Below are 109,136 nucleotides of genomic sequence, written 5' to 3'. Positions count from 1 at the left end.
AAAACAGCAGGTCTGGGACAAGGTAGCACGTCCGGTGAACAGGTCAGGGTTCCATAGCCGCAGACAGAACAGTTGAAACTGGAGCAGCAGCACGACCAGGTGGACTGGGGACAGCAAGGAGTCATCAGGCCAGGAGTCCTGAGGCATGGTCCTAGGGATCAGGTAGAGGTAGAGGTAGAGAGAGAGGTAGAGGTAGAGGTAGAGGGAGAGGTAGAGGTAGAGGTAGAGGTAGAGGTAGAGGGAGAGGGAGAGGTAGAGAGAATACTTAAATTCACACAGGACACCGGATAAGACAGGAGAAATACTCTAGATATAACAGACTGATCCTAGCCCCCCGACACATAAACTATTGCAGCATAAATACTGGAGGCTGAGACAGGAGTGGTCGGGAGACAGTGTGGCCCCATCCGACGATACCCCCGGACAGGGCCAAACAGGCAGGATATGACCCCACCCACTTTGCCAAAGCACCACTAGAGGGATATCTTCAACCACCAACTTACTATCCTGAGACAAGGCCGAGTATAGCCCACGAAGATGTCGCCCACGGCACAAACCCAAAGGGGAGCGCTAACCCGGACAGGAAGATCACGTCAGTGATAAAAGAGCACCAGTAAGCCAGTGACTCAGCCCCTGTAATAAGGTTTGAGGCAGAGAATCCCAGTGGATTTCCAATAAACCTGTTTTTGATTGAACATGAGATACTATCGGCCTATTACACTACTGAACTGCAATATGAAGCCTATAGCGAGTTTTGATGAAACATACTATCCGCCTATCACACTACTGAACTGTGATATGGAGTATATGGGTTTTGATTACACATACTATCAGCCTATTACACTACTGAACTATTATGAGAAGTCTAAAGGTGAACCTGACCTTGATTAAACCTACAATTGGCACAGCCAGTATTTCTGATCAATTTTATGTTATTTTAATGGACAAAAAATTTGCTTTTCTTTCAAAAACAGGGACCTTTCTATGTGACCCCAAACTTTTGAACGGTAGTGTAGCTTCAGCCGGCTGGTGTGTGACCGTGGCAAAGTTGGTTTGATAGCCTATCTCTGGTGCTAGTTAGGGACCGTCAATAAATTACACAATATAAATGGAACTATATTTTCATGTTGCACATCTTTTAGTTGTCTCATTAAATGCTTTAAATATTTTATATGAATTTATACAATTTACAGTGACTTGAGAAAGTATTCATAACCCTTGACTTATTTCACATTTGTTGTGTTACAGCTTGAATTCAAAATGGATTAAATATTTAAAAAATTCTCACCCATCTACAGACAATACCCCATAATGACAGTGAAAACATATATTTTTTTTAAATGTTTGCAAATGTATTGAAAATGAAATACAGAAATATCTCATTTACATAAGTATTCACCCCTGAGTCAATAAATGTTAGAATCACATTTGGCAGCAATTACAGCTTTGAGTTTTTCTGGGTAAGTCTCTAAGAGTTTTGCATAGCTGAATTGTACAATAATTGCACATTATTATTAAAACAATTATTCAGGTCAAATTGGTTGTTGATCATTGCTAGACAGCCATTTTTAAGTCTTGCCATAGATTTTCAAGACGATTTAAGTCAAAACTCTAACTAGGCCATTCATGTCGTCTTGGTAAGCAACTCCAGTGTATGCCTTATGCCAGCCTTGTGTTTTAGGTTATTGTCCTGCTGAAAGGTGAATTTGTCTCCCAGTGTTTGTTGGAATACCAGGTTTTCCTAAAGGATTTTGCCTTTGCTTAGCTCTATTAGTTTATTTTTATCCTAAAAAAACAAGCATACCCATAACATAATGCAGCCACCACCATGCTCGAAAATATGAAATGTGGTCCTCAGTGATGTGTTGTGTTGGATTTGCCCCAAATATAACGCTTTGTATTCAGGACAAAACGTAAATTTCTTTGCCACGTTTTGCAGTTTTACTTTGGTGCTTTATTGCAAACAGGCATGTTTTGGAATATTTGTATTCTGTACAGAGGTTGACACGGGAGTGAGAATTCATTCCTGTCCGTCTTATCCTGTCAATTTTGTCCCGTACTGTACTGATCCCGCAACAATTATATAATGCGTAACAGTTCTATTACTTTCTTGTCTTGTCCGGATACAAATCACTCCTGTCCCTTGCTCATTTTAATTGCATGCTCAGTGCTCACGAGATGAGAGAACTTTTAGCTAGCTACTGTTTTATGCCTGCCTGCTGATAAAGGTAGTGATTGAAGACTGAAGAACGCATGTTACTGTTGGGAGGGACAGGGGCCCAAAAATTCTAAACAATATGGCCTTCTAAAACGGCTTATAACAAAAAAAAAATTGATTCCTGTACTTCATGTGGACTGTTGATCCTGTCCCGACCTGTCCGGAACTTAACTCGGGAGTTTCACTCTCGTTCCTACAGGAATCCTGTGGGAGTGCTGTTCCCGTGTCAACCCAGGGCATGTGCCCTGCATGCCCATTTGGCCCTGTTCAGTAAGGGTTCAATCCTAACCTGGATTTTGAAAAACTCATGCACTGATGTCAAGGGATGATTTGTGTAAAATTGTGCACATAACTTGTTAGGATTCTGTTCAGTTCTTTGTGAAGACACTGGCTGGTCTTACTTCCAAAGGAACTTTATATTCATTTTATGTTGGAACTTTGAACACCATTGAGTGTCTGATGATTCCCGATATGAGAATAACATAACGGAATAACATTATCCTGGTGTTTAATTGAGAGTTCAAAGGACATTGCTATATCACTAATTGTATTACCTATTTGGGAGATTGATATTATTTTGCACTGTACATGCAAAATAATTTGTAAATTGACATATCACCACCTTTATCTGTCAGGGGACACTCCATTTGAACAAAACAGGGTTGTGATATAAATTCAAGAAGCTTGTTTTCTTTATGTTTCTGTTGAATGGCAAGTCTCCGACCCTGGAAGAATATAGTCTTTGATGTATAAAATAAATGTCATGTTGACTAATTGTTTAACTTAAGTAGTAAACTGAGACGGGTCTCCATAAAGTGCTAGTCATGACCTTAATTCATCAATACTAGACAATGTAAAAGATACATATAACGGGGATAACTATACACAGCAACAAGTCAAGCAGATTAATTTCACTTTTGACGGCGCATGTACAACTCTAATGGAGTATTTAACATTCATTTGTTCTGTTAGATTTTATAAGTTGTTATCAAATGGTGGTAATGAACAATCACATTTCTTCTGTAGTATGGTTTGACCATTCCTCCAGCCTGATCTTGGAAGTGTTTGTTTGAACACTCCAAGCAGAAGCCATACATTTCTGTCATTGATGACTACAGCCAATCTGTTCAGCGTAGACAATTTCTTATTTTTAACCCTGCAAGTCGTGTGTTGAGGTACTTTTTTTAAAAGGATATCATTGCAGAGCACAATGTCTACAATAAAATGTTTGACGAATGTAAAGCATTATTTACTTTGGGAATTAAAAACTTGACTCTTGATGAATGATCCAAAAAATAGATTTACTTTTACTGCTTGGAAGATTCATTTTTAGCCCGTAAGTGTAAACAGAGACTGTATAAACCATAAATAGACTGCATTGACCCTAAAGAAATACTGTATAAGCAAATAGGGAACTAAACAGATACAATTGTCCACTCAACCTAGGTAGTTTATTTGCTTTGATCTTGTAAATGTTTTAATTGTTCTCATGACAAATATAACAGAAATCAACATAAAAGGCAGAAAAAAACATTTAGTGCAATGATACAGAATGAGGCAATTTCTGTGCAACAAAATCCACCTATTGCAAATAAGACTGATGGAGCTGTATTGTTTGATATCCAAAATAGGCACTGCTGAGTATCTGTGTCGCAATCAAGTCGACTACGCATGATTATACACATGTATTTCTGTTGAACAAATGAGCAGGTCCAATGAATCACTTTTTTTTTTTAACTCTGTCAACAAGCTCAAGTGACATTGCTAAAAATGAAATGTGCAAAAACCTTGTCCTTTCTTCAACCAAGCCATTTGGTGAGTATAATGAGTTCTGCTGAAATGTGAAGACATGTGGAACTAACTAAATAGGATTTAATTATTGTGAAATAAAAGCATGGGATCCAGTCAGGGCTTATGGGATATCTGGCAGTGCCATCGGTGCTTTGTCCGAGATCACAAAGCTAACCTATTACTCATTTATTTTAGGCATAACTTATGCAAATTGTCATCCATGATAAATATGGGTGGTGTGTTTATGCAAAAATTATAGTTCCTATAACTTAATGCTTTAGAAAATGATACAATTAAGTGCTAAACATACAAAGATGGGAGTTGTGTATTTGGTCTTGGTACAGTAATGAAAAGGACGTGTTTTTAGGGCAGGCAATTTGACTTGATCTGCCGGGGGTGGGGGGGGGGGGGGGAGACCAGGCCAGGGGGGGGCGTGCGAGAACTGTCTGTCCTTGTGCCAACATGGCCCATGTGAGGCTCAGAGGGTCATTTAACTCACCCTTGAACCGAATAGCATGAACACACAGCATCTGAAATGGCACCCTATACAGTACACTACATAGGGACAAGTGTGCCATCTCGGACACAATCACACACACTCTTCATTGGCAGCAGTTTCGACCCCAGTGACTGCTCTTCAACTAGTAACCCAAAGCCTTAAAAGTTGCCGCTTGCCATCACATAAATAGCTTAATCCCTCTGTGCACGACATTTATCAGTATCCAGTTATTTTATTTACAAATATAAATTAAAGACAAAGTTAACAGTCAAGTCTCTGTTCCATTCTCGTCCTTCATAATAGGGAACAGAACTCCATATTCTCTTTCCCTCTCGTGTACGTCTTCTGCTGTAATAGCCGCCCTGTTTAAGTCTGTACGTCAGCCCCCATTTGTTCCCTCCAAGTCTCCCCCTCGCTCAGGGGAAGAGATGCAAGTCCAGTTTGGGCACCCACTCCAGGGCTGTGTTGACCAGGGTGAGGGCAGCTGCCCCCAGGGCCACAGTGAGCCCCATGACGGCCAGTCGTACGAAGCGTCGGGCCACAGTGGGTTGTGCCATCGCCACCATGGCCCCTGCAGCTGCTCCTTCCAGCGCCTGCTTCTCCCTCAGCCGCCTTCGCAGGACTGAGTCAGGCCGCTGCTGCTCTGAGACCAGGTCAAAGTCTTTAAAGGTGGAAGCTGCTGTCCTGAGAGACCAAGGAAAACATTAACGCCAGCCAGCTATTGTTGGGACAACGCAGGGGAATTCACAGCTGTTTGGGGCGAACCTTGTTACTTCTACAACAAACTAGTTCTATAGTTCACCTATACTACTAGTGGTATAGGAGAGCAAACCTCAGAAGGACGGACATGTATTTTCCTAAATATACAGTACCTTAGCTTGGGGTATGTATAAGTTAAAATTCATGTGTTATTGTTTAAATATGCTGGGAATAAGTACATGATAGTAACAGTCATACAGGCTAATGAGAAGGAACAGAATTCTCTTAGTATCAGGTTATTAAAGCGACAGTTCACACCATCTCACCCGAGCGTGTTGAGGTAGCAGAGGGAGGGTGCGAAAGAGAGCAAAAGACAGACAGGAGATAGGAGGTAGAGGATCTGTAGGGGGGGATCCATGGGAGACTGTGGCAAAAAGAGACAAGCGAGAAAGTAGGTAGACAATCTTACTGTTGACTGTACTGTTGGGCAGCCTCCCTGGCCAGCTCGGAGGGGGGGAACTGGACAAAGAGATCTCCTGCACGGCTGATGAGTGTCTCGTAGGGCAGGTCCTGGGGGATCTGGGACAGGAGGTGGTGCACCGACGCCATGTCACACTCACAGTCCAACACCTCGTCCTCTCGATACAGCACAATCTGGAATAGACACCGACCAAACAGTGCACGCACAATACAACAACTCGTTAACAGCATGCGGTCTATGGCCTATGCCAAGGTTTCCCAAACTCTGTATTGGGGCCCCCTCGGTGTACGTTTTGGTTTTTATCCTACCACTACACAGCGGATTCAAATAACCAACTCATCAAGGTTTGATTATTTGAATCAGATGTTTAGTGCTAGGGCAAAACATTTGGGAAACCCTGGTCTATGAATCTATTGAATTCAATGCAGTTTTATCAAACTCCTCAGGGGCAATTTAGAAGCTATTGTCCAAAGGGAAGAGCACAGCATAAGTGGTCAGCTAAGCTCTGCTGCAAAAATAAAAATATGTTTTTCATAAGCAAACACTTGATTTGAGGCACATTTGAACTCTAAGAATGATCTAGCCCCTGACCAAAGGAAAAAAGGAGAGCGTTATGTTGGGCTCCACTTTAGAGGACACTCACCACAGCAGCAAAGTAGATTGGCATCAGAGGATGGCAGGCCAGGAAGAAGTCATACAACCGCACAACGTGGCGGAAATCTGATAGGACGTGGCCAAACCAGGTGATGAGCCAGCTAAGGGCAAAGATGGTGCCCACCTCTGCCCTGGAGACACATTCAGTGGAACATTAGTAAAATTATTGGTATTGTATCTTCATTAGTTGTGCTCATTAATTATTTGACTAATTACTGATTGTACTAACAGAACAAGAGAAGAGATGCTTACTGCTGCATGAAGTCATGCACCTCTGGGTTGATCCTCTCGATGATTGGCATCAGATAGTTAAGGATGTGTTTAGTGTTGTCCATGGTGGGGTCCATAAAGTCCCTGCAGTAAAGGAACAGCAGAGGACCACAACGTGACAAATTGAACCAGGATTAGGCTGGCTACGTTCTCTTTTCAAAATGGATTCCCCTTCTACTTAACCCCCATTTTAAAGCCAAGCTCCTGTGTGAACACCAAAACAGACAAAGACCCACCTGAGGTGGTGCGTAGAGAGTTTCTCTACCAGAGCAGTGGCCAGACGTTCGTCCAGCACAAGTAGGAAGGTGACCACGATGTCGTGGTAGCCCTGGTAGTAGTGTAGCTGGGTGTTCCTTCCCAGCACCCGCAGGATGATGTCAATCAGCTCCTCCTGGAGGCCCTCACGCTGCTTGTCTGGCATGCCTACACAGGGAGAAGGGTCAAAGACACTTCTCTCTATATATCAACGATGTCGCTCTTTCTGCGGGTGATTCTTTGATCCACCTCTACACAGACAACACCATTCTGTAAACACATGGTCCTTCTTTGGACACTGTTAACAAACCTCCAGACGAGCTTCAACGCAATACAACACTCCTTCTGTGGCCTCCAACTGCTCTTAAAAATGATAGTAAAACGAAATGCATGCTCTTCAACCGATCGCTGCCCGCACCCGCCCGCCCAGCATCACTACTCTGGACGGTTCTGACTTAGAATATGTGGACAACTATAAATACCTAGGTGTCTGGCTAGATTGTAAACTCTCCTTCCAAACTCATTAAGCATCTCCAATCCAAAATTAAATCTAGAATCGGCTTCCTATTTTGCAACAAAGCCTCCTTCACTCATGCTGCCAAACATACCCTCGTAAAACTGACTATCCTACCGATCCTCGACGATGTCATTTACAAAATAGCCTCCAACACTCTACTCAGCAATTTGGATGCAGTCGATCACAGTGCCATCCGTTCTGTCACCAAAGCCCCATATACTACCCACCACTGCGACCTGTATGCTCTCGTTGGCTGGTCCTCGCTACATATTTGTCGCCAAACCCACAGGCTCCAGGTCATCTACAAGTCTTTGCTAGGTAAAGCTCCGTTCACTGGTCACCATAGCAACACCCACCCGTAGCACGCGCTCCAGCAGGTATATTTCACTGGTCATTCCCAAAGACAACACCTTCTATGGCCGCCTTTCCTGAAGTTGGAGACTTCTCCCTCACTAACTTTAACTTCTTGTCGCTACCCATCCCGTTAGCGGGATCATTTTCGTCAGCAACCGTTAAATAGCATAACGCCACAGTCAAATAATATTACTAAAAAATATTCATATTCATGAAATCACAAGTGCAATATTGCAAAACACAACTTAGCCTTTTGTTAATCCACCTGTCGTCTCAGGTTTTGAAATTATGCTTTACAGCGAAAGCAATCCAAGCATTTGTGTAAGTTTATCGATAGCATAACATAACATTATGTACACTAAGCATTAAGTAGCTAGGTCCCGAAAATCAGAAAAGCAATCAAATTAATCGTTTACCTTTGATGATCTTCGGATGTTTTCACTCACGAGACAAATGTTATTTTTGTTCCATAAAGATTATTTTTATACCCAAAATACCTCCGTTTGTTTGTCGCGTTATGTTCAGAAATCCACAGGAAAGAGCGGTCACGACAACGCAGATGTATATTCCAAATAATATCCATAATGTCCACAGAAACATGTCAAATGTTTTTTTATAATCGATCCTCAGGTTGTTTTTAAAATATATATTTGATAATATATCAACCGGGTGTGTAGGTTTTTCAATAACACCGGGAGAAACAATAGCCGCTTTACTCTGTAGCGCAAAACTCACTCCGAGAGCACTCACCTATCCACTTACGCAATGTGATCTTTCACGCTCATTTTTCAAAATAAAAGCCTGAAACTATGTCTAAAGACTGTTGACACCTTAGGGAAGCCAGAGAAAAGGGAATCTGGTTGATATCCCTTTAAATGGAGGATAGGCATGCATAGGAACAGAGAGGTTTCAAAATAAGAGGCACTTCCTGATTGGATTTTCCTCAGGTTTTCACCTGAAATGTCAGTTCTGTTATACTCAGACAATATTTTTACAGTTTTGGAAACTTTAGAGTGTTTTCTATCCTAATCTGACAATTATATATATGCATATTCTAGTTTCTGGGGCTGAGAAATAGGCAGTTTCAAATGGGTATGTTTTTTTTGTTGCCAAAAACAAAATACTGCCCCCTACATGCAAAAGGGCAGCTTACCGATCGCTGCAGCTGTGTACAGACACAGCTGTAAATAGCCCATCCAACCAACTCCCTACCTTACTGTTTTCTGCTCTTTGCACACCAGTATTTCTACTTGCACATCCTCATCTGCACATCTATCAATCCAGTGTAAACTGCTAAATTGTAATTACTTTGCCACCATTGGCCAATTTATTGCCTTACCTCCTTACTTCATTTGCACACACTATACAGCTTTTTCTATTGTGTTATATTTTATCTCCCCAATTCCGTGGTATCCAATTGGTAGTAGTTACAGTCTTGTCTCATCACTGAAACTCCCGTAAGGACTCTGGAGAGGCGAAGGTCGAAAGCCATGCGTCCTCCGAAACACAACCCAATCTAGCCGCACTGCTTGACACAATGCACAGAAGCCAGCTGCAACAATGTGTCGGAGGAAACACCGTACACCTGGAAACCTGGTCAGCGTGCACTGCGCCCGGCCCACCACAGGAGTCGCTAGTGCGCGATGAGACAAGGATATCCCTGCCGGCCAAACCCCCCCCCTAACCCGGACGACGCTGGGCCTCCCGGTCGTGGCCGGCTGTGACAGAGCCTGGGCTTGAACCCAGAATCTCTGGTGGCACAGCTAGCACTGCGATGCTGTGCCACCCAGGAGGCCCTCTATTGTGTTATTGAGTGTACGTTTGTTTATCTCATGTGTAACTCTGTGTTGTTTGTGTCGCACTGCTTTGCTTTATCTTGGCCAGGTCGCAGTTGTAAATGAGAACTTGTTCTCAACTGGCCTACCTGGTTTAATAAAGGTGAAATAAATCAAATAGGTCACAAGTCAAAAGGCCCAGCTGATTTCCTCAACTAGAGAAATAAATGTATAACTTGGCCTCTATGCACTGATGTCAACAGGAACTCAGTTATACACCTTAGAAAATTTGCAATATACTGTATTACCTGGAGTGAGGGGGGTATGAATGTGTGTGTGAATGTGTCCATAGACAAAACAGAAGGCCTTATAATGTCCAAAAAGCTTCTTGGCCAAATGTCAATAGTCCCACACAAAATCAACAGTTCAAACAATAAAACAAACTCACGCAACCTCCCTTTAACTAAAAAGTCAAAAGGTTAATTATTAGTTCACCAAAGGTACTGAAAATAAAAGGGAACGCAGCACAAAGAGAAATTATTTCAGTGTAAAGAACTGAAGGAAATAGAAAGAGATGAGTTTAGCTGTTGCATCCAGGCTTGAACGTGCATTCGTCCATCTGACACAATCGTTGGTTGTTTGACAAAAGCTTGCAACAATGTTGCTAGTAATCCATGTGATCAGAGGCTTGAACGGTTCTAACGCATCAGGGGTAGCGCGATAAAGACGATCAAACTTTAAAATATATAAACTAAGTACGCGGAAACTACAATACTTCTGCAGAGTTGCACACACCGTCAAACTGCCGCGCTAACCGATAGCCCCTACACAGAGCCGGAAGAGTCATCTTTATTTCCTCCTTCCTGACTGCTGCTGCGCTCTTAAAGTGGCAGCGCACGGTGAAGACTCCGTGCAGGATTTCACCATAAAACCATCATGCCTTTAATTTACAAAAATGGCAAAACTTTCCTGTGCCATGCCCGAGAAACAAGCATGGCAGAATTTCAAATCGCTCAGTAAATCAGATCAGACTTTCTTAATAATAATAATAATAATTAGTATTATTATTAGGTGGGTGCATATTTGTCCATGTGCTTTTTGCATATCCCAACTCCCGAGACACCCTCTGAGAGGTGTCTCGGGCAAGTTCCGCCATTAGCAACAGCAACATTGCAGCAATTAGGGTTAAGTGCTATATTCAAGGGCACACCGGCAGATTTGCACCTTGTCGGCTAGGGGATTCAAACTACCAACCTTTAGGTTACTGGGCCAATGCTCCAACCGCTAGGATTGCTGCTGCTTTAATAAAGAAAGTAGTGACACATAGAACACAAATACAAAATGACAGGGTTGCGTACCTGTACATCTGCATCACACAAGTCAAATTCAAGAGGGACAGCCAAAACAGACAATGACAAAACACAACCTGACATGATTTAGTGCTATTCTAAGAACATGGTCTGAGGTGTGCATGCATACCCCACAAGACATGCCACAGGAGGTCTCTTCACAATCCCCATGTCCAGAACAGACTATGGGAGGCGACAGTACTACATAGAGCCATGACTACATGGAACTCTATTCCACATCAGGTAACTGATGCAAGCAGTAGAATCTGATAACAAAAACAAGATAAAAATACACCTTAAGGAACAGCAGGGAACTGATAAAATACAGGTACAGACACACGCATACAGGCGCTAGCAAATGCACTCTACACACACATGCACATTGTAATATTGTTGTATGGTGGTATCATACATTTTGTGTTGTAGATATGTAGTGGTGTAACAATGTTATATGATGTAGTGTTTTATATTTTGTTTTATGTGTAATGTGGGGAGGCAGGTAAGCCTAGTGGTTAGAGCGTTGGGCCAGTAACCCGAAAATTTGCTGGATTGAATCCCAGAGCTGACAAGGTAAAAAAAAAATAATAATAATAATTCTGCCCCTGAACAAGACAGTTAACCCACTGTTCCCCGGTAGGCCGTTATTGTAAATAAGAATTTGTTCTTAACCGACTTGCCTAGTTATATAAAGGTTAAATTAAAAACACAAATGTGAGTGCCTTAATATGTTTGAACCCCAGGAAGAGTATCTGCTGCCTTGGCTAATGGGGATCCCTAATAAATAGAAATGTGTGTCACTCACCAGGAGGGAATCTTTTAAGGGAACGCTGGACATCCAACAGCACCTGGTTATAGTCCTTATTATTCTCCCTCTCTATTTCCTCTGGAGAAAAGACAATGAGAAAAGGGTGAATATGTGCCCCTGCACTTAATTGTGGTCTAGTACCCTTTGTAGCCTCAGTGGCATCTATGGTCTGTCAGTAGCAGTGCCCACTGCCCAGGCAGCTTACCTGGTTTCTCAGGCAGGGTGTCGGTAGGCACGTTCAGCAGCCGGGGCCACACTTTACAGCGGATCTCGTCTGTGAGCAGCCCCCCCTCACTGATGGCCATCCTCCTTAGTGCCGCCACATCCACTGGCGTCACATTCAGGGCCTGAGAGATCTCTGCCACCTTCCTCTTCCTCCGGGAGTCGCCATCTGTCCACATGACAATGGTTCAGCTGAGGTCCCTCAACCCACAGCAGCTACAGTAACACAGTGGCCATTAGCCAGAACATCCTCCTGAGATAGCTATACTCAGAAGTGGAGAGGCCAAACGGCCAACAGACAACCAAGTGCATCACTCACAAAACTGAACTGCAGACTCCCAGCTCGCTAAAGTGAGGGAGCACTCCAGTAAAATAACCACATTCTCAGAGTTGCCAGCCATCATGTAATAGTGAGCCCACTTCATGACCTTATGCCTGCAATTTGCTTGATAGTGATGCCACTATGCCACACAATGGGAATAATTGTGTGTTTACAGTATGAAGAAATGTTATTTAGGTACCTAAAATGTCTTTCAAGGAAGCCAGTAAGTACTAGTAGTATTTATTATTGTCCTTATGTTTGATGAAAGACTTAGGAGACCACCTCTCCAAATCAACGGGTAACCTTACCAGTCAATTCTATGTTTTTAGCTAACGTTAGCGAACGTTAATGCAATTAGCTAGTTAGCTAGCTACATTTTCCAGCTCGTGACATTCGCTAGCTAGTTAATCTAAAACGAATTACGTGCAAACATGACAAATAGCTAACTAGTTAGACAGAGACACCTTCGACTAATTCAGGTAACTAGTTAGCTAGCTAGCTAACGTTAACTAAAAACATATATATATTTTTTTTGGTTTGTTTTTTTGTTTAACGAATGTCCATTACGCCATCTAGCAATACATACCTTGTTTTCCTATCCCATTCAAAGGTGAAGACGCACCAACACTTCTAGATCTTTTCATGGTTTCCACGATAGTCCTATTGTCATCGTAGATTACTCGATCGATATAATTTTCTTCCACCACCAAATTGATTATACATTACAAATGGTTACTCCTACAAGCTAGAGAGATAGCCAGTTGCCAAACTGGTCCAGTAAAATAGGCCATATCATTATTGCCTGCACAGGGTAGCTAGCTAGCTGCTGCTGCTGCTTCCTTCTTCTTTGGGATTGGTTTGTCGGATCGCAGCCAACATTTAAGGTGTTTACACCACCACCTACTGTACTGGAGTGTGTGGAAGGTCACGGCCTTCATACAGTACATTAAATTATCTTCATGTGTCCTGTTTCTCTAAGAAAGTGAACTAGAGCCCTAGTCTCCACTTTTTTTCCCACACTACACCACCTCAACCCTGTCCAGCCTCTCCAACCTTTTCACACAATCTCTCCTTATCTAAATCATACACTTCACAAAATATTAGGACCATGAGGAATGCCTCTGAGCGGTTGGGTAGGCTGTTTGGAGTGTTTATCATAATACATTTATCATAATAATAATTCCCCCCCCACTTCTAAAAACATATGCACATTTTCATGGACCAGTTTCATTTCAATAATGAAGTTTTCATTTCTAAAAAAGGGTGTAGTGTATACACCCTTGTGTTATAGTTGGGCTGACAGTGAGGACTTTTGAAGAGCAGAATCAACAGCCTCTGCATAATCAAAACAGTTGCTTTGTAAGAAGGTGTTAGCCATTGTTATGTAAATGAAATCTGAAAAGTGCCAGTGGCCTGGCTTTGGTCCCAAGTGAGAGCAGGTCCGCAAGAGCCATGGCCCAGTGAGACATGGGTGGCGGACCACGTAGATGGAAACAGAAAAGTCTGAGCCTTTTGGTTAAAACACTGGGGTAAATCGCATATGGAAATGCGCTAGAAGAGTAGAAGTGCTGATCTAGGGTTAGGTCCCACAAGTTAATATAATTTGATTCATTATGATCTAAAAGTACAAACTGATCCTAGATCAGCACTCCTACTCTAAGAAGCTTTGTGAATATGGGTCCAGATAAAACAAGTTGACCCTAGCCCCCCGGCACATAAGCTATTGCATAATAATTACTGGGGACTGAGACAGGGGGATGGGAGACACAGTCACCAATGTCACCCCTGGACAGGGCCAGCCAGGAAGGAGCTTACCCACTCTGAGGCAGTGATTGTGTGGCTACCAGAGGTGTGCTTAGCAGATCTGAAAGAAAAGCCCAACATTATTTTTATGAGATTCAGTCCACTTGACAATTCAACAGAATTCAGAATTCTTCATGCTGATGATTTGTACAACTTGAGACAGATAGCATTACAGTACAAATATATTAAAACATCAAATGGAATGTAACACAGATACAGATGATGTGCATGTGGTGGTTTCAAATAATAATGTTACTACAGATAACAGCTATGCTTTTCCTGAAAATGTTTATCTGATATTATAGCTAGCTAGTTGATGTTGTTTTTTAATTTTTAATTTCACCTTTATTTAACCAGGTAGGCTAGTTGAGAACAAGTTCTCATTTGCAACTGCGACCTGGCCAAGATAAAGCAAAGCAGTGCGACACATACAACAACACAGAGTTACACATGGAATAAACAAAACATACAATCAATAATAAGTAGAAACATCTATATACAGCATGTGCAAATGATGTAGGATAAGAGAGGTAAGGCAATAAATAGGCCATGGTGGCAAAGTAATTACAATATAGCAATTAAATACTGGAATGGTAGAATGTGCAGAAGATGAATGTGCAAGTAGAGATACTGGGGTGAAAAGGAGCAAGATAAATTAATGAATTAATACAGTATGGGGATGAGGTAGATTGGATGGGCTATTTACAGATGAGCTATGTACAGGTGCAGTGATCTGTGAGCTGCTCTGACAGCTGGTGCTTAAAGCTAGTGAGGGAGGTAAGAGTCTCCAGCTTTAGTGATTTTTGCAGTTCGTTCCAGTCATTGGCAGCAGAGAACTGGAAGGAGAGGCGGCTGAAGGAAGAGGAGGACCATTCTCCTGTTTCTGCCTGCTATAGCCGCCCCTGATCCAGATACTGTAGGCCTTGGCTTCCTACAGTACAAGATCATGTCCTTGACTTAGACATGCCTTCCATAACTGACTAGGTATCCCCCTTTCCCTTTCCCATAGTGTTTCCATTCTGGTGCCCATCTGCCTGTGGTGCTCCATATTTTACCCCCCATCAGGACAACCCCATGTCTCATTGAAGCCTCTCCACTGTACATACAGTGCCTTGTGAAAGTATTCGGCCCCCTTGAACTTTGCGACCTTTTGCCACATTTCAGGCTTCAAACATAAAGATATAAAACTGTATTTTTTTGTGAAGAATCAACAACAAGTGGGACACAATCATGAAGTGGAACGACATTTATTGGATATTTCAAACTTTTTTAACAAATCAAAAACTGAAAAATTGGGCGTGCAAAGTTATTCAGCCCCCTTAAGTTAATACTTTGTAGCGCCACCTTTTGCTGCGATTACAGCTGTAAGTCGCTTGGGGTATGTCTCTATCAGTTTTGCACATCGAGAGACTGAAATTTTTTCCCATTCCTCCTTGCAAAACAGCTCGAGCTCAGTGAGGTTGGATGGAGAGCATTTGTGAACAGCAGTTTTCAGTTCTTTCCACAGATTCTCGATTGGATTCAGGTCTGGACTTTGACTTGGCCATTCTAACACCTGGATATGTTTATTTTTGAACCATTCCATTGTAGATTTTGCTTTATGTTTTGGATCATTGTCTTATTGGAAGACAAATCTCCGTCCCAGTCTCAGGTCTTTTGCAGACTCCATCAGGTTTTCTTCCAGAATGGTCCTGTATTTGGCTCCATCCATCTTCCCATCAATTTTAACCATCTTCCCTGTCCCTGCTGAAGAAAAGCAGGCCCAAACCATGATGCTGCCACCACCATGTTTGACAGTGGGGATGGTGTGTTCAGCTGTGTTGCTTTTACGCCAAACATAACGTTTTGCATTGTTGCCAAAAAGTTCAATTTTGGTTTCATCTGACCAGAGCACCTTCTTCCACATGTTTGGTGTGTCTCCCAGGTGGCTTGTGGCAAACTTTAAACTACACTTTTTATGGATATCTTTAAGAAATGGCTTTCTTCTTGCCACTCTTCCATAAAGGCCAGATTTGTGCAATATACGACTGATTGTTGTCCTATGGACAGAGTCTCCCACCTCAGCTGTAGATCTCTGCAGTTCATCCAGAGTGATCATGGGCCTCTTGGCTGCATCTCTGATCAGTCTTCTCCTTGTATGAGCTGAAAGTTTAGAGGGACGGCCAGGTCTTGGTAGATTTGCAGTGGTCTGATACTCCTTCCATTTCAATATTATCGCTTGCACAGTGCTCCTTGGGATGTTTAAAGCTTGGGAAATCTTTTTGTATCCAAATCCGGCTTTAAACTTCTTCACAACAGTATCTCGGACCTGCCTGGTGTGTTCCTTGTTCTTCATGATGCTCTCTGCGCTTTTAACGGACCTCTGAGACTATCACAGTGCAAGTGCATTTATACGGAGACTTGATTACACACAGGTGGATTGTATTTATCATCATTAGTCATTTAGGTCAACATTGGATCATTCAGAGATCCTCACTGAACTTCTGGAGAGAGTTTGCTGCACTGAAAGTAAAGGGGCTGAATAATTTTGCACGCCCAATTTTTCAGTTTTTGATTTGTTAAAAAAGTTTGAAATATCCAATAAATGTCGTTCCACTTCATGACTGTGTCCCACTTGTTGTTGATTCTTCACAAAAAAATACAGTTTTATATCTTTATGTTTGAAGCCTGAAATGTGGCAAAAGGTCGCAAAGTTCAAGGGGGCCGAATACTTTCGCAAGGCACTGTACATTGTGTGCAAAAGGCATGAGGAGGAAGGCGAATAATTACAATTTTAGCAGATTAACACTGGAGTGATAAATGATCAGATGGTCATGTGCAGGTAGAGATACTGGTGTGCAAAAGAGCAGAAAAGTAAATAAATAAAAACAGTATGGGGATGAGGTAGGTAAACTGGGTGGGCTATTTACCGATGGACTATGTACAGCTGCAGCGATCGGTTAGCTGCTCAGATAGCAGATGTTTGAAGTTGGTGAGGGAGATAAAAGTCTCCAACTTCAGCGATTTTTGCAATTCGTTCCAGTCACAGGCAGCAGAGAACTGGAAGGAAAGGCAGCCAAATGAGGTGTTGGCTTTAGGGATGATCAGTGAGATACACCTGCTGGAGCGTGTGCTACGGGTGGGTGTTGCCATCGGGACCAGTGAACTGAGATAAGGCGGAGCTGAACCTAGCATGGACTTGTAGATGACCTGGAGCCAGTGGGTCTGGCGAGAATATGGAGCGAGGGCCAGCCGACTAGAGCATACAGTTTGTCTCTGTGAATGGTTTGTCCTCTGACAAATCAACTGTAAATTTCGGTGTTCCTCAAGGTTCCGTTTTAGGACCACTATTGTTTTCACTATATATTTTACCTCTTGGGGATGTCATTTGAAAACATAATGATAACTTTCACTGCTATGCGGATGACACACAGCTGAACATATCAATGAAACATGGTGAACCCCCAAAATTGCCCTCGCTAGAAGCCTGTGTTTCAGACATAAGGAAGTGGATGGCTGCAAACTTTCCACTTTTAAACTCGGACAAAACAGAGATGCTTGTTCTAGGTCCCAAGAAACAAAGAGATCTTCTGTTGAATCTAACAATTAATCTTAAAGGTTGTACAGTCGTCTCAAATACAACTGTGAAGGACCTCGGCGTTACTCTGGACCCTGATCTCTCTTTTGACGAACATATCAAGACTGTTTCAAGGACAGCTTTTTTCCATCTACGTAACATTGCAAAAATCAGAAACTTTCTGTCCAAAAATGATGCAGAAAAATTAATCAATGCTTGTGTTACTTCTAGGTTAGACTACTGCAATGCTCTACTTTCCGGCTACCCGGATAAAGCACTAAATAAACTTCAGTTAGTGCTAAATACGGCTGCTAGAATCCTGACTAGAACCAACAAATTTGATCATATTACTCCAGTGCTAGCCTCCCTACACTGGTTTCCTGTTAAGGAAAGGGTTGATTTCAAGGTTTTACTGCTAACCTACAAAGCATTGCATGGGCTTGCTCCTACCTATCTCTCTGATTTGGTCCTGCCGTACATACCTACACGTACGCTACGGTCACAAGACGCAGGCCTCCTAATTGTCCCTAGAATTTCTAAGCAAACAGCTGGAGGCAGGACTTTCTCCTATAGAGCTCCATTTTTATGGAATGGTCTGCCTACCCATGTGAGAGACGCAAACTCGGTCTCAACCTTTAAGTCTTTACTGAAGACTCATCTCTTCAGTGGGTCATATGATTGAGTGTAGTCTGGCCCAGGAGTGTGAAGGTGAACGGAAAGGCTCTGGAGCAACGAACCGCCCTTGCTGTCTCTGCCTGGCAGGTTCCCCTCTTTCCACTGGGATTCTCTGCCTCTAACCCTATTACAGGGGCTGATTCACTGGCTTACTGGTGCTCTTTCATGCTGTTCCTAGGAGGGGTGTGTCACTTGAGTGGGTTGAGTCACTGATGTGATCTTCCTGTCTGGGTTGGCGCCCCCCCCCCTTGGGTTGTGCCGTGGCGGAGATCTTTGTGGGCTATACTCGGCCTTGTCTCAGGATGGTAAGTTGGTGGTTGAAGATATCCCTCTAGTGGTGTGGGGGCTGTGCTTTGGCAAAGTGGGTGGGGTTATATCCTTCCTGTTTGGCCCTGTCCGGGGGTGTCCTCGGATGGGGCCACAGTGTCTCCTGACCCCTCCTGTCTCAGCCTCCAGTATTTATGCTGCAGTAGTTTATGTGTCGGGGGGCTAGGGTCAGTTTGTTATATCTGGAGTACTTCTCCGGTCTTATCCAGTGTCCTGTGTGAATTTAAGTATGCTCTCTCTAATTCTTGCTTTCTCTCTCTCAGAGGACCTGAGCCCTAGGACCATGCCTCAGGACTACCTGGCATGATGACTCCTTGCTGTCCCCAGTCCACCAGGCCGTGCTGCTGCTCCAGTTTCAACTGTTCTGCCTGTGATTATTATTATTTGACCATGCTGGTCATTTATGAACATTTGAACATCTTGGCCATGTTCTGTTATAATCTCCGCCCGGCCCAGCCAGAAGAGGATTGGCCACCCCTCATAGCCTGGTTCCTCTCTAGGTTTCTTCCTAGGTTTTGGCCTTTCTAGGGAGTTTTTCCTTGCCACCGCACAAAGGCGGAGGTAGCGGTCCTGCTGCTGGGTTGTTGCGCTCCTACGGCCTCCTCCACGTCTCCTGATGTACTGGCCTGTCTCCTGGTAGCGCCTCCATGCTCTGGACACTACGCTGACAGACACAGCAAACCATCTTGCCACAGCTCGCATTGATGTGCCATCCTGGGTGAGCTGCACTACCTGAGCCACTTGTGTGGGTTGTAGACTCCGTCTCATGCTACCACTAGAGTGAAAGCACCGCCAGCATTCAAAAGTGACCAAAACATCAGCCAGGAAGCATAGGAACTGAGAAGTGGTCTGTAGTTACCACCTGCAGAACCACTCCTTTATTGGGGGTGTCTTGCTAATTGCCTATAATTTCCACCTGTTTATTCCATTTGCACAACAGCATGTGAAATTTGTCAGTCAGTGTTGCTTCCAAAGTGGACAGTTTGATTTCACAGAAGTGTGATTGACTTGGAGTTACATTGTGTTGTTTAGGTGTTCCCTTTATTGTTTTGAGCAGTGTATTTCACCTCAAGCCATGCCAGATATCCCTACGGTTGTGTAATGACTATGGTGGACAAGACCTGTAACCTGGTGGATGGCAACCTGAGAAATATCTTTACAAGCGAGAAAATCTAACGAAAGGTGAGTCAGATCATTTAACACAGTTGAAGTTCCTTTAAAAGTACCATCATGTGCCAGTTATGCCAGCATTTATTGGCCAACAAATATAATCTGTAGATGTCAAATTTCAAACTGGGGAATGAGGTTACGAAGCTAAATCCGTTACATAGAGAAGCAACACATTTCTACTTGATTTCATCATCTTTCTCTGGATGGAAGAATGCAGTAATCAGCTGGGCATCCCAATGAACTGCATCCTTCCCCTAAAGGACTACGATAAGGAGGGAGATGTAAATGAGGATGTAGATGTGCTGCTGCTGAAACCTATCATCCAAATCACACATTTAGCAAAGGACTACATATGGGACCTTCAACACCAGGAGAGTTGCACTCTAAATGGAGCTTGATGTGGTGTACTGTTAATAACACCAAGTTGTGTCAAACTGCTTTTGAAAACATTGTGGGCATTTCCAGTTTGCCTTGGATGTATTGAATCTTTTTTATGTACTAAAACTTGTATTTTGATAAGAGAACCAGTTAAATTAGTTAGAAATGTATTGGTGAATTTTGAATTCTTCAAAGATAATTGATACATTTTGAATTCTTTATAAAGATAACTGATGAAATTAGGTATTATACTGTACAACATTGACTACAGTTTTGTTGAGTCGATCCTGTAGTAGATGACTGACTCTCCAATACAATGTAGAGGAGTCAAACTTGGATACATGCAGATATACAGTGGTAAACAGGTGTGAAAAGGTAAAGACAATTTAAAAACCCTCTTTTCCAGGACAAAATACCATACCAGTTTAGCTTTGTATTTATTCACACAAAACATTTTTTTTTAATAAGGCAACACAATATATACAGACAATGATTTATATATGAATACCATATTTCAATTTAAAGGTATTTCGTGACAAACATGTCATTCAGTACCAGCACTAGCCTGAACACAGTCATGGTTCAGCAAGTCATGTAAAAGAGTACCAGATGCTAAAGCCTCTTCAAAAGTCTCCTTAATGTTGGTGTCCATTAGAAACCCCACTTGGTTCAATGTGGAATTTTGTAGAATTCTCTAAGCAGCTACAAGCTTTTGAAAGTGATGTCTCGTACATAACATCCCTTTCCAATTGTGTACTATGAACAATGGGACATCAAATATCAAGACCCAGAGCCCTTTTCCAAAGGAAAGACTCAGAAACACTTTTGTTGAAATAACTTCCAATACAAGACCACTAAATCCTATTAATTTACGTACAGCGCAACCAAACTCCAATAGCATATACTGAGCACATTTCTTGTTACTTTCATTAGCTGTGTAAGATACAACAAAAACATATCCAATATTGAACATCTTGATCATTGAGGATTTATGTTAGAGACATTTTGGCAATCTCCTGACCTACTAATGCCAAAGAATATGACGGATGACTTCAGAGTGCTTGCATGGTGAAAGCTCCATTTGTTTAGTGTAAAACATCTCCACATACAGACTGCTATTTGGCAACTGGGACTATACAAAGTAGAATAATTATAGAAGAAAAACATGTGACAAGCCTACAAATGGCTTACTGCTAGATCTGAAAACTCTGTTGCAGAGAACAGACAGTTTGATACCTAGCTTATTAGTCTTTCTCAATAACCACGTCTCTGAAGTCAAATTAGTAGGTTGCTAGAAAGTTAGTGTTCCTTCTCTCCACTGCTGAGACTGAATTCACAATCATTTACAAAAATATAATTATATTCTGCATAACAAACATCAATAATATAGATTAGTACTGAATTAGAAGATGAAAGGACATGGAGTGACTTGAAAACAACACCGTGGCCCATGAAGTATCAGTTCAAAACAAACCTGGGTTCAAATGCATGTGTATTTGATTATTTGCTATTTATATACTTGTGTTTGAGTATTTTCAAATAATGTGGCCTGAATCAACTACTTCTATTGAAAGTCTACTATTTGAGAGTATTTTCAAGTACCAATTTCAAATACTATTTTCAAATACCTGGGTTAAATGCATGGGAGTGTATTTAAGTCAGTGCATTTGAGATTCGTCAAATACATGCCAATTCGTTCCAAGTGTATTTCCAAATAGATTCCAATATTCAATTACTTGTCTTAACAAATAAAAAATATGACTATTTACTTCGAAATGTATGTGAAAGTAATTGAGATATTTGGAATAGTATTTGAACCCAGGTCTCGTTCAAACAGATCTGGTTCTGTTGTTATGCATGAAGCAATAGTAGGGCTCAGCTGTAACTGTTCAAAACACAGAGCTTCTTTTCACACATACAGTTGATAAGGCCATGAAATGATATGTTACAAAACAAAATGTTAAGGTTTGTATCAAGCTCATATCATAATCTCGATTTAAATACGATGGTAGACTTATTGGTAGTACCCTGCCTGGATTATTTGTGGGAGGTTGGATTTCAGATCATTAGACAAGCGACGTTGAGCTCAAGATGTAGTGGTTAGGGGATGTGTGTGGTTTCCTTGTCTTACTATACATAAAGACGCACACTCGCAATTATGCCCACACACACTATAGTCTTTCTCTCACTTATACATATGTAAACACAAACAGGCCTTCCACACATACTTCTCAGCCATAGTTGTAGGTGAAGTTGTAAGTGCTGGGCTCCTTTGGCACGGGGGGAGGGGCTTCAGGTATGGTGATGTTCTCCAGGTCCAGGAGGCGGAGCTTCATCTCCATGGAGATGAGCGTGTCCAGGTCGCTGCGTGTGAGGTCACTGCCCATCTCTCGCCCCAACAACGCACACAGCCCATCAGTCCAGATACAGTACTGCTCCATGCACAAGCAGGCAGGCAGGAACACAGACAAAGCAGACAGCGAGCACAGGTCAGATAACATACAGTACATTTGCAACACGCTCACATACAGTTGAAGTCGTAAATTAACTTCATATGGCTGCAGGGGCAGTATTGAGTAGCTTGGATGAAAAGGTGCCCATTGTAAACGGCCAGCTCCTCAGTCTCAGTTGCTAATATATGCATATTGTTATTAGTATTGGATATAAACCCTATAAAGTTTTGAAAACTGTCAAAATATTGTCTGTGAGTATAACAGAACTGATATTGCAGGCGAAACCCTTAGGAAAATCAAAACAGGAAGTGGCTTCTATTTTGAAAACTCCATGTTCCATAGCCTTCCTTTGCTGGATTTAAAGGGATATGAACCAGATTCCTTTTCCTATCGCTTCCTCAAGGTGTCAGTCTTCAGACATAGTTTCAGGCTTTTATTTTGAAAAATGAGCCAGAACGATAACATCGCGTCAAGTGGTCACATGAGTTATGCTTGCGCAACAGAATTTGGACAGCCATTGTTTTACCCTCTCCTACTGTAAAAGACATTTGCGGTTGATATATTATCGATTATATATTTTAAAAACAACCTGAGGATTGATTATAAAAAACTGGCTTCCCTAAGGTGTCAGTCTTTAGTCATAGTTTCAGGCTTTTATTTTGAAAAATTAGCGTGAAAGATCACATTGCGTAAGTAGATAGGTGAGGGCTCTGAGTGAGTTTTGCGCTACAGAGTAAAGCGGCCATTGTTTCTCCCGGTGTTATTGAAAAACCTACACACCCGGTTGATATATTATCAAATATATATTTGAAAAACAACCTGAGGATTGATTATAAAAACGTTTGACATGTTTCTGTGGACATTATGGAAACTATTTGGAATTTTCGTCTGCGTTGTCGTGACCGCTCTTTCCTGTGGATTTCTGAACATAACGCAACAAACAAACGGAGGTATTTTGGATATAAAAATCATCTTTATGGAACAAACGGAACATTTGTTGTGTAACTGGGAGTCTCGTGAGTGAAAACATCTGAAGATCAAAGGTAAACAATTAATTTGATTGCTTTTCTGATTTGTGACCGAGCTACCTGATGCTAAGTGTACTTAATGTTTTATCGTACGATCAATAAACTTACAAACGCTTGGATTGCTTTCTCTGTAAAGCATAATTTCAAAATCTGACACGACAGGCGGATTAACAAAAGGCTAAGCTGTGTTTTCCTATATTGCACTTGTGATTTCATGAATATAAATATTTATTGTAATATTTATTGTATGTAGCGCTATGCTATTCAGCGGTTGTTGATGACACTTATCCCAATAGGGGGATTGCAGCCATAACAAGTTAACATACACTTAGGTTGGAGTCATTAAAACTTGTTTTTCAACCACTCCACAAATTTCTTGTAAACAAACTATAGTTTTGGCAAGTCAGTTAGGACATCAACTTTGTGCATGACACAAGCAATATTTACAACAATTGTTTACAGACAAATTATTGAACTTATAATTCACTGTATCACAATTCCAGTGGGTCAGAAGTTTACACTAACAGGCTGACTACACTGCTCTCGCTGCAAAATAAATGTAGAAATCTGTTATAGAGGTCGACTGATTATGATTTTTCAACGCCAATACCGATTATTGGAGGACCAAAAAAAGCAGATACCGATTAATCGGCCGATTTTTAGAATGTATTTGTAATAATGACAATTACAACAATACTGAATGAACACTTATTTTAACTTCTTCGGGATAGGGGGCAGGATTTTCACTCCTGGATAAATAGCGTGCCCAATTTCAACTTCCTGCTACTCATCCCCAGAATATAAGATATGCATTTTATTAGTAGATTTGGATAGAAAACACTGACATTTCTAAAGCTGTTTGACTCATGTCTATGAGTATAACAGAACTTATGTAGCAGGCAAAACCCCGAGGACAAACGATTCAGATTTTTGTTTTTTGAGGTCACGCTCTATTCAATGAGTTGGGCAGCTGTTTCATTGGGAAACTAGATTTCTAAGGGACTTCCTTGCAGTTCCTACCACTTCCACTGGATGTCACCAGTCTTTAGAAATTGGTTGAGGTTATTCTTTTGTGTAATGAAGAAGTACGGTCATCTTGAATGAGTGTCATTTGAAGTGTACTTTTTGAGAGAGACGCATGACTTGAAAAGTAGCGTTAGTTTGTTGTCTTCCTGTATTGAACACAGAAAGTCCAGTCTTCAATTTGATCGATTATTAACGTTTAAAAATACCCAAAGTTCTTTTACAAAAGTAGTTTGAAATGTTTTGGTAGTGACTTTGCGCAAATTGGAAGCTGTGTTTTTCTGGATCAAACGTGCCAAATAAATGGACATTTTGGATATATATCGACGGAATTATCTAACAAAAGGACCATTTGTGATATTTATGGGACATATTGGAGTGCCAACAAAAGAAGCCCGTCAAAGGTAATGCATGATTTATATTTTATTTCTGCTTTTTGTGTTGCGCCTGTGTAACAGTACAAATTTAGACCGTCCCCTCGCCCATACCCGGGCGCGAACTAGGGACCTTCTGCACACATCAACAGTCACCCTCGAAGCATCGTTACCCATCGCGCCACAAAAGCCGCGGCCCTTGCAGAGCAAGGGGAACTACTACTTCAAGGTCTCAGAGCAAGTGACGTCACTGATTGAAACGCTATTTAGCGCCCACGCTAACTAAGCTAGCCGTTTCACATCCGTTACACTCACCCCCCTTTTGACCTTCCTCCTTTTCCGCAGCAACCAGTAATCCGGGTCAACAGCATCAATGTAACAGTACAAGTTTTTTAGACCGTCCCCTCGCCCATACCCGGGCGCGAACTAGGGACCTTCTGCACACATCAACAGTCACCCTCGAAGCATCGTTACCCATCGCTCCACAAAAGCCGCGGCTCTTGCAGAGCAAGGGGAACTACTACTTCAAGGTCTCAGAGCAAGTGACGTCACTGATTGAAACGCTATTTAGCGCCCACGCTAACTAAGCTAGCCGTTTCACATCCGTTACACCTGCAGGGTTGAAATATGCTACTCTTTGCTTACTGTTGTGCTATCATCAGATAATAGCATCTTATGCTTTTGCCGAAAAGCCTTTTTGAAATCTAACATGTTGGCTGGATTCACAACGAGTGTACCTTTAATTTGGTATCTTACATGTGTGATTTAATGAAAGTTAGATTTTTATGGTATTATCTTTTTATTGGCCAAGTGGGACGCGACTGTCCCGCCTATCCCAGAGAGGTTTTAACTTCAATTAAGCCTCAAATAAATAATGAAACATGTTCAATTTGGTTTAAATAATGCAAAAACAAAGTGTTGGAGAAGAAAGTAAAAAGTGTGCCATGTAAGAAAGCTAACGTTTAAGTTCCTTGCTCAGAACATGAGAACATATGAAAGCTGGTGGTTCCTTTTAACATGAGTCTTCAATATTCCCAGGTAAGACGTTTTAGGTTGTAGTTATTATAGGAATTATAGGACTATTTCTCTCTATACAATTTGTATTTCATTAACCTTTGACTATTGGATGTTCTTATAGGCACTTTAGTATTGCCAGTGTAACAGTATAGCTTCCGTCCCTCTCCTCGCTCCTCCCTGGGCTCGAACCAGGAACACATGACAACAGCCACCCTCGAAGCAGTTACCCATGCAGAGCAAGGGGAACAACCACTCCAAGTCTCAGAGTGAGTGACGTTTGAAACGCTATTAGCTAACTACCTAGCCATTTCACATGGGTTACACGAGCCTAATCTCGGGAGTTGGTAGGCTTGAAGTTATAAACAGTGCAATGCTTGACATACAACGAAGAGCTGCTGGCAAAACACACAAAAGTGCCGTTTGAATGAATGCTTACGAGCCTGCTGTTGCCTACCACCGCTCAGTCAGACTGCTCTATCAAATCATAGACTTAATTATAACATAATAAACACACAGAAATACAAGCCTTAGGTCAATAATATGGTCGAATCCGGAAACTTTCTTCTCGAAAACAAAACGTTTATTCTTTCAGTGAAATATGGAACAGTTCCGTATTTGATCTAAGGGGTGGCATCCATTAGTCTAAATATTCCTGTTACATTGCACAACCTTCAATGTTATGTCATAATTACGTAACAATCTGGCAAATTAGGCAGCCCAAACAGGTTTAAAAATATATACTTCTGTGTATTGATTTTAAGAAAGGCATTGATGTTTATGCTTAGGTACACATTGGAGCAACGATACGCACAGCATCGATTATATGCAACGCAGGACACACTAGATAAACTAGTAATATCATCAACCATGTGTAGTTAACTAGTGATTATGATTGATTGATTGTTTTTTAGAAGATAAGTTTCATGCTAGCTAGCAACTTACCTTGGCTTACTGCATTCGCGTAACAGGCAGTCTCCTCGTGGAGTGCAATGAGAGGCAGGTGGTTAGAGCGTTGGACTAGTTAACTGTAAGGTTGCAAGATTGAATCCCCCGAGCTGACAAGGTGAAAATCTGTCGTTCTGCCCCTGAACGAGGCAGTTAAACCACCGTTCCTAGGCCGTCATTGAAAATAAGAATGTGTTAACTGACTTGCCTAGTTACATAAAGATTAAATAAAGGTGTAAACAAAAAAACGGTGTCCAAAAATACAGATTTCCGATTGTTATGAAAACCTGAAATCGGCCCTAATTAATCTGCCATTCCGATTAATCTGTCGACCTCTACTATGTTATTCAATTATTGTACCCACACTGCTCGAAAGCGCCATTGCGCGTCTGCGTTGCCAAGGGCTAAAATAGTTATATTTCTGACGCAGATCGCGCTGCAAGTTCTGCCTCCCCATCTGCTCATTGGTTTATAGAAGCAGGTACCCATGTGCCATCTCCTCATTGGTTATACCCACGTGGGTGACTGAAAGACGAATGAGGTCAGTTGCGGTAATGCACCTAATTTATGAAAGTTGCCAATCGTAATATAAAGTCAAGAGAAGAAAAAGCCTAGAAGGAGGAGAGATGACTAGATACGATTTGGTTGGCCGTTTTATGTGTGGATTAATTGGCGGAGTAGAGGACCTTGTGCATTTCAGGTAAAATAACAACTAAATGTTTATATCCAAGGACAAATTAGCTAGTAACAGCAAGCTAGCTAAATAGGAGAAATTAGCTAGCAAGTACAAGGTAACTAGCTAAATTGCCATAAATGTTTAATGCTTTTCGACCAGTCCCCAAATTAATATAATTGGTTCAGAGTTTGTTTTGATACTTTAACCTGCGTGTCCTGATCGCGTTTGGTGTGGGGGGACAAAATACATTTATGCACGATGGCGCACGCGGTTTGGGTTCTGTGTAAGTTGACTGTGCTTTTCAACAGCTTGGCTTCAGAAGCTTCTGATAGGCTAATTGACATCATTTGAGTCAATTGGAGGTGTACCTGTGGATGTATTTCAAGGCCTACCTTCAAACACAGTGCCTCTTTGCTTGACATCATGGGAAAATCTAAATAAATCAGCCAAGACCTCAGAAAAAAAATTGTAGACCTCCACAAGTCTGGTTCATCCTTGGGATCAATTTCCAAACACCTGAACGTACTTTGGTGCGAAAAGTGCAAATCAATCCCACAACAGCAGCAAAGGATGTGAAGATGCTGAAGGAAACAGGTACAAGATGATCTATATCCACAGTACAACGTGTCCTATATCGACATAACCTGAAAGGCCGCTCAGCAAGGAAGAAGAGCCACTGCTCCAAAACCGACATTAAAAAAGCCAGACAACGCACATGGGGACAAAGACTTTTTGGAAAAATGTCCTCTGGTCTGATGAAACAAAAATAGAACTGTTTGACCATAATGACCATCGTTATGTTTGGAGGAAAAAGGGGGAGGCTTGCAAGCCGAAGAACACCATCCCAGCCGTGAAGCACAGGGGTGGCAGCATCATGTTGTGGTGGTGATTTGCTGCAAGAGAGACTGGTGCACTTCACTAAATAGATGACATCATGAGGCAGGAAAATTAATGTGGATATATTGAAGAAACATCTTAAGACATCAGTTAAAGCTTGGTCACAAATGGGTCTTCCAAATGGACAATGACCCCAAGCATACTTCCAAAGTTGTGGCAAAATGGCTTAAGGACAACAAAGTCAAGGTATTGGAGTGGCCATCACAAAGCCCTGATCTCAATCTTACAGCACATTTGTGGGCAGAACTTTAAAAGCTTGTGCGAGCAAGGAGGCCTACAAACTTGACTCAGTTACACCAGCTCTGTCAGGAGGAATGGGCCAAAATTCACCCAACTTATTGTGGGAAGCATGTGGAAGGCTACCCGAAACATTTGACCAAACAATTTAACATCTTATGGCTGGGGGAGCTATTTTCACATTCGGATGAAAAGCTTGCCCAGAGTAAACTGCCTTCTACTCAGGCCCAGAAGCTACGACATGCATATTATTAGTAGATTTGGATAGAAAACACTGACGTTTCTAAACCTGTTTGAATGATGTCTGTGAGTATAACAGAACTCATATGGCAGGCGAAAACCTGAGAAAAATCTAACCAGGAAGTGGGAAATCTGAGGTTTGTAGTTTCAAGTGATTGCCTATCCAATATACAGTGTAAAATTTGGTCCAATTGCACTTCCTAAGGCTTCCAATAGATGTCAACAGTCTTTAGAACCTTGTTTCAGGCTTCTACTGTGGAGGGGGACCGAATAAGAGCGGTTTGAACCTGGGGTCTGGCTGAAAGCCATTAGTTTAATCACGCGCGGGGCCGTGAGCACGAGCTCTGTTCCTTTTCATTTCTAAAGACAAAGGAATTGTCCGGTTGAAACATTACTGAAGATTTATGATAAAAACATCCTAAAGATTGATTCTATACATCGTTTGACATGTTTCTACGAACTGTAATATAACTTTTTTGACTTTGTCTGGACTTAGTGCCCGCGCATTGTGCATTTGGATTACTGGACTAAACGCGAACATAACGGAGGTATTTGGACATAAATGGACTTTATCGAACAAAACACACATTTATTGTGGAACTGGGATTCCTGGGAGTGCATTCCGATGAAGATCAAAGGCAAGTGAATATTTATAATGCTATTTCTGACTTTTGTTGACTCCACAACATAGCGGGTATCTGTTTGGTAGCTGAGCGCTGTACTCAGATTATCGCATGGTGTGCTTTTGTCACATAGCTTTTTTGAAATCTGACACAGCGGTTGCATTAAGGAGAAGTATATCTTTAATTCTATGCATAACACTTGTATCTTTCATGAACGTTTATGATAAATAATTCTGTAAATTGATGTGGCTCTCTGCAAAATCACTGGATGTTTTGGAGGCAAAACATTACTGAACATAACGTGCCAATGTAAACTGAGATTTTTGGATATAAATATGAACTTTATCGAACAAAACATACATGTATTGTGTAACATGAAGTCCTAAGAGTGCCATCTGATGAAGATCGTCAAAGGTTAGTGATTCATTTTCTCTCTATTTCTGCTTTTTGTGACTCCTCTCTTCGGCTGGAAAATGGCTGTTTTTGTGACTAGGCGCTGACCTAACATAATTGCATGGTATGCTTTCGTCCTAAAGCCTTTTTGAAATCGGACACTGTGGTGGGATTAACAACAAGTTCTTTATCTTTAAAATTGTGTATAATACTTGTATGTTTGAGGAATTTTAATTATGAGATTTCTGTTGTTTGAATTTGGCGCCCTGCACTTTCACTGGCTGTTGTCAAATCGATCTCGTTAACGGGATTTCAGCCATAAGAAGTTTAAAGGCAATGCTACCAAATACCAATTGAGTGTATCTAAACTTCTGACCCACTGGGAATGTGGTGAAAGAAATAAAAGCTGAAATAAACCACTACTATTATTCTGACATTTTCACATTCTGAAAATAAAGTGGTGATCCTAACTGACCTAAGACAGGGAATTTTTACTAGGATTAAATGTCAGGAATTGTGAAAAACTGAGTTTAAATGCATTTGGCTAAGGTGTATGTAAACTTCCGACTTCAACTGTACATGTCTTCAGAGTTGTATTTATTCTGGGGATAAAACGGGTTGCTTACCTCGTATTTGTTGGGAGCCACAAAGTTGAGATTTTCATCAGGATCGTACAGGATGGAGAAAGCCTGCTCCAACACCTCCTACACACAGAACAGAGAGCACATTTCATGTCCACAACTCTAATATGAACCGCATGCACTAGAATGACTAGATATTCCATGGATGGACCCTGATCAAAAATAGTGCACTATAAAGGGAACAGGTTGCCATTTGGGATGCACTCCATAACCATTGAGATGAATAAGAGAAAGGGCTAGTAGTTAAATACAGTGGGGCAAAAAAGTATTTAGTTAGCCACCAATTGTGCAAGTTATCCCACTTAAAAGATGAGGCCTATAATTTTCATCATAGGTACACTTCAACTATGACAGACAAAATGAGGGGGAAAAAAATCCAGAAAATCACATTGTAGGATTTTTTATGAATTTATTTGCAAATTATGGTGGAAAATAAGTATTTGGTCACCTACAAACATGCAAGATTTCTGGCTCTCACAGACCTGTAACAACTTCTTTAAGAGGCTCCTCTGTCCTCCACTCGTTACCTGTATTAATGGCACCTGTTTGAACTTGTTATCAGTATAAAAGACACCTGTCCACAACCTCAAACAGTAACACTCCACTATGGCCAAGACCAAAGAGCTGTCAAAGGACACCAGAAACAAAATTGTAGACCTGCACCAGGCTGGGAAGACTGAATCTGCAATAGGTAAGCAGCTTGGTTTGAAGAAATCAACTGTGGGAGCAATTATTAGGAAATGGAAGACATACAAGACCACTGATAATCTCCCTCGATCTGGGGCTCCACGCAAGATCTCACCTCGTGGGGTAAAAATGATCACAAGAACGGTGAGCAAAAATCCCAGAACCACACGGGGGGGACCTAGTGAATGACCTGCAGAGAGCTGGGACCAAAGTAACAAAGCCTACCATCAGTAACACACTACGCCACCAGGGACTCAAATCCTGCAGTGCCAGACGTGTCCCCCTGCTTAAACCAGTACATGTCCAGGCCCGTCTGAAGTTTGCTAGAGAGCATTTGGATGATCCAGAAGAAGATTGGGAGAATGTCATATGGTCAGATGAAACCAAAATATAACTTTTTGGTAAAAACTCAACTCGTCGTGTTTGGAGGACAAAGAATGCTGAGTTGCATCCAAAGATCCACCATACCTACTGTGAAGCATGGGGGTGGAAACATCATGCTTTGGGGCTGTTTTTCTGCAAAGGGACCAGGACGACTGATCCGTGTAAAGGAAAGAATGAATGGGGCCATGTATCGTGAGATTTTGAGTGAAAACCTCCTTCCATCAGCAAGGGCATTGAAGATGAAACGTGGCTGGGTCTTTCAGCATGACAATAATCCCAAACACTCCGCCCGGGCAACAAAGGAGTGGCTTTGTAAGAAGCATTTCAAGGTCCTGGAGTGGCCTAGCCAGTCTCCAGATCTCAACCCCATAGAAAATCTTTGGAGGGAGTTGAAAGTCCGTGTTGCCCAGCAACAGCCCCAAAACATCACTGCTCTAGAGGAGATCTGCATGGAGGAATGGGCCAAAATACCAACAACAGTGTGTGAAAACCTTGTGAAGACTTACAGAAAACGTTTGACCTCTGTCATTGCCGACAAAGGGTATATAACAAAGTATTGAGATAAACTTTTGTTATTGACCAAATACTTATTTTCCACCATCATTTGCAAATAAATTCATTAAAAATCCTACAATGTGATTTTCTGGATTTTTTTTTCTCTCATTTTGTCTGTCATAGTTGAAGTGTACCTATGATAAATTACAGGCCTCTCATCTTTTTAAGTGGGATAACTTGCACAATTGGTGGCTGACTAAATACTTTTTTGATACCCCACTGTATCAGTCATACTAACAGGCATGCCCTCTGCTGGTAGGCTACAGTACCTTATTTTGTTTCAGTGCACTCTTTTCTTTCATGTGGGGACAGTCCTTCCCCGTCACCACTGACTTGATATCAGACACAGGGACTGCAGGGGAAGATTAGAAAGAGCAGGAAATTAAAAAGAGATGAAACAGGCATGTATCTAGGTCAGTTCCACGGATCTAGGCGTGATGTGGATCAGTCCGTTTTAAGACTTGGTTATTTGCCATCCATATCTGTGCAACATCAGCTCAGAGAGACTGAGAACAACATGAGGTGTGGCTTTTGCCTAAAAAAAACTAAAACTGAAGCCTACAACAGACCTCAGAGCTGATGCCTTTCCATGTCATTTTGAGACTTCACCTGATGAGCTTTAAGATAGACAACCTCACTCAAATCTCACTGTAGAGAGTCAGTGGGAGACAGAGGGTTGTAGCCAGAAGACTCACTCTTGTCGGTGAGCAGCTCAAAAGGCACTTCCCCCTGGGGAGACTCGTCCAGATCTCCATAGTGCAGCACCTTGTGGTTCAGAGACAGGCGGCAGAACCAGAACTTCTCTGAGGACAAAACAAACGACAACATTAGGAATAAAGACAAAGGTACTGATCAGTCCTATGAAGTAAATCAACAGTAAGAAAATATTTGTATTAAAACTCCAGGCAAATGCTGACATATTTGTTATTGTGCATGTGTGTAAGGTTCTCACCTTGTCTGCGGCGGTTGCCAAGCTTGCGGAAGCAGCTTCCCTCACACAGGCGGTTCAGTCGCTGTTGCTTAATCAGCTCCAGTATCTCTGGCTGGATCCTCTCACGCAGTTCACTGCAACACACACACACACACAGTAGGTCTCATAGTATTGAACAGAAACCAAGACAAGACTGAGGCAAGGCTAAAAAAATAACATGAGGGGTTAAGAAGCCAAACACAGAGGCAGACTAATCTGATTGCCAAAGTCAAAGAGTTAACGTGGATGTGGGACTGACATGATGGGTGGTGACTGAAAATCATCCTGGCTCATCCTCTCTGACTGGCGCAGACGCAGGATCTCAGAGTAGCTGAGGCCTCGTAGTTTCCCTTTTAGCTGGTCCAGGGACGAGGGCTTCATAGCCAGAGTCCGGGTGATCTGCTCCCGAACCACCTGCATCACCTGGCCAACCAAGGGTTAGCAACACAATGGATTACCAACCACAGTCAACCACACATCAGAGCAAATGGCTACATCCACATTTCCAGAAATTTCCAGTAGTGTGCACTTTAAAAGCATAGGATTGGTGTAAGCATTGGCTGGAGGGAGTTTCCACATTGTAAAATCCATATGAGAAAGTGTGCAAGTGCACACTTCCGGACAAGGGTGGAGAATTGTGACTCAGCCTATGAGGTTCAGAGATTCTGCGATGGTCAAAGGCCTCTAGGTGGTTGAACTCTGACCTTGTTGAAGTCCTCAGCCGTGGCCCTCATCTCCTTCCAGGTCTTGTTGAGCAGTTGGATGCAGACGCAGAAGAACTCCTCCCACGCCCGGTCGTGAGTAAAGAACATGGGGTGGTAGTCGTTGCAGCCCTCATTGGCTGGAGAGAGGGAACACGCACAATGGACGCTTATTATAACACGTGGTTGTCATGAACAGAATGAATCAGTTATCCCTCTGACGATACATGTACAATAGAACTCATGAGGTTGGCCATTCTGATTAGCTTGGAAAGCTCCAAACAGATTGAGGCTTGCTTGAATGCCATGTCAGCCGTAAAGCCATCTGTGATGTGATGTGTTGAGTCCATGTATGAGAAGTGGGAGCATTGTACTCACGCAATTCTCCCACTTGAAGTATCTCACACAGCATTCGGGTGAGCTCGATGGCACAGCGTCCGAAGGGACACTCGTGTTTGTCCTCACGGCTGCTGTTCTCTAGAACAATCTGATGTGAGAAACACACACTATGGTCATACTTGGAAAAACTGAATTTCAACCATTTGAAATCTTTAATTACTTTTTCAGTTTTTTTTCTCCAGAAATCCTTGTGGTACAGGCTGCGTCTCAAATGGCAAGCTATTTCCTACATAGTGCACTACTTTTGACCAGGACCATGGTCAAAAGTAATGCACTATAGGTAAAAAGTAGTGCCCTATATTGGGAATAGGGTGCCAATTGTGAAGCACACAGACTCACCCTGATGTAGGTGTCCTGGTGCAGCTTGGCCAGGTAGAGCATGTTGTCCAGGGCCAGCATGCCTGGAGGGGTCTGAGTGAAGTCCATGGCAGGGTTCACATGGTTCTGGAGCGACAACCGCCATGAGAGTCAATGAAAGACAGACCGTAACTCCTAACAACTCCTCTAGAGATCAGCAGCTGTACCAACCCAAACAACACCTCTACAGAAGCAAACAATCCCATTATAACCCCAAAACAACCACTTTAATACATCCACACACACTCCAACTCAACACCTCTAAAGAGCTATACAGAAGAAAACAGCCCACTAGCTGGACTCACAGTGAAGCCCAGCATCTTGTAGTCCTTGGTGTACATGGCCTTTCTCTTCTCCGTGCCACTAGAGTCATTTTCCCCATCAAACGCAATCCTGCGCAGCTCAAAAATGATGTCCCTCTGGGCCTGGAGATGGATGAGGGCAGAACATAAAAACATCAAATCGGTATGAATAAGGCTAAAAGGGTTCAGCTTAAAGATTCAGGGAATCCAAAGAAAGAAAATACTGCTTTGTTAGTTTCTGGTCATTTTACCTGGTCACTGGGATCCATCTTGGTCATCATCCGTTCTTCCAAAAGGTTAAAGGTAAGCACCTGCAGCACGTACAGCTGGTGTGCCATCTCAGCTTTGATAGGTCGGTTGCCTCGGATAACATGCTGTGAAAGATGACATATATTAGGAGTTCTGGATCTGTACTGTTTAGAAAGCATCACGTTACTATGAAGGGCTGTTTAGAAAGCATCACGTTACTATGAAGGGCTGTTTAGAAAGCATCACGTTATTATGAAGGGCTGTTTAGAAAGCATCACGTTACTATGAAGGGCTGTGTAGAAAGCATCACGTTACTATGAAGGGCTGTGTAGAAAGCATCACGTTACTATGAAGGGCTGTTTAGAAAGCATCACGTTACTATGAAGGGCTGTTTAGAAAGCATCACGTTATTATGAAGGGCTGTTTAGAAAGCATCACGTTACTATGAAGGGCTGTTTAGAAAGCATCACGTTATTATGAAGGGCTGTTTAGAAAGCATCACGTTACTATGAAGGGCTGTTTAGAAAGCATCACGTTACTATGAAGGGCTGTTTAGAAAGCATCACGTTACTATGAAGGGCTGTTTAGAAAGCATCACGTTATTATGAAGGGCTGTTTAGAAAGCATCACGTTACTATGAAGGGCTGTGTAGAAAGCATCACGTTACTATGAAGGGCTGTGTAGAAAGCATCACGTTACTATGAAGGGCTGTTTAGAAAGCATCACGTTACTATGAAGGGCTGTTTAGAAAGCATCACGTTATTATGAAGGGCTGTTTAGAAAGCATCACGTTACTATGAAGGGCTGTTTAGAAAGCATCACGTTATTATGAAGGGCTGTTTAGAAAGCATCACGTTACTATGAAGGGCTGTTTAGAAAGCATCACGTTACTATGAAGGGCTGTTTAGAAAGCATCACGTTACTATGAAGGGCTGTTTAGAAAGCATCATGTTACTATGAAGGGCTGTTTAGAAAGCATCACGTTACTATGAAGGGCTGTTTAGAAAGCATCACGTTACTATGAAGGGCTGTGTAGAAAGCATCACGTTACTATGAAGGGCTGTGTAGAAAGCATCACGTTACTATGAAGGGCTGTGTAGAAAGCATCACGTTATTATGAAGGGCTGTTTAGAAAGCATCACGTTATTATGAAGGGCTGTTTAGAAAGCATCACGTTACTATGAAGGGCTGTTTAGAAAGCATCACGTTACTATGAAGGGCTGTTTAGAAAGCATCACGTTACTATGAAGGGCTGTTTAGAAAGCATCACGTTACTATGAAGGGCTGTTTAGAAAGCATCATGTTACTATGAAGGGCTGTTTAGAAAGCATCACGTTATTATGAAGGGCTGTTTAGAAAGCATCACGTTATTATGAAGGGCTGTTTAGAAAGCATCATGTTATTATGAAGGGCTGTTCAGAAAGCATCATGTTACTATGAAGGGCTGTTTAGAAAGCATCATGTTACTATGAAGGGCTGTTTGGTTGTGGCTCTGGTTTGTGCCATCCAAGACAAGTACACTCAGGCTTTCCCTGAAACTCACATTGAGGATGATGGATCGTAGGTGTTTCTGTGCCAGGGTGCTCGCCATCTCCTGAGAGGAAGATAGATGGAGAAATACAGTGAGACTCAAAAGTGAGGCCTGGTATGGAAATAGTTGGCCAATAAGCTTACTACCAGACAGCAATATCAAAAATATAATTTGAGAAAAGGCTTACAGCCATTTCACACAACCCTGAAAGGGGTCCATAACTGTTACAATTCTGTTTTTTGGGTGGGGTCACATCAGAAACCCTTACAGCAGTGAGACATGTCTAAGTGCAGAATGCAGCTGCTACAACTAGGGGGACCCTTTGGATAAGAAAGAGGGGGGGTTGAGGGGATGGAGTGAAGGATTGTGGAATGATGTGTACTCACTGTGAGCCGCTGGTCCAGGGGGTTAGTATGCTCCTCCTTAGGGGGGTGGGTTGGGAGGAGGGGTGCAGGTGTGACAGCAATGGAAACAAAGAGTGCACACTTATAGGCACACATCACAAGACACAGCATGGTACAGTACACCTTGGTAGTGAGGAACAGCACATCACAGCACAATATGGCATGGCAATGCACAACAGTATGTGACACAACTAGAGGTCGACCGGTTAAATCGGAATGGCCAATTAGTTAGGGCCGATTTCAAGTTTTCATAACAATCAGTAATCTGCATTTTTGGTCACCGATCATGGCAGATTACATTGCACTCCACGAGGAGACTGCGTGGCAGGCTGACTACCTGTTATGTGAGTGCAGCAAGGAGCCAAAGTAAGGTGCTAGCTAGCATTAAACGTATCTTATAAAAAACAATCTTAACATAAATCACTAGTTAATTACACATGGTTGATGATATTACTAGTTTATCTAGCTTGTCCTGCGTTGTATATAATCGATGCAGTGCCTGTTAATTTATCATTGAATCATAGCCTACTTCGCCAAACGGGTGATTTAACAAGCACATTCGCGAAAAAAGCACTATCGTTGCACCAATGTGTACCTAATCATAAACATCAACGCCTTTCTTAAAATCAATACACAAGTATATATTTTTAAACCTGCATATTTAGTCAATATTGCCTGCAAACATTAATTTCTTTTAACAAGGGAAATTGTGTCACTTCTCTTGAATTCTGTGCAACAGAGTCAGGCTATATGCAGCAGTTTGGGCCCCTGGCTCGTTGAACTGTATGAAGACTATTTGTTCCTAATAAAGACAGCCAACTTCGCCAAACGGGGGATGATTTAACAAAAGCGCATTTGCGAAAAAAGCACAATCGTTGCACAGATGTACCTAACCATAAACATCAATGCCTTTCTTAAAATCAATACACAGAAGTATATATATTTTTAAACCTGCATATTTAGTTAACGTCTTTGGGGTACCTCCCCTTCTTCTCAATTTCCGCCCAAAAACATACCCTAATCTAACTGCCGGTAGCTCAGGCCCAGAGGCAAGGATATGCATATTCTTGATATCATTTGAAAGGAAACACTCCGAATTGTGTGGAAATGTGAATTGAATGTAGGAGAATATAACACAATAGAGCTGGTAGAATAAACTACAAGGAAATAAATATAAGTTTTCTGTTTTCTATTGTTGCTGCATCATGTACCCAAGTGGCCGAATTGGTACAGTGATACATTTTGAAGGAAAGAACTATATACAAAATACATAAATGCTATTCTAAGACAACCCCCCAAAAAATAAATATATATATATGAAAAAAAAGAAACAAACAAATAACAAGGGTAACTATTTACACATTTTCTATTTACAATATTGTGAAGACCCTCAGTCCTCTACACAATATTGTGCTGCTTTGTTTGAGCTTTTCCTGATTTAGTCGCCATAATTTAAATATATAAACTTGTTGAAAATGCTATTGAATATGTACTGCTATGCGTAACACTCGTGGCTCCGTCAAGTAGAATTTGCAATGGCGAATGAACCTCTTTTACGCCAGAGTTTACAACAAAGGATGGTCTTCGAACGTATAACCATTACATATTGCTGTTTACCTCAGCTCATTGGCTATCTTCCAAGCTAAATTTCAAGAGGATCAGTCGTCATTGGGCTAAAATACAGTCAATCAACGATAGCCCGGTCCTACCATTGGTGCGCAATGAGGTCATTGATTGGTGTCTTCAAATCGGTTTGTTTCGGTCAATACGTCCCGGGAAAAGAACCATCATGTATGGTTGTGTTAGTAACAACCAGAGGATTGCAATGAAACCAACCATGACTGGATAAAAATGTGTTTATTGTGTGTAATTACCACAAACGCTTCGTCCAAAGTTGAATGAGACGGAAATCACGACGCAACCGGTTTACAAATGTTTTGTGTTAGGCTATAAAAATTGATTTTATCAAACAAAACGAACATTCACAGTGTAGTTAGGACACTTGGCATTTCCACCAGAGGAAGATCTTCAATGGTAAGACATTTATTTTCTTGTTATTTCTGACTTTCGTGACGCTAATGCTTGGTTGGAAAATGCTAGTAATACTTGTGTGTGTGGGGCGCCGTCCTCAGAAAATCGCATGTTTGCTTTTGCAGTAAACCTTTTTGAAATCTGACACAGCGGCTGGATTAATAAAACGTTCATCTTTTAAATGATGTGAGATACATGTAATTACAAGAATGTTTAATACAACGAAAGGTGTATTTAAAATATTAGCTCTCTGCAGTTTCACCGGATGTTGGCCTGGTGGGACGTTCATTCAAACAGCACTTTCGTGCGTTTGCCAGCAGCTCTTCCCTGTGATTCAAACATTGAGCTGTTTATGACTTCAAGCCTATCAACTCCCGAGATTAGACTGGTGTAACCGATGTGAAATGGCTGGCTAGTTAGAGGGGTGCGCGCTAATAGCGTTTCAATCGGTGACGTAACTCGCTCTGAGACATTGAAGAAGTTGTTCCCCTTGCCCTGCAAGGGCCGCAGCTTTTGTGGAGCGATGGGTAATGATGCTTCGAGGGTGGCTGTTGTCGATGTGTTCTGGTTCGAGCCCAGGTATGGGGGGGGGGGGGGGGGGAGCTATACTGTTACACTGGCAATACTAAAGTGCCTATAAGAACATCCAATAGTCAAAGGTATATGAAATACAAATGGTATAGAGAGAAATAGTCCTATAATTTCTATAAAATAACTACAACCTAAAACCTCTTGCCAGGGAATATTGAAGACTCATGTTGACCATGTTAACCAAGCTGGAACCACCAGCTTTCATATGTTCTCATGTTCTGAGCAAGGAACTTAAACGTTAGCTTTTTTACATGGCACATATTGCACTTTTACTTCGTTTTTGCATTATTTAAACCAAATTGAACATGTTTAATTATTTATTTGAAGCTAAATTGATTTTATTGATGTATTATATTAAGTTAAAATAAGTGTTCATTCAGTATTGTTATAATTGTCATTACAAATAGATAAAAAAAATATAAAAAATAAAAAATGTATATTTATAATATTTTTTTTACAAAAACTGCCTTTTTTGGTCCTCCAATAATCGGTATCGGCGTTGGAAAATCATAGTCAGTTGACCTCTAGACACAACAGCGTAGTATGGCACAGCACTGAATGAGATGTACAACAATGCAGTGTTGTGTGGCAATGCATGCACAGCAGAGCACAGTACAGCATAGCATGGAGTCTAGAGCCGAAAGACAGCTCAGACTGACCTGCTCCTCTGGTTGTATGAATAGTATGCATGTAGGTTGGATGTCAAATGTAATCTTTGCACTTCAAAATATGATATCTGCACTTCATTACTTTTGTAAAATAAATATATTACACTGAACAAAAATAAAAACGCAACAATTTCAAAGATTGTACTGACTTACAGTTCATGTAAGGAAATCAGTCAGTTGAAATAAATGTATTAGGCCCTAATCTATGGATTTCATGACTGGGAATACAGATATGCATCTGTTGGTCACAGATACACTACATGGCCAAAAGTATGTGGACACCTGATCGTCAAACATCTCTTCCCAAAATAATGGCTATTAATATGGAGTGAGTTCCTTCCTTGCTGTTATAACAGCCTACACTCTTCTGGGAAGGCTTTCAACTAGATGTTGGAACATTGCTGTGGGGACTTGAGGTCGGGCTGTGATGTTGGGCGATTAGTTCTGGCTCGCAGTCGGTGTTCCAATTCATCCCAAAGGTCTTTGATAGGGTTGAGGTCAGGGCTCTGTGCAGGCCAGTCAAATTATTCCACACAGATCGACAAACCATTTCTGTATGGCCCTCACTTTGTGCATGAGGGCATAGTCATGCTGAAACAGGAAAGTGCTTTCCCCAATCTGTTGCCACAAAGTTGGAAGAACAGAATCGTGTGGAATGTCATTGAACGCTGTAGCGTTAAGATTCTCCTTGACTGGAACTATGGGGCCTAGCCCGAATCATGAAAAACAGCCCGGACCATTAATCCTCCTCGACCAAACTTTACAGTTGGCACTATGCATTGGGGCAGGTAGCGTTTTCCTGGCATCCGCCAAACCCAGATGCGTCAGATGGTGAAGCCCGATTCAATACTCCAGAAAATGCGCCTCCACTGCTCCAGAGTCCAATAGCGGTGAGATTTACACCACTCCAGACGAAGCTTGGCTTTACGCATGGTGATCTTAGGTTTGTGTGTGGCTGCTCGGCCATGAAAACCCATTTTGTGAAGCTCCCGACGAACAGTTCTTGTGCTGACGTTGCTTCCAGAGGCAGTTTGGAACTCCCGCTTCAGCACTCATTGATCCCGTTCTGCGAGCTTGTCTGGCCTACCACTTCGTGGCTGAGCCGTTCTTGCTCCTAGATGTTCAGCATCATCATGCTGAAACATGAGGTGATGGCGGTGGATGAATGGCATGAGAATGGGTCTCAGGATCTCATCACGGTATCTCTGTGCATTCAAATTGCCATTAATAAAAAGTAATTGTGTTCGTTGTCCATAGTTTATGCCTGCCTATGCCATAACCCAAACGCCACCATGGGGCACTGACGTTGACATCAGCAAACCACTCGCCCACACCATATATGTTGTCTGCCATCTGCCCGGTACAGTTGAAACCAGGATTCACCTGTGAAGGGCACACTTCTCTAGGCCATCGAAGGTTAGCATTTGCCCACCTAAGTCAGTGACGATGCCGAACTGCAGTCAGGTCAAGACCCTGGTGAGGACAACGAGTAAGCAGATGAGCTTCCCTGAGACGGTTTCTGACTGTTTATGCAGAAATTCTTTGGTCGTGCAAACCCACAGTTTCATCAGCTGTCCAAGTGGCTAGTCTCAGACCATTCTGCAGGTGAGGAAGCCAGATGTGGAGGTCCTGGGCTGGCGTAGTTACACATGGTCTACGGTTGTGAGGCTGGATGGACGTTCTGCCAAATTCTCCAAAAAGATGTTGGAAGCAGCTTATGATAGAGAAATTAAAATTACATTCTCTGGCAACTGCTCTGGTGAACATTCCTGCAGTCAGCATGCCAATTGTACGCTCCTCAAAACTTGAGACATCTGTGACATTGTGTTGTGTGACTAAACTGCACATTTTAGAGTAGCCTTTTATTGCCCCAGCACAAGGTGCATTTGTGTAATGATTAGCCTTTTATTGTCCCCAGCACAAGGTGCATCTGTGTAATGATTATGCTGTTTAATCTTCTTGATATGCCACAACTGTCAGGTGGATCGATTATTTTGGCAAAGGAGAAATGCTCACTAACAGGGACCAACATTTTACATATTGTATGTATATTTTTGTTCAGTGTATTTCGATACAGTTCTGAGTCCGAAAATAATTATTTTTTTTACACTGATTTCCAAATTTGACATCAAATTTAAAATAGCTTGCCTCTTAAATTGCATGATGTCAAATTTGGAAATCAAAATGTTTTATCTTTTTCCCATGCATCTACCAGACAGGATGTAGGAGAAGAAAGTATTGCGTGGGTGACTTCCTACATAGTACAAACTCTAGTATCCACATCTGTCTCACACATACTGCCTGTCCGTCTGCCAAGGCAGTTTTACTCTGTTTCTCAGTGTAGAGTGGTTGCTTGACAGTTTACTTTATGATGTATAACATTTTAGTGATTTAGCAGACGCTCTTATCTAGAGCGACTTACAGTTAAGATCTTAAAATAGCTAGGTGGGGGGTGCTGTAGGATTATTTAAGATACTCTTCAAAGAGGTAGGGGTTTCAGATGTTTTTGGAAGATGGCAGGGACTTGGTTGTCCTAGCTTCAGGGGGAAGCTGGTTCCACCATTGGGGTGCCAGGACAGAGAAGAGCTTGGACTGGGCTGAGTGGGAGCTGCCCTCCCATAGAGGTGGGAGGGCCAAGAGACCAGAGGTGGCAGAACACCACCTTTCATATTGTGTGTGCACATTTCAAGGTAAAGACTTTCTTCAATAAGGAAAATAGATGGACTAACTAAGCATAGAGAGCAGAGCACAGAATGACCAGAGGTCATTAAACTCGATGACAGTGGGGTTGGCCTATATGACATGGGTTATTTATTACTGACCATGATATGTGTGAGTGACCATGAAGTGTGATGTAACAGTGAGATATGTATTACATTACCCTGATGTGTGTGCTAATGGCTGTACCATATATGAGACCTATGTTAAGACTTTCTAACCCTTATAGGTGCTAGTACGAGTGACGATGGTTGAGTGTAAATATGTTGCAGAGGACCAGTTCAGTGGGGGTTATGTACTAGTGACTAAAATATGAAAACTAGGTTAAGACATTGTCTAACCTTTATAGGTGGTATTCATGTATGAGTGATCATAGTTAAGTATAAATATTTTGCAAGAGGACCCTTCCGGTGTACTGGTGAGCAGGTACTGTACTGACCTGCCGCCTGTCCTCCGGTGCCTTGAGGAAGAGGGCGTTGATGAGTGCGATGGCGTATGTCTGGATCTCCTGATTGGACCTAAAAGTCACATCAGACACAGCAACACCAGTTAGAAGCATCTGGTTCTAGGAATTCTCACATGGGCATAAAAACATTAAGTTGCCACTGGTTAAGTGTATAAGTACAGTACTCAGATAGTATTAGTCTGGGGTTCTACACTTCTAAGCTTAGTCATAATTATAAGGAGGCAGAGCAAGGCAAGGCTTGTCATCTACGCTCTATTGCACTGACGTTAGTTACGCCACTACATTTCTACACACTAACTCAGGCTACATCCCCCACACAGCTGTATGTGGGAGGCCCCAGTGCGTGTGTGTGTGCTCACACTTGCAGGTGCCCGATGAGCTGTCCAACGGTGATCTCCTGCGCCACCCGGTGGTAGAGGCTGTGGCTGTTGAGGACCATGCTTTCCAGGATGGCCAGTGAGCGCTGCAGGATGGATACGTCTACCATCGGCTGGTTCACGTAGCTCGCAATCTGACCAGACAGGAGGGGGAAATACTCCATTAAAATGGACACCTAAATCTAGAGGCTTGTTGATTACAGCTAGGTTTATGAGGTAGTTTTGAAAGCTGATTTACTAAGGTTTGAGATTAAGACTACATACCCCAACCAGAAACCATGGATTACAGACAGCATCCGCACTGAGCTAAAGGCTAGAGCTGCCGGAAGCTTATAAGAACCCGGAAGCTTATAAGAAATTATATGCCCTCCGACGAACCATCAAACAGGCAAAGCGTCAATACAGGACTAAGATCGAGTCGTACTACACCGGCTCTGATGCTCGTCGGATGTGGCAGGGCCTGCAAACCATTACAGACTACAAAGGGAAGCACAGCCGAGAGCTGCCCAGTGACACGAGCCTACCGGACAAACTCAACTACTTCTATGCTCGCTTCGAAGCAAACAACACTGAAACATGCATGAGAGCACCAGATGTACCGAAAGACTGTGTGTTCACGCTCTCCGCAGCCGATGTGAGTAAGACCTTTAGACAGGTCAACATTCACAAGGCTGCAGGGCCAGACGGATTACCAGGACGCGTACTGCGAGCATGCGCTGACCAACTAGCAAGTGTCTTCACTGACATTTTCAACCTCTTCCTGTCCGAGTCTGTAATACCAACATATTTTAAGATTGTGATCAAGGACAATGTGATTTTCTGGATTTTCCTACCACAATTTTGTCTGTCATAGTTGAAGTGTACCAATGATGAAAATTATAGGCCTCATCTTTTTAAGTGGGAGAACTTGCACAATTGGTGGCTGACTAAATACTTTTTTGCCCCATTGTGTGTGTGTGTGTATGTGTGTATGTGTGTGTGTGTGTGTGTGTGTGTGTGTGTGTGTGTATGTATATATATATATATATATATACATACATACTGCTCCCCTTTAATTACTTGTTACTTTGATCTCTTATTCTTATCCATATTATATGATATCTATCCTTATTTTTTTAAACTGCACTGTCGGTTAGGGGCTCGTAAGAAAGCATTTCACTGTTGGATTCGGCACGTGACCAATACATTTTGATTTGAAACATGTCTGTCAAATGACATACAGTTGGCAAAAAAAACTATCCATACATACTAACCCTAACCCTTGTACAGTGCTTGTTGTTGTGCTGCACATCATAGGACTTCATCAGGGAGAAAACCATTCACAGAAGATACAGCTGAAAGAGCTCCAAATAACATGGGGGGGTTGCTAGGTAACAGCAACCAACTCAGTGCTGGCAGCCAATGAGGGGTTGAATGTCAAGTAATTAAAGAAGAGAGAAAAAATAAATAAGGGGAGGACTTTGAGATAGGCCTCAAACTACTGAAACTACCAAAACTAATCTACAAAAGAAAGTTCCACATATAAGTTTCATCAAACTAATCAAGAAATACATGACACATTTTTTCCATTGCAGACAGTGTAGGAATCTAACATCTGGGCTTCCTCATATGCCAAGTTTTACGAAGAGTGTTGTGTTTTGTGGAAGTAAGGAGGCGAGTTCTAACCTGTTTGATGAAGGACAGAGAGATAAGGTCCCAGGACACAATGCCATGGTCCATCAGCTCCAGGAAGGCTGTGAGAGTGAAGGCCAGCATCTCCCCAAAGCTGAAGAGAGAGCAGACTAGAGTCAGAGGACAACACTCTATATACACACTGAGTAAAACAATGTATTTTTTTATTTTTAAATAGGGCCATATTCACCAACAAAGTCCTACGACAACTCTTCCTATGCGCCACCAACTACAGCCACAAACAGCATGCTATCAGTATTAGTAGTAAAAATGGTCTTGTGGGCTGACTCTGGCCTGAGTGATGCCAGTTTGAGACCCCCACTTTAGACAACAGACCCATGGATTGTCTGTATGAGACTCACTGGGTGCCACTCTCCACCAGGCGTGCCAGGGTTCCAATGCCCTCCATGCTGATGAACTCAGTGGCGAAGGTGGGGTCAGCTGACAGCTTGGCCAGCTCCTTAAGGGCCTCCAGGCGGGCGTCTATGCCGTGGGACTGGATCCTGTCCAGGAGCTGCCGCGCTGCACGGGCCTATTGGGGGGGGTGGGGGGGGGGGGGGGTCAGGTATGCCGTTATATTGAATGTTTTTACCAGGTTTACCTCTGACTACATTAGCTTGATATATGCAGGCAGCAACCGTTGCTGAGAAATCTATAACGTAGCAATAGGGTTTATCTAATGCAGCAAACATTATTGTGAACTGTAAAGCCGTCATTATATAGAATTAATCAAATATAATTTTTGAGGGGAGGGGGATTAAATAACTGCATGTACAAGAAGAGTGTCTCACAGGAGATATGGCTAATCGAAGGATGGTTCCATTCTTGATTTCACTACGGCTCTGGAAAGAAAGAAAATGGTGAACATTGCTACTACCACAGCACTTCTCTAGAGTCATTGGTAATATCACATAGAAATAGTAACATACTAAGGAACCATGTAGTGTATTGTGAAGAATTGTAAACAGCACTTTATTCTGCCATGGCGCTGAGGCTCACCTGCTCAGTAATGTAGAGCTGAGGACCGTCAGCATAACGCAGGGCAAACTGTTCCGAGCCAGACAGAGACCAGCTGTGGACACACACATGCACAAAATCTATTGAAAAGTAAGTGACCGAATTCACCAATTTTCCACTTAATACCAGAGCGCACTGACCTCCCTAAACATGAGGCAGACAGAAGCTAAACCCATAGATTTCTCAATAAGACCTATTACTATAATGACGTGCGTTTGTTTTTCCACCCTACAGAAAATACATACCATGTGCATAAGGTTAACAAACGTGATTATCGGAGCCTCCAGCATTTCTATTTGCCAGAAGATCAGATGGGGAACATTGTACAAGGAGATATTCAGTGGGCGTTAAGTGTTAGAAAAAAATCTAATGCATTCAGATGTGAGAGGGAGGAAGCAGAGAAGAGAGAGCGAGAAAGGAGAAGTAGGGAGTTAGCAAAAGTCTCAGTATTCATGATGGACAGACAAGGTAGATTAGGAGACAAAAGGAAATGGAAAGACAATGAGAGGAGCCACTCGGGGAGAACGAGTCAGAAAGAGATAAATGAACATTCAGACAAATAGGGAGAAAGAAGGAAAGAAATCAAAATGTTTATGAAATGGATGAATATAACCCTAACTCCATTAGTCAGATATCAACAAAGCAAAACAAATGTAACCCCTAAGCACACGGTTCCACTTACTTAGACTGGGTCTGGCCTAGAAGCAGATTAAGGTCACCTTGGATGCATCCCAAATGGCACCCAATTCCATAGATATTTAGGGAATAGGATGCCATTTGGGACATATTCCTTGTGTGGCATACCTTGGACTTAGTGAGTGAAGCCTGAGTATTGGCTAAAGGTTGTGTCTGTTTATTGGCAGTGGTATATGAGTAAGCTCTGAAAGGGTGGAGTACCAGAGCATTTATGTGTATCTGGGGATTACGCTGAACTGTCTGGTATTTTATTGAATAAATATCTGCATCTAATGCAAAATCATTCTGAACTTGTACGATAACATACCATAGTGAATCAGTATAGCATCACTAGAATCAATTGGTATGATGGAGCAAGACTGTAGAAGGCATTCAAAATGGGATTTGTTATTGTGTGCAGAACCTTCAGCAGTATGCCAATAGTAGTTAGTTACTCCAAACTGTTCCATTTCTACACAGGATAATATACAGTACCAGTCAAAGTTGACACACCTACTCATTCAAGGGTTTTACTTTAGACAATTTTCTACTTTGTAGAATAATAGTGAAGACATCTAAACTATGAAATAACACATATGGAATCATGTAGTAACCAAAAAAGTGTTCAACAAATATTCTTCAAAGTAGCCACACGTTGCCTTGATGACAGCTTTTTACACTCTTAGCATTCTCTCAACCAGCTTCATGAGGTAGTCACCTGGAATGCATTTCAATTAACAGATGTGCCTTCTTAAAAGTTCATTTGTGGAATTTCTTTCCTTCTTAATGCATTTCAGCCAATCAGTTGTGTTGTGACAAGGTAGGGGTGGTTTACAGAAGATAGCCCTATTTGGTAAAAGACCAAGTCCATATTATGGCAAGAACAGCTCAAATAAGCAAAGAGAAACGACAGTCCATAATTACTTTAAGACATGAAGGTCAGTCAATGCGGAAAATGTCAAGAACTTTGAAAGTTTCAAGAGCAGTCGCAAAAATCATCAAGCGCCATGATGAAACTGGCTCTCATGAGGACCGCCACAGGAAAGGAAGACCCAGAGTTAACTCTGCTGCAGGGGATAAGTTCATTAGAGTTACCAGCTTCATAAATTGCAGCCCAGATAAATGCTTCACAGAGTTCAAGTAACAGACACCTCATTAGTGACAATGTCAGTGATTAATTTAGAATTCAAGGCACACTTAACCAGCAGGGCTACCACAGCATTCTGAAGCGATACGCCATCCCGTCTGGTTTGCGCTTAGTGGGACTATAATTTGGTTTTCAACAGGACAACGACCCAACACACATACAGGCTGTGTAAGGGCTTTTTGACCAAGAAGGAGAGTGATGGAGTGCTGCATCAGATGACCTGGCCTCCACAATCATCCAACCTTAACTTAATTGAGATGGATTGGGATGAGTTGGACCGCAGAGTGAAGGAAAAGCAGCCAACAAGTGCTCAGCATATGTGGGAACTCCTTCAAGACTGCTGGAAAAGCATTCCAGGTGAAGCTGGTTGAGAGAAAGCCAAGAGTGTGCAAAGCTGTTATCAAGACAAAGGGTGGCTACTTTGAAGAATCTAAAACATTAAACAATGGTTTTATTTGTTTAACACTTTGTTACTACATGATTCCATAGGTCATGTCTTCACTATTATTCTACAATGTAGAAATATTACAAATAAAAGGAAAATCCTGGAATGAGTAGGTGTGTCCAAACTTTTGACTAGTACTGTATATCCAGTGCCATGTGAAAGTATTCACACCCGTTGACATTTTGTTGTGTTACAGCCTGAATTTAAAATAGAGATTGTGTGTCACTGGCTTACACACAATACCCCATAAAGCCAAAGTGGAATTATGTTTTTAGACAATTTTACAAATAAATTAAAAATGAAAAGTATTCAACCCCTTTGTTGTGGCAAGCCTAAATAAGTTCAGGAGTATACATTTGTTTAAAAAGTCACAATAAGTGGCACGGACTCACTCTGTGTGCAATAATAGTGTTTAACATGATTTCTGAATGACTGCCTCATCTCTGTACCCCACACATACAGATAATTGTAAGGTCCCTCAGTTGAGCAGTGAATTTCAAACAGATTCAACCAAAGACCAGGGAGGTTTTCCAATGCCTCGCAAAGGGCACCTATTGGTAGATAGGGTTTTTTAAAAAGCAGACATTGACTATCCCTTTGAGCATGGTGAAGTTATTAATTACACTTTGGATGGTGTATCAATATACATAGTCACTACAAACATCCTTCCCAACTCAGTTGCCAGAGAGGAAGGAACCCGCTCAGGGAATTCACCATGAGGCCAATGGTGACTTTAAAACATTACAGAGTTTAATGGCTGTGTTAGGAGAAAACTGAGGATGGATCAACAACATTGTAGTTGCTCCACAATACCAACCTAAATGACAGAGTGAAAAGGAGGAAGCCTGTATAGAATAAAATATTCCAAAATGTGCATCATGTTTGCAATAAGGCACTAAAATAAAACTGCCAAAAAAGAATAATAATAGGCAAAGACATGACTGTCCTGAATTCAATGCATTGTGTTCAGGGCAAATCCAACACAACACTGAGTACCACTCTTCATATTTTCAAGCATGGTGGTGGCTGCATTATGTTATGGGTATGCTTGTCATCGGCATGGACTAGGGAGTTTATATGATACAAAGAAATTCAACAGAGCTAAGCTATGCACAGGCAAAATCCTAGAGGGAAACCTGGTTCAGTCTGCTTTTCAACAGACACTGGGAGACAAATTCACCTTCAAGCAAGACAATAACCTAAAACACATGGACAAATATACACTGGAGTTGTTTACTAAGACAACATTGCATGTTCATGAGTAGCCTAGCTACAGTTTGACTTAAATTAGCTTTAAATTAACTAAATTAACTAAATTAGCTTTAGTTTGACTTAAATTAGCTTTAAATTCTATGGCAAGACTTGAAAATGGCTGTCTAGCGAGGATCAACAACCAACTTCACAGAGCTTGAAGAATTATTTTAAGTGTGCAAATATTGTACAATCCAGGTATGCAAAGCTTATAGAGACGTATCCAGAAAGACTCAAAGCTGTAATCGCTGCCAAAGGTGATTCTAACATGTATTGACTCATGGGTGTGAATACTTAGACATTTCTGTATTTCCTTTTCAATAACTTTGAAAACATTTTCTTTAAACATGTTTTCACTTTGTCATTATAGGGTATTGTGTGTAGATGGATTCAGGCTGTAACAACCACATGTGGAATAAGTCAAGGGGCATGAATACTTTCTGAAGGAATTGTTTTTTGTTGGCTATGGCTAGAAATGCTGCAGATGTCATTTGGTTAGCTAGCAAGAAATGTGAATTGCTTTTCTAGCTAGCTGTGGATAGCATACTGTATCTCTTAGTTGTCGATCAAATGGGCGGACAGGCAAGTTCCCATTCAGTTGTCAAAACATGGGTTGGGACAAGCATGCACCGGCAGGCAAACTGCAGAAAGACGAGCAGGCTGCTATTCCCCATCGTTTATCGGCCAACTAGCTGAAAACATTTGAGAGGGTTTATCTAATGTTCCCTCGTTAGATTTTAGTTTAGCATTAGTTGTTGATCTTGCTGATGTGCATAGGCAACTGAGGGAGAGATAGCCTACCTTTTCATGGTTGTTTGATCAACAGGTTTGTCAAGTTCCCAAATGTAAGAGGACTCCCGTGGTATTTACATATTTGCAGAAATCCATTCAGGTGTATTTTGTGGCTTTCGGCAAATGCTTTCTAATGATCTAAAGTCACGCTGTTGCTACTGCCTGTAAACACACAATCCAGTTCAATGTGAATGAAGGCAGACCATCTGGAAAATGGTTTATTTGCATATAGGCCTACTATAGCTCTGATTGACTATGTCACACCGGTCTGTGTAGACTCTGGTCCTCTGGACAGGACAGATGTTTTTATTAGGTTTTATGACTACAGTGTATTAATTGTCCAAACACCCTGCCACTTTCCCACTCTATGTAGCTATAACATTTTCACAAATGCCTTACTATATGTCATTCCAAAACATTTTATGAATTTATGACATGAAAATGACCATATCTAAGTGCTCGCTATCTAAGTGTGACAAATGTGTAATATTCTTCCTGGGGATATGAATGATATGAACATATTTTAAATAAGATGTAATCTTGCTAAAATGCTGTCAATTCCACTTTAATGATATAATAAGACATCTGGCATTGTAATGAAGAACATGTGTGATCCAGTCCATGTGTAATGGCTCATACTAACATTTCTCTGTGTGTTCTTATTATGGACCTGCTATACATGTGGCTCCCGCTGAGTCCATCTAGCTACCACTAGTCTTACGCAAGTGAGCGCAGGGTGTGTGTTCATCACACACACACACACAGTAAACATTGTTACGCCATTAGCTCCAGCGAGAGCAGAAACAGCTGAGTGTGGAGCTGGTGCTTACCCATCACACACCTCCCGTATGATAGACGACAGGGGCTTCTTCTGCAAAACAGACGCCAGACAAAAAGAGAAACTGTCAAACTCTGCACTGCCACTGGAATCGCAGGAAAGTTGCTGATTGGTCAGAAAATACCCTTTTATAAGTTAACAATGGTTCTCACTCCTTGCTTTGCTTGGCTTTCCTCAGAGGAAAATAAACATTGATGGATTTGTTAGTGGGTAGGCGCTGTTGAAATTGTGTTGGACAAAATCAAATCCACTATTGTGTTGCCAGCAAAATACAGAGAAATAAGATATGTGCTAGAGCTAGACTCACCAACAAAATCTCAGTGATGTAGTTTATGCTTGTCTGAGCAGAAAAAAAACATACTGTAGCTTTCTTTTCCCTTCAATTATTTAATGTGGAGTCTCTTGTGTTTAAAGTATCTGACACAGGGAAAACAGACTTCTATAAAAAGTTTGGTTGAGAAGACAGAGTGGAGGATTGATGCTGTTAAAGACAAAACAGACCAACAGAAACATCAGCACTACACAGTGCCTGGCTGCCCTATGGCCTCTGACCACAGAGGCTGTCCTTTTCTGTTAATTTCTCTAGGATTTTACATGGTGAATCGCCAACGTTCGTCGATACCCAGCAGGCGATCTATTGTGCACGGCTGATGTTCATGTTGGTATGTCTTGTCGTTGAGTGGTGTTTTTAGACTGGACACTGACCTGGTCAATCTCCATGAGCTGGGCGTTGGCACCGGGCCACTCGATGGCCACCTTGACGATGTCAGAGGGGGGTGGCATGGCTGCTGTCTTCTCACGCACCACTAGAGGACAGACATCACAGAGAAGAAGAAACAGCTCCTTATTACTGTTACATCATTAGATATGATCCCACTTCCGCCACCATGTTACATTATTAGATATGATCCCACTTCCGCCACCATGTTACATTATTAGATATGATCCCACTTCCGCCACCATGTTACATTATTAGATATGATCCCACTTCCGCCACCATGTTACATTATTAGATATGATCCCACTTCCGCCACCATGTTACATTATTAGATATGATCCCACTTCCGCCACCATGTTACATTATTAGATATGATCCCACTTCCGCCACCATGTTACATTATTAGATATGATCCCACTTCCGCCACCATGTTACATTATTAGATATGATCCCACTTCCGCCACCATGTTACATTATTAGATATGATCCCACTTCCGCCACCATGTTACATTATTAGATATGATCCCACTTCCACCACCATGTTACATTATTAGATATGATCCCACTTCCGCTACCATGTTACATTAGATATTTCAACATGACCACATTATGTTGGCATTAACGTTTCACAGCCATTTTTAAACTTCATAGTTAAATCACTCATTCTGTTGGCCCAAATGTGGCTTAAAACACCAGTTCATGGTATCAAAATGGTTCCTTACTAGTGGCACAAGGTCAGACGAATACCCTTCTCTTCATTGCCAAACAGCATCCATTCAATTTGGTCTCATTACAGTCCAGTTTGTCCTTCCCCACATGACAATACAAAACTTTAATGAGAGTGATCTAGGGTAGAAAGATGGGACCAGGACCGCTTTTACGGCTGTAGTGGCTTGTCGTAGCATCTATCAGTGTAATTAAACCCTCAGATGTAATACCTGAAGTAGCTAGTAGCTACACACTTTGTTTGCCTTTAACTAAGAGCCATTTTAACAGCTTGATGTATGGTGGTCTGGGCCATCAACGAGGAGACAGGGCGTTTATGTGGACATCTTCTAAATATCAGTGGCCAGGGTTTTAACATCAAAGCCCTGGACCACCAAGTGGAAAACAGGCTGACATTATGCATATGTAACCTGAACTTAACTTCAGCTGTGTCCCTGACAGAAATAGTCTAGCACTAAAGCCAGATGACCATTTGACAAAGAAAAACAATGTCTTGCTGTTTAAATACACAATGTTTTGCCTGTCTGTGTTTACTCCACTATACGGTCAAATTCTCTGTTGTTGCCGACATAAACATTTCATTCATCAACATTGTATTCAGACGCCTACAGAACCTTTCGAGATTCTTTCTGCACATTTCTGTACAGAAGATTTGCATGCAGGCACACACATGCACTGTATCTGGGGTAGTTATAAACAGCAGGTTTCACATATCCACATCTCTGGCAGGCTCAGTCCTCCCACTCAGGAGTCCTAGCACCTGTAGGTGGGCTGGGTTGGTTTACCACAGCTCCCCGATCTACTGCAGATATAACAGCACCACAGCTCCCCGATCTACTGCAGATGCAACAGCACCACAGCTCTCCAATCTACTGCAGATGCAACAGCACCACAGCTCTCCAATCTACTGCAGATACAACAGGACCCTGATCTACTGCAGATACAACAGCCCCGAAATCTACTGCAGATACAACAGGACCCTGATCTACTGCAGATGCAACAGCACCACAGCTCTCCAATCTACTGCAGATGCAACAGCACCACAGCTCTCCAATCTACTGCAGATGCAACAGGACCCTGATCTACTGCAGATACAACAGCCCCGAAATCTACTGCCGATACAACAGGACCCTGATCTACTGCAGATGCAACAGCACCACAGCTCTCCAATATACTGCAGATGCAACAGGACTCTGATCTACTGCAGATACAACAGCCCCGAAATATACTGCAGATGCAACAGCACCCTGATCTACTGCAGATACAACAGCCCCGAAATATACTGCAGATACAACAGCACCCTGATCTACTGCAGATACAACAGCCCCGAAATATACTGCAGATACAACAGCCCCCTGATCTACTGCAGATACAACAGCCCCGAAATATACTGCAGATACAACAGCACCCTGATCTACTGCAGATACAACAGCCCCGAAATATACTGCAGATACAACAGCACCACAGAGCTCAGGTTTATCCCTGCTAGCCTCCCTATTCTAAATCCACAGGGAATCTTTGCTCTGCGCTTGGCTGTCGTCAGGCAGTGCGATGACAGATGAGTGCGCATCAAAGGAGTAGAAATCAGTTCCATTTTACTGGGGAACCACACAACGCATAATCAAGCAGGGCTTTTCACTGCACGGTACAGATGTCGGCACTCTCCGAACCAACACTTTTTGTTGAGTGTTGGGCGGTGGGAGGAGAGAAGGAGGTTCTAAAAACTGTTTTGTTTGGGGAAATGTCTGTACACTGTCTTTTGCCAAATGCACAATGACTGGAAGGCATCCAAAGACATCAGTGAACAATCCTTCTCCCAGAATTCCCTCTGTCTCCGGGGGCCCCACTCTGGCTGGGAAGCCTGTTGGTGGGTTGTCATGGCCGTGGTTAAAAGTGTCCCTGTTTGTTTGGCTTGGTTCTCTTGCTGTTTTCTAGACAGTTTTCAAGAGGGATATTTTCAAAGCAGATACAATCTCAGGGTAATTTACAGGTTCTGTGAACTAATAAATTCAAGCACCAGTTTTATTATCGATTGATCCTACTGAAAAAATCCTGAACTGCAAATGCAGTTCAATTCAGAAATCATAATCTGGGATTATTATTCTGCAGTAGTTGCCTAATGATCAACTGAAGTGGTCTGTGCAACACTTGTTAACTTTGAGGAAAATGAAATCCCATTCGCAACACCTCTAATAACAAGCTGGGTCCAATTCTATATTGCCTTTGAATAAAGTATTACTTCTGCTCTCATTTCTGGCAATAATATCCATACATGAGTCTCTCCAAGTTATGCAACTCAAGGGGATAGGAGAATTTTGCAAAATGAGAACAAGTCAAACCACAATCAGGAATGAGACTTGCCTTTGAGTGAATAATGGGGCATTGTGCAACAAAGCCACTCCTAAACAGGCTGTGAAAAATCTGCAGAGAAATACTAAGAATTGAGTCCAAGACTGGCCGGGGCAGGATAGCTCATCAGTGTACATTCAGAGACTGACTCTACTACACAAAAAGCATATGCTAGTAGTCTATGCTCCACTGCTGCATAGAATTACACAAACAGTTTTATATGAACACATCAACAGTGTTGGGGATTGTTTGAGGGTTTAATTCCTTAAAAAGTCATTTAATATTTTTTTTATTTCAACTAACATCTTTTTCTTTCCATGCTGTCACTGCATTTGAGGCAAACATCAACATGAAAATAGACACATGGCACATGTAATTAGGGCCAGGATGATACCAGTATCACAATACTTTTTTCAATGGCAAAAATGAAAACACCATGTAGACCAAACTCTTTGGTCCTTTAAAAATCAGCTGTAGGCCTATGTCAAATACTGTGTGCTATAGCTTGGATAATACATGTGACTCTGGATGACAACATAATGTTAGTTTCCAACACTAGGGTTGTTTTCCTAGAGAAGTTAAATCCGCCTTGTGTTTTGTTTCCTTGACACGATACTAACGAGTATGGTGATACTGGTATCGTCCCGGCTCTACATGTAATGGATCAATTAAAGGTAGGCTCAGCGAAATGACGTTGCCACAAGCAGCAGCACAGATATTGAGATGAGCGAGATGCAAGATTTGGCTCTAACAGTCACATACAGTACCTGCATATGTGCATGGGCACCAAAACAGAGGAAAAGTTGAGCCTCGCACTAGAACGGTTTTAGTTTCTGCGGCAATCAACCCACTATGCTATTTACTTTCTGCATCTATGTAATGTCGCTGAGTCTACCTTTAACATTGCTACACAGGAACTCCTGCCATGATATATCAACTGGGCCACAACGCTGCCATTGTCTGGGGGTGTAAATGAGAGAAGTTCATTCCCAGTCTGAAATCACACCCTATTCCCTATGTAGTGCACTACTTTTAACCAGGGCCTATAGGGCTCAGGTCAATAGGGGCGGCAGGGTAGCCTAGTGGTTAGAAGGTTGCAAGTTCAAATCCCCGAGCTGACATGGTACAAATCTGTCGTTCTGCGAACTGATTTTTGATACCATGAACTTGCAAGAACGGTGTTCATTTTGTCAGGTCACGGAATAGCTCTACAAAAATCGTTAAATGAGGCTCTTTCAAATTCTTGAATCAAGTGTAGCAAAAGTCAGACCGCTAGATCATAATTGAATTTGAAATGAGGGAAAGAATTAGAAGCCGAGTCAATATTCTACTGGTGAACAATAATGGCATGAAACACAAGTCCAGCATAGTAAGGACACCGACAGAATATCAACTGTGAATTCCATTAGTTGACAGAGGGCCAAGTGCTACCAACCACAATTGTGTGAAAACCCACTAAGCGCCACTAAGAAACCAGAGTCCATGAAGGAAAGGGCTAAGAGGTTGAAAGAGACTGTGTGTGTCTAGGTTGGGGGGGGGGGGGGGGGGGGGAGAGGAAGAAATCAGACAGTCAGTACAAGTCAGGACCTATATGCCTGGGCAATTACAGAGAGAATTGAAAACAGATGCCCAGTAAGCCTGAGAGAGAGCCATTCTTAATTTAGCAGGATTTCCCCTCTCCCTATAACAAAGACTATGCAGTCTCAGCAGCCATCTTGTTCAACATGAATTCACAACAACAAAATACTGCTGTTCCTGCCTAGAACAACTTTCCCCCACACATTTGAAGACAGTCTCAGCCCGGCTCTTTTTTAATGCTAAAAGGCAAATCTCAACTCTGTGTTGCTAATCACTTAAAACCATTAAATTGGTACATTGTTTCTGTTCCCTGATCCTGGGTCTTATCTTAACGAGATATGGCGACCGGACCTCGCCTGTTGGAGCGTTGAGTGGGCACCTCACTCGCTCTCGCAGTCTCACAGTTCAGAACATGGCATCAGCTCCCCTGCAAAGTCAGACGGACAAATAACCGTCAGAGGAACTGTAGTACAGTCAAATATTCACTCTCTGAGGTTTATGTTGAGCACTCCTGTAAATTTCTTCTTTGAGAAGTTCCCTTCAGTCTTTTCTTGATGTTAATAACAAATCAAATACTGACAACCTGCTTTCAAAGACTTTTAATCTAAAACTGCTTCAGTTACATATCAGATTGTTTTCAATCTCGGAGAACGCTTTCAACTGATGGAGTTTTTTTAATGTATTATTTTATAGCCAGGGAGGGATTGTCTTGCATTTCATATTGATGTGGGAATGGAAAAACTGTAAGCTAAAATAGGAATTTCCAAGGCATGCTGGCTGAAAATAAGGGACAGTACTACTGCTTCGAAGCTCAGCTACTCTAGCAACCACTGACCTACCTAATCTAGGAAAGGTATGTGAGACTCCAAATAACTGATCCTAAAGACCCCATAGCGCACCTACCTACCACTGCAATGCTCGAGTGACAATAGTACAGTAGTCTTTCATCCTTTGTTTTCAGGACGCAATCACATGCATGATCCTGGCACCTTGACATTCTATTAGGTACCTGATCTAATAGGCTACTGTGTCACAAAATGTCTCCAGCTCGCAGGACAGATACTGAACCTTCTGTAGAATGACGGGGACAGAGTCTCCGTCTCTCATAGATGTCACAAGGCAGCTGGATACATTTGTAACAATGTTATTGATTGCTCTCCACCACCACTGTAGCAGCAACACGGTTACTCTAGACAGACTGAGCTGCAGCCAGGATGCATAGTGACTGGCTGTAACTTGATTAATTGGATTGAGCTGGCTTTAAAAAGGCATTCCTGCTGTCAACGCTATATTTTTAGAAACCATGGCAAGCATGGACAATTGTGAAATATATATTAGTACCCATTTTATAAACCATGATATCACATACAGTGACCATTCGTAATTAGCTAGCCACGAAGGCAGTGGGCTGCAAATGAGCCGCATCGCGCAAACCATGTAATTCGTTACTAATTTTGGGGCGAAACACCGAGTCTAAATTAAATTGTTACCAGTAGTCAATTGAAAACGTTGAATTTAAGGACATTCATATTTACAAACTGGAATCCCCAGCAATTGAATTACATGGAACATGTATTACATTTACAGAACGTATTCGTCTCAAGAGGGAATCACTACACTGAAAAAAAGCCTTCACGCGATATTCCTTCAGCGAGAGATTTGTTCCTTCGCAAACATCTTTCAGCAGGCTATTGCCGATGGGCTTATTGGTTTGCAGGCGCGCGAAAGTTACAATTTAACCACCAAATGATAATTTATCCTAATTGTTAATGTACTCATAGTAAATCGTTCGTTGTAACGGTATTTACTTACCCCATGGCTTGGACCTGATCGCCGCCGTTTAATACTTCCACCAATGGAGCATCTGTGGTAAGATGATACATCACCACGCCCCATAGGCGGGACACAAGGTCTGTGTCCACCGCGCTGCACAACTCCCGTCTTTTATACACTTAGATTTTTAAATCAGTGCATGTGCAGCGAAATACATGTAAACATTTAATATAACTCGTAATGTGATTCAAGTGACCTCATGACACCATCTTCTAAAAAGATATCCACCATGAGAAAAAAGAAGTAAAAAACATACATGTACTACGTTTTTATTTAGCATACAGACAACAGGTGGTGCACAGAAATACACCCAAAACCGGAACTGTTATATATTTATAGAGTATTTATAGAGTACAGTACGATAAGGGTCAAGCCTACCGTAATCTTATGGTTTACATTAGGGTTAAGGGCACTGGAGGAAATTATCTTCAATCAACCACCATTATAGAACGCGTGTATAGACAGATAAATTAGTGGAACTCAAAGAAAACTCGCCAACGCCCAATGCACTTAGAAATACCAATTATGTTTTTAAAAATAATCCTCAACTATTTGTTTCTTCAAACCGTAGTTACATTAGGATGCAATAACCATTTAATTTACAATATCGAAAAATAGCAATTTGACTGAACAATGATATCTACAAAACATTGTGGGTTGCAATCTCCAATGTGACAATCAAAACATGAAGACAAAGAGCACATATTGTACTTTTGTGATTAGTTATTTTAGGCCTATATTTCACATGATGTGAGATTTTGTAGATCTATAAATAGGATATAACATTAAACATCCTTTAAAGCACTGGAATTCATTGATAAAAAAAACAAACATTTTGGGACTGTATAAAATGCTAATTTCCCTGGTGGAACTAGCATGATCACTTCGTTCACCTTCAGGCTGGTTCCACTAGACTGATTAGTTTTAACTGAAAATGTTAAGTCTTCATAAAACTTACAGTACAAGGAAGAAAAAAAATCAACAAAGCATAAGAAATATGGAGGCAAACTAAACAGCAGCACCTCGTTTTACTTTAATATTTTATCAGACATGCTGTCCAGCTAATAAGGGAGAACACACACTCTTCAAACCAAACTGACAATGGTTTATCAATAGACTGAGGTCAGCTCTTTAAGGCTGGTAACATTAAAATAGAGGGCAGGGGAGATGGAGCACTATTACAGAAGATGCACTACTACACAAACATTGCACAGTTATCCTAGTTTACATCTCCAGTCATTATGATTTTTTTGTTCAGAAAACATGCAACTTTTAACAGATGGTCTTTGTTGCCCTTTTAGCAGAAGCAGTTCTCTTTCACACAAGACAATGCATGTCATGCCGCATCAGCCCATAAACTGTGGTTCCACCAAAAAAAAACAGCCAGGGGAAGGAAATGCCAACAATCTGGTGCAACTAAGAAATAGTAGCCTCGTCATCTTTCTCAGGAGTAGAATAATTATCTAAGTAACGCCTCACTCTCCTCACACATACAGGGGTGAAATTGAGGGTTCCAAATTGAGGGAGACTGCAAAACAACTAATTCATCTGTTAAAAGTGACCTTGGTAGTCACTCAAAACATGCATAACTCAAACAAGGCCATGATTAGGCCTAGCCAAGCCTACATGGCTGATTTTGGAGTGAATCTCTGGAACCACCTTATTCTGCACTTCCATGTAAAACATGTGGCTCATTTTAGAAGTCCAGCAAATAGCTCGCTTTCAAATCAGCAGTATTCAACATCACTCCTTGAGAAGTGAATGTGTGTCAGAAATTCACTGCACAAATCTGAATTTTATATCAAACTTTCCTTTAAAGATTATTACATGAATGGCCTGAGATGTGTTCTTTGACCGTCGTTTGATTCAACATTCGAGTTCATAAACGTGCATACTTGGAGATCAACAAATTCAGATGCAACACTTACCACTGAGACTGAAAAGCTCAGCACACTAAGAAAGTGTTGACTTTTAGGTGTTAAGAGGACAGACAACATAGACTAGATCCCACTACAATGAAGTTCAGAGGTCACAGAAGGTTGCTGTGGTGGTCCCACAGGTTTGGCAGTATTACATACATGCAATTAAGCATAAGTCACCCCAAAAACAAATGTGCCCAGTTCAACACACAATCATGTTACAGATTAACATACATACTGTACATTAAATGAACACATGCTCATTCATATTACAGTTAGCAGATGAGATTAATACAATCAACAACCACCGATTGGATGGTGGAATAGTATTTTTATACCATCAACCTCTTTAGACAGGGTTGTATATATTTTTCTTTATTTAACCTTTACTTAACTAGGCAAGTCAGTTAAAAACAAATTTTTATTTACGATGGCCTATATACCAAAATGTACTTCAACACCTGTTCATCATCAAAATAACCAAGTAGTACTGACTCAGTCTTCTCTTAGGGTTTCAATGAAAAGAGGGCTGAGAATGTATAAGATAAAAAAATATTGTTCAAATAATGTACTTGCATCATATGAATCCAGCAACTACATTTACCAGCAACTACATCCTACCAAGGTTAGTTGCTGTCATAAATTGACAAAACAGAACGTTTTGTCTAAGTTTTGGTCAACACCGACAGCACTGTTGGGGTACAATCCAGGGATGCTGGCTTTACATGACAAACACACTAGAGTCAAGTTCCTTGTCAACTTCATTATGCGGCAACAAAGTGGAAATCCCTGTTTCTCATGGGCCAACCAGTGAGCTCCTCTCACTCTAGACACTCTGGTTCAGTAGGTGACTGCTGCCATCTTTAGTTAGAATGACTTGAACGCCTGAATATAGAGCAGGGCTATTCAAACTGGTGGCCCACCGGCCAGATCCGGCCCATTTATTGAATTAGACTGGCCCTTTGATCAATTCTGAATATTTATAAAAGATCTGCAAAAAAATCCCAGCCAAAATGACAAGCAGCATTGTGGTTGTCTAAAGTGTAGTTTTGGGCATATTTAGCACCTAGGTGGCATGTTGATCATTTTTTGTTCATATGAATGTCTCTAGTGTTTGAACGGTTTAAGCTACAAAATATTATGACCCCATTCCTGAAAGCTACGAACACGTACATGACTTCTGTTCCCCTCGCTGACGGCTCACAGGGACTCGTTAGAAAAGATTGCCAAAAACATGCACCTAATGACTGAGGGAAATTAATTCAAAAGAATACTTGGCATTTACTTATTTGAATGGTTTTTATTGTAATGCTTAGTTTGATGATTTTCTAATGGCCTGATTACTTTTAAGAAGCTTTTAATAGTGGTTTAAATAAATAAACGGTGAGCAAGCATTGCACCTTTTCTTTATCAATTATATAAAGAAAAAGTGGTTGCACCTCGACTCACTTTGGTTGGGCACCTTCCACTTCTTTTCTAATTACTTTTGGCAACATTTAAATTGGACAAAAATGTCTTTATTGGTGTCTCCTTAGAATAATCACATGGGAAATATCCAGCCCCCCTGCAATTCACCTTTATTTCTTTACATCTGGCCCTTGTAAGAATATAGTTGAATAGCCCTGCTATAGAGTCATAAAACCAAGATTGCACCTTGCCTTCTAATATGGAAACAACTTTAAATATTACATATGATTATTCCCCTGCTCTCACTTTGATTTTTGAACTCCTGCAATTAAAGGTCACTTTATTTACACACATCCAGCAAAAATAAAACACTAAACCGCTTTAAAGTTTGTGAATATTCAGGTATACTCCATATGCATGGAGCTCAATTTACTTTCAATTGATTCTTATTGAGGAATAACACAAAACTGGCATCGAGCGCAGCCCAGGTTAGAGACAGGACTGTGCAACTGTAAAAGTGCCAGAAAAAGGAAGGAAAGAAGGCGGTGAAGGAAAAAAAGGCAAGGAGGGATAGAGAAAAAGGGAGAAATAGTGCAGGTGAGGGAGTGAGAGGCCTCTACCAGTCTGCATTGTCCCAGGTTTCCTCAGCAGGTTTGTCAGGGGCAGCAGCGGGGCTCTTCTTGCCTTTGGTCTCTCTGCCACTGTTGTCCCAGTTGTTGTCCCAGGCCTCCCAGCTGTCTCCAGTGCTGTGTTTGTTGTTGGTTGCTACCTCTGAGCCCCAGTTGTCCCAGCTGTCAGAGCTCTTCTTCTCTGTGGCAGAGTTGTCGACGTTGGTCCAACTGTCGCTGCTTGGAGACTTCTTGGGCTTGGAGGAGCTGGTGCTCCCAAAGGTCTCCCAGAAGTCCTGCGCAGGGGCCTGGCCTGGTTCTGGGCCTGAGGAGTTGCCCTGGTAACCCTCAGTGGCGTCCATGTTTTGGTAGCTCTCTCCTTCTGACCTGTGGGAGAGGGTTAATCAAATAAAGCCACCCACCTAACTAAGAACATATGGTATGTCACATCTCCAAGCCAAAGTCCATTTTAATATTTGACGTTACCCGTCCTCTGGCTTTCCAGCAAAGAAGTCGCTCATGTCTTTCCAGCCTTTTGCACCAGCGCCCTGGACCTGAGAAGAGGACACACGTCAAACTCCAAAAAACATCACTAGATATGAAATTACTTTAATAAAAAGTTAACTAATGAAATCAAATCATTGACCTCTGTATTCACATTGTCCTTTACTTGAACAACTTAATATAATACGGGTACAGTTCAAATCTACATACTCACCACCAGAATAACAAATGGCAGCAAGAGAAATGGGAGATCAAATTGAATGATCTTCAAAATATACATTAACACACCCAAACCAGTCTCCTTTTCAGGATACGTAATGGGGGTGACAGCACCTGAATATTTAGTCATTCTAAACTTGGGAAAATTTCTAATGAAAGCCTAGCTTCCCATGACCCTTGATCAGGAGACTGGTTGTCGGTTTGCAGTGTGGCAGAGGTCTGCCTTCTCCTACCTTGGATGCCAGCCCAGCAATGCTGACGGACATTTCATCTAGCAACTTGCCATCTTTTACCTGGACAAGCCAAATCACCGTTAATTGAAATGGAGACAACTCACAGCATCAAGAGGTGGGCGTGTAAATAAAGACATCACCCACTAAAGCTAGCTCAGGCAATATTTATTATTGAGAGCAGTACATATTTTACTGTGAGCAGTGGTTAGGCTTCAATATTTTACTGAGAGAACATTAATACATGTGGTGATTAGCCTACTTATAAGGAGAGAGCAGGTGATTTCAGTCTCAGTCAATACCCACTTTAAGCAGCTATGTGGAATGTTTCTACATCAAGCAATTAGCTATTACACATGCACCCTATCTAGTCAGTCACAACAGCAGACATTCCGAAGGACACAGTGCACATTCAAATTTAAAGCTGGTTCAATTAAGCATATTAGCCTATAGGGACCCACCACCAAATTAACATTAACTTCAAACACAATGTTACCTTTTCGTGGGTAGGTTTGATAACATTCTCATTTAATGTCTGTCCTAACTCTGTGGCCTAGTTGGGAGTGAGGGAGAAAATGTGTGAATCAAACGAACAATCGACATTCACGCCAACACAAGACACTGAGTTTGAGTAGTAGGCAGCTGAGGCAGGCGGGGGAACTGTCATGCCATGACTAGGATGTTAAACGAGCAGTCAGCACAGCGGACGGACAGCTGACCATCAAAGGGTACTGAGCAATGGAACTCATGCATGGATGGATAACCCTATGGTTGGTGAGTACGAAAGTAATGGTCACTTTACCCTGCCTTCATGTACATATCTACAGTGGGGCAAAAAAGTATTTAGTCAGCCACCAATTGTGCAAGTTATCCCACTTAAAAAGATGAGGCCTGTCATTTTCATCATAGGTACACTTCAACTATGACAGACAAAATGAGGGGGAAAAAAAAAAATCCAGAAAATCACATTGTAGGATTTTTAATAAATTTATTTGCAAATTATGGTGGAAAATAAGTATTTGGTCACCTACAAACAAGCAAGATTTCTGGCTCTCACAGACCTGTAACTTCTTCTTCAAGAGGCTCCTCTGTCCTCCACTCGTTACCTGTATTAACTGGTTATCAGTATAAAAGACACCTGTCCACAACCTCAAACAGTCACACTCCACTATGGCCAAGACCAAAGAGCTGTCAAAGGACACCAGAAACAAAATTGTAGACCTGCACCAGGCTGGGAAGGCTGAATCTGCAATAGGTAAGCAGCTTGGTTTGAAGAAATCAACTGTGGGAGCAATTATTAGGAAATGGAAGACATACAAGACCACTGATAATCTCCCTTGATCTGGGGCTCCAAGCAAAGACCTCACCCCGTGGGGTCAAAATGATCACAAGAACAGTGAGCAAAAATCCCAGAACCACACGGGGGGGACCTAGTGAATGACCTGCAGAGAGCTGGGACCAAAGTAACAAAGTCCAGGCCCGACTGAAGTTTGCTAGAGAGCATTTGGATGATCCAGAAGAAGATTGGGAGAATGTCATATGGTCAGATGAAACCAAAATATAACTTTTTGGTTAAAAAAAAAATCAACTCGTCATGTTTGGAGGACAAAGAATGCTGAGTTGCATCCAAATAACACCATACCTACTGTGAAGCTTGGGGGTGGAAACATCATGCTTTGGGGCTGTTTTTCTGCAAAGGGACCAGGACGACTGATCCGTGTAAAGGAAAGAATGAATGGGGCCATGTATCGTGAGATTTTGAGTGAAAACCTCCTTCCATCAGCAAGGGCGTTGAAGATGAAACGTGGCTGGGTCTTTCAGCATGACAATGATCCCAAACACACCACCCGGGCAACGAAGGAGTGGCTTCGTAAGAAGCATTTCAAGGTCCTGGAGTGGCCTAGCCAGTCTCCAGATCTCAACCCCCATAGAAAATCTTTGGAGGGAGTTGAAAGTCCGTGTTGCCCAGCAACAGCCTCAAAACATCACTGCTCTAGAGGAGATCTGCATGGAGGAATGGGCCAAAATACCAGCAACAGTGTGTGAAAACCTTGTGAAGACTTACAGAAAACGTTTGACCTCTGTCATTGCCAACAATGGGTATATAACAAAGTATTGAGATAAACTTTTGTTATTGACCAAATACTTATTTTCCACCATAATTTGCAAATAAAAACAAAATCCTACAATGTGATTTTCTCATTTTGTCTGTCATAGTTGAAGTGTACCTATGATAAATTACAGGCCTCTCATCTTTTTAAGTGGTAGAACTTGCACAATTGGTGGCTGACTAAATACTTTTTTGCCCCACTGTACCTCGTACCCCTGCACATTAATCTGGTACTCCTTGTGTATAGCTTAGTTCTTGTGTACTTCATTCTGCTTATGGAAGCATTTCACGGCAGTCTACACCCCTTGTATTCGGCACGTGACAAATAAAATGCTTTTTGTTTATAACGATGATATCATGTCTTTCTTCGTAAATGACAGGAATGTTGACACTCCTAGAACAGGTTCTAAACCATTTGGTTTTATGAGCCACCAAAGTTAAAGTGACCAAGAACTTCATATAAATACATTTAACACTACAACCTTTGACAGTAAGATTATCCATCATCTTTAAAAATTAAAAGGGGACCGGACAATGTTAGTCTGCAGCCAAGCAAAAGCTTACAGTAACAGTACAGGTTGGGCTACTTGTATGCATCCACCATTTCACAGGAGTGGGTTTAGAAATGTTTACATAGAATATCAGACAGGACACTGATGACCAGCCAACAAGCTCTGGGTGGTTGGGAATGAATGCATTCATAAAAAACAGTAAGTAAATGAGATATGCAGGTATCATACGGACAGAGAGCATGCATTTGTTATTGGTTTTACCGGCTCTGGGGGCGGCTTATAGCCCCTTAACTATGTTCCGAGAAAGCGAGGTTAAAAAAGCATCAAACAGTTCCAACATGGTAAATTCACAGTTATTTCTGTCCAGTTAATTTATGAGCAAAAATACAAGGGAAACGTGTGGGGGGGGTAAAAAAATCTGTGTTCCATGAGCTCTGAAGGCTAAACATTTACATTGCAGTTTCTGCTGCAGAGGGAATAACATGCATTAAGGGCATCCATAGAAACAATTAAGTTCTAGAATATATTTTTCAGTGGGTACATCACATGGAATTAGGAGACTGAGCCTCAACCAATATATCGCTTTGGTTGAATTATGATCAATGAAAATGTCTTATCACTCTAATTATCATAGCTTGGTATTTCCTTCGGGACGGGGGCTAGAACTTTGTCTCTGTTTAGCAGAGCATCATGTTAGTTATTACTTGAGCCATGAGAGAGAATGAGCATATGAATGGTTTCCTTATTCAACAAAAGGGGATTCATACAATCACGTCTTTATCAACATTGTTAAATGGCATCTTAGACTTGTAAGGTTAAAATAGTTTGTTTGAGCTCCCGAGTGGAGTAGTGGTCTAATGGAATGCATCGCAGTGCCACTAGAGATCCTGGTTTTAGTCCAGGCTCTGTGGCAGCCGACCACGACCGGGAGATCCAAGGGGCGGTGGACAATTGGCCCAGTGACATCCGGGTTAGAGGGTTTGGCTGGCAGCGATCTTCTTGTCCAATCGCACACTAGCGACTCCTGTGGCAGGCCGGGCGCAGTGAACACGGAGTCGCCAGGTGTACGGTGTTTCCTCCGACACGTTGGTGTGGCTTGCTTCCGGGTTAAGTGGGCATTGTGTCAAGAAGCAGTTCGGCTTGGCTGGGTCGTTTCGGAGGATGCACGGCTCTCGGCTGTTGCCTCCTGAGTCCGTACGGGAATTGCGGCGACAGGACAATTGGATACCAAAAAAAATTGGGGTGAAAAAAAGTTTGTATCTACACATCCATGTAAATAGTCTCATCTAAATACACAAGTTTTTTAAGTTGCAAAATTATGCCAGTAAAAACATTATTCATAACGTTATCTTCGCAGTCAGGGTTTTTTTTCTGGATAAAAATGGCTTAGGTGGTAGGCGTGGCAGGGGCAATGGGCATAGTTGCCAACTGAACACTTTAGGTCCTCGTGGCCAGGGAGAAAGTTTTGCTGGTTTAAAGATCATTTCCTGCAATTTTACAATAAGGCTAAATGAAAATTGAGGAAAAAATAAAATACGGGGCCCAAAAAAAACACTATGCAGCAAAAACCCTAGTAGTAACTAAAGACAAAACTCATCAGTTACTAATAACGGTTTAACAAAAGGAATTCATACCTTTAGGGTTGCTGAAGTTGCAAGTTTTGCAGTCTGTTTCAGTGAAAAGATGTGATAACGCAATTAATAAACAATCAAATGAAGTTCTGTGACAGGATAACAACTTTCCTTAAAGATACTTACGTTATCCTTGGCAACTGCAGCAATTTTGCTAGCTCCGATGGTGAAATTGCTCCAGCCCTATACAACAAAACATGTCATACGAGTCATCATACCTCCCAAATGGTACTATTACAGCTTCAAAACTGGGAACTCTGAAATCTAAGACTTCAGTGCGTTCAAGACAACTGGGGGGAGCTCCAACTGGAAAAAACCTTTTTGAACACTCATCCAACTCGGAAACTCAGGGCATCTTCCTAGAGCTCTGACTTTGACCTGAAGATCAGAGACAGCATGATTTGACATTTGGGGGGCCAGAGTTCCCAGTTGTCTTAAAAGCACCACACACACAGTTGAAGTTTACATACACCTTAGCCAAATACATTTAAACTCAGTTTCACAATTCCTGACATTTAATCCTAGTAAAAATTCCCTGTCTTAGGTCAGTTATGATCACCACTTTATTTTAAGAATGTGAAATGTCGGAATAATAGAGAATTATTTATTTCAGCTTTTATTTCTTTCATCACATTCTCAGTGGGTCAGAAGTTTACATTGGTATTTGGTAGCATTGCCTTTAAAATTGTTTAACTTGGGTCAAATGTGTCAGGTAGCCTTCCACAAGCTTCCCACAATAAGTTGGGTGAATTTGGGCCCATGTCTCCTGACAGAGCTGGTGTAACTGAGTCAGGTTTGTAGGCCTCTATGCTCGCACACACTTTTTCAGTTCTGCCCACAAATGTTCTATAGGCTTGAGGTCAGGGCTTTGATGGCCACTCCAATACCTTGACTGTCATCCTTAAGCCACTTTGACACAACTTTGGAAGTATGCTTGGGGTCATTGTCCATTTGGAAGACTCATTTGCAACCAAGCTTTAACTTCCTGACAGATGTCTTGAGAAGTTGATTTAATATATCCACATCATTTTCCATCCTCATGATGTCATCTATTTAGTGAAGTGCACCAGTCACTCCTGCAGTAAAACACCCACAACATGATGCGTTACCCCCGTGCTTCATGGTTCGGATGGTGTTCATCATGCAAGCATCCCCCTTTTTCCTCCAAACATAACGATGGTCATTATGGCCAAACAGTTCTGTTTTTGTTTCATCAGACCAGAGGACATTTCTCCAAAAAGTACCATCTTTGACCCCATGTACAGCTGCAAACCGTAGTCTGGCTTTTTTATGGCAATTTTGGAGCAGTGGCTTCTTCCTTGCTGAGCGACCATTCAGGTTATGTCGATATAGGACTCGTTTTACTCGTTTAATACAGCATCTTCACAAGGTCCTTTGCTGTTGCTCTGGGATTGAGTTGCACTTTTCGCACCAAAGTACGCTCATCTCTAGGAGACAGAAAGCGTCTCCTTCCTGAGCGGTATGACGGCTGCGTGGTCCTGTGGTGTTTATACTTGCATACTATTGTTTGTACAGATGAACGTAGTGCCTTCAGGCGTTTGGAAATTGCTCCCAAGGATGAACCAGACTTGGAGGTCTGCATTATTTCTGAGGTCTTGGCTAATTTCTTTTGATTTTCCCATGATGTCAAGCAAAGAGGCACCAAGTTTGAAGGTAGGCCTTGAAATACATCAACAGGTACACCTCCAATTGACTCAAATTAGGCTCATTTACATATCAGAAGCTTCTGAAGCCATGACATCATTTTCAGGAATTTTCCAAGCTGTTTAAAGGCACAGTCAACTTGGTGTATGTAAACTTCTGACCCACTGGAATTGTGATACAATGAATTATAAGTGAAGTATCTGTCTGTAAACAATTGTTGGAAAAATGACTTGTGTTATGCACAAAGTGGACGTCCTAACCGAACGTCCTAACCGACTTGCCAAAACTATAGTTAGTCAACAAGAAATTTGGATAAAAAAACAAGTTTTAATGACTCCAACCTAAGTGTATGTAAACTTCGACTTCAACTGTACACACACAGAGACCCGTCTACTGCAGAGCTATGCAGATTCCTAAATGCTGTGCCGTATTACTGCCGTACCGAATAAATGGAAGAGAGCGCGTTGTTCAGGACATCATCCTCCTTCTCTGGAGTCGGCGTATTCCCAAAGCCAACATAGCGGTTTTCCTGATTCCCACTATAACTGCCACCGCTACAGAGGAAATTGTAAATTTGCATGAATGACAAGTCCTCATAGGGTGATCAAAAACATATAATATTCCATTTAGCCAATGGTTTTATGGAAAGCAACTTACAATCATGCATACACATATGGATGGCCCCAGCAGGAAAGAAAACAATATGGATGAAATTGAGCTTTAAGCAAAATGTTAAAAATGTTGTATTCTGTGGCATCTTTTGTTTTAAGACCCTGTGCTACATTTTGGGTGAGCACTCACAGAATAAGTCCTTAAAGTTTTTAAGTTTCATAATTAGGGTTAAGAATACATTACATGAGAAAAGCAGATTAAAGTGTTCTTTAAACAAAACAAAAATGTTCTGTGGCATCTTTTGAATTTTGACCATGTGCTTTATGTGTACTATAAGAGAAAAGCTGTGCAGCTGCCTCAGAGAGGAGTGTCATTGATACAATGGTCTCACCTCTGATAAGAGTTCACATCGTCACTCAACCAGTCCTCAAAGGCCTTGTCTGAAGGTTTGCCCGAGTTCTGACCCAGGCCCCCTGAGCTACATTGGAAAACAGATGACAGAATATTATGAGACTTGATAACATTGGACATCGGTACTTTGGAAATATTCATGTAGTCGAATACTTTAGCTAAATAACACTATTTTCACCTTTACCCATAGATTTTTAGGTCATATCGCCCAGCCCTAACTTATGGGCAATTCACAATATACAGTGATTTAAAAAAAAATGTTATCTAAATAAGCTTTGCTGTACAATTAAAAAGGTCAAATACACTGCATTTCAAACAACCAGCAATAATCTCATGAATTCAGGTCACATGAAATTAGGCTAAACAAGCCCCACTAATAATTGTATTATTTTATAAAAAAATAGTTTAACCTGCTTTTCTTGCAATAATCACGGATCTGGCTTTCAAGTCTATGAAAATGTCAGAAAAAAAATGTACTAATGTAACCAGACCCATACATAATGCACATTCACTAATAATGACCCTTCTTGTAGCACTAACTAGAGAAAATTAACGCAGGTCTCAAACAATCTCTCATGGGCAAACTGGCATGCTCGTGAGTAGCAGCTATTCTTTACGTTTCAAGTGTAGTCAACTTGGATCTATTTGCTTGCTAACAAAGCAGAACAGTTATGAACACACTTCTGTTCACCTCCAAGGGTTGAACAACATGCTAGCCTGTCCACTTTGTTCAGATGTTGAAATCAAGTGGCCTACTTTAGAGTTTCCGATTCCTTATATAAAAGGTATGCTTATTCCACATTTATACCGCGCTTGACAAACTGCACATACATTTTTCAGAATGAATGTTCATTAATACTCCTGTTTAAGTAGCATCTTATTTGCATGCAATTTGAGTAGTTGAGACCTTTAAAAAAGGGTATTGTTAAAAGGATAACTTCTCTATTACAGTAAAATAATGTCTCAATGTGTATTGGTGTCCATATGACCCATTCTGTTGGACCAAACCTTTTAGCAACATGAAATCTTATTCAAATCTGTTCATATACATTGCCAGGAAGAATCACTTATTTAAACATTGACAAAAACCACTTAGATTTAATTTTCACATATTCATATTCGTAATTTTCACATATTCATAAATTCGTCAAATGTTTGGGAATTACGTATATTAAGGCATTTGTTAAATTTCTTAAGTAATATAGTGAGAAAGCAGCTGTGCGTTTGGACAATTAATAGACACTGGAGTAAATAAAACCGAATAAAAACCTTTGTCTTGTCCAGGACCGGAGTCTACACAGACCGGTGTGCTATAGCCAATCAGACCTACAGTAGAACCTATATACAAACAAGCCATTTGCCACAGGATCCTGCCATCATTCACTTTGAACTGGACCGTGTGTTTACAGGCAGTTGCAACACCATGACTTTAGATCATTACAACACAGTCACCAAAAGCCACCAGAATGGATTTCTGCAAATAAGTAAACACCATGGGAGTCCTCTTACATTTGGAAACGTTACAGTCCTGTTGATCAAACCACTATGAAAAATGGTAGGCTCTCTATCCATCAGTTATGTACATCAACAAGATCAACAACTAATGCTAGCCAGAGCAAGATGAGCTAAAATCTAACGACAGAAAACTAGATAAACCCTCAAACTTTTTCAGCTAGTTGCCCGTCAATTTGACTGATAAATGGGGAATTGTCACCTTGTCCTTCTGTAGCTTGTCTGCCAATGCCACAGACAAGACATGACACGCAGAGCTCTGACAAAGTGGGAAGCATGAACAAAGGAAAGCATTAGCAGAATCTCTAACTCTTGGACTCAGTTGCTGTGAAAGCTACCGTCCCGGGATCCTGCCAGATTCCATGTGTAGAGACACGGAAACCCAGCTAGCTCGGCAGTCTCAAACAGAAGCCCCTATTGAACGTTTAAAGCTGCAGGAGCTGTGTTTACTTTGCTTTATTCTGGGACAATGTGGACCACCTGGACTTTCAATGTAGCTTGCAGAGGCCTAAAGGGGTGAAGTGGCTACTCTTAGCAAACAAGTAGCGAACCTACACTAGCTACTGGGGTAAATCAACACCCGCCTACTTTTTTTTTTTTTACCCCAGTAGCCAGATGCCCTTCTGATGGAAGTGTCGCCACCGTGTCGGCTGTCCACAGCCGACTGGCCGGTACTCTGTAGGGATACCTTCCCGGTCTCCCCCTTCCTTGGAGACATGAGCTAGTGGGATGCTCCTAGATGACTTTGGGGATGTTCCTGTTCCCGACCCCCCCCCCCCCCCAAAAAAAAATCTTGGCTTCCAGACTGTCCACGCATTTCAAGGCTGCGTTGAGAAAATGACTTAAGACCCAAGACTAGCTCAGTTTATCCCTACCATTGTGACAATGAGTTGTCATAAGGTTGCATCAAATGTACATTATCTTCCAACGACCCTGGGATAATGTAAGTAACTTAATTTATATCCGCTATTGATCCTACAGTTTTTGTATGCAGTAATCATGTGCCTATGAACCAGAGTTACACGGTCAGCACTGAGGCAGCGTGCCCTAGTAGGAAGTCCACTGTGTGCAGCTTACCATCAGCTCCAATATAAATAACATGAGCAAGTCTACTTCTGATAAGCTACTTCCCAGTAAAGCATTAAAAACAATCAAGCAACCCAGGAAAGGCCTAAAAATAGCCCATATACACATACGTTGCTTAAGAAACAAGGTTCATGAAGTCATTAACTTTAACAGATGACATTCATATTCTGACTCTCTTTGAAACTCATGTAAGTCCCTTAATGTGTTTGAACCCCAGGAAGAGTAGCTGCTGCCTTGGGGATGCCCAATAAATACAAATGCATGCTTGTCCCAACCAAGCACCCAAAGCTAACTGGCTAAAGTTGGCTAGTTAGCTACATCCAGACAAATGAGAACACCTCACTCTGACCAGTGGTGAAAAAAGTACCCAACTGTCACACTTGAGTAAAAGTAAAAGATACCTTAATAGAAAATGACTCAAGTAAAATACTTGAGTAAAAGTATTTTGTTTTAAAATATACTTAAGTATCAAAAGTATAAATCATTTCAACCTCCTTATATAAGAAAAAAAAAACAGATGGCACAATTCTTTTTTTACGGATCGCCAGGGGCACACTCAGACATTTACAAATGAAGCATGTGTGTTTAGTGAGTCCGCCAGAGCAGAGGCAGTAGGATGACTAGGGATGTTCTCTTGACAAGTGTGAACTGGACCATTTTCTTGTCAAAATGTAATGAGTACTTTTGGGTGTCAGGGAAAATGTAATGAGTACTTTTGGGTGTCAGGGAAAATGTAATGAGTACTTTTGGGTGTCAGGGAAAATGTAATGAGTACTTTTGGGTGTCAGGGAAAATGTATGCAGTAGAAAGAACATTATTTTCTTTATGAATGTAATGACGTAAGAGTAGCCAAAAATATAAATAGTAAAGACATCCCCAAAAGCTACTTAAGTAGTACTTTAAAGTATTTTTACACCACTGACTGACCATTTTATTCACCTTAGCAGAGCTGGTTAGGCTGTTTACATGTTATTTAGAGCAATGTTTCCAAACCTTGGTCCTCGAGTACCCCCAACAGTTCACATTTTTATTGCAACTCCAGGCAAGCACACTTGATTCAACTTGTCAACTAATCATCAAGCCCTTAATGAGTTGAGCGAGGTGTGTATGTCCAGGGCTACAATGAAAATGTGTACTGTAGGGTGTACTGGAGGACCAGGGTTAGGAAACACTGATCTAGAGCATTCTTGACTAACTAATACTTTTTTGGAATATGTTTACTGACACCGGTCAAATTCAGGTGTTGCTTGTTTGGAAATTCATAAGTTCTGCACTCTGGCACAGTCAGAAGAGAGTTTTGAAATCGGAGTAGATCGCCAGAGTGAATTTGCAAACGATATGCTAACTGGATAAGTAGTTCAAGTTCTTGCTAGCTAACCAAATGATACCTGCATCTCTAGCTGTGTATGACCACCGAATAACAATGAGGGGGGGGGGGGGAAATTCAGTCACTCACCCACTCCAATGGCATGACATCCTCCTAGCAGCTAGCTAACATTAGGCTCTGTGTTTTGAGCTTACTTCATAAATAGATATGCTAGCATATTAGCCACGTTATGTCTGACTTGTGATCATGTCCCATGCTAGTTTGATTGTATTGAAATTCCCAGCCATAGTTTCAATGACTATTCTGGACAAATGTAACAGTGCATCCTGAATAGAGGCAGCAAACAATGTCCCAGTCAAATTTGATGGACTAACTCCACAATAATGCTTACACCACATGACTGTCAGGGCCTGGCTCCCTAATGAGTGGGCCTCCATCTACCCAGACCCATCCATGTCCACGACCCTGATGCAAACAGTGCACATCACAAAACCTACTAAATCAACACTTCGGTCTAAACTTTCAGTACCTGGTTTGCATACCCATTGCCTTAGCATTTACTGGTAGATAAAATTGAAATGTCTTTTCTATCCTACCGACTACCGAAGTCCTTCTGTGAACTGCTCCATGCCAAAACCAGTTGAGAGCTGTGCGCTCTTGCTGCCTGCAGATGATATTCTGCTGCAACTAGGCTGTGTGCGGTGCACATCTGAATATATTTCACGTGCTCAACTTCATAGTTGGCACTATACATTGGGGTAGGTAGCGTTCTCCTCCTTAATAACAGTAGTTAGTCTGTTCATCATATTTTATAGGCCTACCTACTGCTGCACTGGAATGTCTCTCTCCTTGGCCCTTAGCCGAACTCGGCTAGGCGAACTGAATGAGTGCACTCACATATTCCCTTAAAAAAAAGACTACCGTTTGTCCATTTGAGACACCGTAGCCAGTATACACTTCAAAAGTCACAATTAATCCAAGATAACGCAAGAAATGTAATTACATTGATGTTTTTACCAAGGAGATCTTAGCCGCTCAACGTTACAACTAACTAACATGTTTGGTGCAGTATTTCACAATGACATTTTTTCACGAAAACAAGTTCTCAATGAATGGTCAATAGTAATGAGTATTTGCCAATCTATGAAGGGTCGTAGACGTCGGCTACCGACAGACTTGCCTCAAAACATTGTCTGAACAACCGAAAAACCCCTTACCGAAGTTCAAAACGTCATAAAATACTGAGAAAAATATACATGCAACATGTGTTGGTCCCCTGTTTCATGAGCTGAAATAAGATCCTAGAAATATTCCATATGCACAAAGTGTATTTCTCTCAAATTGTGCACAAATTTGTTTACATGCCTGTTCGTGAGCATTTCTCCTTTGCCAAGATAATCAATCCACCTGGCATATCAAGAAGCTGACTGAACAGCATGATCATTACACAGGTGACCCTTGCGCTGGGGACAATAGGCAACAGTGCAGTGCAAAGGTGCAGTTGTCACAACACAATGCCACAGATGTCTCAAGTTGAGGAGTACACAATTGGCATGCGGACTGCCGGAAAGTCCAGAGCTGTTGCCAGAGAATGTAATGTTAATTTCTTTACCATAAGCCGCCTCTGTCATTTTAGAGAATTTGGCAGTAATTCCAACCAGCCTCACAACTGCAGACCACGTACAAACACGCCACACCATGACCTCCACGTCTGGCTTCATCCCCTGCGGGATGGTCTAAGACGAGCCACCCGGAAACCTGATGAAACTGGGTTTGCACAACCAAAGAATTGTTGCACAAACTGTAAGAAACGGTCTAAGGGAAGCTCATCTATGTGCTCGTCGTCCTCACCTCACTCAACAGAGTGTTTCAGTTCCTGCCAAAATCCAGCAACTTCACACAGCTATTGAACAGGAGTGAGACAACATTCCACGATCAACAGCATGATCAACTATGTGAAGGTATCGTGCTGCACAAGGCAAATGGTGGTCACACTAGATTAGAGGTCGACCGATTAATCCCGAATGGCCGATTAATTAGGGCCGATTTCAAGTTAATAACAATCGGAAATCTGTATTTTTGGACACCAATTGAGAAAAAAAAATGTACACCTTTATTTAATCTTAAGTTAACTAGACAAGTCAGTTAAGAACACATCCTTATTTTCAATGACGGCCTAGGAACGGTGGGTTAACTGCCTATTTCAGGGGCAGAACGACAGATTTTCACATTGTCAGCTCTGAGGATCCAATCTTGCAACCTTACAGTTAACTAGTCCAACGCTATAACGACCTGCCTCTCTTGTTGCACTCCACAAGGAGACTGCCTGTTACGCGAATGCAGTAAGCCAAGGTAAGTTGCTAGCTAGCATTAAACGTATCTTATAAAAAACAATCAATCATAATCACTAGTTAACTACACATGGTTGATTATATTACTAGATATTATCTAGCGTGTCCTACGTTGCATATAATCTGACTGAGCATACAAGCATAAAGTATCTGACTGAGCAGTGGTAGGCAGAAGCAGGCGGGTAAACATTCATTCAAACAGCACTTTCGTGCGTTTTGTCAGCAGCTCTTCGTTGTGCCTCAAGCATTGCACGGTTTATGACTTCAAGTCTATCAACTCCCGAGATTAGGCTGGTGTAACCGAAGTGAAATGGCTAGCGAGTTAGCGCGCGCTAATAGCGTTTCAAACGTCATTCGCTGAGCCTGTGGTTGTTCCCCTTGCTCTGCTGCTTCGAGGGTGGCTGTTGTCGTGTTGCTGGTTTGAGCCCAGGGAGGAGCGAGGAGAGGGACAGAAGCTATACTGTTACACTGGCAATACTAAAGTGCCTATAAGAACATCCAATAGACAAAGGTTAATGAAATACAAATGGTATAGAGGGAAATAGTCCTATAATTCCTATAATAACTACAACTTCTTTCCTGAGAATATTGAAGACTCATGTTAAAAGGAACCACCAGCTTTCATATGTTCTCATGTTCTGAGCAAGGAACTTAAACATTCGCTTTCTTACATGGCACATATTGCACTTCTACTTTCTCCAACACTTTGTTTTTGCATTATTTAAACCAAATTGAACATGTTTCATTATTTATTTGAGGCTAAATTGATCTTATTGATATATTATATATATTAAGTTAAAATAAGTGTTCATTCAGTATTGTTGTAATTGTCATTACAAATAAAAAAAAAACTTTGTTTTCAATCGGCATTGGCTTTTTTGGTCCTCCAATAATCGGTATCGGCGTTGAAAAATCATAATCGATCGACCTCTACACTAGATACTGACTTCTGATCCATGCCACAATTTTTTTTTTTTTTAGGTATCTGTGATTAACAGATGCATATCTGTATCCCCAGTCATGTGAAATTCATAGAATAGGGCCTAATAAATGTATTTCAATGTTCAGTGTATATGCACAAACCCTTCCAAATAGTTTCGGCTGGGAAGCATGCGGACGCCTTAAGCAACAGCCCACTCGTCTTGCACACATGCAGGTTATGCACACAAACATTCTGATCCTGGCTGATGTGTTGATTTTTATTTGATTGATCAAATATTTAAAAACGGTGCTTAAATAAATTACATTAACAAAAATTAAATGAATTTCCAGGACTTCTCCAAAACATTACAGATGTGATAATTTCTGAACTTTTCCAGGCCTGGAAAACAACATTTTAAAATTCTATGACTTTTCTACGATTGTCATGACCATACCCTGGAGGTTTCACTCAAAAAAAATATGTCCAACACATTTCTATGGGCTTATTTTGGACTTAGGCTTGTTGCCTACCTTCCCGCCTTTGGGACAACGACTCCCATTGTTAGGGCGGAGACATGAACAGCGTGTCATTATATTGAGATGTCTGGTGTAAATGAGAAAGTGCACACAGCACAGAAGGAGCGAAGTAGACAAAACCAAAAAGACAACATGAAAACAAGCAGACATAAAAATGAATTACAAAAAACCTTGATTCTTCCAATACAGGCATCTGGAATGTCGCACAAAAACATGAATTTGAATAAATACAAAATATCGGCCAGCCTTACTTACCGATGAGACGACGAAAGTCCTGTCTTGGGCTGAGGTGGAGTCCAGTCCTTGGCAGAGGAAGTTTCAATAGACCACTCCTTCCCTTCTGCAATGGTTGCAACCTGTCAATGGAATACAGAGGAATGGAATTCAGTGAGTGAGACCATTCAATATGTCCTGTCTGATATTAGCATTGGAAATTCATAAATGGACATTTGGAGTGTCCCCAGCAACTGTGCTGAGCATGATCATTAAATTATGACTCATGAGAGTGAGACTTCTTCACCTTGTCTCTGAAAAGTGCAGCAGCTCTGCTGTTATATTTGTCCTGCATGGTCCAAGTGGCATCATAATCATCTTGGAGTTCCAGAAACATACGGAACTTTCCGTTCCCTCCCGCCTTCATCTTCTCCAGCTCAATGTCCTTCCACTTGTCCATGGTAACAGAGCGCACAAAGCTACAGTATAGAGATCACATCAGGGGTTCAATACTTCCAAACACACTGACTAACAGTCAGGAAAGAAGAAATGTGGATGGCTTCTGGCTGTGGTGGGTTAACAAAGCACATAACTGCTAATAATTCTTAGAAGAGCACGGCTAAAAGCAATAAACAATTTATCTAGGATAAGAGAGGATTTTGACATTCATGCACATGCCTCTGCTGGCAAGCATAAATCCCAGCACAATCATCACATTTGTCATTTTGGAACTTTAAAGTTACTCACCTAAGGTGCACTCCCAAGCCTCTGTGTTTGCCAGAACACTCCAGACAAATCCAGATCCCATAGGTAACACTAACCCACTGAGGGTTGAAGCCCCCACACTCAAAGCAAAGCTGAGAAAAGGAGGGGGAAATGTTGCCTAACCATTTGATGTCATTGTTGACATTGAAAAAGTGAATATGGACACAGGACAGTTATCACATTGAATATATCAGCAGAGATTGTTCAGCCCTCGCTACTGTTTTAACTTGTGTCCATATAAAACCTTAGGTAGTTCACCCTAGGCCCTGAGCAATCAAGTCGTGGCTAAAGTGAGTCGTGAAGCATGCTTCCCAGTCAAAACAGTTGACTGGGGGTTCTTAATGTTTAATATACTCACGGTAAATGCAAAATAATTTCAATTCAAATTGCGTCAGTCAATCAGTAATGTCCGACCTTCATCCACAGCGCATCTGCTAAGTATTCAGACCCCTTGACTTTTTCCACATTGTTACGTTATAGCCTTATTCTAAGATGGATTACATTTGTTTTTTTTCCCATCAATCTACACAACACCCCATAATGACAAAGCAAAAACTGTTTTTTTTAAATAAATCATCGCAATTTTATTTTAAAAAGTATCACATTTACATAATTATTCAGACCGTTTAATCAGTACTTTTTTTAAGCACCTTCCAGCGATTACAGCCTCGATTCTTCTTGGGTATGACGCTACAAGCTTGGCACACCTGTATTTGGAGAGTTTCTCCCATTCTTCTCTGCAGATCCTCTCAAGCTGGATGGGGAGTATCGCTGCAGAGCTATTTTCAGCTATAGTCTCCCAGTCCCTGCCGCTGAAAAACATCCCCACAGCACGATACTGCCACAAACATGCTTCACCGTACGGATGGTGCCAGGTTTCCTCCAGATGTGATGCTTGGCATTCAGACCAAATAGTCCAATCTTGGTTTCATCCGACCAGAGAATCTTGTTTCCCATGGTTAGAGTCCTTTAGGCAAATTCCAAGCAGGCTGTCATTTGGCTTTTATTGAGGAGAGGCTTCTGTCTGGCCACTACCATAAAGACCTGATTGGTGGAGTGCTGCAGAGATGGTTGTCCGTCTGGAAGGTTCTCCCATCGCCACAGATGAACTCTGGAGCTTATTCAAAGTGACCATTGGGTCTCCCCCAATTGCTCAGTTTGACCGGGCAGCCAGCTCTAGGAAGACTCTTGGTGATTTCAAACTTCTTCCATTTAGGAATGATGGAGACCACTGTGTTCTTGGGGACTTTCAATGCTGCTGGTACTATTCCCCAGATCTGCGCCTCGACAACAATCCTGTCTCAACACTCTACGGTCAATTCCTTCGACCACATGTCTTGGTTTTTGCTCTGACAGGCACTGTCAACTGTGAGGCCTTATAGACAGGCGTGTGCATTTCTAATCAATTTAATTTACCACAGGTGGACTCCAATCAAGTTGTAGTAACATCAAGGATGATCAATGGAAACAGGATGCACCTGAGCTCAATTTCCAGTCTCATAGCAAAGGGTCTGGATACTAATGTAAATATTTTTTTTATTTATTACAAATAAGCAAGACATTCTAAAAACCTCTTTCTGCTTTGTCACCATGTGGTATTGTGTGTAGATAGATGTCTGAGGATTTTTAATTTATTCAATCAATTTTAGAATAAGGCTTTTAACATATCAAAATGTGGAAAAAGTCAAGGGGTCTGAATACTTTCTGAAGGCACTATCTTTGGCTATACTGCTCAAACAGCAAGCGAATGTCGTTAGCTATCCAACAGTAGTTACTCACGTTGTTTTCCTCCTGAGTTCTCACTTCCTTCAAAACTCTTCTAGTCCTTGGGCTTGCCATTTTGACTGACACTGAAAGAGAGTAATCATTAACAATCTTAAGAAGAAATCACGTCCCATTTACCTCTTATCAACGAGCCATCAATGCACCACTAGCTAGCGGCTAATTTAGGCAGCCTTGGACAGACATAACGAGCTATCTAGCTAAATAATCAACACTACTCGAAAACAATGAAAATACGAACTGACAGCAACTACCAAGCTGAATGGCATCCAATAGTCTATGTATGATATATTGTGTATCTGGAGCTAGCTAGCCGTCTAGATAACGCCGGTAGCCAACTGCCTGATGTTAGCTAGTGCTAGTCTCTTACCAGGCCGGATAATGTAGAAAGCGTCTGGCTTGCTTAGTTCGATATTACTTTTTTCTAAAGAGGTGGAGTTAAAATGTATGGAAAATATGTGTCAGCTCAAATTAAATCCATTGAGAAGAACTACGAATGCTAGCTGATGTCAAACACCGGTGGCCATGTTGAAAACTAGCTAGGCAATGGCAGATATGCCTACGTTGGCATTGCAATGCATTATGGGAAAGCGTAACTCTTCTTCTTCTTCTTCTTCTTCTTCTTCAATCGTATATTGGCGATCGCAGATTTTAATGAGCATCCCGCCACCTAACGTGTGGGATGGAAATAGGATTCCCCAAAATGGAACAAAATACACCAAAAAATAACTACCAAACTATCAAAAAATAAATAAAACTTTTCTTTTAAAAAATTAAACAGATCTGATCCCTACACAGGTTCAAGAGGAACCTGGGAGGGCGGGTCTTCTGGCGCCAGTACCCCAGATATAAAATCCCCAAACCTTTTCTGTCGCAGCCACAATAATGTCCAGTTTTTCAGATTTATTTGAGACTTGTGCTGTACAGTTTATAACTGTGGCAATGAATGCAACAAAATCCACCTTTTTAACACACAGGGTATATTTTGACTGGCAGCAAACATTTACAACAGGTGCGGTGCGTCCACTACCATATCTTCACTAGCATCACTTGTTTCCTCAATTCTTTTTTAATCACCTTCACATAGGATATTCAATTGACCTCTCTGACTTTTGCCACCTCAATCTCCTTCACCCTTGCAGGGCACTCCAGGTACTCGGGGTCATGATCCCCACCACAATTGCAACACCGTTGTCCTACCTACACACCTTTCTTCATTATACTCTGTCCATCTGCACACACTTGAAACATGATCAAATCCTTTACAATTCTTACACTGCAGTGGTTTGGGGACAAAAGCTCTTACAGTGTATCTTACAGTGTATCTTATAACCAAGCTTCACATGCGTAGGTATTTGCTCTTTATCAAAAAACAACAGGACCGACAGACTTTCTTCTTTTTCTCCATTCACCCAGTGGGTCAGACGCAGGGCACCAACCACACCAGGAATTGTCTTCAGGTATTCAATATGAACATCCATCATCACCCATGAGATGACTCCTTTGACGGGTGCTCTACTCCGAAGTTCAAATCACAAACTTCTGTTGTTCTGATTATTTTGAGGCCCACTGCAATCTCCTGCTGCTCTTCAGAAATACAATTAATCAAAATAAGACCACTCCTGGTCACTCTGACAGGCTCCACTTTTCCCAGCGCATACTTCCCCATTTTCAACACCTCAAACGGGTTTCCAAAATATGCATCCTGACTCAACAAACGCATCCCAACAAGAAGCGATTCATTATCATTCATACATGTATCCAAATTTAGACATTTTGTTCCAGTTTTCACTACTACTGTTGTCCATTCAGAACATTTGTTTTCACCAACTTTGCTCGACGCGCTGCTTGATTCGAATTCAGCATCCACTTCCTCCATCTTTTTCCTGAACCGGAACCGTGGTCCTCAAACATCACAATTTGTTGATGATCCGTGCTATCAAGCATCCTTTGGAAGTGCCTTCCCTACACCCGTAGCCTAACCTTTAAAAACAAATTTTATTTTATCAGGGAGTCATACTGAGACGAAGGTCTGTTTTACAGATGAGCCCTGAATTACATAAGTTACAGAAAATACACACATCAAAATAAAATACAAAATGCAAGCAGAAAGAAGAAAAAGGTAATAAAAAACAAACACATTCATCAGAAATAAGGTCCTCAATCATCTTTCTGAATTGCCCTAGAGGCACCAAAACACCAGATTAAAGAACATTTTGAAGTTTGTTCCACAAATAAGGTGCAACAAAACTAAAAGCTGATATACATACAGTGAGGGAAAAATGTATTTGATCCCTTGCAGATTTTGTATATTTGTCCACTGACAAAGAAATTATCAGTCTATAATTTTAATGGTAGGTTTATTTGAACAGTGAGAGACAGAATAACAACAAAAAAATCCAGAAAAACGCATGTTAAAAATGTTATGAATTGATTTGCATTTTAATGAGGGAAATAAGTATTTGACCCCTCTGCAAAACATGACTTAGTACTTGGTGGCAAAACCCTTGTTGGCAATCACAGAGGTCAGACATTTCTTGTAGTTGGCCATCATGTTTGCACACATCTCAGGAGGGATTTTGTCCCACTCCTCTTTGCAGATATTGTCCAAGTCATTAAGGTTTCGAGGCTGACGTTTGGCAACTCAAACCTTCAGCTCCCTCCACAGATTTTCTATGGGATTAAGGTCTGGAGACTGGCTAGGCCACTCCAGTATCTATTAATATTAATTTCATTACAGTAGTCTATATTTCATCCCAGATGAAATAGCTAAACATAATAGTTTTTTGAAGTCTAGATCAGGGAAAGCCACAGCTTTATCAGAACCATCCCACTGGGCACACACTGGTTGTATCAACGTTGTTCCCACGTCATTTCAATTGAATTACATTGAACCAATGTGGAATAGATGTTGAATTGACATCTGTGCCCACTGGGATAGGCCTACATCACCAGAAGAAGAACACCCATATCTAATAATCTACAGGGGTACGTACGGGTACTATCTTTTATGTTGCTTAAATTATTGGAATGATGCCACAATTCAATGCAAGATTTAAAAGTCGTGGAAAAATCTAGACAAATAAATGAGGCATTGAAGCCATTTGGAGTTGACAAGCAAGATATTTCTACATGACAACCCCTCCCAAGTAGTCAAAGAAGGTGGCTAAACAAAGATAGTTCACTCAGGCCGTTCATCATTGAAAAAAAAGGTCAGTTCCAGTCTACTTAACCAACACTAACCCAACACTGCAACCTAGTCTCAGAGTAGTTTATATTATTGTGTACGTAAATCCGAGAAATATAATTTACTATGATATGTATGGTATGTATTCATTTGTGAATGTCCATCACCCATTCCGTATGATATGTTCTGAATTACAATTTGTATTAAATGTCACGAATTTGCAAAAACGAACAACAGGTCGAGCATTTGCAAAATGTACAATAAGTTACGAATGAGAAAAATTTATGAAATGTTTACGAATTCTAGCTAGGTGACTAAGTAGCTAACATTAGCTACAGTGCCTTGCGAAAGTATTCGGCCCCCTTGAACTTTGCGACCTTTTGCCACATTTCAGGCTTCAAACATAAAGATATAAAACTGTATTTTTTTGTGAAGAATCAACAACAAGTGGGACACAATCATGAAGTGGAATGACATTTATTGGATATTTCAAACTTTTTTAACAAATCAAAAACTGAAAAATTGGGCGTGCAAAATTATTCAGCCCCTTTACTTTGAGTGCAGCAAACTCTAACGGAGATTTGTCTTCCAACAAGCCAATGATCCAAAACATAAAGCAAAATCTACAATGGAATGGTTCAAAAATAAACATATCCAGGTGTTAGAATGGCCAAGTCAAAGTCCAGACCTGAATCCAATCGAGAATCTGTGGAAAGAACTGAAAACTGCTGTTCACAAATGCTCTCCATCCAACCTCACTGAGCTCAAGCTGTTTTGCAAGGAGGAATGGGAAAAAATGTCAGTCTCTCGATGTGCAAAACTGATAGAGACATACCCCAAGCGACTTACAGCTGTAATCGCAGCAAAAGGTGGCGCTACAAATTATTAACTTAAGGGGGCTGAATAATTTTGCACGCCCAATCTTTCAGTTTTTGATAAGTTAAAAAAGTTTTAAATATCCACTTCATGATTGTGTCCCACTTGTTGTTGATTCTTCACAAAAAAATACAGTTTTATATCTTTATGTTTGAAGCCTGAAATGTGGCAAAAGGTCGCAAAGTTCAAGGGTGCCGAATACTTTCGCAAGGCACTGTAGGCTAGGGGTTAGGGCCCAGTGGTGGAAAAAGTACCCAACTGTCCTACTTGAGTAAAAGTAAAGATACCTTAATAGAAAATGACTCAAGTAAAAGTTAAAGTCACCCCGTAAAATTCTGCTTGAGTAAAAGTCTAAAAGTATTTGGTTTAAAATATACTTAAGTATCAAAAGTAAAAGTATAAATCACTTCAAATTCCTAACATTAACCAAACCAGATGGCACCATTTTCTTGTTTTATTAATTTACGGAAAGCCAGGGGCACACTCCAACACTCAAACATCATTTACATACAAAGCATGTGTGTATAGTGAGTTTGCCAGATCAGAGGCAGTAGGGATGACCAGGGATATTCGGTTGATAAGTGCGTGAATTTGACTATTTTCCTGTCCTACTAAGCATTCAAAATGTGACATGTACTTTTGGGTGTCAAGGAAAATGTATGGAAAAAAAAGTACAATAATTACTTAAGGAATGTAATGAAGTAAAAGTAGTCAAAAATATAAATAGTAAAGTACAGATACCCCAAAAACTATTAAAGTAGTACTTTAAAATATTTTTACTTAGGTACTTTAAACCACTGGGTTAGGGGTTAGGATTAAGGTTAAGTTTAGGTGTTAGGTTAAATGCTTAAGGTTAGGGTTAGGTTAAGGGGAAGGGTTAGCTACAAGGGTTAAAGATAGGGGAAGGGTTAGCTAAAAGGGTTAAGGTTAGGGGAAGGGTTAGCTAAAATGGTTAAGGTGAAGGTTTAGCTAACATGATAAGTAGTTCCAAAGTAGCTAAAAAGTAAGTAGTTGAAAAGTTGATAATTAGCTAAAATTGTCCATGATGGGATTCAAACTCGCAACCTTTGTGTTGCTAGACGTTCACATTGAACGCTCACCCATCCACACCGACCAAACAACATAATTTGGTTTTTGCTTTATGGATCCATCTGTCTTAAGTAACCATTCCAAACGTAACATATCATACTAATTTGAGTATTACAGATTTACATTTACTATATTACGTCTAGTCTAGTCTACCAGTGTGATTCTCCCCCTCTCCTCCCAGCCAGCATAGATAGATTGAGGGAGTGAGGGACACAATGGAGATCGGCAATTGAGCTTAGAGCAGGTTCCTGCCGATAAATATGTTTAAAGTTATAGGCTGCTACCTACATGCCTAATATATGTGAAACTAAAACGTAGGCTAGGGTAGGCTAGTCAAGAAAGCGGTTGGTGATAAATTGAGATAGGCTAGATAATGTGATCCTAGGCTACATTTTAAATATCCTATAGAAAGCATTACACATGCAAAAATATGCCAAATCTACAAATCTTATTGTATGACATGCACAATTCAAGAAAACAGTTTTGGGGTTTTCTAAAACCCCACTCAGAGATGTCATAGATGAGAATGAGTAGGTCTACTCATAAACTGAGTGGGAAATTGGCACAGCAAAATAGTGCATGTCATCCCTGAAAATAAATCATAGCTTACAAATTGTGAGAATACAAAAAATAATGACTATCAGGTGGGGTCGATGTTGGAGGATCACTGTTGTAGAGAGTTCCTGTAATGTCTATGTATTCCCACTAGATGTCAACATATTCCCACAATGAAACACAATTTGAAACAGAGCTTGCCTGCAGTACGTCAACGTTTACAAAATCACATACCAACCCAACACCTGTTCACTGATAGAGGCTAAAGCAAAGGTATTTACTCCAATGCAGAGGTGTAGTCAGAAATTCGTTGGTGGGTGGGACTGCAGAAATATGTTGTGGAATATATTGTGCTGTATTCTAATGAAGTATAATTACTAGTAATTGCAATGAATACATAAAATCCAAGTAAATTGTTTGGGCATTATTGTGTTTAGTAAAAGTGTTGAATACTATAATACTTGAAGGCATTAGCTCATTAGCTCAGTGCTTTTTACAGTATGAAGACTGTATCACAACCGGCTGTGATTGGGAGTCCCATAGGGCGGCACACAATTGGCCCAGCGTCGTCCGGGTTTGGCCGACGTAGGCCGTCATTGTAAATAAGAATTTGTTCTTAACTGACTTGCCTAGTAAAATAAAGGTTAAATAAAAAAAAATAGAAAATAAAAAATTAATCCCTCTCACAATAGAAATTATAATTTGAGGCTTACAGTAACAAATAGTTGGGAAGTAAAAAAAAAAGGACCAAAGTACAACTCTGTCCTGAGTGGGAGAGATGTGGAGTCCTTGTGTAGCTGTGTGGTGTGTGTGCGAAGGAGAGAGTGCTGCTGCTAGAGTAATTGGTCTCTGTGAGCTGTCCATTGCACCATTAATAAGTCCACTAGCCTGAGGGTGCGCTTGCCAGTGCTGGAACTGGTGATGGAAGTGGTATTCCTTGGTCTCTGTGCCAGCTTTGTCCCCTATGACGACAATGCCAACGGCAAGTTTCAGGAACAATGAGACCAACCCTATGGACAACTCCCTGTATCGAGACTGTCCCTTCTTCCCTGACATGCAGATGATGATCTTTGGCTGCCTGCTGGCCTTCCTGCGGCTGCCTGCTGGCCTTCATGTGGCTTTACGGCTTTAGCGGGATGGTCTTCAACTTCCTGACAGCCAACTTCGCCATCTAGTGGGAAGGGCTACTTGGTCCAGGGCTACTTCCAGTTACACTCCGATGGAAAGATCCACCTTGGGGTCGTCAACCTGGTCAATGCTGAGTTTACATGCGGCGTGGTGCTTATCTCCTTTGGGGCGGTGCTGGGAAAGAACAGCCCTCTAGAGGACCTGCTAGAGGTCCATATCTTTGCTGTGACAGAGTGGGCTGTGCTGAAATACCTAAAGAACAATGACGCAGGTGGCTCCATCCTCATCTGTTTGTCTGTTACTTTGGGTTGAGGGTCACGTTTGTGCTGTACCAGCCAAGCCTGAACGATGGCCACGTCAAAGGGATGACTAGTTACCAGTCAGACATCCTGTCAGTGATGGGCACCCTGGTTCTCTGGGTGTTCTGACCCTCTTTCAACTTTGACCAGTACAGGCTTGTCCTGCAGACCTTCATAGGCCTCAGCTCCTTGTCGATGAAAGCCTTTGCCTTATCTGCCCTATTCAACAAGAGAGGCTAGATCACCATGGCCGACATTCAGAATGTGACTCTGGTGGGTGGTGTGACTGTTGGTGCCTCCGTGGACATGATGATCTCCCCTGCAGCCTACGCCCTGGGGGTCATGGTCTGCACAGCCTGCTTCACGGGATACAGGTACCTCACCCCTTTCCTGACCTACTGCTTCTGTCACGTCTACTCCCGCTCCCCCTCTACGGCGCTCGACTTTGCCAGTTTATTAATTATTACGCACACCTGCCATCATCATTACGCGCACCTTCGCCTCATGAGACTCACCTGGACTCCATCTCCTTCTTGATTACCTCCTCTATATCCGTCACTACTTTGGTTCTGTCCCCAGGCGTTATTGACTCTGTTTCTGTGTTTCACGTCTGTACGCTACTCGTGTTTCTTGTTTTGTTCTGTTCCGTTTTTCATTAAACTCACTCCCTATACTTGCTTCCCATTTCTTAGCATACACGTAACAGCTTCAGGATCCAAGACCAGTCTGGCATCCATAATCTCCAAGGCCTCACCGGTCTCATATCCTGCATGACCGGCATTTATGCCATCCTCATGTCCAACAAAGAAACCTATGGCCCCAGTATATACCAGATATTCGTGCACCCATGGGAGGAGACCCAAAGCTGCTGGAGCTGCAGCAGCTGATCCCCAGGGCTGAAGTCCGGCCTGGGCCGCACCGCCAATGAGCAGGCCCTCTACCAGGTGGCAGCTACACTACATGACCAAAAGTAGGTGAGCACCTGCTCATCGAACATCTCATTCCTTAAATCATGGGCATTAATATGGAGTTGGTTCCCCCTTTGCTGCTATAACAGCCTCCACTCTTCCAGGATGTCTTTTTACTAGATTTTGGAACATTGCTGCGGGGACATGCTTCCATTCAGCCACAAGCACATTAGTGAGGTCTGGCACTAATGTTGGGCAATTAGGCCTGGTTCGCAGTCTGCATTCCAATTCATCCCAAAGGTGTTAGATGAGGTTGAGATCAGGGCTCTGTGCAGGCCAGGCAAGTTCTTCCACACCGATCTCAACAAACCTTTTTTGTATGGACCTTGTTTTGTGAACTGGGGCATTGCCATGCTGAAACAGGAAAGGGCCTTCCCCAAACTGTTGCCACAAAGCACAGAATTGTCTAGAATGCCATTGTGTGCTGTCGCGTTAAGATTTCCCTTCACTGGAACTATGCGGCATAAACCATGAAAAACAGCCCAGACCATTATTGGCCTACACACAATACTCCATCATGTCAATGTGGAATTATGTTTTTAGAGATTTCAACAAATTGATAAAAAATGAAAAACTGAAATGGCTTGAGTGAATATTCCACTCCTTTGTTATGGCAAACCTTGTTTGCAAGTTTGATTGCACACAACACAGAGGGGATATCATTGGGAGTACATATTAGGCATCAACGAAGTCACAAGATTTATTGATACAGTGCCTTCAGAAAGTATTCACACCCCTTGACTTTTTCCCCCAACAATTCACAGCCTGTGTTTAACATTGATTAAATTAAGATTTTTTTTGTCATTGGCCTACACACAATACCCCATAATGTCAAAGTGGCATTACTTTTTTCAAATTAATAAAACGGTTCAAGATGAAATGTTAAGACAATAAGTTTAACCCCTTTGTTATGGAAAGCCTAAATAAGTTCACTTAACAAGTCACATAATAAGTTCTATGGACTCACTGTGTTTAACATGATTTTTGACTCTCTCAACTCTGTACCCCACACATACAGATAATTGTAAGGTCCCTCAGTTAAGCAGTGAATTTCAAATGCAGATTCAACCACAAAGACCAGGGAGGTTTTCCAGTGCTTATTTGTAGATGGGTAAAATAAAAAAGCAGACATTGAATATCCCTTTGAGAATAGTGAAGTTAATACATACACCATATAAAGTGTATCAATACAGTCAGTCACTGCAAATATACAGGTGTCCTTACTAACTCAGTTGCCGGAGAGGAAGGAAACCACTCAGGGATTTCACTATGAGGCCAATGGAGACTTTACAGTTACAGACAGTGGTGGAAAAAGTACCCAATTGTCCTACTTGAGTAAAAGTAAAGATCCCTTAATAGATAATGACTCAAGTAAAAGTTACCCAGTACAATACTACTAAGTCTGAAAGTATTTGGTTTTGACATATCCTTAAGTATCAAAAGTAAATGCACATAAGTAAAATATTCATAAGTGTAAAAGTATAAATCATTTTAAATTCTTCATATTAAGCAAACCAGACTGCACCATTTTCTTGTTTTTATTTATTTACAGATAACCAGGGGCACCCTCCAACACTCAGACACAATTTACGAACTAACAATATGTGTTTAGTGAGTCCACCAGTTCAGAGGTAGTAGATGACCAGGGATGTTCTCTTCATAAGTGTGATAAGGTGCATCTAGGTGATAGGTGTAGGAGTCAGGCGTAGGAGAGCAGGGATGTCTGAGAAGAGTGTTTAAGTAAGACAGTCCACCAACAGTCGAAAAGAACTACGCCCTTGTAACATAGAACCCGTGCAAACAAACGGAGGAACAAACACAGTTCCGACACTATATACACTTGCGTAACCGTGAAAATCAAGACTAATCACGCACAAACTTAGGCAGGCAACAGGTTACCCTTATACATAGAAATGAACGCAAATGAAACCAGGTGTGAAAAAGGAACCAAAGACAAAACAAACAGAAAAGGAAAAAGGGATCGGTCAGCATAGGTGGGTCCAATAAGTCCTCCCCCGGCACCCAGCATCTCTCCTCCGGACCTTACCCCTCCCAATCCACGAGGTACTGAAGTTCCCCCACCCGACGCCTCGAGACCAGTATGGACCGAACTGCATATGCAGGCACCCCCTCGATGTCCAGGGACTTCCCACACCTCAGCTTCTTGAAGCGGACCAGCCACCACCGGCCTGAGGAGAGACACATGAAACGAAGGGTTAATACGGTAATAATTGGGAACTGTAACCTATAACCCACCTCGTTTATTCTCCTCAGGACTTTAAACGGCCCCACAAACCGCAAACCCAGCTTCCAGCAGGGCAGGCGGAGGGGCAGGTTTCGGGTCGAGAGCCAGACCCGGTCCTCCGGTGCGAACACCGGGGCCTCGCTGCGGTGGCGGTCAGCACTTGCCTTCCGCCACCGTTTGGCCCGTTTAAGGTACCCGTTGGCGGCCTCCCAGGTCTCTCTTGAGCGTCTCACCCAATCGTCCACCACAGGAGCCTGGGTCTGGCTCTGATGCCATGGTACCAGAATCGGCTGATTGTCCAACACACATTGGAAGGGCGACAGGGTTTTGTCCTGACCATGTGACCTGACCAGGAACAACTCTGGGCCTTGACCTTGAAGTGGCAATTAAAAGATCCAACAAAGATATGAAGTACACGTGCTCCCACCACTCAGCAACAGTAATGAGTATCAGTGGTGGCTGGTGCCACTTTAAATCGAAGGATGGGCTTATTGTAATGGTTGGAATGGAACCGTATCAAACACATGGTTTCATGGTACTTGTTGCCTATTCCAATAGAACACCTTGAGCCGGTCAACAATACAGATGTAGGATCTTAATTTGATCACCCTGTTACAGGATAAATGTAAAACTTGTACTGTATTTGAGGTGTAAACAGGCTTTTGAAGTTTGTAATTTCCACTTTTAAATTTCAGACTTGATATTCACTTACGAAAAATTTATCAACCCCTACAAAAATGTCCATAATCCACATAATAACGCAGATAGAACGATGAGACAGATATTTCACCTGATATATAGTTGTGAAGCATCGGCTTGTGTTTCCACTCACTACCAAATATGGTAGTGTGAGGAAGCACAATGGGAGAAGATGGAACAAGATGGAATTTGGCCAACATTCTGAAAATTTTCTCATCGATTAAACATTTGATCTCAATACAGTTTTCTGTCCCCAAAACTATAATCTATTACGAACAGAGTGGACTAGGTTTTGCAGACTTTACCCTTTGCCAAAGTTTTTTTTAAATTGTGTTGTTTAGAAGGAACTCAACAGCAAATTGAACTCTTGCACACACACACTTAAACAAGGATCTCACCTTTAAGGCAAAGAAATGAAAAGCTTGAGAGTGGTATATGTAGTACAGTAATGAATGCTAGATTTCAAATGAATTTCAAACAAACTGCTCAAGTTTTAATATAGTGATTATAACTTGCAAAGCCTCATGCCTGTATCTCAACGTGGCAGCTAGCCTGGTAGTTAGAGTGTTGGACTAGTAACTGAAAGGTTGCAAGATCAAATCCTTGAGCTGACAAGGTAAAAATCTGTCATTTTGCCCCTGAATAAGGCAGTTAACCCACTGTTCCTAGGCTGTCCTTAAAAATAAGAATTTGTTCTTAACTGACTTGCCTAGTTAAATAAAGGTAAAATTAAGTTTTAAAAAGGCCTAGTCACTCACAATCACTAATGAAGCATTCTATGGGTTTAAACATTAACATATCAAAAGGTCTATGATGCATTATTACCCTTACAGTAGAATCTGACTGTCAAATGAACTGACAAAATAAATATACACCGAACTTAAATAAATGACCAGTTTTTTGTTTATTTCGAAAGGAGGTATTAGCAATTTAGACATAAACAATATGGGTGATAATCTCAACAATATAGAAATGGATTGCTTTTCACAATTTTCTCTTCATACATTTCATGTTCAGTTCAACCTTACTGTTAGGCAGGATCTGGAGATTATAAAACGGTAGACACTCTACCCTAACAGGCATCTGAAAATGTGTCATTGAAAAAAATTGAGGAAATAATAATAATTTTGCATCACATAAGGCTGCTGAGGGGAGAATGGCTCATAAAAATGTCCGGAATGCAACAAATGGAATGGCATCAAATACCTGGAAACTATGTGTTTGATGTATTTGATACCATTCCACAAATGCCGTTCCAGTCATTCCCACGAGCCCGTTTTCTCCAATTAAGGTGCCACCATCCTCCTGTGCTTTGCATGTAGCCTCTTACCTCCTACTGGCTTCTTGTTTGAGCCAAAAGTTCAGACAAAGGGTCAGGGGAATTAGATAAGTAAGAACGGGCCTCAACAAGTTGTAATAAAGTCTGGCTGCATGTACTGATTACTGAAGTTAAACCACACCGTTGTCACACACACACCGCTCTGCAGACTTTGATATTAAGAAGAGCAAGGGGATATATTTTTCAATAACTCACAAATAGCGACACTCAGTGGTTAAGAAGTGAAACTGCGGCTAGACAACCAACATCGTCTCCAAATCTTGCCAAATAAAAACAAAAATTCAATAACAGATTGGAAAGCATATCACCAACGTTTTGTCTCTCAGACATGGTTGGCATAGCCATCATTGCCATCCTCTGTGTCCAGAGTTTTGGTGCGGTCCGTTTGCACTGAGGCATAGAGGTCAGAAAGCACAGAGACCGTGTCAGCGTTGTTGTTGGTCACAGTCACCTTCTCCACTTCCTGTGGCCCCTGTAGTGTCACCACGTCAGAGTACTCAATCTGGGGCTGTGGGGAGCTGCGGCCAGACACCATCTTTGGGGCCTTCAGAGTCAGGTTGGCATAACAGTCCTGCCTTTTAGAGGGCGCCTGACAGAAAGAAGAAATGGTAAATATATGTTTAATAAAGGTCCAATGCAGCCCTTTTTATCTGAATATCAAATTATTTCTGAGTAACAGCTAAGTACCTTACTTTGATTGTTTAAATTAAAATAGTAAAAAAGAAACAAAAATAGCTTCTTAGCAAAGAGCAATTTCTCAAGAAAGAATTTAGCTAGGACTGTCTGGGATTGGTCTGAATGGGTAGGAGAAAACGGAAAATTGGCTGTTATTGGCAGAGAGGTTTGGAACTCTTTTTCCTATTGGTCTGCTAACTAATTTACCGCTTGGTGATTTCACCAAAACGTCATCCTTCCAATACAGGCTGAAATTTCAGGTAGTCTTTTCAAACAGTTCTCACACAAAAAGGGTATTATCAGAATTTTCTCAATTTCGCAGTATAATTCCAACCACAAAGGGAAATCCCATTTTTGACTGCACTGGACCGTTTATATATAATCTTGTCGACCAGCCAGCACTCTCTAGCAATTGAGCCTGGGGACAAGGTTAGGTTTAATATCCTGTAGGACCTTTTGGTATGGGCCTATACATGACACAAAGAGATAGGTAACACAAATAATGAACAATAACAGGAGACATCTGTGCTTCACAAGGAGAAGGTGTAGAAAAAGTAGCACCTGAGAACCACTTTTGATCGGACGATCTCTGATGGATGAGGAACTGAGTGGAAGTTCTACTCCTGTCAACAAAGAGAAACCAGTTGTGAAAAATAGAATAATTCAACCCTGTGTCACTCATCACATCGCAGTGCACATATTCCATGCAGTAAGATGGAACTGTATTTTCTTGGTGTTATTACATGTAAGTACATAGTAACTATACTACAAAACAAATTTGAAAAACTAAATGAGCTGTTTCATTACATTACAATTCACAATGCTTTGCTTTCGGGTGCTTGCATTGTGAATCGTAATGTAATGAAACAGATCATTTATGTTTTTACTATGTACTTACTTACATGTAATAACACCAAGAAAATACAGTTCCATCTTACTGCATGGAATATGTGCACTACTCTGACAACAGTGAAACATTGACATTCAAAATGAAATTCAACTGAAATTCTGCAAGCAAGCATCTTCTGGGAACTTCTTCTCACTTGTCTGGGTGTAGCTGATGTTCCCATAGATAGGGTTGTCCTCCATGTCCCTCAGTCTCAGACTAAGACTGGTTGATTCACATCAAGGATGAGGAGAGAGCAAACAGTGAGGTCGTTAGCGAAACAGATGTCAGCATGTAATAATAGTCCAAAGCCATCACGATCAAACCAGATAAATAAATCTAAAGATGAATAAAGACAAAAATCTGTGATCCAGAGCCATGCAGATACTGTATCTATATCTGTCTATATACTGTATATATGGCTCTGCATCATTCATTGCAGCCCCATCAGACAGACAATTAATCTGTCATTAAACCTTTTTGTCCCTTTGTCCCTCTGTCTAATCATTACAGTTTTTCTCAATTGCCTACAAGCATTTTTTTTTGGAACAAAACAGTAAATACATTTTCCAGATGTAGTTGCCTTCTCAAAACATAAATAAATTCATCAAAACTATATTATACAGTCAGAATTGCAAATTCATAAATCAAAAGAACACGAATGCCTGCAAAAAGAATAACACAACCATATTTACCTTGAGTCCATGCAGACAAAACAAAGTTAGTCTGTCTTTTAAATATCCCAGTAGATAAATACATTGTTTTTGCAGTCACTAAATCATGAAGATCAAATTTGGAAGAGCAACTATCCAAAGGTGCAGAACTATGGGCAATTATAACTATTTTTGCATATTTCAGCAAACAATTTCATACACAATTTCATTTACCAAATTATTCAAATAAAAATAATGTAAAAAATGCATTGTTTGCAGGATTCAGATTCAGAGTGTTTAATAGTCACATGTACAGGGTTGCAGGTGTTTTTGCAGGGTACAGGGAAAATCTTAGGCTCCAAGCTCCAGCATGCAGGACTTAAAATGATGCAGTGAAATAAAATAATGAAAATGGTAATAAAAACCAAAAACAATAGAAATAGCCCTATATACACATCCTAACTGTAGTAGTGATGAATAAATAAATGTCCATTGGTGTGGAGGCAGAGTAAATAATGTTTAGGGGGTGTCGGGGTGTGGGGGAATGACCATAGGGTGAGAAGCATGACCATTGAGGGGGTGTGAAATAAAAACAATCAAAATGATATATAATATACAGTGGGGCAAAAAAGTATTTAGTCAGCCACCAATTGCGCAAGTTCTCCCACTTAAAAAGATGAGAGAGGCCTGTAATTTTCATCATTGGTACACTTCAACTATGACAGACAAAATTTAAAAAAAATCCAGAAAATCACATTGTAGGATTTTTTATGAATTTATTTGCAAATTATGGTGGAAAATAAGTATTTGGTCAATAACAAAAGTTTATCTCAATACTTTGTTATATACCCTTTGTTGGCAATGACAGAGGTCAAACATTTTCTGTAAGTCTTCACAAGGTTTTCACACACTGTTGCTGGTATTTTGGCCCATTCCTCCATGCAGATCTCCTCTAGAGCAGTGATGTTTTGGGGCTGTTGCTGGGCAACACGCAATTTCAACTCCCTCCAAAGATTTTCTATGGGGTTGAGATCTGGAGACTGGCTAGGCCACTCCAGGACCTTGAAATGCTTCTTACGAAGCCACTCCTTCGTTGCCCGGGCGGTGTGTTTGGGATCATTGTCATGCTGAAAGACCCAGCCACGTTTCCTCTTCAATGCCCTTGCTGATGGAAGGAGGTTTTCACTCAAAATCTCACGATACATGGCCCCATTCATTCTTTCCTTTACACGGATCAGTCGTCCTGGTCCCTTTGCAGAAAAACAGCCACAAAGCATGATGTTTCCACCCCCAAGCTTCACAGTAGGTATGGCGTTCTTTGGATGCAACTCAGCATTCTTTGTCCTCCAAACACAATGAGTTGAGTTTTTACCAAAAATGTATATTTTGGTTTCATCTGACCATATGACATTCTCCCAATCTTCTTCTGGATCATCCAAATGCTCTCTAGCAAACTTCAGACGGGCCTGGACATGTACTGGCTTAAGCAGGGGGACACATCTGGCACTGCAGGATTTGAGTCCCTGGCGGCGTAGTGTGTTACTGATGGTAGGCTTTGTTACTTTGGTCCCAGCTCTCTGCAGGTCATTCACTAGGTCCCCCCGTGTGGTTCTGGGATTTTTGCTCACCGTTCTTGTGATCACTTTGACCCCACGGGGTGAGATCTTGCGTGGAGCCCCAGATCGAGGGAGATTATCAGTGGTCTTGTATGTCTTCCATTTCCTAATATTTGCTCCCACAGTTGATTTATTCAAACCAAGCTGCTTACCTATTGCAGATTCAGTCTTCCCAGCCTGGTGCAGGTCTACAATTTTGTTTCTGGTGTCCTTTGACAGCTCTTTGGTCTTGGCCATAGTGGGGTTTGGAGTGTGACTGTTTGAGGTTGTGGACAGGTGTCTTTTATACTGATAACAAGTTAATACAGGTAACGAGTGGAGGACAGAGGAGCCTCTTAAAGAAGAAGTTACAGGTCTGTGAGAGCCAGAAATCTTGCTTGTTTGTAGGTGACCAAATACTTATTTTCCACCATAATTTGCAAATAAATTCATTAAAAATCCTACAATGTGATTTTCTGGATTTTTTTCTCATTTTGTCTGTCATAGTTGAAGTGTACCTATGATGAAAATTACAGGCCTCTCTCATCTTTTTAAGTGGGAGAACTTGCACAATTGGTGGCTGACTAAATACTTTTTTGCCCCCCTGTATATATTAATAACTGCAAAAGTGATGAATGTCGTCGGTGTGGGGGCAGAGTAAAAGTCCCTTGCGGGGTGTCCATAGTGGGAGTAGCAGGGGAGAGGGGGGAGCAGGTAGCTGACTAGTGGTGGCTATTCAGCAGCCTGATGGTCTGAGGGTAGAAACTATTTGCCAGTCTTCCAGTTTTTACCATGATGCTCCTGTACTCTCTGCGTCTGTGGTCCACAGAGGTGGAGTTACCGTACCAGGCTATGAGGCAGCCCGACATTATGCTCTCAATGGTTCTCCTGTAGAACACTGTGAGGGTTCTCGGGGACAGGCAAAATGTATTCAGCATCCTGAGGATAAAGAGTCGCTGTCGTGCCTTCTTCACCACGTGTCCATGTGGTTAGACCATTTCAGCTTCTCTGAGATGTGTACGCCGAGGAAATAGAAGTTATTGATCGTCTCCATGGCGGCCCTGTTGATGAGGATGGGGGCGTGCCCCAGCCTGGTTCCTCCTGAAGACCACAATCAGCACCTTTGTTTAGCTAACGCTGGGGGAGAGGTTGCTTACATGGCACCACACCGTCAGAGTGCCTACCTCCTCCCTGTAGGTTGTCTCGTCGTTGTTGGTAATCAGGCCTACTACTGTTGTCGTCATGGAACTTGATGATAGAGTTGGAACTGTGTGATGCCACACACTCGTGGGTATACAGGGGAATACAGGAGGGAACTGAGAACGCACCCTTGTGGGGCACCCGTGTTGAGAATCACTGTTGAGGAGGTAATGTTGCTTACCTTCACCTTCACTGGGGGTGCCCGGTCAGAAAGTCAAGGACCAGTTGCATAGGGAGGAGTTCAGACTGATTGCTGTGAGCTTTCTAATGAGCTTATAGGGCACTATGGTATTGAAGGCCGAGATGTAGTTGATGAACAGCATCTTATGCATTTCTTTTGTCCAGGTAGGTGAGGGCAGTGTGTAGTGCATTGACGATTGCATCGTCCATGAAGCTGTCAGGGAGGTAGGCGAATTGGAGAGGGTCGAGTGTGTTGGGGAGCGAGGAGGTGAGTGCTACTGGTCGGTGGTCGGTGGTCGTTCAGTTACTTTCCCTTTTTTTTCTTTTTTTGTAGCAGAGTTTTGACTGTTAGATGCACATCAGCTGTAGTGATGCATAAAACAGTGGAAAGAGGCTTGCTGCTAGCCAACATTGTACCGGAGAACAAGCGCCCACACGTGGATTATTTGGCCTCCCCATCTTTCCAGACCAGATTTATACCCCCCAGAAAGGCTGGATGTTTTGCCCCTGCCTGCTATGAGAATGAGCTAGTGAGTGAGTAAGTGAGCCAGCCAGCCAACATTTTAGCCAGATTCATTCATCGGTATCATCACAATCTAATTCCATGTAGTCAATACATAGGCTGATTTGTTCGTAGTTTTGGAGACTTTCCTTTGGCGCACAGAAACAAAATCCACAGTAGAAATAAGGAAAGGTGAATACAATGGAGGAACACAATTGATATGAATGTATAGCCCTCAATATACAGTGCCTTGCGAAAGTATTTGGCCCCCTTGAACTTTGCGACCTTTTGCCACATTTCAGGCTTCAAACATAAAGATATAAAACTGTATTTTTTTGTGAAGAATCAACAACAAGTGGGACACAATCATGAAGTGGAACGACATTTATTGGATATTTCAAACTTTTTTAACAAATCAAAAACTGAAAAATTGGGCGTGCAAAATTATTCAGCCCCCTTAAGTTAATAATTTGTAGCGCCACCTTTTGCTGCGATTACAGCTGTAAGTCGCTTGGGGTATGTCTCTATCAGTTTTGCACATCGAGAGACTGACATTTTTTCCCATTCCTCCTTGCAAAACAGCTCGAGCTCAGTGAGGTTGGATGGAGAGCATTTGTGAACAGCAGTTTTCAGTTCTTTCCACAGATTCTCGATTGGATTCAGGTCTGGACTTTGACTTGGCCATTCTAACACCTGGATATGTTTATTTTTGAACCATTCCATTGTAGATTTTGCTTTATGTTTTGGATCATTGTCTTGTTGGAAGACAAATCTCCGTCCCAGTCTCAGGTCTTTTGCAGACTCCATCAGGTTTTCTTCCAGAATGGTCCTGTATTTGGCTCCATCCATCTTCCCATCAATTTTAACCATCTTCCCTGTCCCTGCTGAAGAAAAGCAGGCCCAAACCATGATGCTGCCACCACCATGTTTGACAGTGGGGATGGTGTGTTCAGCTGTGTTGCTTTTACGCCAAACATAACGTTTTGCATTGTTGCCAAAAAGTTCAATTTTGGTTTCATCTGACCAGAGCACCTTCTTCCACATGTTTGGTGTGTCTCCCAGGTGGCTTGTGGCAAACTTTAAACGACACTTTTTATGGATATCTTTAAGAAATGGCTTTCTTCTTGCCACTCTTCCATAAAGGCCAGATTTGTGCAATATACGACTGATTGTTGTCCTATGGACAGAGTCTCCCACCTCGGCTGTAGATCTCTGCAGTTCATCCAGAGTGATCATGGGCCTCTTGGCTGCATCTCTGATCAGTCTTCTCCTTGTATGAGCTGAAAGTTTAGAGGGACGGCCAGGTCTTGGTAGATTTGCAGTGGTCTGATACTCCTTCAATTTCAATATTATCGCTTGCACAGTGCTCCTTGGGATGTTTAAAGTTTGGGAAATCTTTTTGTATCCAAATCCGGCTTTAAACTTCTTCACAACAGTATCTCGGACCTGCCTGGTGTGTTCCTTGTTCTTCATGATGCTCTCTGCGCTTTTAACGGACCTCTGAGACTATCACAGTGCAAGTGCATTTATACGGAGACTTGATTACACACAGGTGGATTGTATTTATCATCATTAGTCATTTAGGTCAACATTGGATCATTCAGAGATCCTCACTGAACTTCTGGAGAGAGTTTGCTGCACTGAAAGTAAAGGGGCTGAATAATTTTGCACGCCCAATTCTTCAGTTTTTGATTTGTTAAAAAAGTTTGAAATATCCAATAAATGTCGTTCCACTTCATGATTGTGTCCCACTTGTTGTTGATTCTTCACAAAAAAAATACAGTTTTATATCTTTATGTTTGAAGCCTGAAATGTGGCAAAAGGTCGCAAAGTTCAAGGGGGCCGAATACTTTCGCAAGGCACTGTATACCAAAAGTAATTATCTATAATGGAATGTAAAATTGTTGAAGATTATGATTTAAGATTAACCAAAAGTTACTGAAAGTAACATCTCTGAATGTCTGCAATTTTGTAAAAAGTATAAAAATGATATTGTCCCTATTGCCTAGATCTTTCCCTTTATTGTACATGGCTATGACACTGATGGGGTGATTAATAGTTTACTGATTGCCGGAAACAGAACACAATTGCACACATTTCTCTTCTGACAAAAACGTTGTGTTAATATTCTGTGAACAAAGCACATAACAGTGAATTTCGTATTCACTGATGACATATGTATTTAAAGTTTTGTAAAAGGTGGTCTAAGATATACAAGTCAGGTACAAAACCAAGAATATGATCAGAAGATCTGTAAATGGATTTGAGCACAAATCAAAAAATTGCTTGTAGGCAATTGAGAAAAACTGCAATTAGATACACACCTCCTTCTGAAGCGGGGCAGAAATGTATTTCCTTTATCTGTAACAACAAAAGAGTGTTCTCTGTCAGTATTTTCTTTTCAATCAGAGGTTGTGTTAACCATTGACTTCAGTCTTACCTGTACAATGTGTTTCGATACAGCAAAGAATATTCCAGCACACTGAAAAGACCAACATTGTGCTGACAACTGACAGTAGGATCCACAGCTCAAAAGACCCGCAGAAAATACCAAAAACTATAGGGAGAACAACAACAAGAAGCAGAACAGGTGTATAACCGTTAGTATACGTTGTTTTCTTTGCATTCGGCTGACAAGACTTTCGGGTCTAGATTTTGCACAATAAAACGGCAGGTGCATGGAATAGTGTGTGGGTATTCATCTTTCTTTCAAGATTTGATGGCTTGTCATGTGTAATATGTCTATAGCTCCAGAAGACACTGAATTGAATAAATAGTTCAAAGTAAACTAAATTAACCAACACACTGTTGTATATCCTCCCACATGTCTTTTGGGAGCCTACAACAGTGTGTGGGTTCATTTGGATTACACGGTGTAATACTTTTTTTATTTTTTATTACGCTGACACCAATCTTTGAACCTGAAGAGTTTTGAGCTGCATTTTTGTTTTATGGCGTGTAAATTTGACCTTTTTGACCTCTTCATGAGAATAAAATATTGTCTAACTTCAAACAAGCTTTTAAAAAGGGCACCAGAATATCCACTGTTTCTAGGCCGTCATTGAAAATAAGAATTTGTTCTTAACTGTCTTGCCTAGTTAAATAAAGGTTAAAAAAATCTAAATAATATTGTGAGTTAAAATAGATCAGACTTACCTGTTGTTTGAGTGCTGCTGTTACAGCTATCTGCCATGATTGCGAGTTTATAAACCTGATCAATTCAGACTCGCTTGAGAAAAATAAAAAATAAATAATTTAATCCCTCCCTGTGACTCTCTAAAAGATTGATCCAAGATGTAATTATATTGAAGCGTAATTCTGTACTAAACTATTACATTTGTATTTTAAGGTGTTGGTTTTAGTGATGCAGGTTCATCTAGGGTACTTTCTGGGAGTTTGCTGCAGGATGTTAGCTTGTCATTTCTTTTGTGCATCAGCAGGGCAATCTGCAGAAAACCACAATCCTTCCTATGAAAACAACTCATGCTGAGCCACATTTTGGTAATGCGTAAAAGAGAGAGAATATTTTGTGTGAGTTTTATACCAAGGGATGCAGCACCGCTTTATTTTTGACTGAAATATTAGGACTCTTTTTTGGTTTGTACGTTTTGGGAAATGTACTAATGTGTTTGCTATTGTGCTAAAAAAAAAGAAAATTATAGTGTCTGCAAAGATAAAAAAAAAACATTATAAATATTTAGACAGCGTAGGCCTAAAATGATCTACAATGGTTACCTATACTGAGACCCCCCCCCCCCCCAACATAAGTTAATTTAATTATCGATGACGGATGGAATAATGACATGTGTTTTTGTTGTTGTTGAGTCAATTAATTTCTCCTAAACAGTTTGACAATACCTATACGTGCATAGTATGGGCGTGTCTTAAAACTCTTATCCCACGTCTTCTCTAACTTTTCTTCCTTTTCCTGAGTGCTGGTGTGTATGTAGCAAGCTACGAACTTGACCGCAGCAAAATGTTCAATTTCGGATCAAAAATACTTGTACTTTTTCTCGTGGCTTTCCCATGTGGCCTGATATCCTTCGGTAAGTCATTTTATCCTTTTGAATTTGTATTCGTCACTACAACGGTCCAGAGTTCATTGCAATAATGAAACGTTAACAAAGTTAACATTGACGTGGCATAACGCAGTTTTTCATTCAGTGATATTTAACGTTTGAAGACTGCATTATTTTAAAGCTTCGTGCTCAATATCCATATTTGATTAATTAAACAAATGCATTTAACATAAAATTATAGCAGGAACATAACACTTTGGGAAGCTTTCTCAATATAGGCTTGTTGAGACATCGCATGCCTATGCAAATGCAACATTTCCATAGATGTAGTTTTGTGGTGAAACAAAAATGACACATTTTTCAAGACAAAATGTGTCTGGTAGGCAATATTTGTTTCTATACACAACTAGTATTCTGCACTAGAGCGCTAAAAAATGATATTCACAAAGTTTAGCATATCTTTGCAGGGGGGCTCTTATTTTGAAAAATACAAGTAAAATATCTGCGGTCATGCTGCCAGCATAATATACTGCTGCTAGGAGAACGGTAATCTCTACACTGAGTTCCCCTTTTCTCTATGGTGACGTGTCCCAGGATCATCGTTGCGTTAGTACTGTGTTGATGCATTGTAACACCCGTGTGAGGCGCTTACTTTTACGTTTTATCTTGCCTGTTACATAGTGTTCAAATTGATACAATAGGGCAGGCCTATTACTAAATGATTGGCTTTGCAATTTGTTATACAAAGTTTATACAGCATTTTCGATTAATTAGGCCTACCAATCATGAAGCATAACAGGACCTAGTTTTAGCCTTTAGGCTACACATTCTTTGTGAACGAGCACAATTAACTAATTAATCTCTTTTCATTATCACTTGTATCTATTTAGTAGTGTCACTAGTTTACATTTATTTGATCCATTGTATCCTATGTGTATTTTTTGTGAAGATGGACAAACTAGGGGTAACGTTAGGTTAAGAGACCTGGCCTTTTTAACAGGTGGTGAGTTGAAGTCACACTTATCAGTTATTATAGCAATTTATGCAATGTGTATGTGTTAAAATGCACACATTGCTAATGGCTTCTTCTCTGTTTGGACAGGCCGAGTATCTGCAGACTCTGAGTCTGCGGAGGACATTTTCCCGGATTCAACAGTCGATGAGGAGGAGGAGGAGGAAGAGGATGAGGTGCTGGTGGAAGAAGATCAGGTCCCAGGCTCAGTATGTGTCGTTGGTCGAACTGGGATGAAAGCGGCTTCTATTGCCCCTGCCAAATGAACCAGACAGTCATTTGACATATTGCTATTTGATTTGATATTTTTAAATCTCTCAGGAAACAGAAGATGACATAGATGAAGATGCTGCAGTTGGAGATGTAACCTCTCACCCTGATGCTGACACCACCATTGTCTTTGTGACTGGGGAAGGTTGGCCTTCTCTTCCTTGATGAAGACTTTCATATCATTTTACACTCAGTCATTCATTGTAAATTTAAAGGTTAATATGCAAGACAGCGTTGAATTTAATTATTCATTCACATCAATGGTTTAATTTGTATATCTTTGTGCCCTCTATCCAGAGTTCCCAGCCAATGAGATTGTGAAGTTCCTGGTGGGTTTCACCAACAAGGGAAGCCAGGATTTCACTGTCCATTCCCTGGAGGCCTCCTTCCGTTACCCTCAGGACTTCCAGTTCTACATCCAGAACGTGAGTCTGGTCTCTCGGATGCATGACGCCTGCATGCCTCATCTGAGGAATAGAAAGTCCCCATGAAACACACATGATTCTGTAACACTTCATACGTTATAATGGGGTTTGTAATATGTTTACTTCCAATTTATTAACTAACAATTACTATAATATTAACTTATTATAAAGCCTTTACAAACCTGATAACATATGTATTACTTATGATAGATGACAGTTAGTTCAAAAACAGTGTTGTATTTACCAAATATACATGGAATGCCCTGTAAAATGTAGTATTGGGAACTCTCTGCCATTGTTGATCAGAAAAGTAGACAAGATTTTTTTGGTATCTAGTTCACAGCCTTGCCCCTAAGCACTGTGGTCCAGCCCCAGAAGCAGGCCTCCTTTGAGTACTCCTTCATCCCTGCTCAGCCTATGGCTGGTCGTCCCTTCGGCCTGGTTATCCTACTCAACTACCAGGACAGTGAGGTGAGACTAGATTTATTGATTGTTTTTATTATTGTAATGTTTTGCATCTTCAGTATGCCCAGCTCATATGGGTTGTTGACCAGGTGTTCAGACATCACCATGACCAGGTTCAGAAGTTCATTGGAATGTATGTCCTGAGGCGCTGATCTTGTGTTTTGACTGTCCTGCAGGGCAACGGTTTCCAGACGGCCATTTACAACCAGACCGTCACTATCGTTGAGCTGGAGGAGGGACTGGATGGAGAGACGTAAGCATTTCTTTGCATACATCAATTCTATTTTTATGCCAGTATTTGGTTATTTTAATTTATGTTTTAGGTACATTTGTTTAATTATTTTAACTCATTTTTATAGTATGACATGTTTTCCTTTGTTTCTCCTCCAGAATATTCATGTATATCTTCCTGACTGGATTGGTTGTCTTGGCGGTCTTTGGCATGTACCAGGTGCTGGAGTCTAGGACGGTACGAGTTTCATGAATCTAAATTGTCATAGTCTAAAATATCTCCACATCTTTGTATAAGGTGTTGAATGTTACGTTAAAAATGAGCACCAGGGTGAATGAAGTGATGACCTTTCATCTATGTTTGTGCAGAGGAAGAGGTTCCCTGTGAAGGTGGAGACGGGCACTGGTGGGATGAACGGTGTGGACATAAGCTGGATTCCCCAAGAGACCCTCAACATCATGAGTAAGTTGAGCTTTGTCATGGGCTTTAATACTCTGTCATAGCTTTTCTTCCTGAGTGCAGGAAGACAAATTCAAACTCTGCTTATAACAACCACTTTTTTGGACGTGTACTTGAAAAGGCCTCCTCTGTTTTTATCTTGTCTGTACAAAGATGAATATCAACGCAAATGGCTGTATTGGCCATCCCTCTTTCTCTCTCTCTCTTACTCTCTTTGTCTCGCTCTCTCTTACAGGCAAGGCATCGGCATCCCCTAAAGCCTCCCCAAGGAAACGCACCAAGAGAGCGGTGGGAGTAGATCAGTAAACCATTCCATGATGTGGCCGTCTTCATATCAATGTCCACCAGGCCCATGTTCAAGGCCCATGACATCACAAACGTCAACACCATCAACCTCTGGGTGGACCTAGTTAGTTATCCAAGAGCTTTTTGCCGCTGTTACATAGGCATACACCAAATGTCTCAATGTCAAGGGTTCTTGGACTGAAGACACTGGTGTCACGAATGTGTCCCATTTAGACACCACTCTAGTTGGACATGGTCATAATTGTGCATATTTGGCCCACATTTAGTTTAATAAAGGAACTTGTTTTTTATCACTGTGTGGTTGAAACACTAACGGACTGATATGAGACTAAAGACTGAGTAATTGAATCACCATGCCAGCTCCATGAAAGACATGGGGAAGACTTGGAGTTTTAGACCTGCCAAAGAAAGCTATAATGCTACACCAAGTATTTCAATCAAACTTTTTTTTACTTTTACAAATGTATTTAAATACTTAAATTCCTGAAGTATTATGATATTGAGCTTTTAGTTCTATTTTATTCTGTGCCTTAGTGGCAGACTCCCTGTCTGCACGGTCAGGAATTGAGATAGTGACCAAAAGGGTCTCCCAAGTTCCTCCAAGGGAAAGTTTTCCTTAATGTGGACCAGGTTTTTCAGTGTCATACTTTGGAATATCATAAAGATGCTTTGAAAGGCTCAGTGAAGAGAATTTCAAAAGAAAAGGCCATCAGCTACCAGGTTACATTGTTAAATGTGAATGATACAAATGCATTTGAAAAGGTACTTGCTCTTAGAGTCAGGTTTAATTTTTTCCCAAACCATACTACAATAAATGTAACTGGTTGAATTATGAATTATAATTTTTTCACACATACTGCGCTGACACTCCAACACACACAAACTACATATGCTCACACACACATATTTACGCCACACAGTCTTTCACACACTGCAGCTACTCTGTTTATTATCTATCCTGATTGCCTAGTCACTTTTACCTACATGTACATGGTACCTCAGTCACCTCAACTACCTTGTACCCCAGCACATTGACTCAGTACCGGTACTCCTTGTACCATTATATATATATATATATATCCTTGTTATTTTATTGTGTTTCTATTTCCTTTTTATTTTGAATAATTGTCATTTTCAATCTGCATTGTTGGGAAAGGGCTCTTAAGTAAGCATTTCATGGTAAAGTCTACACCTGTTGTATTTGGAGCATGTGACAAATACATTTGTTTTGATTTCATGCCTCAATTTATGACGCTCTGAAATAAGCACTTTATTTGGTCTTTTGATTTTGCTCAATATTATTCTCAGAGAAACCAAAGATGACTGATGTCAGATTGACAAGGGATCCGACTGAGAGGAGACTGTCCATATGTACCAATGGGCTATTTGTTTGTCAGCAAATGAGAGACATGGGATGGCACTAAACGTATCTCTGGCGAAGAGCGTTGATGAGGTGAGAGAAGCGCTCTGAGACGAAGCACGCACGCGAGGGGCAGGTTAAGTAACGTCACCGTTATCATGTTTTGGATCGAGAATAAACTGCACCTGATACTGCAAATGTCAATCGCCTCCTGGTAACCAGATAGGACGTCATAAGTAATTTATCTTGATCGATTCATCTTACTTCGCTTTGATTTTTTTCTCAATTTATGAGCGACTTTGTTGGATCCCACAGATGGCGAGAGGCACCCTCCGCTGGGTTTGATATGGGAATGGGATTTACGTCAGCGAAGATTCTAATATTTTGTGCATGTATTACATTAGGTAAGACGGGTTCAATAACCGTTCTAGATACATATGTATTTGTAGAATAATAATTTGTCATATTCAATTAATTTATTTTTCGACACCACTGTATTGGCTCTGTTTTTATAATATATTGGATGAAACGCAATATTTTATTAATTAAGGGTGTAGGCTAAATGTAGATGTTGCATGCAGAGTGAGAATAGAGTTGTAGCCTACTATTTGATAGTGCCAAGCCTTTTTCATATTTTAAGTGCTTATCAATAATGCATTGTCACTCAGGTGTGTGCAGATAGATTTTGGAGTGCTTGAATGATATTTGACAAGAAATAGACTTGCAATGTTGTGCTGGTTTGGGGTCACAAAGTACTGAGTATGGCTGGAGGGTGGTCTGGAGGGGGACTAGGCCCCATCCTGAAGTTGGAGAATTGTGCATTTTTCAAACACCTGAAACATTTTTAATCATTATGCTTAATTCTATGTACAAAAAATATATATGTAAATGTCTCTGCATATTTAAGTTTACCTCTTGAGCTGTATCCTCCTGACTGGTGGTTCTTTTTTTTTAAAGAAACTAAATATGCTTCTCTGGTAAAAACTGGGTAAATGATTGAAAGGAATGTGAGTTGTATTCAGTAATTGCTTGCTTTTCTGAAGTCTACCAACCTTGCCAGCAGGTATGGCAGCTATTTAATGTTGTCCTTATT

General features: G+C 41.4%; 5 protein-coding genes and 1 pseudogene across 44 annotated transcripts; 2 read left to right on the top strand and 4 right to left on the bottom strand.

Moving 5' to 3' along the window:
* Positions 1-3,650: 3,650 nt before the first annotated feature.
* LOC110528268 (TBC1 domain family member 20) lies at positions 3,651-13,101 on the bottom strand. Of its 4 annotated transcripts, none has more exons than XM_021610194.3 (8): positions 12,798-13,101; positions 11,873-12,058; positions 11,665-11,745; positions 6,849-7,035; positions 6,595-6,696; positions 6,332-6,473; positions 5,677-5,861; positions 3,651-5,192 (listed from the first exon to the last, which is right to left on the bottom strand). In XM_021610194.3, exons 1-8 carry the CDS (start codon positions 12,853-12,855, stop codon positions 4,925-4,927), a joined length of 1,209 nt encoding a protein of 402 aa, XP_021465869.3. In that variant the 5' UTR covers positions 12,856-13,101; the 3' UTR covers positions 3,651-4,924. The 4 variants fall into 4 exon arrangements, with proteins under 4 accessions (XP_021465869.3, XP_021465870.3, XP_090097681.1 ...); XM_021610195.3 differs by having other exon boundaries at positions 11,873-12,105; positions 12,798-13,085; XM_090241555.1 differs by lacking the exons at positions 11,665-11,745; positions 11,873-12,058; positions 12,798-13,101 and adding an exon at positions 9,822-10,358.
* Positions 13,102-20,540: 7,439 nt separating this feature from the next.
* Positions 20,541-59,187, bottom strand: LOC110528266 (engulfment and cell motility protein 2). Of its 28 annotated transcripts, none has more exons than XM_090241540.1 (24): positions 59,077-59,183; positions 57,621-57,691; positions 52,599-52,699; positions 51,886-51,926; positions 51,065-51,217; positions 46,728-46,800; positions 46,520-46,570; positions 46,091-46,260; positions 45,723-45,822; positions 44,040-44,191; positions 43,654-43,732; positions 37,189-37,224; positions 36,815-36,865; positions 35,274-35,396; positions 35,026-35,145; positions 34,703-34,807; positions 34,343-34,451; positions 33,968-34,104; positions 33,523-33,686; positions 33,246-33,358; positions 32,989-33,096; positions 32,563-32,645; positions 30,653-30,730; positions 20,541-22,552 (listed from the first exon to the last, which is right to left on the bottom strand). In XM_090241540.1, exons 5-24 carry the CDS (start codon positions 51,070-51,072, stop codon positions 22,352-22,354), a joined length of 2,061 nt encoding a protein of 686 aa, XP_090097666.1. In that variant the 5' UTR covers positions 51,073-51,217; positions 51,886-51,926; positions 52,599-52,699; positions 57,621-57,691; positions 59,077-59,183; the 3' UTR covers positions 20,541-22,351. The 28 variants fall into 28 exon arrangements, with proteins under 28 accessions (XP_090097666.1, XP_090097672.1, XP_090097670.1 ...); XM_090241546.1 differs by having other exon boundaries at positions 44,046-44,191; positions 59,077-59,180; XM_090241544.1 differs by having other exon boundaries at positions 57,561-57,691; positions 59,077-59,167.
* Positions 59,188-59,350: 163 nt separating this feature from the next.
* On the bottom strand, positions 59,351-82,056 carry LOC110528267 (ADP-ribosylation factor GTPase-activating protein 1). Of its 9 annotated transcripts, XM_021610183.3 has the most exons (14): positions 81,790-82,056; positions 81,417-81,487; positions 79,620-79,729; positions 79,180-79,351; positions 78,915-79,015; positions 70,906-70,992; positions 70,345-70,456; positions 68,364-68,420; positions 68,241-68,273; positions 66,868-66,897; positions 64,481-64,537; positions 63,988-64,047; positions 63,518-63,585; positions 59,351-63,418 (listed from the first exon to the last, which is right to left on the bottom strand). In XM_021610183.3, the coding sequence occupies exons 2-14, from the start codon at positions 81,474-81,476 to the stop codon at positions 63,040-63,042; spliced, it is 1,326 nt and encodes a 441-aa protein (XP_021465858.3). In that variant the 5' UTR covers positions 81,477-81,487; positions 81,790-82,056; the 3' UTR covers positions 59,351-63,039. The 9 variants fall into 9 exon arrangements, with proteins under 9 accessions (XP_021465858.3, XP_021465860.3, XP_021465859.3 ...); XM_021610185.3 differs by lacking the exon at positions 63,988-64,047 and having other exon boundaries at positions 63,518-63,579; XM_021610184.3 differs by lacking the exon at positions 66,868-66,897.
* A 4,730-nt stretch (positions 82,057-86,786) lies between these two features.
* Positions 86,787-89,805, top strand: LOC110529000 (ammonium transporter Rh type B pseudogene; annotated as a pseudogene).
* Positions 89,806-93,350: 3,545 nt separating this feature from the next.
* Positions 93,351-103,525, bottom strand: LOC149982621 (uncharacterized). 2 transcript variants are annotated; one of them, XM_090241523.1, is made up of 6 exons: positions 102,652-103,525; positions 101,936-102,052; positions 101,820-101,856; positions 95,523-95,590; positions 95,041-95,102; positions 93,351-94,393 (listed from the first exon to the last, which is right to left on the bottom strand). In XM_090241523.1, the coding sequence occupies exons 1-6, from the start codon at positions 102,686-102,688 to the stop codon at positions 94,127-94,129; spliced, it is 588 nt and encodes a 195-aa protein (XP_090097649.1). In that variant the 5' UTR covers positions 102,689-103,525; the 3' UTR covers positions 93,351-94,126. The 2 variants fall into 2 exon arrangements, with proteins under 2 accessions (XP_090097649.1, XP_090097650.1); XM_090241524.1 differs by lacking the exon at positions 101,936-102,052 and having other exon boundaries at positions 102,652-102,896.
* Positions 103,435-106,687, top strand: LOC100136780 (signal sequence receptor, alpha). The gene is given in 9 exon segments (NM_001124726.1): positions 103,435-103,541; positions 104,617-104,735; positions 104,848-104,941; positions 105,094-105,221; positions 105,558-105,692; positions 105,863-105,939; positions 106,077-106,155; positions 106,287-106,380; positions 106,613-106,687. Coding segments are annotated over 9 exon segments (867 nt in total). The 5' UTR covers positions 103,435-103,471; the 3' UTR covers positions 106,684-106,687.
* The last annotated feature ends 2,449 nt before the right edge of the window (positions 106,688-109,136 follow it).

Source organism: Oncorhynchus mykiss, chromosome 7 (genome assembly GCF_057628025.1).
Source record: "Oncorhynchus mykiss isolate SJ-2025 chromosome 7, ASM5762802v1, whole genome shotgun sequence".
Lineage (NCBI taxonomy): Eukaryota > Metazoa > Chordata > Actinopteri > Salmoniformes > Salmonidae > Oncorhynchus > Oncorhynchus mykiss.
The sequence above is the reverse complement of the archived record's forward strand: the minus strand, read 5'-3'. Positions and strand labels throughout refer to the sequence as shown.

Excerpts from the sequence above, each read along its gene's own strand:
- LOC149982621 (XM_090241523.1), bottom strand. The coding sequence starts at position 102,688 with ATGGCAGATAGCTGTAACAGCAGCACTCAAACAACAG. Across the intron at positions 102,053-102,651 it reads CAGCAGCACTCAAACAACAG|TTTTTGGTATTTTCTGCGGG; the intron begins GTAAGTCTGATC and ends TTCTCCCTATAG. Across the intron at positions 101,857-101,935 it reads TATCGAAACACATTGTACAG|ATAAAGGAAATACATTTCTG; the intron begins GTAAGACTGAAG and ends TTGTTGTTACAG.
- LOC110528267 (XM_021610183.3), bottom strand. The coding sequence starts at position 81,476 with ATGGCAAGCCCAAGGACTAGAAGAGTTTTGAAGGAAGTGAGAACTCAG. Across the intron at positions 70,993-78,914 it reads GGACTTTCGTCGTCTCATCG|CTCAGGGGGCCTGGGTCAGA; the intron begins GTAAGTAAGGCT and ends TTTCCAATGTAG. Across the intron at positions 63,419-63,517 it reads GCTGGAAAGCCAGAGGACGG|GTCAGAAGGAGAGAGCTACC; the intron begins GTAACGTCAAAT and ends CCTCTCCCACAG.
- LOC110528266 (XM_036983854.2), bottom strand. The coding sequence starts at position 52,676 with ATGCCACCCCCCTCTGACATCGTCAAGGTGGCCATCGAGTGGCCCGGT. Across the intron at positions 46,261-46,519 it reads TTCGATTAGCCATATCTCCT|GCCCGTGCAGCGCGGCAGCT; the intron begins GTGAGACACTCT and ends CCCCCCCAATAG. Across the intron at positions 37,225-43,653 it reads CACCGGAGGACAGGCGGCAG|GAGGAGCATACTAACCCCCT; the intron begins GTCAGTACAGTA and ends CACCCCCCTAAG.
- LOC110528268 (XM_021610194.3), bottom strand. The coding sequence starts at position 12,855 with ATGAAAAGATCTAGAAGTGTTGGTGCGTCTTCACCTTTGAATGGGATA. Across the intron at positions 11,746-11,872 it reads CACCCTGCCTGAGAAACCAG|AGGAAATAGAGAGGGAGAAT; the intron begins GTAAGCTGCCTG and ends TCTTTTCTCCAG. Across the intron at positions 5,193-5,676 it reads GCCCAACAGTACAGTCAACA|GACAGCAGCTTCCACCTTTA; the intron begins GTAAGATTGTCT and ends TTGGTCTCTCAG.